A 128,501-nucleotide genomic window follows, 5' to 3' on the forward strand; every position below is an offset into this window, starting at 1 on the left:
TGGAGGCTCTTTGGGCTCTTTTTTTCTGGGTAAAACTGGTGCCTCCAGCCACAAAGAACGTCCCGTTTTCCTCTCTCCGGTTCAGTGCTGAGTATCGTGAGCATGACGCAGATATCACCTTATCTCTGGGCACTGTTGATGGCATTGGAGACTTTTCTTTGAAGAATTAAAGCTCAGTTTCACTGCCCGAAAATCCTGTCTGTGGTATCTGGAGCCGCTGGCAGAGGGACCACAGTCCGCTCGCTCACGGCGCGGCGATTTCTTGCTAAAAAGACAAGCCAGAAACATTTCCTTGGCAAAAGGACGGTGTTTTCAGGGCTCTCCGAGGTGGGAAACGTCTCACAAACCACGTTCCCCCGCCACACCTTCAGCTTGAGCAAACACTCTTCAGTTAATCCATTTATTTTATGCGGCAGCGGGTCCCCTGAGCCGAGCGAGGGATCGCAAAGCTCTGCGCACATCTGCTGCTTGGAGAAGAGCTTCAGGTGGAGCTGGTCTTGAAAGCCAAGAGTCCTGGAGCTGGAGGGTTTAGAAGATGCAGCGGTAGGCGGGTTTGGTGGGGTGAACGCAGCTGAACAAGGGGTGCGCCCTGTCGTGCTGCTTTTCGGGGAAGTAAAGGCAGAGCTTGTCCAGGAGGTGACCCGGCCAGAAGTTATTGTCGCTTGACTTCTGTTTCTTATTCCTCCGAAGAGACCTGTGGGGAAAAAAAAAGGGGGGGAATGAAACAAAGAAGAAAAAATACGTAAGAGAGAAAAGCATGCTTTACAGAAATAAAATTCACTGCTGCTTTGAGTAAGGGCAAAAGTGAGTGTGACAACAACCAGCTCTCTGGGCTTCGCAGCGCTGCAAAGTTCTGCCCGAGCCGTGGAGGCCGTGTTGGTCCTTATGAGACAGGACTGAGGCTGGAAATGCCAGCTTGTGAAGCTTTCTTGAGAGCTGGTACATTGCCGTATCTAAACACTTTGACTGAGATAAACACACAAGATCGTGCTCTGCTTTGCAGCGTTTTTTTCCTCTCCAAAAGCTTCTCCAGCCAACCAGCCGCACCTCGAATCCTGGGGTTGGTTTTGGGCCCCTCACACCGAGAAAGCCCTTGAGGTGCTGGAGCGAGGTCAGAGAAGGGAACGGAGCTGGGGAACGAGGTTTAGATTGGAAATTTGGGAGAATTTCTTCCCCAAAGGGCTGTGGGGCGTTGGAACAGGCTGCCCAGGGCAGTGCTGGAGTCACCATCCCTGGAGGGTTGAACAGACGGAAATGAGGTTCTCAGGGACGTTTAGTACCAGGGCTGGGTTATGGGTGGACTCCATGATCTTGTGGGGCTTTTCCAACCAAAATGCTTCGATGATTCTACGACTGATCTTAAGCCCTCTTTGAACGAACCTCTTTTTCACGTTCTTGGCCTGGCTGCCGGGTTCCTGTCCCGCTCCGGAGCTGCTCCCAGCTGCGGAACCATCCGCACCCCCCATGCTGTAGTACCCCCCGGGCTGCCTGATCCTCCCGATGCCTTCTCCGTCCCTGATGATCTTGTCTCCCGGATGCAGCAATCCTGTTGGCAGAGCACAGAGGGGACAGTCGCACCTCGCCCTGCCGTCAGGAGCCCGTTCCAGCTCAGCCGCTGTAGGCGCGGCTCAGCCGCAGCCACGTCTGTTCCTGGACCTGCTGATCCCGACCTTGCACCTGCCCCATCACCACCAACTCGCCTCGCGAGCTGCAATCTTGGTTTAACCAAGCGGAACCCTTTGGTATGTCAGCCCGGCCCATGATCTTGCTGCTCGTAACCAGCCGCAGCCCCCCGAGAGCCGCAAACATGCTCCATCGGCAGCAGCCCCACCATTAGTCCTGCGCCCGGGCTTGGGACGAGCCACCAACTCGCCAGATTTAGCGCCTTCACGTCAGGGCTTGGCTTTACCTCTCTGCAGCGTTGGCTCGGTGATGCGAATGCCACGCTCCCTGCACCGCGTGGAGCTGCCCAGGTAGCTCACAAGAGCTTTCCTGCGATACCGGTCCACCAGCTCGCCCAGGTCGGTCCCCACGGTAGACAGCAGGCAGTGCTCGGCGACGGGGTCATCCCCTGATCTCGTCACGCGGCTCTTTTCTTTGCGTTCTGTGGGGCTGTCTGTGTCCTGCAAGGGAAGGGCAGGTCCTGGTGAGGATTTGGGGGGCCCCGGAGTTGCTGTGTTCCCTGCAGAGGAGCTGCAGGGAGAGATTCATCTCCGGAGTGTGTGCAAACAGTTGGTGCCCTGCAGCGGGACCTCTGGGAGCTCAGTTCCCATCCAGAGCTGGGTCTGGGGGCTCTGGATTCTGCCTGAGTTCAGCCAGCCCAAGATGCTCCAACAAAACCATCTGGGAGTACGTGAATGAGCGAGTCATCGTTATATTCCCATGCGATTGTCTTGTGCTAAGCCTCACAGCTGGACACCTTAAGGGACTAATCACCGTCCAGTGAGCAGGTCGGCTGGACGATCAGAAGACGACTCAGTCGCCAGACACAGAAACTGCTTTTTCTCCTCCTTCTCGCCAGTTACCCAGAAAATGCATTTATGTCACCCGAGTGTTCAGAAGCAAAATAAACTGTTTGAAGTTCAAGGCTCAGTGTGGCCAAGGGACAAGGAGCAGCTCATACAATAACCCCTCGCCCTTCCCTTCCCTTCCCTTCCCTTCCCTTCCCTTCCCTTCCCTTCTTTCCTTCCCCACCGTCCCCCAAACCGCCCCACATTCACCAAGGTGCAGGCACTTGTACCTTCTGCGTCCGCCTCTTCTCTCGGGAGAGTTTTCCAATCTCTTCCATTTCCTCGCAGCTCACCCGTCGCCGCTCCGGCTCAGCGATGATCGGTGGAAGGTCCAGGGATATTAACGTTCTTTTGGGCTTGGTAGGAGCATGAGGCTTCTTGCCCTTGGCTGTGGTGTCAGGAGGTGGACAGGTGGAGGTTTTGTGGGTGGTGTTCTGGAACCGAGCTTCTACACCGAGGATAGATTAAAAAACAAACAAAAAGCCCCGAGAAGCCGCCTTAGATGTTTAAGACAAAGAGGTTTGGCGTGTTGGGCTGATTTGAACTCCCAGTGGAGCTCACTGACAAATAGGCTCTTCTGAATTGGTGTTTTTCAGGTCTGCTTTGGCCGAGCTGGATGATGAATGCGAACGAACAAAACCCGGTGCAGGAGGTTAAACCGCAGGGTTCAGGCTTTGATCCCAAGCGGAACAACTGGATAACCCGTGTCCTGCAGCTGGGCTGCCCACGGTATTGCACGTTGCCCGGATCCTTCAGCTTTTCCCAGGCTTCTGGCCACTCCGCTCTAGGACAATGGGCTCAAGAAGCCACATTCTGGGCCCGCTTTGTCACTTTCTCTCTGTACAGAGATGCTTTCTCAACCCCGTGCTCTCCCCTCACCTCTTTTGGTCTCTCGGGCTTGTTCTTTCCTCATTTCCAGCCACTGCTTTTGACAGTCAATCAGATCTTCAAGCCTTATGAAGTTCCCCGGTTGTGAGGAGGTCAAGGAGATGGCGACGTCCTCCAGATCCTCGTCGCTGATGGGAACTTCGGTCTGGCAACCAAAACAGAAAATGCCAGTGGGATCAGCCAAAGCTCAAGGCTTTCCCGGAGCGGGAAGGGCGAGCTTTGCTGTTCCAGATGCTTTTGCAGAGATGCACGGCACAAAGGCCAAAGTTTCTTTGGGTTTACCAAGTGTTCGCAACTCAACCAGCCTTCTGCAACGTCCTGCAGAGCTCTCAGCTTTTATTGTGCCAAACTGCCTGGGTTTCAGGAAGATATTTTGGCTTGGACTAGAATATCAGTGAACACCTGAACTGCTAAACTCTGATAAACCTGAACGTGCTTTCCACAGCGTTGCTGAGTGGTGACTCTGCCAAGTCTGTGAGGCAATCAGAGAAGCATTTTGCTTGGAAAAGAGCTTTAAAATCATTGAGTCCAACCATAACCTAAATCTAACACTAGCCCATGTCCCTGAGAACCTCATCCATGTGTATTTTAAACCCCTCCAGGGATGGCGACTCCAGCACTGCCCTGGGCAGCCTGTTCCAATGCCCCACAGCCCTTTGGGGAAGAAATTCTCCCCAGTTTCCAAGCTCAGCCTCCCCTGGTGCTTCTGTCCCTTCCCTCCGCCCTTCAGCTCGCCCCAGGTTGTGGGAGCGACTCTCTGAGTGGAAATTGCCCCTCGCTGCAGCTGCTCCACGTGCTCTGGGTTGGCGTGAAGGAAAACAGGGCAGAGTGGCAGCAGTTCGTTATTCCTCCATCCCCCAGAAATGACTCTGATGAAATCTGCCCTCTCGATCTTCCTCCCGTCCCTACCAGCCTTCAGGAACACATCCACCATCCTCAGCTGCTGCTTCTCCAGGAGGTTTTGCAGCGTGACAAGAGCCTGGGGGTACAGTGCACAAACAAGGGGAATATTCAACTTAAAATATATCGACCCTCCCACCGGGCCAGCTGCTCTTTGGTGGTGAGCACTGAAAAGGGTTAGAAAACACCCTGCGATCACTGTTATCTGTTAATGTGCCGCCAGCTGCGGTAAAGCAGCGTCAGACGCAGTTTCCCAGGCAATTCCGTACTTACGTCCGGGCTGTCGGTCGCGGCCGCCTCGAGAGCAGCCCTCCTGTTTGCCTTTATTCTTCGCAAGTATCTTATTTCTTGAGCGCTGAGGGAGGGTTTATTGCTCAGCCATTTTTTAACGTCCCCTAAGCTTTCCAGCTCGGCTCGAAACTTCCTCCTCGCCTCAATCCAAGCCATCTGTAGATGTTCTCCTTCACCAGAGCTGGGCTCATCTTCTTCCTCCTGGGGCAGCTGCAAGACACAGGACAGAAATCTGCGGCCCGGGCTGGTTTCTAAAAGGGAGAAGCTGCTCTTGCCACAGGTGGAGCAAAAATAATGTGACGTCAGGATTTGGATGGCTGGATTGAAGTTGAAAGGCCAAGAAGGCATCGAATTATTCTGGTAGGAAAAGAGCTGTAAGATCATGGAGTCCAGCTATAACCTAAATCTAGCACTAAACAGCTGTTTGTTTTGCCTCTCTCGGCTGTTGCTCCCTCGCCCCAATTCCTCCCCGCCCTGCAATTGGGGGGAGCGATGGCGCTGGGACTCGGGGACCTTCCCAACTCGGTGCCACCCCCTCCCAGAAAACAGCGTCTCTGTTCATCCTCCCGTACCTGGGGCCCCCGCGTCTCGCCGCCGTCTCTCCCCGCTCGCAGCTGAGGCGACGTGACTGTTCCTGCCCTTCTGTTCTCTTCTTTCTCCTTCCATCTGGCTGTGGATGCCTCCAGTTTTCTTCTGCTGTTCAGCCCAAATACAGATTGTCTTTTCTACAGGAACCCAGAAATGCAATAGCAGCGGTTACTCTCATCTGTCTTTTTTTTTTTTTTAAATAACGCTCTTCTTTCTCTCATCTTCCCTTTTTTCCAGTTCCCGTTAACAGACAGTTCTCACAGATGCAACCAGAAAGCTCTTCAATGAACTAAGCCATCAAAGAGCTACCTTTTGAAAAGGGCGACGGTTCCTTTTCTGAGATGAGCAATACCCAAAACAGGTAATTGAGTGGGAAAATGAGCCATCTCTCTGGCAAAAGATCTACTCAGAATCAGCATCTGTGTATTTATTTATAGACCTCTTTCTCCTAAGACATCCCCAGCTCAGTATCTACAACTCAGTGGTACAGTTGTCCCAAGCCACCCATCGTACCTGTCCTCTCTGCCCGTGTTCGGGAGCAGGCCACGGAAACTCGGGGCTCCCAGAAGGAGATTCTCTGTGCCGCCCGCCGTCCCTGCTTGCGCGGAGTCGCAACGGCCTGAAAACACACACGGGGTGAGTCACGCTGGGCGCAGGAACAGCTTTTTCCATCAGGAAGGCTCCGGGATGCTCAGCCTGGTCGCAGAATCGTAGAGTCATTGAATCGTTTGGGTTGGAAAAGGGCTTTAAAATCATGGAGTCCAAGCGTTAACCCACCACATGTCCCTGAGAACCTTATCTCTGTGTATTTTCAACCCCTCCAGGGATGGTGACTCCAGCACTGCCCTGGGCAGCCTGTTCCAACGCCCCACAGTCCCTAGGGGAAGAAATTCTCCCAAATTTCCAACCTCAACCTCCCCTGGCGCAACTTGTGGCCATTTCCCCAGGTCCCTCAGCCGCTCTGTTTGGAGTCTCACCTGCCCGAAGACCCTTTTCTCTCCATTTCCTCCTCGGTTTCTTCCTCCGCCTCCGCTCTGGCCGGGCGGTCTGGAGAACGGCCCTTTCTCAGGAGCTGTAACACGCGATGAACGGCCACTGCGGGCGTCAAAGGAGAAAACCTCTTAGGACGGGCAGGAGGAGACGGAGATTCTGCTCTGCAATGTTAGAGCCTGTTTCAGGCTTTCAGGGGAACAATTTCTCGGCGTTGCTTACGTGTTTGGTGCACAAAAATTTGCTGTCATGGTGCATTCAACTCAAATACATTATAGTTCTGGTGTTCCCATAGAATTACAGAATCATTTGGGTTGGAAAAGAGCTTTAAGATCATGGAGTCCGAGTGTTAACCCACGCCATGTCCCTGAGAACCTCATCTCTGTGTATTTTCAACCCCTCCAGGGATGGTGACTCCAGCACTGCCCTGGGCAGCCTGTTCCAACAGCCCTTTTGGGGAAGAAATTACCCCAAATTTCCAAGGCATCTATTGTAGCGGGGCCCTAAACACCCACCAGCCATGGAGACAGGCCAATGCACGGACCTGTGCCCGGAATCGGGCGCTACCGTTACCTCCTAGTCCCATGCTGCTCAAAAGACTCTCGAATACTCTGAATTCGTCAGTGTGAGCAGCTCCTCGAGGCACTGCCCGGATCTCGAACCTGGAAATAGGAAGAAGGCACCGTTTTGAGAAAAGGGCTTTTTTTGCCAGATGAACGATGAGGTATCTACAGAGTCAACGTCGTGTCCTAGGCCGTGACAGAACAGCCATCTCGACCCAAGAAAGCATTTTGGAGATACTTTGATTCACGTGAGATTCACAAAAGGCCCAGAAACGCCACAGAATCAGGCGTCTGGTCTTCGATCTACCCTCTAAGAGCAGCTTGCCGTGTTATATTCAAAACAACGGAATCATTAGGATCTTATTCTGTGGAATGTTTGGAAAGGGAAGGAGCAGACGGAGCGTTAGGAGGGTTGTCTAAACTCCTCTGCCCAGCAGACCAGGTCCCTGCGATGAGGCAAGCTGTAAAATACAAACCACAAGCAGTAATGGAGGATGCATAACTACAGACTAAGCAAAAACAAGGATGAAATTAACTGCAAACCGGTAATTTGACCGGGCGCTACCAAACATACTCACTGTGGAAACTGGTGGACGCGGCCAAAGCGGCTCGGGGAGAAGGCGACTTCTTTGTCCGACGTGACCCATTTCTGCTGCGAGAGGGACAGGAACACCCGACGTGACCCCAGCGAAACGAGCTCAACGCTCACAACGGCCTTTCCGTAGCTCCCAGGAATTAGTGGCCTCTTGGCAAGATTCTCGCCAGGCGCCTCAGCCCCTTGCTAAAATAAAACGAGCCGCGCAGCAAATCGTCTGCCAGGGCGAGGGATGTCACTAGACGTTTTGCAAGGACAAGAGTTGGCAGCGTGAGGCAGGAGACACCTTGTTTACCAGGGAAGAAGGCAATGGAAGCCAACACGAGTCTGGGTTGCTGGCTGCTGGTTGTGGTGAGCTGGTTTGCTTTAGAATCATCGAATCACTGAATCGTTTTGGTTGGAAAAGAGCTTGAAAATCACTGAGTCCAACCATTAACCCAACCCTGGCCCTGAGAACCTCATCTCTGGGTATTTTCAACCCCTCCAGGGATGGCGACTCCAGCACTGCCCTGGGCAGCCTGTTCCAACACCCCACAGCCCTTTGGGGAAGAAATTCTCACAAATTTCCTGACCCAGCAGGTTACAGGCCAGCAGGACTCAGCTCCCCTTGCTGGGGCGTCAAACCCACTCGAAGCAGCGCTGGAAAAAAAACTTACAGTGAGCAGCTTCTCTACCACGTGTGTAGACTTGTTGAGGGTGAGTAAAAAGTCTTCGGAAAACGCCATCATCGCCGCTGTGCCCCGGATAGCGAGAGTGCCGAGGTCCTTTAGAGTGAAGTCCGCGTCTTCTCTGTTGGTGAGGATGAAGTAGAAAAAGTCGAGGGTCTCCTGCATGCAGTTCTGCACGACCGCCTCGGGATAGGGGACGTCCGAGCGGATCTTCTTGTGGCTCACGGACACTGTCTTCATCTCATCTGGGATAAAGGAGGAAGATTGTAACTCAGCAGTTAAGCAAAGTGCCACCAGCTCCCTGGTTTAATTACCTGGTACAGCTCCTTCAAGGAGCAATGGCAGAAATGATCAGAAATCATAGAATCACTGAATCGGTTTGGTTGGAAAAGAGATTTAAGATCGAGTCCAAGCGTTCCCCCAGCCCTGGCGCTACCCCCTGTCCCTGAGAACCTCATCTCTGTGTATTTAAACCCCTCCAGGGATGGCGACTCCAGCACTGCCCTGGGCAGCCTGTTCCAACACCCCACAGCCCTTTGGGGAAAAAATTACCCCAGATTTCCAACCTCAACCTCCTTCTCCAGGCCCTTCCCCAGCTCCGTTCCCTTCTCTCAACTCGCTCCAGCTCCTCAAGCTCTTTCTTTTCTTGAGAGGCCCAAAACTGACTATAATTTTCTATAATTTCCATCTCTCATTCCAGGCTTTCTACACCCGATTTTCACCCACTTTCCCACATAAAAGCAGCTCTAAGGGCTTGTGGGCATTTGCCTCCACAAGGTCCGGTGCGCTGCAAGAACAGAGCATCAGCATCATCTCAACAGCTTTATGGCTCTAATAAGCCACCATCCTACGAATCAAACAACGTGCTGGCACGACACCGGTTGCTAAAGCAGACCGTGGAGAAACGGTCTAACTAGTCCAAAATAAACGGCCCCTTTCAAGGCGTTGTTATTTGATGGCTGCGTCATCCCGCGGAGGTTCTCAGGGCACTTCTGGTGCGTCACCAAATCCCTGGACACAGGGGAACACAAATAATTTGATTTTTCTTACCAGGAACAGGAATGGAAGCGTGTTGCAGCTCACGGATCTGCGCGACGGCCTTGGCCAGCGCGAACACGGGTCTGTGGAACGTCAGCACCTCGCCGTTCTCAAACGAGAGCCATTTCTTAACGTGGAACGTCCCCAGTCCCGTCACACTGACCGCTCGGGGCTGCGGAGAGAAGAGAAGCGGCGAGAATCCGTGGGGTGAAAAAGCTGAGGGCTCGCGAGAGCTTTGTGCCCTGCTGCAGAGCGCTTTTGCGCACCCCAACCGGGCTTTTATTTCTGTATTTTTATATAAAAATACGTATTTTATGTTGCTATTTTTTAAAAAATAAATATTTTACGTCTCTCGATTTAGGGAGAAGCTGGCCTTTGGCACATTCATGGCAGATTCGGGGGGTAGGATCCCACCTTTTTCTGCATGAGCTGCTGCCGGACGTGCTCGGACACGCTGCTCCAAATAGCAACGACATCTGGAAAGCAAGAAAAAGACACCTCAAGCTGGAAGCCGGGCAGCTCGCACCCCGTCAGCGCATCTGCAGACAGGATTGTCTGGGATTATTTGGGATTCTGCTTCTTGCAGAACTTGGCTGGAAACTCATATAGAATTCACTTTGCATAGGTTTGCTCAGCGTAACTTCTGCGAGCTGTGAACTTCTAAACTTTCTGCGCTGTTAAGTAAAAAAGGCCACGGAGTCTTTGAGCTGGAGGATAAAGGAGCCGCGTCCTTGGAGATAAGGAAAGGAACAAACTGCGTCCAACGGGAGGATGTTTTGGTTACCAAGGGCTTATTTTCTCCAGCAGCGGGTGCAAAATAGCAACTCAAGGTCAGAACTTTAATCTCTGAAAATGAAAAGGTCAAATCAAGAACGGGGAGACCCCAGACTCTACTTTTGCAATTGGCCCAGAGGGACGTGTGGGGTAGAAATGTCCCAGTTTGTTTCTGCTGAGGGTCCCTGTTCAGGAGGCACCAGCTCTACGCTGCACCCGGCAAATAAATCATTTATTTTAGAAGAATCTCTGGAATCCGTGTGTCAGTCTCTGCTACGGGAAGCCCAAGGAAAAGGAGCTTCTCTAACAAGAGCAGGGGACCCGCTGCTGAGGGAAACGTGTCCATTGAGTCCAGGGGAGGCTGCGCGTCCCACGGGGACCAAACCCACGCCCCACAGCGATTTGTGCCGTTCGCTTTGTCCGCAGTGATGCCGGTCAGAGAGCTCGCAGAACCCCAGAACGTCAGGGGTCGGAAGGGACCTCGGAAGCTCATCCAGTGCAACCCCCCCGCCGGAGCAGGAGCACCCAGCTGAGGTTACACAGGAAGGTGTCCAGGCGGGTTGGAATGTCTGCAGAGAAGGAGACTCCACAACCTCCCTGGGCAGCCTGGGCCAGGCTCTGGCACCCTCACCGCGAACAAGTTTCTTCTCCTATTCAAGCGGAACCTCCTGTGTTCCAGTTTGCACCCATTGCCCCTTGTCCTGTCACTGGCTGTCACCCAGAAGAGCCTGGCTCCATCCTCCTGACACTCCCCCTTTCCATATTGATCCCCATGAATGAGCTCAGCCCTCAGTCTCCTCTTCTCCAGCTCCAGAGCCCCAGCTCCTCAGCCTTTCCTCGGCAGGGAGATGCTCCACTCCCTGCAGCATCTTGGTGGCTGCGCTGGACTCTCTCCAGCAGTTCCCTGTCCTGCTGGAACCAAGGGGCCCAGAACTGGACACAAGATTCCTCACCCGTGACCGAAAGCTCCTTGAGGGTGGGGAAGGTGACGGTGCTGCGGCCGCCGGCCTGGCTGCTGAGCTCGATGTTGGTGACCAGCGCTCCCAGGTCCGTCATGTTGTCACTTCGGCTCAGCGCCCGCGCCCGCCGGGGGAAGGATTTTGATGTTTCCGACTGGGAAGTGAAGTCTGGGGAGCGACACCGTGATGAGGAGGGGTCTCTGTGACACGGGCTGCGGTCACCGAGGGACGCGCCAGCGTCACCCCGACCCGGCCGGGTTTGGTCCTGAGGCCAGAACGGGGAGAAAAAACGGCCGCAAGTTGCGCCAGGGGAGGCTGAGGTTGGAAATTTGGGGTAATTTCTTCCTCAAAGGGCTGTGGGGCGTTGGAACAGGCTGCCCAGGTGGAGTCGCCATCCCTGGAGGGGTTGAAAATACACAGAGATGAGGTTCTCAGGGACATGTGTAGTGCTGGGGGGGGAACACTTGGACTCCATGAGCCTGAGGGGCTTTTCCAACCAAATTTATTCTACGATTCCACGATTCTGTGACCATCCCGCCGCTGCCAGCCGTTTGTGAAGTCACCGCCCTCAGTGGTTGCACCTTGAGGCAAGTTTTGGTGATACTGACACGGAAATTTAACCTTTCACCAACGGGACAAGGGGTGACGGTTTTGAATTAAAAGATTCAGGCTGGATATAAGGAAATTGTTGGCCCTGAGGGTGGTGAGAGCCTGGCCCAGGTTCCCGGGGAGGTGGTGGATGAACCATCCCTGGAGACATCCCAGGCCAGGCCGGACGGGGCTCTGAGCAACCTGAGCGGGTGCAGATGTCCCTGCCCATGGCAGGGGGGGCACTGGGGGAACTTTAAACGTCCCTTCAGCCCAAACTCTCCTATAATTCCATGAAATGCAGCCACCGTCACCAGCACTTGGAGTTGCCCTCACGCCCAAACAGCGCAAGCGCTTGCATCAAAACAGTGAGGCAAAACAACTTCAGAAGGTCTTCACGTGCGGTCGAGGCGCTCACTAAAACTTTTTATTTACATTTATTTACATAAGACCCACAGGGTGGCTTAAATACGCTTCAGAATGATAGAATCATTTTGGTTGGAAAAGACCCTTAGCGAACAACCGCGAATAACTTTCGCCTTTAGCCGGACTAAAGAGCCGAGAGCCTGGCAACGCGCTGCTTTAACCCCCCCGAGCAGGCTGAACTTAAACCCGGCGGCGCCGCTCAACCCGCCGCCATTTTGCGGAGTGAGGGGGAAAAGGCGCGTCCCGCCCGGCGCTGCGCACGGCCCGCGGCGCGGCCTGCCGGGCGGCTAAGCCACGCCCCCCGCTTTGCACACGGCCCCTCGCCCTATAAAAGCCGAGGGGGGGGCGAGCGGCGCCTGTCAGTGAGGCGGCGCCTGTCAGTGAGGCGGGTCGGGCGCTCGGGGTTTTTAGGCAGGGCCGTGAGCCTTGCGCGCGTTTCTTCCACATCCTGTGGGGTTTTACCCTCTGTTCTTGTGTTGTGGCTCAGTTTGTAGGTGCCCTTTGTACACTGAGGAGGCAGGTTGTGCCTTCTAGGGGTGACAGTGCTGGGAAGGGGCTCCCCCAGTTGTGCGTTTCAGCCACAGAGCGAGGTCAGGCGGGTTGGTGAGGGCTCAGTTCCTGCTCAGACCCGCTTAATAAAGGCGTTTTGCGCGTTTTGGGGCATGGAAACACTTCATTTTTATAAGGCTTGTGGTGCTGAGGGTTAAAGACTGGATCAAAACATGGCTCAACAAGAAGAGCAGCTGGAGAGGGGTCTCAGTCCCCAATAATTATTACATTTACCATTTGCACATAATATTACATACTAGTAATTATTACAGGGGAAAACAGCCTCAGCCTGGAGGTGTTTTCCGAAGGCTTTGGCTGGAGGTGACTTCAATGTGGGGACCCTCTGCTTAGATTATTCTGATAATCTGTTAGACTGGGTTATCACTTCAGGGCGTTGCTTTTAAAGGCTCGTATTTCATATAAATAGACACACAATATTCTAATTATCGCATGCTGCAACCGTACTGAGGGCTGTGCTGGTGTTAGAATCAATAATGCTGGGGGTTATTAGATGAACCACCCCTGCTCTGCTTCCTTAAAATGACAAGATTTATTTGGTAGGGATTGATTGCGCGGGAGGCGTTTGTAGGTTCAGGTGCGGTCTCGTTAATGCCGACGTTTTATTAACAGGAGAATATCTGCGAAATGGCAACGGCTCAGAAGCAGAGGAATTGTGCGGTATGATTTCCTTGGGTGTTTTATCACAGCGTGTTCTTTGAATTGGAAAAATCGGTGAATTTTAGCTGAAATAGCACACCCAGCTGCTTTGTACTTATTCACTTGGAAACTACAGGCTAATTCATGGTCATAACTATGGATGAAGATGCTTAATAGAAAATACTTTGAGCTTTGTGGTCATGCACGCGTGTCCTAAAAACACAATAACACCAAGCGTTAGGAACACGTTTATAAATGACAAACCCAAAACTTTTGAATTAAATCAAAATTAAGCGGGCGTTGGGCCGGGTTGTAGACCGTGCGGGTTCGTTGCCGTGTGCAGAGATCGATCTTTTTTAATTTTTTTAAATGGAATTTGCAGAGCGCGGTTGTGTTTCCCAGCAAGATCTCCACGGAGCAGCAGTCGCTGATGCTGGTGAAGCGGCTCTTGGCTGTGGCCGTGTCCTGCATCACCTACCTCCGAGGGATCTTCCCCGAAAGCGCCTACGGAACCAGATACATGGACGGTAACGCGCTGTTTTCTTTGCAAACCCCATCCTTGCAGGGTTGTTAACGAGCGTTTTGTAAAGCTGCTTATTCTTCTAAACACATGGCCAAAGCCATTTTTAATGACTAATCGAAGCTGCGCTAACGCATTCATCATTTAATTTCGTTAGATCGTCGTGGTGCTAACTCAGCAATTAAAACTACGCTTACACCTGTCAATAATGTGAATTTTAGCCTGCTTTTGCTATAAACCTTTAGGGAATGAGCTGTGCTTTCCTAGCAATGTAGTTGCATTTTGTCCTCAGTAAATACGCACGTGTTTTTTTTCTTATTTTTTGAGATGTTTGCGTCAAAATTCTGAGGGAAGACAAGAATTGTCCTGGCTCCACTCAGCTGGTGAAATGGTACGTTAATTAATTACCGCGCATACGTATAACACTTCCGGAGCATGGGAATTCTGAAAGATGAGATACTGGCGTTTAGCTGAAGTATTTATTTATAACCTGATTACCGGATACATGTGTTAGGTGCTTAAAATGGTAGGTGTACAATTGCATTATGTTCTTACTGAAAAAGTATTTTCTTACGGATTATATTACATGCTGCAAAAAGCTCAGGATGATTTGGTGTTACAAAGTCATTGCTTGTATCATAACTAATACGATAGAATAACGGAATAAATGTTATTTTTTTGTTCTAATATATTAAGGCTAAGTACAATAATTTCATTTTTGGGGCTAATTCGTTGAGTCGGAAGCAAAGCAAATGGAAATTAGCAGTAGATGGATAATATTATTTGATTTTTTCAGGATGTTAGGGTGCTATGACGCCTTGCAGAAGAAATATGTAAGTCTTCCAGTATCATTGAGCTATTTTAAATGCATCAAAACATTGATTTAAGTCCATAGCTCTGCTTTAGTATGTTAAAGCAGTTGGCTACGGTGTGGGATGCACAGGCATTTCCAGATAACGTTCTTGGTAAAACACTTCGAGTCAGGGCTATGTCGGGTTTTCCTTCTGTTACTAAGTCCTTTATTAAACAGAAAAGGAGCCAAACACGAAGAGGTTTCTCTTCAAGCAGGCCCCGATTGTCTGGTTTGGTTCCCAGAGCTAGAGAAAGAAAGCAGCTTGGTGAGCAGAGATGAGCTACAAATACATTTAATGTTCTTTTTCTCTCTCTAATTACGCTTCCGACAGCTGAGGATGATTGTCCTGGCAGTGAGTATCTTGGAAATGGAAGAGACGTGGGTTTTTAGGGAGATGCTTACAGAAATGTACAGTTCTCACTCTGCTTTTTCTCTTTATTTTAAAAATACAGGTCTACACTCATCCAGAAGATCCTCAGGTAAATCTGCTGGAATATTTTACCATCTGAACAAAGACAGCAGGGACATAGTGAAGTGTGAACACAGGCAATAGCACTCAAAATTCACATTAATGCACATTGAAGAAATACATCTTAAAATGCCAAGTGTAAGAATTGCCGAGTAGCGAATTGCCTTTGGATTTGTAGCGTCAGGTTGTTCTCAGGCCAGTGTCGGCGCAGAGTTAAGTCCCGTCGAGATGCATCGGCCGAACTCTGCGTAATGAATTGATGGAACTTTTAATTAAGTTTTAACGAACTGCTGGGGGTCACCGCGTCTGTTCCATGTGCGAAATGTTTTCATAGGGATTAAAACGCCAACGAATACTCTTAAAAACTTCCGCTGATGTTTCGAAATATTCGATCGTGGTGATTCCTGGAAAATTAACGTAGATTAATTTAATGCCAATTCTGTCCATTAATCCTGTTAATTGTTCCCGCGTTAGGAAGCTGTGTTCAGTGCGTGTGAGTGGCTCGGGCAGGAGCTGGGCTGTCGTTATTTTATTTAATTACTAGACAGAATCAGCAGTAGTTTAACGATGACGGGATTTCCTTGCAGACAATTACAGAGTGTTACCACTTCAAGTTCAAGTACACCCACAACGGGCCCCTCCTGGATTTCAGCAGGTGAATTTATTCCGCTCGGTGGTTTTACGCTCCGTTTGCATGCAGCAAAAACTCAGCATTTTGTCCTTTTGCCGTTGCCTTTTTTAATTCTGGGTCTCCAGAGTCATTTTATCAACATGTATTTTTTTCAACATATATCTTTAGCTTAGTGAACCATTTTGACAGATTGCGCTTGTGTTTTTAAATATCTGCTCAAAAGATGATTGTTGGTGTTAAACGGTCACGTATCTTAGTGCCAGAAGCCGTTCACTCCGTGTAAAATAAAATAATGTAAGTATTTGTCGGTTTTTAGTAAGGATAAAAGGAACGATGGCACGATCACGTGCGCGGACACCAAGAAAGCGAGTATCCTGCTCATCCGCAAGATCTACGTGCTGATGCAAAGTCTGAGCCCGCTGCCCAACGACGTGTGCCTGACCATGAAGCTGTTTTATTACGATGAAGGTAGAGTTCCTGTAAAACCTGGATCGATTGAGCCAGACGTTGGAAAACAACACAAAGAAACACTTTAGCGTATCACCTTTATGGTTGCTGGGCCTTGTTGAATTGTTGGTTTGCGTGGGTCTGTTGCTCGTGACAAGTCGTAAAATCCAACGGATTTGGTTTTGCTGTGGAAACACAATCTTGTTCCCGGCTTCGTTGGTGCATTTAAAAAAATAAATGGAGTTTTCCTGAGTATACGAGGATGTATTAATAGCATGTTTGCCAGACTAGTTCTAGTTGGGACGACTATTTAAACATCCAGCCTTGCTTTCAAAGTGGTTTATTGCTTTGTGATAAAAATAATCTGAACTTCTAGCACATTTCTTTGCATGTACAGGCTCTTTCAAATAGTTTTAATTGAGTTTTGCCTCTTGCGTAAGGGAAAACTTCATTTAGTGCAAGTTGAATGTTGATTATTCTCCTCCCCACGCACTTTTTTTTGTTTGTTTGAGGGGGAAAAGAGTCTTTAAAAATGAAATATGACAAGATTTAAAGGTAATTTAGAAGAAGGTGTTTTATTCCACCGCAGTGACTGGGTTTTTCTGGCAGTGACGCCGTCCGATTACCAACCGCCCGGATTCAAGGAGGGCGAGTGCGAGGGGATGGCGTTTGAGGGGGAGCCCCTGCACCTGAACGTGGGCGAGGTGCCCACCGCCTTCCACATGCTCAAGGTCAAAGTCACGACCGAAAAACAGCGCATGGAAAGCGTGGACAAAAGCATCTTAAAGCAGGGGGACAACAATGTCCCTCTGCAGCCGCTCGGGGCGGACGGGGACGAGCCAGAACGCGAGAACCGGGACATGAATGTAAGAGCGCAAATATTTTGTTAGTGTTTTTTTACTCTTTTTTTTTTTTTTTGATAGTTTAATTAACCGTGTGCTTTCATTAATAACGCTGAGCTGGTCGGTACGTTCCATGTCCAATTCAATTATTCTTCAGTTTGTTCCACTGAGAATCCACCTCATAAGTTCAGGCCCCAAGAATCTGAGCACAAACCCTCTCGGTTGTCTGCAGGAAGTGATAAATCTGTTTCTTAATCTAGGAGGATCCCGTCTTGGATAACAAAGTGGAAGAAAGGAATAATATAAATATTTCAGAAACTCAAGGTAACATTTATGGAGATTTTTTCAAGTCTCTTGGGTTTGTGCCTCTTTTTTCCTAATGTTACTAAAAGGAAACCCCAGTTTTCTGACGCAGACCGCTATATTCAAATTTACACCCTATTTTCTGCACGTACGTCGCTATGTCTTTATTTCCTATTGTGGCTTTGTTCTGCGAAGCACTTTGTTAGCAAATGCATGGTTTGTGCTAAAATTCTCATCTTCCGTTTCATTTCCATCAGATATGCTGAATTTAATGGGTTTTATATTTAGAAGCAAACGTTGCCTCTTGCGTCCCGTGTTGTTGAGGCTGGGAAGAGGTTGCGAGCGTGGTGTCAAAAATGTGTTGTATTATTTTTAACGACTTGTACAGAACCAAATTTAACTTGTGAAGAGGACAAAGTGACGAGGGCTGGAGGGAGCCAGAATCTGGGCGTTTCCAATCCTCAGGTATGAGAACCGCGCTCTGTCGTCTTAACCTTTTACTTGAGCTTTTGTGGAGCTTCTTGCCTACTTGGAGTAGGTAATTTGCTAGAGGTTTATTAGCAGCATTTTCAGCAGTAAAATGCCTTCACACTTTTATTTTCCAGTGTTTTTCTAAAGAGATAGCAAAAGGCTGTTCCTCTGTGGTAGAGTTTTCACACCAAGCAGATGGTCTGACTGTTATTAAGAGAAACGTAACGTAATTAAGAGAAATGGGAACATGATTTCCATGTTTATAAACCGCCGTAGCTACACATTCTGCCTAATAGAAGTTTCCCTGCTAATCCTGACAGACCCAAACTGGTTTCAAGGTTGATTAAGACTATTTTCTAATTTTTAGGTCGATCATTTGGCGAGGAAGACGTCTGAACTTCGTATGTCAGAGAGCAGGACAAGAAGCGGAAAGATATTTCAAACCAGCACTGTTAGTGCCGCTTTTTTCTCTAGTTCTTTCTATTTCTGTTCTTCTTTAAGTCTTTTTCTGTTCCAAACAGTAAGTAAAACTCTAAGCTTTAATACATTTCACATTGACAGAATGAAATTCTCACAGTTTTTAAAAATTCCCATTAAACTCAACACATTTGGATTCTTAGTGTCAGGAAAAAGAAAAAGAGTTAAAAGCTGAGTGTTGATGTAATGAACACAAATCCCGGATTGCACACGTTCTGTCCCCACTCAGGAAAGTATTTATTTTTCCCTTGGCAGGTTCATCATTTTGAACTCTCCTTGAGTCAGGATGTGCTGCCGAAAAGGAGGAAGATCAGCGAACCAAAGGAGCAGTTTTAGATCGCTCACACCGTTTGTCTCTACACAATGTCGTTCAATGTCAGTGTTCGTATTTAAATATCTTTTTAGGCATCTTTTCTGTTCTATTTGTAGTCAAAATGGAGAGAATTTTAAGGCAAGAAAAATCTGTCAAGAAAGCCCAGCTGAAGAAATGAGAATTTTCTGGTTTTAGAGGCGGTCGTACCCCATCGGGAAGGACAGAAGGGACCTGACTACGGACGGGACGGAGAAAATTTCTGTCACAAAGGTGATTTGGGGGGATTTGATTCCCTGCTTACAACTCATTTAAATCCTGATGGCGCTCATGTAACCTTCAGTACCCAAACCACGACATTTTACTGGTAATTTTGGGCTGTATTTCAAAGCTGAGGGGGCCACAAAACCCCTCAAGTCTTGGGTTAAGTTCCGGTGCTTTATGCTCGGTTCAGGAGGGCTGTGTTAGTTACCACAATATTACTTTTTTTGGTTTTACTGCTGAAACAGTTTAGGGTGGTTTGATTCTTTGCAGTTCGTCCAGACTCAAGTGAAAAACAAGAATTCTTCATACCTTTAATTACATGTTTCATGCCAAAACACAGGAATTTCTGTACAGCTGTGGTGAGACGTATGGATTTAATTACAAACGAAGCCACGTTAGGGATCTATTATAACGGTGTGAGATTATTTGAAGAAACCTTTATGTACTTAAAATGATTGCAGAGGTTGGATGCCACAGTTGCGCTTTTTTGTGTTAATTTTTCCTGTCCAACAAATGAACCGAAGCTGCTAGAGCTGCCGCTGTCTTTAGGTGGGGATGGCTGAGCATTTCTTGACATTTTTGACTTCAGAATACCATTTTATCACTCCTCAATTAAAAACGACGTTAATACGTAGTGTCTGTGTATGTGCTCGACGTACGTTTGGCGACTTTAGCAAAAGGTGGGGAAGACTTGGGGGGCTCTGGTGGTCCTGGGGCGCCAAAATCACCTCGGAACACAAAATGGCGGCGCCAGGATCGCCTCAGGGCTCAAAATGGCGGCGCCAGAATCACCTCAGGGCTCGCCATGGCGGCCGGGGGGGTGGCGGGATCACCTCACAGCAAGGGCTTGGGGAGCTGGAGTGAGCTGAGAGAAGGGAACGGAGCTGGGGATGGAGGTTGAGGTTGGAAATTTGGGGTAATTTCTTCCCCAAAGGGCTGCGGGGTGTTGGAACAGGCTGCCCAGGGCAGCGCTGGGGGCGCCGTCCCTGGAGGGCTTGGACAGACACAGAGATGAGGTTCTCGGGGACGTGTTTGCTGCCAGGGTGGGTTGTGGGTGGACTCGAGGGGCTTTTCCAAGGGCTGATCCACGACCTGCGGGCCGTGTGAGGAACGGCTGACAGAGGCGGGGTTGTTCGGGGAGGAGGAGGAAGAGGAGGAGGAGGAGGCGGGGAGGAGGAGGAGGAGGAGGAGGAAGGGCAGGGAGGGAATCCCGCCCACCCCGCGGAAGCTTTTCCTCTCCCGGCCCGAAGTTTGATCGCAGGGAAGGAGCGGGGGCAGATTTTGGGGTAAGATCGGGGAAAACACAAGCCCGGGTTTTATTTCTCAGCCCTGAAACTCCGGGGGAGGGGGGGGCGGCCACGCTTTTTCCTCCCTTTTTGCCGTTTTTGAATAGTTTTGCACAGTTGTGAGGTGGTGGTGGTGTGGGGTGCGGGCGGGTGTCAGGGTTGGCAGCCCAGGGCTGCGAACCGGGCGGCGTGAGTTGCTCGAGGTGAGTAGGGGCTGCAGGGGCTGAGGAAGATGCTCCTTCTTCATCATCGCCCCGGGACGCTGCCCGGCGTCCCCTGCCCTGACCTCGGCTTCTTTGTGGGCTTCCCTGGACGTGCCATCGCCTCCTTTGGCAACCGACTCTTGTACAGGCCGAGCCAAAAACGCCGGGGTGGAAGGAGCGCGCGTGGCCCGTGTCCTGTGTGCCTCCCGGGGCTGGTGTCTCAGCCTCCACGGTGTTCCCAGAGCCGCGATCGTCTTGTCCCTCCCGCCGCAGGAGGACATGACGACGCTGACGCGCCGGGGCCGCCGCGCCGAGGCGGGACGGGGCTCGGACAAGAAGCCGGACGGCGAGGACGAGGCGGCTGCGGACAGGGAGCTGAGCGAGGACGACGCCGACGGCTCCAAAGACATGCGGCTGACGCTGATGGAGGAGGTGCTGCTGCTGGGGCTGAAGGACAAGGAGGTGAGAACGTGGCCCCGGCAGTGCCGCCGCGGGGTCCCCAGCAGGAGAAGGGGTCGTACGAGTTCCTCTGGAGCCTCTTCTGCAAAGCTCAGCGCAAACCGCCTTCATCTGTAGCGTAAGCTGAGCTGTCCAGGCCGCAAACCGTGTCCCGACAGCTCGGCCACGGGGTCGGTCAGAGGCAACGGGTGCCTTATAGAGCCCTAGAATCATTTGGGATGGAAAAGAGCTTTAAAATCATGGAGTCCAAGCGTTAACCCAACCCTGGCCCTGAGAACCTCATCTCTGTGTATTTTCAACCCCTCCAGGGACGGTGACTCCAGCACTGCCCTGGGCAGCCTGTTCCAACGCCCCACAGCCCTTTGGGGAAGAAGTTCTCCCAAATTTCCAACCTCAACCTCCCCTTGAGGCCGTTTCCTCTGGTCCTGGCGCTTGTTCCTGGGGAGCAGAGCCCGACCCCCCTGGCTCCAAGCTCCTTTCAGGCAGTTCAGAGAGCACAAGTTCTCCCCTCAGCTCCTGTTCTTCACTTTGCTAAACACGGATGTGAAAAGCGGCCGGGGCGCTTCTAGGGATGACAGTGGCACAGGAGAACCTTAAACCCGGGGTTTTTAGCTCTGTTTTTTTAGCATTCTTCCCGGCCACCTGCAGAAAAGAGGCGCTGGGGGCGTCAAAGCCGCGGTCGATGGGCCACCTTCTCCTCATCTGCTTCTCTGGGCTGAAATTGAGCCCCTGGGAGGTACCTGAACTTTTTTATTTCATTTTTTTTTCTCCGTAGGGCCCCGTTTCTGCTCGGCTCACGCGCAGCCCTGGCTGTGCGAGCGCCAGAGCTCGTACCTGCCCCGTTAACAAACCCGGGGCAGGCCTGGGCTGCGCCGAGCCAGGCAGCGAACAGCAGGAGATGTTCTCTTTGCAGAACGTCACGCAAATCTTTCGGAGCAAATATTTGAGAGCGGGCGGCGCGGTCCGCTTCCCTCCTGCGCTGGGTTTAGTGTCCTCGCTGTGGGTAACGTATTCCTGGGAACGGCCCTGCGGCCTCCGGGAATCCGGGAGAGCACAATAGAGGGAAAATAAAACACTTTTCACACTTTATTTATTTTTTTTTCCGCCCTGCTCTGCCGCATTCCTCCATCCCACAAGGCAGGACAAAGGCAGCGCTCCCAGCCCTTGCGTTTCTCCATCGCTCGTGCTTTGATGATTGGAAGAAACCGCAACAATTTTCGCCAAATCCGACGAGCTCGCAGCATAATTTCATTATTTTAACTTCCAATCTAGCAGGACGTGGCTGCGCGCCCTCCTGGCGTTTCAAACCGGCCTGATTCCAGAAGTTAAAATTAACCCGGGAGCTTTTGATTTGTTTGATTTCAGACCCTTTATCATTTTCTAGGGGTAAGTTCCAGCCCAATGAATGGAAACGCACGGTCGCCTCCACACCCTTTTCTGGACAACTTGTTCCTAAAGGGTTTGTGCAAAACAAAACCAGCGTGGAAATCGGCAGGGCAGGGGTGAAAGGTTCCTTTGTCTTTCTTCACAAGGAAACGAAGAAAGCAAATAAAGATTTAAATTTCATTTATGGTTCTCTGCGCTACGCAAGCTGAGGAACCCGGTGTCCGTATGCGCTGAATAAACACGCGCTGGGGAGAAGATTTTACCTATAGGGACTGTAAAACCTTCCGTGTGGGAGGGCCGTGTGTTCTCAGCCGCTTTTTTCCCTTCGGAAGAGGTTTAAGTTGTTTCGTTGGTGGCTTTTAAACCTTCAGTTTCTGTCCTCTTGGCCGCTGACCCCTCTCATCCTCTTCTTCCTCCATCTTCACTTCCCCGGACTGAAAAACCAAGGGACAAGTGATAGGACCAGAGGAAACGGCCTCAAGTTGCGCCAGGGGAGGCTGAGGTTGGAAATTTGGGAGAATTTCTTCCCCAGAGGGCTGTGGGGCGTTGGAACAGGCTGCCCAGGGCAGTGCTGGAGTCACCATCCCTGGAGGGGTTGAAAATACCCAGAGATGAGGTTCTCAGGGACATGGGGGGGTTAACGCTTGGACTTGATGATTTTCAAGCCCTTTTCAAACCCAGACGATCCTGAGAGTCCCTGGTTGCAGCCCCCCCGCAGCAGCGATGTCCTCCTGGTGTCCCCCCGTGGCCAGGACCTCGCCCAGGGAAAGGAGTCATTTTTTTCTCATTCTTGCTCTGATTTTTTACGGCCCGGGGTTGGGCGGCTGCGGGTGCAGCAGGACGGGCACGGCCCCTGTTGCGCAATGTTTGCAGGGAGGGGTTGGTCGGAGCTGCCGGATGCTTCTCACCTGGCCAGGAAAATATTTTTTCTCCTATTTGAGAGCCCAGCGCAGGGACGCGAAGATGCTGAGGGGTCTGGAAAGGCTGAGAGAGCTGGGGCTGTTCAGCGGGAGAGGAGGAGCTGAGAGGGGCCTGGTTGATGGGACCAATATCTCAGGGTGGGTGGCAGAGGGTGGACCAGACTCTGCTCAGTGCTGCCCAGCGACAGGCCGAGGGGCGACGGGCACAGACTGAAACACGGGAATTTCCACCCGAACGTGAGGAGAAACTTCGGTGCTTTGAGGTGCCGGAGCCTGGACCAGGCTGCCCAGAGCGGCTTGGAGTCTCCTCTGGGGACATTCGAACCCGCCTGGATGTGACCCTGTGTGATCTGCTCCGGTGACCCTGGACCGGGGGATCTCCAGAGGTCCCTCCAACCCCAGCCAGGCCGGGGTCCTGTCACCGGGGTTTGGGGGCTCAGCAGAGCTCCTTCTTCATCTTTCTTCACCACTTTCTGCCCGTCCTCTCCCCACCCAGGGCTACACGTCCTTCTGGAACGACTGCATCTCCTCGGGCCTGCGCGGGGGGATCCTCATCGAGCTGGCCCTGCGCGGCCGCATCTGCCTGGAGCCGCTGTCCCTGAGGAAGAAGAGGCTGCTGGAGAGGAAGGTGACGCTGACAGAGGAGCTGGTGGCTCCCAGAGCCTCCGGGGCTCCGGCCGCTGCCGTCCCCTCGGTCCCGCTTGACGCCGCGTTTGCCGCTTTTGTCCCTTCCAGGTGCTCTTGAAGTCGGACGCGCCGACCGGCGACGTCTTGCTGGACGAGACCCTGCGGCACATCAAGGCCACGGAGCCGGCGGAGACGGTGCAGACCTGGATCGAGCTGCTGACGGGTATGGGCCGGGCGGAGACGCCATCTTGGGGCTCCGTCCCTGCAGCCTGTCTCCTCGGCCACAAAGTCACAGAAAACAGATGGTTTGGGTTGGAGGGCCCTTCCCAGCCCCCCCAGTGCCCCCCTGCCATGAGCAGGGACATCTGCACCCGCTCAGGTTGCTCAGAGCCCCGTCCAGCCTGGCCTGGGATGTCTCCAGGGATGGTTCAGCCACCACCTCTCTGGGAACCTGGGCCAGGCTCTCACCACCCTCAGGGCCAACAATTTCCTTATATCCAGCCTGAATCTTTTAATTTAAAACCATCACCCCTTGTCCTATCACCTGCTAAGTCTGTCCCCATCTTTTAAGTCCTCCATCCCTCTCCCTCTCTTCGCTGGCGATGGGCAGAACACCGACAGCAGGAGATGGCTCGATGTGGGGACAGGGGACAGCTTTCTGGTTTTTTTTTCCTATTGGAAGCTCAGGGGAAGACTCAGACCTTGCTCCCCGTTGCCTCTTCTATTTCATGACGCATCTTCACCAAGTCTGGGGTCCAAAGTCCTGGGTGGAAGGAGGTTCCCAAAGGGACGTGCCCTGGGCTGCTGTGCCCAGCGGCCACTGGCAGCTTTGCGGGTCAGAGTCCGGCCAAGGGGCCAGAAATGGCTCCTGCAGCGGGGACAAGCGCTGGCGCTGCGCTGGGAGCAGCGGGGGCGCTGGGCTGGGCTGGCAGAGCCCCGGTGGAGCGGAGTTAAACGGGGTCTGGTGTTGGTGACAGCGGCTGAACGTGAGCCGAGGTGGCCACCAGCACCCTGGTTGTACCAGCACCGGTGTGGCCAGCGGGACCGGGGCAGCGACCGGCCCTGCCTGGGAATGGGGAGGAAAACCGTGAATCCTGGGGGCGGGTTTGGGCCATCACCTCAGGGTCAAAATGGCAGCCAGCGGGGTGGCGGGATCACCTCATGACAAGAAAGAGCTTGAGGAGCTGGAGTGAGCTGAGAGAAGGGAACGGAGCTGGGGAAGGGGCTGGAGAAGGAGGTTGAGGTTGGAAATTTGGGAGAATTTCTTCCCCAAAGGGCTGTGGGGCGTTGGAACAGGCTGCCCAGGGCAGCGCTGGAGTCGCCATCCCTGGAGGGGTTGAAAATACCCAGAGATGAGGTTCTCAGGGCCAGGACTGGGTTAATGGTTGGACTCCACGATCTCGAGGGGCTTTTCCAACCAAGACGACCCGATAATTCGCCGATTCTCCCCACAGGAGAGACCTGGAACCCCTTCAAGCTGCAGTACCAGCTGCGCAACGTCCGCGAGCGCATCGCCAAGGCGCTGGTGGAGAAAGGCATCCTGACCACCGAGAAGCAGAACTTCTTGCTCTTCGACATGACCACCCACCCCGTCAGCAACGCCACCGAGAAGCAGCGCCTGGTCAGGAGGCTCCAGGAGAGCGTCCTGGAGCGCTGGGTGAACGACCCGCGCCGCATGGACCGCCGGACGCTGGCGCTGCTGGTGCTGGCCCACTCCTCCGACGTCCTGGAGAACATTTTCGCCACCTTGGCCGACGATAAGTACGACGTGGCCATGAACAGGACCAAGGACCTGCTGGACGCCGACCCCGAGGTGGAAGCCGCCAAAGCCGGCGGCGCGGAGATGATCTGGGCTGTCCTGGCGGCTTTTAATAAGTCCTAAACAAGCCGCCGAGCCCCCGAAACACAGAATTTTGGGGATGTTTGGGGATGGACTTCCCACTGCTCAGCTCGGGGGGGCCCAGCGCTGGCTGGTGGGGCAGGAACGGAGCGGCAGAAATGGGCCAAATCAGGGCAGAAACGGGGCTGTGGAGCCACCCGGTTGTCCCCGTGGGTCCCGCTCGCGGGTCTCGGCTTTGAGCCGCTCGGGTGGCGCAGGTGACGTGTCCTGGGACAGGGGGCGGGTTTGGGGGTGTCCAGTGCGCTGGGTGGCACTGGGTGACACTGGGTGACGTTGGGCTTGTGTCACCTTCGAGGAGCAGCTCTGCAAAGCCCATGGAGCCCTGTGTCCCCTCCCCGGGCACTGTCTCCCCTGCCTGTGTCCCCCAGGGCGCTGTCACCCCCCGGCTGCGTCCCCTGGTCTCTGTCCCCCCCCGGGCTGTGCCCTGTCACACACTCTCTAGCAAGAGAAAAAGTTTAACTGTGATTTTATATATATTTTTTTTTAAATTATTCCCCCACCACTTAAATCATTTCGCTGTATTTTTCTGTATTTTAACGTATGTCTCGGTATTTAAACCTATTTCTCTATATTTAAACCTATTTCTCTGGGTGTCTAAATCCGCCGCCTAAATCCAGCCGCCCCATCTAATGACGGGCTTTGCATTTGGGGCGGGGGGGTGTCCCCTGTGTCCCCAGAGGTGCTGGTGGCACCTGTGTCCCCACACTCGCTGCGGGTGACACCTGTGTCGTCAACCTGGGGGTGGCCCCGGCTGCTGCCCCCGCCTCCCCTGCACCCAGTGGCGTGCCCAGGGCTGTCACCGCCTGTCCCCTCCCTGCGTGGCCCGGGACTGGGGGACACTTGCGGCGGCACCAGCGGGGTGTCCCCGCGGTGTCCGGGGGTGTCCGCTCCCGCTCCCGCACCGGGCGGGGTCAGGGGCGCCGCAGCCCCGCCCTTCGCCCCGCCCACATTGCGCTGCCTCACTTCCCATTGGCGGGTCCAACTCCTCCCACGCCTCGGCGGGCGCTGATTGGTCAGGTGTGATGTCACCGCGGCCGCCTCCCTGTGCCTATTGGGCAGTGCGCCTGTCCGTCAGGCGGCTGAGGCGTTAGGGGGCGGCGGTGGCCATTTTGGAGCGGAGAGTGGGGCCGGGCGGAGCGGAGGGAGCGCGGAGGCTCCCCCCAACCCCCGCCATGGCGGCCCCTCTCGGTACCGGCGCCCGCGCTGAGGAGACAGGGCAGGAGAAACAGGTGAGGAACCCGGGGTCGGGCCCGGGCCGCTCCCATTGGTTGGGTTACACGTCGCTCTTCACAGCCCCGTGCGCTGATTGGTTGCGCCTGTTGTCCTTCTGATGAGCGCTGGTCTCTCATTGGCTGTGGGGCTGGTGGGGGTTGGATTTCCGGGAGGGCTGGTGGGATAGCTGCGTCTCCATGGCGGCGTGGGGGGGTGTGTGGGGGCTTGGGGGGCACTGGGACGGGGAGTTACTGGGACGGGGTTACTGGGGGGGAGCGTTACTGGGGGGGAGCTGGGGGGTCCTAGGGAGCGCTGGGTTGAGGGGGGCGCAGGTCCAGGCACCGTTTCCCCAGATATTTGGGTTAAAAATCTGGGGGTTTTGGGGCGGGCAGGTGTTTCTAATAATAATTAATTTTGATAACGATTTCCAGGACACGCCGGAGAAGGAGCCCGTCCCCCCCGAGCGGGCGGAGGAGGCGAAGCTCAAAGCCAAATACCCCAACCTGGGCCAGAAACCCGGCGGCTCCGATTTCCTCATGAAAAGGCTGCAGAAAGGGGTAAATTAGCGATTAATTTTTTCAGCTGCGGCTCGTCCGCGTCCTCCCTCATCAGCGGGGGCATCACCCCCAAATCCTCCAGCCCCAAAATGTCTCACGAACCCCCAGGCTGGGCTCTTTTTGGGCCAAAAAACCCCCCAAACCTGTGGGGTTTAGGGTGGTTTTTACTCTGTGGATCCCGCCCTGAAATTTGGGGTTCAGAGGTGACACGAGGGGGTAAATCCCCCGGGGTTTGTCAGGACGTCGAGATTGTAAAGTCTTCAAATTGTAGAATAGTTTGGGTTGGAAAAGAGTTTTTAGATCATGGAGTCCAACTATTGACCCACCCCTGGCACTAACCCTGGGAACCTCATCTCCATGTTCAACCCCACATCAAAATAACCCCTAATTTCTCTTTTTTTTTTCCAGCAAAAATACTTCGATTCCGGTGACTACAACATGGCCAAGGCCAAGATGAAGAACAAGCAGCTCCCGAGCGTGACGGGCGACCACATCCCCACCCCGCAGGACCTGCCGCAGCGAAAATCCTCCCTCGTCACCAGTAAACTGGCTGGGTAGCCCACGCCGCGGTACTTTTTTCCTATTTTATTTTATTTTTTGGCTAAACGGATTGAACTTCACTGTACCATGGGGATGGGAGCACCAGAATCCACGTAATTATTTGAGTTTTTACAGCAAACGAGCGAGGGGCGGATTTGGTCGGGATGTTCCTCCGAGCGCGTCCGTTCGCCGATTAATTATTGGAACCTCGTTAGCGGAGCGGCGGGGGCGGGGGGACAGCGCAGGGGACACCGGGACGAGTTTTCGGTTGGTGAAAAGGTGCGACTGGGAGTTTAGCGATGACAAAACAGACGCAGGGGCGCGACATGCGGCTCTGGGGACAGTTTTGTGTCCCCTCAGTGGTGACAAAACCTTTGTGACAGCATCAGGCGCCCCGACCTTGGACTCATTTATTATTATTTTTTGCCTCCTTTTTTCTTTCTTGTTGCATTTTCTTCACTCCAGGCCCGAAAATAATTTAAAAAAACCCCCTAAATTTGAGCACGGCCTTGCTAAACCTGCCCAGTTTTTAAGGCAAAAATAAGTCGCGTGGCTGAGTGGATGTTTTGGGTTTTTTTTTTTCCTTTTTCCCCCCCCTCCTTGGGATCTGCATCGGGGAAACTGAGGCAGGTTGTGGGTGTCATCGTCCCCACGAGTGTCCCCTCCAGCCCCCCCCGGGCGTTCTGCCGTCTGTAAATAGCTGCGGATCAGATATATAAAAATATAGATATAATTTTTTTACATGTTCATCTCTCTTCTCAAACACTGTTTGCCTTTTTTATTTATTGTTTTTGAGGAAACGGTGACGAACACAAAAGGGCGTTGCTGGGTGGGGTGGGAACGGCTTTTAAACCACGTTTTCCCCCCACCCCGTTTTTCCGGAAATACCAAAGACGTGTTTGCGGTGGGGGGGGGGGTGGAAACGACGGTGACAATTCCGGTGACAATTCCGCGGTGCTGCATTATTTCCCTTGGCAGGGGGGTGACGCTTTTAAATAAAACCAGGACGGTGGGGCTGCCCCCAAAATGTGGGGCTGAGGGGGGTACCTGGGGCTCTGCGGTGTTTTTTGGGGGGGTGAGGGATGTTTTCAGGGGTGTGTAGGGTATTTTGGGGGGCTGTAGGGTGTTTCGGGGGAGTTGGGGTCTTTCTTTGCGGGTGGTTTGGGGTGTTTTGGGGGGAGTGAGAGGTGTTTTGGGAGTTTGATTTTTGGGGGGATTCGGGGTGTTTGGGGGGTGTGGGGTGTTTTTTGGGGGGTGTGGGGTGTTTTTTGGGGGGGTCTGGGGTATTTTTGGAAGGCGCGGGGGTGTCTGGGGACCATCCCCCAGGCCACGTGTGGATTTTTGGGGGGGGGAAACGTGGGGTTTTTACCCTTTTGCCCTCAAAACAACCCCCTCTGTCCCCATCCCGATGGCTTTTCATCCCCGTGACGTCACCCTTGTCTCACTGATGATGTCACCAGGACGGGCCGTTGTGCAAATGAACCCCCTGACCCCCCCGAAGCTGCTTTTTCCGGGGGGGACACGTGTGTTTGCACAGGGACGCGCTGTCCCAGCGCCGCGCCAAGAATGCGCCGTGTTTGTTTGTGCCGGAGCAAACCCAGCCCAGGAATGTGCTGTCCTGGGGGCACACAAAGGGGTTTTCTTTTTTGCGGGGGGAGTTTCTGTTTCTTGCAAAATTTGAGGCCGTGCCCAGTGCTCAGTGCAGCTTCCTGCTCGGCGGGGACACCGGGGGTTTGCTGTGGTTTCTGTCCCCAAAACGCTGAAGTTGGCGGTGGCAGCTGCTCGTGTCCTCGCTGCGCCCTGGAGGGAATCACAGAATCATGGGGGTTGGAAAAGAGCTTTAAAACTGAGTCCAGCTGGTAATACCGGCACTAAACGTGGCCCTGAGAACCTAATTTCACCCCCTCCAGGGATGGCGACTCCAGCACTGCCCTGGGCAGCCTGTTCCAGCGCCCCACAGCCCTTTGGGGAAGAAATTGTTCCGAATTTCCAATATTTTCCCCCAGCTCGGGTTGCTCGTCCAGCCTGGCCTGGGGTGTCTCCAGGGATGGGGAACCTGGGCCAGCGTTTTACCCTCATTATAAACCATTTCTTCCTCATGCCCAGCCTCAATTTCCCCTCTTTTAATTTGAAACCATCACCCCTTGTCCTATCACCTGCTAAGTCTGTCTCCGTCTTTTAAGTCCAGAAAGACCGCACTAAGGTCTCCCCAGCGCTTCTCTTCTCCAGCTGAACACCCTGTCCCCCGGTCATTTCTGCCCCGTCCCACGGTCATTTCTGTGGCTCCTCTGCCCCCCGGAGCTGGACACGGTCCCCCGGGGCCGCACCCGCAGCGGGGCCGGGGGAGGGGGCGGGTGTCGGTGCCGTGAGGCCCACACGAGGCCCGGCGGGGGGACACGACGCCTTTTTCTCCCCTTTTTCACCCCAAAACGCCGCGGAAGTGAAGGCGGGGCCCTCCCCCCCCCGCGCTGCTCCCTGGCCAGGGCGGGGCCGGAAGCGAAGCCGGAAGCGGGTGGGGCGGAAGCGGAACCGGCGCAACCTCCCCCGCCCCGCCTCTGCGTCAGCGCCATATAAGCGGCCGCGCCGCTCCCCGCCCGGGCTCGTCAGCACCGATGCGAGCTGAGGCGCTATGTCCGCCTTGAAGCGGAACGCGGTTATCGGCATCAACCTGTGCTGCGGGAGCGGCGGCGGCCCGGCCATGGCTCCCGCCTCGCCGGGGGGCAACGCGGCCCCGCCGCCCCCCGCCACGGCGCCCGCCGCTGAGCTACCGCGGGCCCTGAATGGCTCCCCGAGGGTCTGGACCGCCGCCGCTCGCCCTGAGGTACCCCGCTCGTTGATTGGCTGCAGCGCAGCCCCCCGCTCCTTCATTGGCTGCGGCGCGGCCCCCCGCTCGCTGATTGGCTGCGGCGCGGCGCGATGGAGCCCCGAAGAGGAGCTGGACGGTTACGAGCCCGATCCCGAACGCGGCCCCGCGGGGGACTCGCTGCCCGGGACCCCGCCGGGGCCGCCGGAGCCGCCCGATGGGCTGCGGCAGGACTCGCTGGAGCTCATCAGCCGCTACTTGCGGGAGGCAGCGGGGGAGGCCGAGCCCGGGGTCAAGAAGAAGCTTTTCCCGGGGCTGCTGGGCGGGCCCGGGCGGCCCGGCGGCTCGGGCGATGCGGCGATGGAGAAAGCGCTGGAAACGCTGAGGAGAGTCGGCGACGGCGTCCTGCAGAAACACGAGCTCGCCTTCCAGGGTGGGTTGGCGGCCGGCGCCTCCCCGGCGGGGCGGGTGGAGGCCCGGGGAGGGAGGGGCGGGCCCGGGACCCCCTTCCCCTCCTTGCGGGGCAGGTCCAGGCCCTGGTTCCGTCCCTTCTCGGTGTGGGAGTGAGTTCTGGTCCCTGGTCTTGTTCCTTCCCCTGGTTTGGAGGCGAATTATAGAGCCTGGGCCCCTCCCTTCCCAATGCGGGGTCAAGTTATAAACCCTGGTCCTGTCTCTTCCCGTTGTGGGATCGAATTATAGACCTTGGTCCTGTCCCTTCTCAATGTGGGGCCAAATTATAGACTCTGGTCCTGCCCCTTCCCCTTGTGGAGTCGAATTATAGACCCTGGTCCTGCCCCTTCCCCTTGTGGGGTCGAATTATAGACCCTGGTCCTGCCCCTTCCCCTTGTGGGGTCGAATTATAGACCCATGTCCTCTCCGTTCCCAGTGTGGGGTTGAATTACAGGTCCTGGTCCTCTCCCTTCCCCTCCTTTGGGGGCCAGTTCTGGGGGCTGGGGGGACCTGGAGCAAAGACTCTGCACCCCCCCAGCAAACTGGGGAGTGGGAGGGACCCCCGAGGCCTCGGCCGGGATGTGGCCCCCGTTTTTGAGGGACTCGACCCCCCCAGCTGAGAGAAGTGATTCAAAACGAAACTGAACTTTGCTCGGTGGGGAGGAGGTGGAAAAAAACCCGCTGGCAACGTGTGCGCGGGGGAGATAATCGGGTTACAGATTAAACCCGGTTCCTCCCCACAGCCCCAAGATTAATTAGCTCAGGAATTTAAACTCCTCACACCCCTGGCTTGGGCGGAACAGAGTTTCTGGGGGAGGAATTTTCCAAGCAGGCTCGAGTTGCAGCTGTTTTCATGTATTTCGCCCACTTTTGACGAGTCCTGGAGTAGCCGTAAAACTTGAAGCTTTGGGCTTGTGTGAGTGGGTGTCCTGGGGATGGATTTGAAGTGAGAACTGAGCGTTTTTTTTCAGTTTTTGACGCTGAGGGAGGTAAAATCCCAGCCCAGGCTGGCCAGGCCAAGGTCCTGCTCTGGGTGAACATGTCCCTGCCCACGGGATGGGCTTTAAATGGCCCTATAACCCAAACTCTTCTCCGATTCGATAATTTTTGACCTGGTTTCCTGTCACTCTGAGCTGCTTTGCAGCCCATTGGGGTGGCGCCCTGTGGCGAAACCCCTTCCCGCTCACAGGAGGATGGTCCTTTTTATAAATTTAATTTTATTTCTTTGAGGCAAAGGGCTTGAGTTTCCTCCTCGTCCTCTTCACTGACACCAAAGGCTGCGGGTTCGGTCACCGAACTCACAGCCGCGCTCGTCGTGCTGAAGAGGAACCGGCTCTGCGAAGGTTTCCTGTTAATTCGAACCAAAAAAACCCCCCAAGCAACGCCTTTCGCTTTCGGAAAAGTCTTATTTGCTTATTCACGAGGGGGCACCGCAGGGGAATTCTGTCACGGAATTAATAAAACGACGAGGTACCTGCCTGGATTTGGGGTTGAGGGGCAGGGATGGGTCGTTTGAGCCTGGCCCAGCTGAGCGGGAGCAGCAGATCCCACCCCGAAAGGTCCTCGCGCGTCACCATCGCTCGGTTGTGAATTCGCCGCTTTCGGGCTTTAAATCGCGTGGGCATTTTGGGTGGCTCCGTGTCCCTAACGCGGTGGGTTTGCAGGGATGCTGCGGAAGCTGCAGATCCAGCGTGAGGAGGATCTGCAGGCGGTTTGTGAAGTGGCCGCGCACATGTTCAGCGACGGGGTGACCAACTGGGGCCGCGTCGTCACCCTCATCTCCTTCGGCGCCTTTGTGGCCAGGCACCTCAAGAGCATCGGGCAGGAGCGGAGCATCGGCGCGCTGGCCGCCATCCTCACCGACGCGCTCGTCTCGTCCAAACGAGAGTGGCTAACGAGCCAGGGCGGCTGGGTGAGTCCGCGCGGTGCCTTGCGCAACAACCCGCTCGTGTTTTGTGTTTTTTTGGCCTTAATTTCCGTGACGACCACGTGTGCGGGTGAAGCAGAAATGAGTCACCGCTTAAAACCGCGGCCGAAACGTCCAGCTGGAGCTTCGCTGTTCCCGGAGCTCCTCGCAACGAGCGGCCTGAAGCGGTTTTAATAAAAAAAAAAAAAAGCAGTTTAGTCCCCAAATTGGGTTAAGCCTGAGTTTTCTCAGCACTGCTTCAGCACTGTCGCCTCCGCTGTGGAAACACAACAAGCGGCCTGAAGCGGTTTTAACCAAAAAAAAAAAGTGTTTTAGTCCCCAAATTGAGTTAATCCTGAGTTTTCTCAATGCTGCTTCAGCACTGTTGCCTCCGCCACGGAAAAAACCTTCGTGGCGAGGAAATAATTCCCACTTTTTTCCCCCCTAGGAGGGGTTTGTGGACTTTTTCCGCGTGGAGGACCTGGAGGGCAGCGTGCGGAATGTGCTGATGGCGTTTGCCGGCGTGGCCGGCCTGGGCGCCAGCCTGGCCTACATGATCCGCTGAGCGTGGCCCCGCTCCGGCCTAACAGAGCCGGGCTCAAGAGAGACCCCCGGCGCCCCCCCGCCGGCGCCGTCCGCCTTGGACCCATGAGGATTTATCGTTTCGGGGGGCAAAAGCGGAAAAAAATTAGATATTCCGCTCCTGTGGAGAGGCTGAGGACTGAAAACTCGCACGGAGCGTTTGGGTTGGAGCGTGGGTGGAACCACCCGGCGCCGGAACCTCCGGGAGTTTTGCGTTGCTGGAAATGGCATTTTCTGCCGAAATTCATGGCTTTCGTCAGAGCAGAACGCGAGAGAACCTGTAAATACGGATAAATCTGTAAAATACGGATGTTTTTACAGAGCGAACGACACAAAAAAGGAGGAGTTCTGAATGTGGAAGCGCTTTGGGCGGCGAAGCCTCGTGTGACATGTGGGTGTCACCTCATCCCCACCGCTTGCTGCCAGCAGTCGCTATTTCTCTTGATTTTCATTATTTTTGGATATTTTAGCCCTTTGGCGGGCAGGAAGTCGCCGCCGCTTCCTCCCCTTCCCGGTGTTTTGACCCCAGGAAGCAGAGATTTGAATGTAAAACGTTCCAGAGCTGAAATTTTTCTAATTCTGGAGCAAAATAAAAAGGCGTTGGCGGCAGCGGGATCTCGGGCCGGTGTCCCTGTCCCGGCGCCGCCACCGCAGCTGCTCGTTGGCCCAACGGGCACGGGCTTTGGTCAATAAATCTCGTCTTGTTCTCAATCCGCTTGGATCAAAATTTTGGGTGGTGGTGGTTGTTGGGGGAGGTTGAGTTTGGGGGTTTTTTGTGGGGTTTTTGGTTGGTTTGGGGGGTTTTTGTGTGTGTGTGGTTTGGGTTTTTGTGAGGTGTTTGTTTAATATATATTATATATATTTTTTTTTTTTTAATGCTGCATCTTTGGGCCATTTTGCACCACGCAGAAATTAATATTGCAAAACTTTTTTTTGGTGCAAGGTGGAATTTTTTCGGTTGCGTTTTATTTTTGTTGTTGCTGTGTTTGTGTCTTTTTTAAAAAAAATTTAAAATTTTTATTTTTTTAACGCTGCGTTTTCACGGGCTACTTTTGCCCACGCAGATATTAATTTTCCAAACCTTTTTTTTTTTTTTGGTATAGGGCGGTGGGGGTTGGTTGTGGTTTTTTAATTATAATTTTTTTATTCTTAATTTTTTAAAAAATATATTTTTTTCCTGCTGCGTCTCTTTTGAGCCTCATGCAAAACCTTGGCCGTGCAAATATGCAAAAATTCGGGGGGGGGTCGGGGCTGCTGGTGCTTCCTGGAACCCGCGGCCCCCCCGTGTCCCCCCCGCGGCCCCAAACCCGCCTGGCGGGGCCGATAACCCGGCGCTTCCTCTTCCTCCTGTTCGCAGAATTTCCACTTCCCCGAATTCTTTTTTGCGTAAATAAAAACGGGGTGTGTGTGTGGGGGGGGAAGAAATTAAAATTGAACTGCTTTACGGGGGGGGAACGACAGGTTGGGGGGGCGGGTTTGGGGTCTGAGCCCCGTGGGAAAGGGGGTGGGGGGGGTTTTTTGGGTGCTGCCCCCCCCCCCCCCCCTTCTGCCCGTGGGATGTGGGGGTGAAAGCTGCGGGGAGGCACATGCAAATGTGGAAAATCCCCTGCGTGGGGGGGGGGAACCCAAATAAACCCCTTAAAAAACCCGAGAGGCTTCAGGCCCCCCCAGGTGTGGGGGGGTTACCCGGGGTGTCCCGTCCCGTCCCCCCCCAACTCTGCCCAGCAACAGGCGCCGTGAATAGCACATGGGGAAGTCACGTGAGCCCTTTCCAGGAACCCAGGCGTCCGGGGCGGCCCAGCCCCCCTCCCGCCTTGGGGTTCGGGCGTGTTTTGGGGGGGGCGGGGGGGCGGCACAGGGGAGTTTAGGGGGACAGGGGGGTCCCCCCTGGAGGACTGTGGGATACCGAGACGCGAAGCAGAGGGCAGAGCGCCTCCCGGGGTCGCAGAGCTGCCAGCCGCCGCTCTGGTTCCACTGCCCGCCCCAACTTGTGTGCTCCGGACCGTGGAGCTGCCGGAGGACTCGGTGCCAGAGCGGCCGCTTCCTGCCGGGAGGGGCCGCCCCGACACTCTGGTACCCGTTGCGCCCCTCTACTCCTGCGCTCCCCACACTTTTCGGTGCAAACTGGATTTTTTTTTCCCACATTTTTCCCTCTGCGGAGCGGCCGCCGCCTCATCCCGCGGCCGCCCCGCCTTCCCACAACGCCCCGCGTGTCCCCCCGCCCGGCGGCCATTTTGTCCCAGCGACGGGTTCCCCGAGTCACATCCGGGGCTTCGGGGCCCTTTATTGTGGGCGGGGCTGGGGGGCGTGGTTCGGAGACAAGGGGCGGGGTCAGGAGACGGGGCGTGGTTTAAAGGCAGGGGTGGGGCTTAGAAGATGGGGCGGGGACAAGGGGCGGGGTTATTAGGCAGGAGGTGGGGAAAGGGGCGGGGTTTAAAGGCAAGGGCGGGGTTTAGAGCCAGGGGGGCGGGGTCTAGAACGGGGTTTAAAGGCAGGGGCGGGGGTTTAGAGCCAGGGGGCGGGGTTTAGAGCCAGGGGGGCGGGGTTTAGAACGGGGTTTAAAGGCAGGGGCGGGGTTTCGAGCCGGGGGGGCGTGGCCTATCGCTCCCAGTTCCGCCCCTGCTCCGCCCCGCCCTCCAGGAGGCGCTGCAGGAGGGCGGAGACTCTGAGGAGGCCCCGCCCCACGGCGCGTGCCGTGGCCGCCAGCAGCCGCAGCGCCTCCCTGCGGGGGGGGGGACACACACAAAAAGGGGCCTCAGAGCCACCCAGGGGGTCCCCAAACCCTCCCCCACCCGGGGCTGGAGGTGACACGTCCTCCTGCCCCCTGGGGGGGCGACGGGGCCACCCCCCCTCCCCCAGGACCCCCCCAAATACCTGAGCAGGCGCTCGGGCCCGGCCGCCCCCAGGTCGCAGCGCAGCCCCCGGATCGCCGCCGTCACCCGCAGCCGCCCCAGCAGGTCCCGCGGCCCCGCCCGGGTCAAGGCCACGGTCACCCGGGCCAGCTCGGCCCCGGGGGGGGCCCCGTGTTCCCGGGGGGGCTCCGGCTGCCAGCACCCCCAGAACGGCTCGGCCTGGGGGCGAAACGGGTCTCTCTAGGGGGGTTTTGGGGGGGGGCAGTTATTGGGGGGGGTCCCTGTGGTTCTTTAGGGAACGTTGCGGGGTTATTGTGGGGCAATATTGGGGGGTCTGGGGGGGTCCTGTGGTTCTTCAGGGACCTTTGGGGTGATGTTGGGAGATTCTGGGGGTTATTGTGGGGCAATCTGGGGGGGTCTTGGGGTGTCCTGTGATTCTCCAGGGTCCTTTGGGGAGATTTGGGGGGGTCTGGGGGTTTCCTGTCGTTCTTGAAGGACCTTTGGGGAGATTTGGGGGGTTATTTTGGGGCAATATTGGGGGGTCTTGGGGTGTCCTGTGAGTCTTTAAGGTCCTTTGGGGAGATTTTGGGGGATTTGGGGACAATTGGGGGGTCTCTGAGAAAGAGCAGAGGAGATTTTGGGGCATCCTGTGGTTCTTTAGGGACCTTTGGGGAGATTTGGGGCGTCCGGGGGGTTATTGTGGGGCAGTATTGGGGGGTCTTGGGGTGTCCTGTGATTCTGTAAGGTCCTGTGGGGAGATCTTGGGCGGTTCAGGGGCAACTGGGGGGACCCTGCGAAGGAGCAGAGGAGATTTGGGGGGGTCTGGGGGTGTCCCGTGATTCTTTAAGGTCATCTGGGGAGATTTGGGGGGTCCTGGGGGGTTATTATGAGGCAATATTGGGGGGGTCCTGTGGTTCTTTAGGATCTTTTGGGGAGATCTTGGGGGGGGTCCTGGGGCAACTGGGGGACCCTCCGAAGACACAGATTTTTGGGGGGATCTGGGGGGCGGTATTCAAGGGTTTTAGGTGAATTATAGATGTGGGGGGACACAGGGAGGATACTGGGGGGTCTCTGACCTTGCGGGGGTCCCAGCGCTGCCCCGGTGCCAGGGCCACCAGGGGGGTGTGCGGGGGGAGCGCCCCGAAAAACCCCTCGGTGTCCACGGCCGTCCCGTCCTGGGCCAGCGCCAGCGTCACCCGCGGGCCCAGCGCCAGCGCCGCCCCCGCCTCGGCAATCACAGTAATTACGGTAATGGGGGGGCGGGGGTGGAATAGGGGGGACCCGGGGGGGGCTGGGGGACTCAGGGAGGGGTAATTAGAACAATTAAAGGGGTCTGGGGGTGGAATAACTGAGACATGGGAAGGGGGTAATTAGGGCAATTAAGGGGTCTGGGGGGTCTTGGGGGCCTGGGGGGGCAATTAGGGCAATTAAAGGGGTCTTGGGGTGGAACATTGGGGACCTGGGGGGCAATTAAAGGGGACCCGGGGGTAATTAGAGGCTGTTGGGGTGACTGGGATAATTGGGGGGGGGGGGGACACAGGAGCAGTTAAGGGGATTCCAAGGGGTAATTAGGGGGGATTTGGGGGTAATTAGAGGTTCTGGGGAGCACAGGGGGGGTAGGAGAAGCCTTGAGGAAATATTGGGGGTAATTAGGGGTTACAAGGGGGGGGTCTAAGGGGCAATTAAGAGTCTGCGAGGGGGGTTCTGTGGGCAATCGGTGTCCCGGGGGGGGTCCCAGGGACAATTACGGGTCCCGGGGGGGGGTCTAAGGGGCAATTAAGGGTCCCAGGGGTAATTAGGGTCCCCGAGGGGGGTCCCAGGGGTAATTAGGGGTCCCGGGTGGGGGGTCTCAGGGGTAATTAAGGGACTTGTGGGGGGTCCCAAGGACAATTTGGGTCCTGGGGTGGGGTCCTAGGGGCAATTAAGGGTCCCTGGGGGGGTCCCAGGAGCAATTAAGGGTCCCGAGTGGGGGTTCCATGGACAATTAGGGTCCGAGAGGTAATTAAGGGACTTGGGGTGTCCCAGGGCCAACTGGGGTCCCGGGGGTCCCGCTCACCTGCTCCCGCAGCTCCCCCAGACTCGCCGCCACCAGCCCCCGGGGCCGCCCCCCCCGCGGGTCACACACCCAGAACGGCCGCGGGGGCGGCGGCGGGGGGGGGGGCCAGGCCCGTCGGGCCACAGCCCTGGGGACAGCGGGGCCGTCACGGGGGTGGCCCCGGCGGGACCCCCAGCCGGTCACCCCACAACCCCCCGCAGCCAGCATGGCGGCCCCCGCAGCCAGCATGGCGGCCCCCGCGCCGCCTCCAATCCAACATGGCGGCCCCCGCGCCGCCTCCAATCCAACATGGCGGCCCCCGCGGCCCCCCATTATCCCACACGATGACCCCCCAGAGCTCCCCCCCCGCAACATCATGAGCCCCCGCCCCCCCAGCACAACCCGGCGGCCCCCCTGGGGTCCCCACTCCAACGCGGCGGCCCCCCCGGCCCCCCACCCCCAGCCGCTCACCTCAGCACGTCCATCCCGGCACGGGGACCCGGGCGGCCGCGGGCAAAGTCCAGAGCTCACGGGGCGGGGCCGCTGCCGGGAGGACCCCGGCGGCCGGGGACCGACAGGAGCCGCTAAAACACTTCGAGACTGGGGGCCCGGGCGCCGGGGCCTCCCCCCAGGACGCCTGGGGCCTTCCCGGACGCCTGGGTCCCCTCCTTCCCCCCAACTACATTTCTCAGCGCGGCCCCGCCCCCTCCCCACAGCTCCTCCCTCGGCCCCGCCCCTCCCGCCGCCCCGCCCCTTCCCGTGGCGCCCCGCGCGGCCCCGCCCCTTCCCGTGGTGCTCAGCGCCGCCATGTTCCTGCAGTGCTACACGGATGGGCGCGGGGAGCGCGTCTACACCCTCAAGGTACCGGGGGAAGCGGGCGGGGGGGGCTCGGGAGGGCTCCGGGGGTCCCGGCGCGGCCTCACCAGTCCCTTCGCTCCCCGCAGAAGGTGTCCCCGGCGGGGCAGCCCACCCGCTCGGCGCACCCGGCCCGCTTCTCCCCCGACGACAAGTACTCCCGGCACCGCCTGGCCCTGAAGCGGCGGTTCGGCGTCCTGCCCACCCAGCAGCCGCGGCCGCTGCTCTGAGGGACGAGCCCCGTCGTGGCCCCCGCCCCCGGCGGAACCGATCGTGGAATAAAAACCGATTGAAACGCAAACGGCTCCGCGTGGTCTGTGAGCGGCCGCCTTGGCCACGCCCCTCCCCAAGCCACGCCCCTCCGCAAGCCACGCCCCCCCGCCTCCTAGCCACGCCCCCCGCCTCCTAGCCACGCCCCTCTCCCGCCGCCGCGATGGGGACGGGCGCGGCCACGCCCACATCGCGAAGCCCCGCCCACCCCGGGCTTAGCCACGCCCCGCAGGAGGAGCTTTATTTTTTAAAATTTTTTTTAATTAACCTTTGGGCGCTAATTGAGTTGTGGGTGGGACACATTAACAGGTATCAATGTGTGTTCACAGCCATTAATGTGTCCATTAGTCTCTATTAGTGGTTCTTTATGTGTATTAATATGGATTAATGTTTATTAATCCGGATTAATGTTTATTAATCTGGATTAATGTGCATCAATACATAGGATGTGTATTAGTACCGAGATATATTGTGTTTAAATATGCATTATTGCACGGCAGTGTGTATTTCTATTAGTATCTGTTATTGTGTATTAATGTGTTCTAGCGTCTATTAATGTGTATTAGTATTGACATGAATTAATATGTATTGATATGTTTTATAAGTATCAATATATATTAATGTTTATTAGTATTAATATGTATTAAAGTGTCTGTATTCATGTGCATTAATAAGTATTAGTGTATATTAGTATGTATTAATATGTATTAGTATGTATTAATGTGTATTAATGTATATGAGTACGTAGTAATGTGGTTTAGTATGTGTTAATGTGTATTAATATTTATTACCTTATTAAATTATAATTTATATAATTATATTAATAGCATATTATAACATATTATAATACTAAAATTATGGTATTGTAGTATAAATATATTATGTTAATTATATTATAGTAATTATATTATATTGTATTTATTATATTATATTATATTAATATTATATTATAGTAATATTATATTAATATTATATTATAGTAATATTATATTATATTAATATTATATTATATCAATATTATATTGTCCTGTTATGTTATGTTATATTAATTTATATTAATTTTTACATTGTACCTGTTATGTTTCCACGGTTATATTTCTGGTTGTTAGTGTAAAGCAGGGCACTCGTGGCCCTGAGCCGCAGGCCGGGTCCAGTGTTCCAGCTGCCCTCGTGCTTCGCCGCCTCCTCCCGCCTTCATTTCCACAAGCCCAGCCCGTAAATAATTATTAATTACAGCCCAACATGTAAATAACGATTATCGGCGCGCTCAGCTGTAATTAACTCGTTAACTCGCCCGCCCGGGTTATCGCAGGAAGACAAACAGCGGCAGACGTTTGACGATGTTTTTCTCCGCGCGACTATTTTATTTCACTTTATTTTATTCTTTTTTTTCTCCAGGAAGCAGCAAAAGCTCCTTGAGTTTCCAACGCGGGCGACGCTTCGATGATGGAAAAATACAGAAACGCAGCACGAGCCGCCGCAGCGGCAGCGCGGCCGCGCTCCGTCCCGCTCCGTCCCGCTCCGTCCCGCGCCTCCGGCTCCGGAACGCAGTGACGCGACCTCGGGGACGCTCGCTAATTCCTTAACGAGCCGGAGGGGCCGCCTGGCCCGCGGCAGCGACCGCGCTCCTGCGGGTTTCTCTGGTGCTGGGGGTTCCTGTCGCTGCGGCCTAAACCCCCCGGAGCCGTGAAACCTGCGGCCCGGGCGGCCCGGCGCGCCCGGTGCTCCCGGTACGGCCCAGTACGGCCCAGTGCTCCCAGTACAGCCCCAGTGCTCCCAGTACGGCCCAGTGCTCCCGGTACGGCCCCAGTACAGGCCCAGCGCACCCGGTGCTCCCAGTACAGCCCAGTTCTCCCAGTGCTCCCAGTACAGCCCCAGTGCTCCCAGTACGGCCCAGTGCTCCCAGTACAGCCCCAGTGCTCCCAGTACGGCCCCAGTGCTCCCGGTACGGCCCAGTACGGCCCAGTGCTCCCAGTGCTCCCAGTACAGGCCCGGCGCGCCCAGTACGGCCCAGTGCTCCCAGTACGGCCCCAGTGCTCCCAGTACAGCCCCAGTGCTCCCAGTACGGCCCCAGTGCTCCCAGTACAGGCCCAGCGCACCCAGTGCGGCCCAGTGCTCCCAGTATGGGCCCAGTGCTCCCAGTACAGGCCCAGTGCTCCCAGTATGGCCCAGTTCTCCCAGTGCTCCCAGTACAGCCCCAGTGCTCCCAGTACAGGCCCAGTGCTCCCAGTATGGCCCCAGTGCTCCCAGTACGGCCCAGCGCACCCAGTGCGGCCCAGTGCTCCCAGTATGGGCCCAGTGCTCCCAGTACAGGCCCAGTGCTCCCAGTACGGGCCCAGTGCTCCCAGTACAGCCCCAGCACTCCCATTATGGCCCCAGTGCTCCCAGTACAGCCCAGTGCTCCCAGTACAGCCCCAGTGCTCCCAGTACGGCTCCAGTGCTCCCAGTACAGCCCCAGTGCTCCCAGTACGGCCCAGTGCTCCCAGTACAGTCCAGTGCTCCCAGTACGGCCCCAGTGCTCCCAGTATGGCCCCAGTGCTCCCAGTACAGCCCCAGTGCTCCCAGTACAGCCCCAGCACTCCCATTATGGCCCCAGTGCTCCCAGTACAGCCCAGTGCTCCCAGTACGGCCCCAGTGCTCCCATTATGGCCCCAGTGCTCCCAGTATGGCCCCAGTGCTCCCAGTACAGCCCAGTGTTCCCAGTATGGCCCAGTGCTCCCAGTATGGCCCAGTGCTCCCAGTACGGCCCAGTGCTCCCAGTACAGCCCCAGTGCTCCCAGCACAGGCCCGGCACGCCCGGTACGGCCCAGTGCTCCCAGTACAGCCCCAGTACGGCCCCAGTACAGGCCCCTTGCTCCCAGTACGGCCCCAGTACAGGCCCAGCGCGCCCGGTGCTCCCAGTACGGCCCAGTTCTCCCAGTGCTCCCAGTACAGCCCCAGTGCTCCCGGTACGGCCCCAGGGCTCCCAGTACGTCCCAGTGCTCCCAGTACGGCCCCAGTGTGCCCAGTACAGGCCCAGGGCTCCCAGTATGGCCCAGTTCTCCCAGTGCTCCCAGTACAGCCCCAGTGCTCCCAGTACGGCCCCAGTGCTCCCAGTACAGCCCCAGGGCTCCCAGTACAGGCCCAGTGCTCCCAGTACAGCCCCAGTGCTCCCAGTATGGCCCAGTTCTCCCAGTGCTCCCAGTACAGCCCCAGTGCTCCCAGTACAGGTCAAGTGCTCCCAGTACAGCCCCAGTGCTCCCAGTACGGCCCCAGTGCTCCCAGTACAGCCCCAGTGCTCCCAGTACAGGCCCAGTGCTCCCAGTACGGCCCCAGTGCTCCCAGTACGGCCCAGTGCTCCCAGTACGGCCCAGTGCTCCCAGTACAGGTCTCGTGCTCCCATTATGGCCCCAGTGCTCCCATTATGGCCCCAGTGCTCCCAGTATGGCCCCAGTGCTCCCAGTACAGCCCAGTGCTCCCAGTACGGCCCAGTGCTCCCAGTACAGCCCAGTGCTCCCAGTTTACTCCGGGTGCTCCCAGTTCACCCCACCCATAAACAGTTTCTGTTCCAGCCCGTCCCGGCGCCTCCTTGGGCCGAGTCCCAAACCCCCCGAATTCACCCCAAAACGCCGCCACCCGCCCTACGGTGCCTTTATGGCGGGGGGGGTGTCGTGGGGGCCATGGGGACACCCCGGGGGGGACACGGACAATGTGGGGGATGTGGGGACACAGGGACCCCCCGGGATGGTGGCGACACGGGTGACACGGGTGACAGTGACATTGTGGGGACATGGGGGGGGCACAGGGACACCCCGGGGGTGACGTGTGGCCACGTGCCCCCCCCACCCCGCCCGGACGCCTGGGTCCCTCGGGCGCACCCGCTGTCCAAACAGGGCGCGTCACCCGGTCACACCCGGCGCCACAAACACCGACACACCCGGGGGGCCCCGGGGGGGACCCCGCGCTCTGCAGGACACACGGACACCATGGGGACACACGGACACCATGGGGACACACGGACACCATGGGGACACTGAGACTTGGGGGACCCCCACACAGTGGGGAAACTGAGGCACGGGAGGCCCGCCCTCCCCGCTACGGGGACATGGAGGGGACCCACGGACACCATGGGGACACACGGACACTATGGGGACCCCCCCACAATGGGGAAACTGAGGCACAGCCCCCCCCCCACACACACACTCTGGGGACACCGAGGCACTCGGGGGTGACACCAAAGCACCTTTATTGTCCCCCTGTCCCCGGGGGGGCTCAGAGGTCGTATCCGGGGGGCGGGGGGGGCACGGCCGCCCCCAGCGTCACCTGCGCCAGGTAGGACGAGTCGAAGCAGCGTCGGCGCGCGGGGCCCCCCCGGGAGCAGCAGCCGCGGGGGTCGCGCCAGGGGGTGGCGCAGAGGGCGGCGATGGCCTGGGACAGCTGGGGACAGCGGCACGGGGGTCAGGGGGCTCGGGGGGGGGTGGGTCCCCAAAGCCCCTGGACCCCCCACCCCGATGTCACTCACCTGGTCCTGGGCGCAGGCGCTTTGCTGCGGCGGGGGGACAGGGCAGCACGCGGTTGTCACGGCCCCCAGGAGCTCCGGGACCGGGCGCCTGTGGGGACACGGGGGGGTCACCGGGGACACGGGGGGGTCACCTGCCTGGGGGGGACAGGCGGGACACGGGGGGGACACAGGGACGCGGGGGGTCACCTCCCTATGGGGGACACCAGGGACATGGGGGGGGTGTCACCTCCCTATGGGGGACACCAGGGACATGGCGGGGACACCAGGGACATGGGGGGGGGCCACCTCTTGGGCAGTGGGGGTCTCCCGGACACCTGGGTCCCTGAGACGGGGGTTCCTGGGGGATGGGGGAGTCCCGGACACCTGGGTCCCTTTTTGAGATGCGGGGGCCATGGGGGATGGAGGGTCCCCCCCTTGCTCAGGGTTTGGGGGTGGGGGGTCACCCCTCCCGCACTCCTGGGTCCCTCCTCCCCTGTAGTGCCCCTCCCCCAGCCGCTGGGGGGCGCCCTCGCCTGCCCGGACGCCTGGGTCCCTCAAGGGGGGTGTTTTTTGGGGTTTTTTTGGTTGGGGGGGGCACCCACTTCTTGGTGACGAGGCGGGTGGGGGCGCAGAGCGAGCGCAGCAGCGCGGGGCCGGGCCGGGCCAGGCTCACGTTGTACAGCTCCCGGTCGTAGTTGGGGTGGGGGGCGGCGGCGGCGAAGCAGCGGCCGCGGGAGCCCGCCCCGCGCTGGCAGCACCGGTGCTGCCCCGTCTTCACCGCCGCCTCCTCCTGGCAGAACCGCTCCAGCCCCGTCTGCCACTGCGGGGGGGAAACAGGGTCAGCCCGGACGCCTGGGTTCCCCCCTGGGGTCATTCTCAGAACACCTGGGTCCCTCCTCGGATGCCTGGGTCCCTCCCCAGCCCCCGGACGCCTGGGTCCCTCCCCAGATGCCTGAGTCCTTCCTAAAGGCAATGGTCCCCTCCCCGGACGCCTGGGTCCCTTCCTGGGCATCTGGGTCATTCCCAGGACACCTGGGTCCCACCCTGGACGCCTGGGTCCCTTCCCGGATGCCTGGGTCCCTCTTTGTCACCTGGGGTCATTCCCAGAACATGTGGGTCCCCTCCCCGGATGCCTGGGTCCCTCCTTGTCACCTGGGTCCCCTCCCCGGATGCCTGGGTCCCTCCTTGTCACCTGGGTCCCCTCCCCGGATGCCTGGGTCCCTCCTCGTCACCTGGGTCCACTCCCCGGATGCCTGGGTCCCTCCCAAACACTTGTGTCCCTCTCTGGACTCCTGGGGCCCTCCCGGACGCCTGGGTCCCTCCCAAACCCACGGGTCCCAAGCCAAAAAACGCAGGTTTCTCCCCGGACGCCTGGGTCCCTCCCTGCCCGCCGTGTCCCCCCGTGTCACTCACGGCGCGGCGTGCGCAGTCCAGGCTGTGGTTGCGGCAGCAGCGGCCGAACTCGCGCTCCAGGCGCAGGCTCATGCGCCCGCGGGGGCTCGAGGGGCCGGGGAGGCTGCGCCGCAGCCCCGAAAACCCGCAGATGTTCCCCAGGTTGGCGGCCGTGGGCTCCCCGGGGGGGAAGGGCGGCGCGGGGACGTCCCAGTCGGTGACGATGGCGGTGGGGGGGTTGTCGGCGGCCGCGGCCGCGACGGCGTCGGGGCCCCGCGCGAAGCAGCGGCGCCGGGCGGCCCCTTCCTGCCGGCAGCAGTGGAATTGCCGCGTTTTCACCCCGAACTCGTCGGTGCAGAAATCGTCCAGCACGTCCGTCCACTGCGGGATGGGGGGGCAGAACTGTCACCAATGCCGCGTGTCACCGACCCCCCGGCAGTGCCTGGGTCCCCTCCCCAAATACTTGGGTCCCAGCCTGGACACCAGGGCCACCTTCCCAAACTCCTGGCTCCCTCCTAGTCACCTAGGTCCCCTCCTCAGACATGTGGGTCCCTCTGTGTCACCTGGGTCTCTCCTGTCCCCCCCCGTGTCCCCTGGGCCACCTTCCCAAAAGGCTGGATCCCTCCCGGACGCCTGGGTCCCTCCTTGTCCCGAATCCCTCCCCAGTGCCCGGACGCCTGGGTCCCTCCTGGCCCCGGGTCCCTCCCCAGCGCCCGGACGCCTGGGTCCCTCCTGGCCCCGAATCCCTCCCCAGTGCCCGGACGCCTGGGTCCCTCCTTGTCCCGAATCCCTCCCCAGTGCCCGGACGCCTGGGTCCCTCCTGGCCCCGGGTCCCTCCCCAGTGCCCGGACGCCTGGGTCCCTCCTGGCCCCAAATCCCTCCTCAGTGCCCGGACGCCTGGGTCCCTCCTTGTCCCGAATCCCTCCCCAGTGCCCGGACGCCTGGGTCCCTCCCGGACGCCTGGGTCCCTCCTGGTCCCGAATCCCTCCCCAGTGCCCGGACGCCTGGGTCCCTCCTTGTCCCGAATCCCTCCCCAGTGCCCGGACGCCTGGGTCCCTCCTGGCCCCGAATCCCTCCCCAGTGCCCGGACGCCTGGGTCCCTCCTTGTCCCGAATCACTCCCCAGTGCCCGGACGCCTGGGTCCCTCCTGGCCCCGGGTCCCTCCCCAGTGCCCGGACGCCTGGGTCCCTCCTTGTCCCGAATCCCTCCCCAGTGCCCGGACGCCTGGGTCCCTCCTGGCCCCGAATCCCTCCCCAGTGCCCGGACGCCTGGGTCCCTCCCGGACGCCTGGGTCCCTCCTGGCCCCGGGTCCCTCCCGTGCCACTCACCGCGCGCCGCGCGCAGGGCAGCGGGTGCCGCAGGAGGCAGCAGGCGCTGAGCCGCGGGTGCAGCGCGGCCAGAGCCGCCGCCTGGCGCCGCAGGTGGGCGAAGGCGCTGGGGGGCAGCGGGGGCGCCGGGGCGGCGGCGGGCGGCTGCTGGCAGTGCCGGGTGACCGCGGTGGCCTCGGGCCAGGCCGGGGGGAACCCGTCCAGGGCGCTGCCCCAGAACGGGGGGCCCAGCGGGGGGCGGGTGACACCGGCGGCCGCCAGGACGTCGGGGGGCAGCGGCGGGTCCTGCTCCTGCTGCAGCACTGGGGGGGCGGGGTGTCCCCACGTGTCACTATGTGGACGCCCCGGCCCCGTTTGTCCCCCCGCCCCGTGTCGCGGTGGCCCCCGTCCCCAACCCCCGCTGTCCCCACCCCGTGTCCCCCCCTCCATTCATGTCCCCCCACCCGCGTCCCCCCATCCATGTCCCCTGTCCCCATGTCACCCCCCACCCCCCTTGTCCCCCCCATCCACGTCCCCATTCCAAGACGTCCCCCCCGTCCCCAACCTCGGTGTCCCCACATCCATCCCCAACCCTCCCATCCCCACGTCCCCTCCCATGTCCCCACGTCCCCCCGTGTCCCCCCGCGGGCCCCCGTCCTCACGCTGCTCCACGTGCGGCTGCCCCAGCTCCAGCTCCAGCGCCTCCTGTGCCACCTGCTGGGGACTCTCCGGGGCCACCACTGTCACCGGGGGGGACACAGACACAGGGGCTCAGCGGGGACACCCCCAGTCCCACGGGAGCCCCATGCTGGGGAGGGGACCCAGGCGTCCGGGGAGGGGACCCAAAAGTGTCACCAGAGATCCAGGTGGCTGGGGAGGGGACATGGAGAGGAACCCAGGCGTTCGGGAAGGGGACACAGGTGACACAGGAGGGGACCCAATGCGTGGGCAGGGACCCAGGCATTCGGGTGTGGACCCAGGTGTCCGGGGAGGTGGCCTGAAAGTGTCACCAGGGACCCAGGCATCCGGGGAAGGGGACCTGGACAGGGACCCAGGCGTTCGGGAAGGAGACACAGGTGTCCCCAGAGGGGACCCAGGCGTCCGGGGAGGGGGACCTGGACAGGGACCCAGGTGTCCGGAGAGGGGACCCAGGTGTTTGGGGAGAGACAGAGGTGTCCTGGGGAGGGGACCCAGGCGTCCGGGCGGGGGACCCAGGCGTTCGGGGAAGGACCCAGGCGCCCGGGGGACTCACCGGCGGCGCCGAGGATGAGGAGGAGGAGGCCGCGGGAGGCCATGGCGTCGGGCGCTGTGGGGCTGCGCCGGCTCCGCCGCCTTTTGAAGGGCCGGGCGGGGGCTGAGTCACCTCTGACGTCGCGGGGGGGGGACACGGGGGTGTCACGGGGCGGGATGGGGGGGACACGGGGGCCCCGTCCTGTGTCCCCAAACGGGGTCACGGGCACGACCCCAAGGGCCCCGGCCAGGCCGGGGGGGTCGGGGCACCGGGGGGGGTCAGGACAGGAGCCTGTGTGTCCCCCCCAGTGTCCCCCCCCGGGGACCCCGCGTCACGGCCAGGGAGAGCGGCCGGATTTCTGCGGTTTTTGTCCCGTTTTGGGGCTGCCCCACCCGCTGAGTCAGCGCCGGGGGGGCACCCAGCGAGGGGTCCCGGGGCGGGGGGCTCAGCCCCTGTGCCCCCCATGGGGACCCCCGCTGTCACCGCCTTGGTCACCTCCTGTCACCGGGGGCCACCGGGCTGCGCCCAGGTGAGGGGGGGACACAGCCCTGTCCCCCCCGTGTCCCCCCCCCGGTTGCCCAACAGCGACGTGACCGAGGTTTGCGCAACCCCCGCCCCCCCGCCGCGGACCCAGGCGTCCGGCGGGGAAATCCCGGGACCCAGGCGTCCGGGGGCGGGGGGGCAGGACATGACACACATGGGGACCCAGGTGTCCGAGTCGGGGGGGGGACACCCCAAATGTCTGAGGGGGGGTATCCGGGGCGGGGGCGGCACTCAGGTGTCTGGGGAGGGACCCAGGCGTCCGGGTGTGGAAGGGAAAAGGAACCCAGGCGTCCGGGGTGCGGGAGCACCCCAAATTTTGGGGGGGGGGAATGCCCCAAATTTCTGGGGGGGAGACACCAAACATCTGGGGGGGGACCCCAGGTGTCTGGGGAGGGACCCAGGCGTCCGGGTGCAGGGAGGGAAAAGGAACCCAGGCGTCCGGGGTGGGGGTGGCCCCCCCCAAATTTCTGGAGGGGGACACCCCAAGTGTCTGGGGGGGGACATCGAGTATCTGGGGCGGGGGGGGTGACCCCCAGGTGCCTGGGGGGTGTGGGGGAGGGACCCAGGCGTCCGGGTGAAGGGGGAAAAGGGGACCCAGGCGTCCGGGTGGGGGGGTGCACCCCAAATTTTTTGGGGGGTGTAGGGGGCACCCCAAGTGTCTTGGCGACACCCCCCCCACCTCCAAGCGCCCTGTCCCCCCCCCCGGGGAGGGCAACGGGAGCAGCGGGGGGTGGGAGATGCCCCGAGCTGCCCAGCGGCGGGTCCGGGTGTTTGGGGGCGCGGGGGGGGCCGGGGGGGTCAGAAAAGCTCCTCGGCGTTGGGGACGCGCGTGTCCCGCAGCTCCTGCAGCCGCCGCAGCGCCGGGCGCAGCTCCCGCTCCCCGCGGTGCCGGTTGTCGCGGGTGCGGACGCTGACGGTGCCGCGGGAGCGTTCGCGGGGACCCACCACTGTGGGGACGCGGAGCCACCGTCACCCCCGGGGGGCAAGGGGGGGGCAGGGGGGGTCCCAGGGGGTGTCCCGGGGGGTCACAAGATTGGGGAGGGGTCCCAAGAGGGTCTCGGGGAGGGTCCCAAGAGGGAGAGGGGCCAAGGGGGGAGGTCCCAAGATGGGGGGGTCCCAAGGGGGTGTCAGGGGGTCCCAGGGGGGTCCCAAGGCGGGGTCCAAGGGTGGAGGGAACAATGCAGGGGGTCCCAAGATGGGGAGGGGGCTCCCAAGGGAGTGTCATGGGGGTCTCAGGGAGGGTCCCAAGGGGGAGAGGGGCCAAGGGGGGAGGTCCCAAGATGGGGGGGGTCCGGGAGGCGCCCCAGGCGGGGTCCCAACACAAGGGGGGGCCCAAGAGGGTCGGGGGGGGCGGGCAGCCAGGAGGTCCCAGGGGAGCACAGGGGATCCTGGGGGGGTCCCAGGGGGTCTGGGGGTCCTGGGGGGTCCCAGGGGGTCTGTGGGGGTCCCAGGGGGTCTGTGGGGGTCCTAGGGGTGTCTGTGGGTCCCAGGATGGGTCTGTGGGGGTCCCGGGGGGTCTGTGGGTCCCAGGATGGGTCTGTGGGGGTCCCGGGGGGTCTGTGGGTCCCAGGATGGGTCTGTGGGGGTCCCGGGGGGTCTGTGCTCCCGAGGGTCCGTGCTCCCGGGGCCCCTCACCCATCTGGAAGTTGTACTGCGCCAGCTGCGCCCGCCGGATCTTCCTGCCCAGGGTGGCCCCCGCGTCCCCGTCCAGGTCGGCCTGGAGACCCCCCCCCCGCAGCACCGCCTGCACCTGCGGGACCGGGGGGACACGAAGATGCGAGGGGACGTGGGGGGACATGGGGATGGGGGGACATGGGGGGATGTGGGGGGACATGGGGGGACATGGGGAGATATGGGGGGACATGGGGGGCACATGGGGAGGATGTGGGGACACGGGGCTGTGGGGGACATGGGGACACAGGAGGACGCAGGGGACTCAGGGATGGGGGACACAGGAACGGGGGGACAAGGAGGGACATGGGGGGACAGGGGGGGAAAGGGGGGGTGACACTGACACTCACCTCCCGGGCATAGGGCTCCACCTCGGGGGACTGCGGGATGACCATGACCTGGAGTGGGGACAGCCAGAGCGGCCTGGGGACACCAGAGAGGGACATGGGGGGACAGCCAGAGCAGCCTGGGGACACCAGAGAGGGACATGGGGGGACAGCCAGAGCAGCCTGGGGACACCAGAGGGACATGGGACATGGGGGGACATGGGGGGACATGGGGGGACATTGGGCGGGGGACATTGGGCGGGGGACATTGGCGGGGGTGACAAAGAGGGTGACATCAGGGGGGACATTGTGGGGGGAAACTGTGGGGGTGACCCAGGGCTTGGGGGTTCCCCATAGTGAAGGTGCCCAAGAACGGGGGTGTCCCCAGGATGGGGTGTCTGGGGGGGGTTCCCCTTCCCAGCCCCACTGATATTTTTGGGGGGGTCCCAGGGCTGTGGGGTGTCTGGGGGTGTCTGCATTCGGGGTGCATTCGGGGTGCATTCGGGGTGCGTTGGGGTCCCTCACCAGCGCCCCCCGCAGCTCTCGGCCAGCACCGCCAGCAGCCGCTCCAGCGAGCCCAGCACGGCGCGGTGGATCAGCACGGGGCGCTGCGGCCCCCCCAGAGCGCTGCCGCGGGTCACGCGGCCCCTCAGCCCACACGAACCGCCATCCGAACCCCCAAACCCCCACCCGAACCCCCATCTGAACCCCCAAACCCCGACCCGAACCCCCAAACCCCCACCCGAACCCCCATCTGAACCCCCAAACCCCCACCCGAACCCCCAAACCCCCATCCGAACCCCCATCTGAACCCCCAAACCCCCACCCGAACCCCCAAACCCCCATCCGAACCCCCATCCGAACCCCCAAACCCCCACCCGAACCCCCAAACCCCCATCTGAACCCCCAAACCCCCAACCGAACCCCCATCCGAACCCCCAAACCCCCACCCAAACCCCCATCTGAACCCCCAAACCCCCACCCGCACCCCCAAACCCCCACCCGAACCCCCATCTGAACCCCCAAACCCCCACCCGAACCCCCAAACCCCCATCCGAACCCCCATCCGAACCCCCAAACCCCCACTCGAACCCCCAAACCCCCACCCGAACCCCCACTGCCCCCTGAACCCCCACCCGAACCCCCAAACCCCCATCCGAACCCCCAAAGCACTGGGGACAGGGGGGTCACACAGCCCCCCCGAACCCCCTCAGCCCAAACTCCCCCCCCAGTGCTGCCCCCCCAGCCCCTTTTCCACCCCCTTTACCCCCAAATCTACCCCATTCACCCCCAAATCCTTCCCCCCCAGCCCCTAATCTGCCCCATTTCAGCCCCAAATCCTGCCCCCACCCAGTCCCAAATCTACCCCATTTACCCCCAAATCCTGCCCCCCCAGCCCCATTTCCACCCCATTTACTCCCACATTCTTCCCCCCAGCCCCATTTCCACCCCCTTTAACCCCAAAATCTACCCCCCAGCCCCATTTCCACCCCATTTACCCCCAAATCCTGCCCCCCAGCCCCTAATCTGCCCCATTTACCCCCAAATCCTTCCCCCCAATCCCATTTCTGTCCCATTTACCCCCAATTCTTGCCCCCCCAGCCCCATTTCCACCCCCTTTACCCCCAATCCTGCCCCGTTTAGCCCCAAATCTTACCCCTCCAGCCCCATTTCCACCCCATTTCCCCCCAATTCTTGCCCATTGACCCCCAAATCCTGCCCCCCAGCCCCATTTCCACCCCTTTTCCCCCCCATTTCCCCCCAAATCTCGGCCCCCCAGCCCCAAATCTCGCCCCCCCCATTACCTCATGTACTCCAACCCGAATCTCTCCGGCATCTGGAAATCCAGCTGGATGGTCCCGCACTGATGCTGCCGCCCCAGCGCGTCCCGGATGCGAATATCGATCTAAAACCCACCGTTTTTAGACAATTTTAAGGGGCGGGGGGGTCCCCGAAGGTCCCGTTTTGCCTTTGGCAAAACGGGACCTTCGGGGACCCCCCCGCCCCCCCGAAATTCTCACCTTAGGGCCGTAAAAGGCGCCGTCCCCAGGGCTGAGGTCCCAGGGTTGCCCGAAATTTCGGAGGCTGCGCTCAAGTTGCTGGGGACGCAAAAATTTGGGGGGGGGACACGGAGGGGACAATGCGGGGGACAGTGAGGGGGGGGCGTTGGGATTGCGGGGGTGTGGGGAGGTGGGACGTGGGGACAAAGGTGGGACATGGGGCATGAGGACAAAGGTGGGAGATGGGGACAAAGGTGGGAGATGGGGACAAAGGTGGGAGATGGGGACAAAGCTGGGATGGGGGGACATGAGAACAAAGGTGGGACATGGGGACAAAGCTGGGACGCGGGACATGGGGACAAAGCTGGGACACAGGGACAAAGTTGGGACACGGGGACAAAGTTGGGACACGGGGACAAATGTGGGACATGTGGACAAAGGTGGGACATGCGACATGAGGACAAAGGTGGGACAAGGGGACAAAGGTGGGACACCATGTGTGGGCCATGGGAACAAAGCCGGGACAGGGGACACGCTGGAGGTGACACGCGGGGGACACGGGTGACAGGCGACACTGGGGACAGCACCCACCGCAGCTGTCCCTGTCCCTGTCTCTGTCCTCGTCCCTGTCCCCATCCCCACCCCGTCCCAGGTTTTGGGGTCCCCGTCTCAGGTTTTGGGTCCCCGTGTCACCTGCTCGGCGCGGTCCCAGGTCTCCGTGTCCCCGAGGAAGCCGGGGGGCCGCGTGGCCAGCGCCAGCCGGTACGAAAACCCCAAAACGCCATAAACCGTCCCCACAAAGTCCAGGCAGGCGGCCACCTCCTCCTCCAGCTGGGGACAGCGGCTCAGCGGGGGCCGGGACACCGGGGGGGTCAGGGACACCGGGGGGGCCGGGGACACCAGGGGGTGTTGGGGACACCGGGGAGTGTCGGGGAGATCAGGGGGCCAGGGACACTGTGGGGGTGTCAGGGACACCAGGGGAGCGGGGACAGCAGGGGAGCGGGGACACCGGGGGGATGTTGGGGACACCGGGGGGATGTTGGGGACACTGGGGGGTCAGGGGCACTGGGGGCATGGGGACAGCAGGGGCTTGGGGACACCGGGGGAATGTTGGGGACACTGGGGGCATGGGGACAGCAGGAGCTTGGGGACACCGGGGGGATGTTGGGGACACCGGGGGGTGGGGGACACTGGGGGCGTGGGGACAGCAGGGGGTTGGGGACACCGGGGGATGTTGGGGACACCGGGGGATGTCAGGGAGGGCACAGACCTGCTCGGGGGTGCAGAAGATGTGCCCGTCGTCCTGCGTGAAGCGGCGCAGGCGCGTGAGCCCGGCCAGGCTGCCGGGGGGCTCGTTGCGGTGCAGCACCCCGAAATCCGCCAGCCGCAGCGGCAGCTCCCGCCAGGAGCGCGGCCGGTGCGCGAACATCAGGCTGGGGGACGGGACGGGACGGGGTCACCCCCCGCCACGTCACCCCCCGCCGCCACGTCACCCACCCCCCGGGGACGGGGCAGGATCGGGCCCGGAGGGGTAGAAGTGGGGCCAGAGGGGGGAATTTGGGAACTGGGGGGGGACAGGTCATGGGTTTGAGCGACAGGGACTTGGGGACCCCCCTCCCAGTGCCCCCCCTGTCTATCCAACTTCTCCCCAGTCCATCCCAGTGCTCCCCGTTCCCTCCCAGTTTGTCCCAGTGTCCTCCGCAACCCTCCCAGTGCCCCCCCAGTCCACCCCGATGTCTCCCCAGTCTATCCCAGTTCTCCCTGGTCCATCCCAGTGCCCCCCAGTGCTCACCAGTGCGCGGGGCAGTTCATGGGTTTCAGGGACAGCTGCTCGTCGTCCCCCTCGGGGACAGTGACGGGGAAGATGTTGGGGCCGTAGTGCTGCCAGTGACCCGAGCGCTGCCACAGCGCGCGGCGGAACAGCGTGGGGGACACAACCTCCCGGAACCCCCGGGAATGACACTCGGACTGTGGGGACAATGGGGACAATGGGGACAGTGACATCAGCGTGGGGGACACAACCTCCCGGAACCCCCGGGAATGACACTCGGACTGTGGGGACAATGGGGACAATGGGGACAGTGACATCAGCTTGGGGGACATGACCTCCCGGAACCCTCGGGAACAACACTCGGACTGTGGGGACAGTGACAGTGACAATGGGGACAGGGACAGTGACATCAGCGTGGGGGACACGACCTCCTGGAACTCCCAGGACCGATACTCGGACTGTGGGGACACGGGGACAGGGACACCAGCACAGCCCCGTGCACAGGGACGGCGGGGACAATGGGGACACCAGCATGGCCCTGTGCATGGGGACAGCGACAATGGGGACAGGGACATCACGCCAGCCCCACACCGTTGGGGTGTGGGTGCTTGCCCTGCAGGGAGGGAACGGGGACAAGGACAGGGAGGGATGTGGAGGGACATGGGGACACAGGACAACACGGGAGGACACGGAGGGATGGGGGGACACAGGGGGACAAGGAGGGATGTGGGGGGACACAGGGGGAGACACAGGGGACATGGGGACACAGGAGGATGGGGGAACATGGGGCACAAGAATGCGGGGACAAGGAGGGACGTGGGAGGCCAAGGAGTGACATCAGAGATGACAGTGCCATCCTGAGGTGACAGTGCCATCCTCGAGGTGACAGTGCCAACCCCCAAGTGACAGCGCTGTCCCCGAGGTGCCCGTGCCACCTGAGGTAACAGTCCCAGCCCCGATGTGACAGTGCTGTCCCCAAAGTGACAGCATGAACCCTGAGGTGTTGGTGCTGTCCCTGAGGTGCCAGTGCCACCCCAAGGTGCTCCCACTGTCCCCAAAGTGCCCGTGCCACCCTGAGGTGACAGTGCTGTCCCCAAGGTGTCCCCGCCGTCCCCAGCCGTACCCGGATGAAATCCAGCAGCGCGTTGTAGACGTGGGCGCCGCGGGGCAGGAAGAAGCAGCTGCCGGGGCTCAGGGGGTGGAAGAAGAACAACTCCTGCTCCTGGGGGGGACGGGGGCGCATTGGTGACCCCCCCAGCGCCCCCCGCCCCCGTTTGGGGCCCGTTTGGGTGGGCCTGGGTCGCCGTTCACCTTGCCGATGCGGCGATGGTCGCGCGCGGCCGCCTCGTCCTGCGCCTGCTTCCACCGCGCCACGTCCTCGGAGCGCGGGAAGGCGACGGCGGTGACGCGCTGGAGGTGGCAGCGGGTGACACCCCCGCGCCACAGCGACGCCGAGCTCTGGGGGGGCGCGGGGGGCTCAGCGGGGGGGCCTGGCACCGGCACCGCCCCCCAAAAAAGTGTCACCCACCGTGAGAACGCGGAGCGCGCGGATCAGCCCCGTGTGACGCAGGAGGGGACCGGGACACAGGTGGAGGACGGGACCGCACCTGCGGGGACACGGGGACAACGTGGGGACACCGCAGGGCCCCCCTGCGGCCCCCCAGCGTGGGGTCCCCTCACCCACCTGTACACGGTGGCCGTTGGGGACGTCACCTCGTCCTCAAGCTGCTGCAGCTGGAAGTTGTTGTGCTGGGGGGAGACACAAGGTGACAGTGGCGCAGGGGACAGTGAGGGGGGTGACGCTGCACTGGGGGGGCCAGGGGACACTGAAGGGTGTGACAGTGGCTTGGGTGACACTGAGAGCGGGGTGACACTGTCCTGGGAGCACCAAGGTGGGTGACAATGACACGGGTGACACCGAGGGGGGGTGACACTGTGCTGGGGGGACCAACGACAGTGGCATGGGGGGTGACACTGAGTGGGGGTGACACCAAGGGGGTGACACCGTGCTGGGGGGACTGAGGTGGGTGACAACAACACAGGTGCCACCGAGGGGGGGGTGACACCGGTCCCTGTTCTCCCCCTGCCCCACAACCCCACCCAGGAGCGTCCCCAGGTCCCCAAATGGGGCTGGGACAAGGAGGGGACAGAGGGGACACACCTGGAACAGCTGTGCCAGCTGCGGGCGCGTGGCCTCCAGCCGCTCGAACCGGTGGCCCCCGCGGGCGAACGCGGCGCACGCCTCCTCCAGCGCCGGCAGGTCCCCCCCCTGCACCGTCCTGCGCGAGGGGACACGCTGGGGACACCGCGCCCACCGGGGACACCCCGCATCCCGTCCCCCCGTACCTGTCCCCCATGTCCATGTCGCAGAAGAAGCCGTCCTCGGTGGCCCGCGCGCCGCAGAACGTGGCCCCGAAGAGCTGCTGGGCCGCCGCGCCCAGGACGCAGGCGCCCGAGAGCCAGAACGCCTGCGGAGGGGACGGAGGGGACGTTGGGGACACAGAGGGGACGTTGGGGACGCGCAGGGGACACCCCGGCTGCTGTGTCACCCCCCTGCGCTCACCGTGCGGCCCTCGGGGGAGGAGAAGTCGAGCAGCTCCAGGTCGGTGTCACCTTCCAGGGGACGGTCCAGGTCCTGCAGGGTCCCGTTCACCCGGGCCACCAGCACCACCTCGGCCAGGCCACCCCTGCGGGGACATGGGGACAGCGGGGGGGACCCTGGGGACATGTGGGGATGTTTGGGGGGACCGTGGGGTGACTCTGGGGACACCGTGAGGAATCCTTGGGACACCAGGGAGACTGTGGGGACACCGTGGGGACATTGTAGGGACCCTGGGGACCTCATGTGGACCCTGTGAAGTCACAGCGGGGACATCGTGGGGACCCTGGGGACACTGTGGGGACATCGGGGGGACCCTGGGGACCTCGTGCAGACCCCGTGGGGACGGTGTGGGGACATGGGGGGGATCCTGGGGACACTGTGGGGACACCACGGGGACCTCATGGAAAAAGTGGGGACCCCGTGGGGATGCTGGGGACACGACGGGGACCTTGTGCGGACCCTATGAGGTGACAGTGGGGACATCGTGGGGACACTGGGGACCACGTGGGGATCATAGGGACAGTGTGGGGACCCCGTGGGGATGCTGGGGAAGCCATGGGGACCCTGGGGACTTTGCGGGGACCCCGTGGGGTCACTGCAGGGACCCCGGCCCGCACGTACCCCAGCTCGGTGGCCACCTGGAAGGGCGTGGTGTGGCGGGCCCGGCCGGGCAGGCGGGTCCCCCCGGGCAGGGCGATGCGGATGGGGGCGCCCGGGGGGGGCCGGTCCCGCTGCCCATCCCGGTCCCGGTCCCTCCGCTCCTGCGCCGCCCGCAGCTGCTGGAACAGCCGGAAGCGATCGGGCTCCGGCGCCGTTACCTGGCAACGGGGGCCGGGGTCAGCGCGGGGGCAGCGCGGGGTCAGGACGCGCCCGCCCCTCCCGTGGTGTCACCGTGAGGGCACGACGGCGGGGACCCCGCGGGGTGAGGGGCAGCGCGGGGGACGGGACTCCCGGGGGGACTCGGGGGGCCCGGCGGGGGGCCCGAGCGCACCCGGTGTCGGCGCGAAGCTCCCGCGACGAGCAGCCGCCCCCCGGCGCGGGCGGACGGCATGGCGGGGCGCCCCGCCCCTTCCGGCGCCGGCCGGAAGCCGGGCTGCCCTGAGGGGGCGTGACCAAACCGCGAAAGCCCCGCCCAGAGGCGGGGCAAAGGCCCGTTGGTCCCGCCCGGGAGGGCGGGGCTAATCTGGATTCCCCGCCCAGGAGGGCGGGGCTAAGATCGCGGGGCCCACCCCCTGCCCGGTGTGGCGGGAACGGCGCGTTGCCTCAAGTTCCGCCCCCCCCGCCGAGGCCGCGTTGGACTCGCCCGGCCGTGGCGAAACCCCGCGGGCGGGACGGAACCATCGACCAAATAGGGGGGAGCGCGTCCCCCTCCCAGCGCTCCTACAGCCCCCGGGCCGGTGGCCGGAGAGTACCGGGGGTTTAACCCCCGCCGACCCCCCGGTTCGGAAGGAAACCCCCCCCGGTGCGGGGACACAGCGGGGGGAATCCCCCCAGGGCCGAGCTAACCGACCCCCCCCCGGACGCACAAAGAAAAGCTCCGTCACCTCCTCGGTTTTTGTAATCTTTATGTAGATATTTAACCCTACACCTTTATCAAACATATATGATGGATTCTAGCAACTAAAAAAAAAAAAAAAAAAAAAACCAAAAAACCAAAAACCAACCAAAAAATAAAATAAATCAAGTAAAATTCCAACTTCATATAAAAGGCGCCGTGGGGCGGCCCTGGGGCGGGGGCAGCGGCCCGGGCCCCCCCGCGCCTCCGGGAGCCAGAGATGGAATTAAAAAGTGATTATTATATATACACACACGTACAAAGTCAACAGTGTTCCCAGGGGAGAGGAAAACCAAAGTGGAACGGAGAGAGAGCAAGAGGCGGGGGCTCGCCGAGCCGGGGCCGGGACCCCGCCGCCCTGGGCAGCGCGCCCACGCTCATTTGCCCTTTTTTACCTTTTTTTCGGTGTTCTGTTTTGCCAGGGGAAGGGGGGGTCCCCTCGGCTCCTCCCGCGGCAGCGATTTGGGGGAGAATCCGCTAAAAAAGCGACAGCCCAACAGCGCGTTGCAACTTCCGCCAGTTTCCAGGGGAGGTTTTTTTGTTGGTTTTTTAATACTTTTTTTTCCTTAAACTTTTTAAACTACTACTGGAAGTTTTTATTTCGACAGCAATGCCTCTTTTATTTTTTTCCATTAAAACTTTTTTTTTTCCTTCTTTTTTTTTTGCTAGTGTTGCACCAAAGTGGGTGCGCTGGGGAAATACAGAACAAAAAAAAGAAAAAAAAAAGAAATGAACAAAAACCAAACCAAAACACAAACAAAAAATCCCAAATAACAAAATAAAAGGAAAAAGGAAAGCGGGGAGGAAAGGAAGGGGGAAGAAAGGAAGGAACCAAGAATAAAAACAAAAGGGATAAAGAAAAAAAAGAAAAAAAGCGAAAAAAGAAAAAATTGAAGGAAAAAAAGGAAAAAAGGAAAAAAGGAAAAAAGGAAAAAAGGAAAAAAGGAAAAAAGGAAAAAAGGAAAAAAGGAAAAAAGGAAAAAAGGAAAAAAGGAAAAAAATAAGAAAAAAAAGAAAGAAAAAAGGACAAAAAAAAGAAAAAAAAAGAAAGAAAAAAGGAAAAAAAAAAAGAAAGAAAAAAAGACTGAAATAAAACTAAAAAAAACCACCAACAACAAAAACCTGACTGAATATTTAATTTAGGAGAAGGGTCGCGGGGGCTCTGGAGGGACAAACCCAGAAAAAAGCCTCCGGGCCAGCCCCCCGAGCGCCGGGGCCGCCTCAGTACCTCGGGGGGAAAAAGGGGCGTTTAGGGGCGAAAAAGGGGGCTCCGCGGGCGAAGGGCGGCCGGGGCCGCTTGAGCCCCGCGAAGGGCTCCCTGCCGCCGAAGGGCTCGCAGGGCCGGAACTCGGCGCGGGGCGCTCGGCCCAGGCCCCCGCGGGCGCCCCCGTCCCTGTGGGCGGTCGGGGGGGGCCCCAGGGCCCGCGGGGGGGTCCCGAGCGGCGGTGCCAGCCCCACGGCTGGGGGGTGGTCCCGCGGGGGGGCCGCGTCGCGGGGGTGTCCGGGGAAATGCTCCTTCAGCGTCCCTTGGTGGATGGCGGCCGGGTCCATGGCGGGGGGCGCGGGGAAGGGGACGGCCGAGTGGTCCCCGGCCGGGGGGGGCTGCGTGGGGAAGGGGACGCCCGAGTGGTCCCCGGGGATGGGGGGCGGCGGGGGGGCGGGGAAGGGGACCCCGGGGTGCTCCACGGCGGGAGGGGGGGGCACGGCGTGGGGCAGGGGGGCGTCCTTGGAGAAGGGGTTGGCGTGCTCCATGCGGGGAGGGGGCACCGGATGCTCCCGGGGGAACAGGCTGCCGTGGTCCTTGGGGGGGGCGGCCGACGGCGGCGGGGGGGGCACGGGGGCGGCGGGGACGCCCGCGTCGCGCGGGAAGGGCGCCCCGTGCTCCAGGGGGGGCGGTGGGATGCGGTGCTCGAACGCCGGCGTGAAGTTCTTGCCGCGGAAGCTGTTGACGCTCTCCTGGAAGGCGGGCGGGGGGGGCAGGCGCGGGGGGAACCCCCCCATGCCGGGCAGCTCCGCGCCGCCCGAGGGGCCGTTATCGAACGCGCCGCCCCCGCCGGCGCCCACCTCGAACCAGCCGGCGGAGCGCGCAGCCTCGCGCCCGTGCCCGCGGTTGTTTTTCCCCAAAACGCGGATGGACTCCACGGTCTGGATGGGCTCCCCCGACATGCCCCCCCGGCTCGGGGCGGCGTTGTGGTACCCCAGGGTCTCGATGGGGGCCCCTTTCTCCTCAGCGCTGTCGGGCAGGTCCAGGCAGGAGGAGGAGACGCGCGTCTCGATGCGGTAACGCTCCTCCTGCGGCTGCGCGTCCCCCCCCTTGGCCAAACTCACCCCCTCGGCGGAGCCGCTTTTGGGGATTTGCCCGAAATGCTTCTCATCGGAGGGTTTGCGGGAGGCGTTTTTGAGCATGTTCTTGAATTCCATGGTGGAGGTGGCGGAAATGGAGGAAGCCAAAGGTTTGGGGGCGTCCGGAGCTCTCCCCGCTGGGCTGGAAAGGGTGTTTTGCGACGAAAAAAGCGAGCGGTGCGGGAGGGAGTGCGGCGAGTCCGGGTATTGCTTCTGCGCCAGGCCCGAGTGCACCCCAGGTTTGGGTAAATTGGTGTGATTCGAGTTGGCGGCGAAAAACACCTCGTTCTTGCCGGGGGAGGGGGAACCGTCCGAGGCGGAGTCGCTCGCCCGGAGGCCGTAACCCCCGTAGATCCCCGGGGACGAGGCCAGCGGGTCGCAGCTCTCGCTCTGCTCCAGAATGGACCTCATGGCCGGCGGGAAGGACGATTTCACAGCGAATTCCTGCGACCTCTGCCCGTAGCTGGGCAGCACCGGCTGGTACTCAGCCGCTTCCGAGAGCTTGCTGGATTTCAAGATGGATTTGGCGGGTTTTTTCTCCAGGTTCAGCATGGCCGACGGCGGCGGCCCCGAGTAATCGAAATCGCGGTAATCTTCGTCTTCTTGAAAAGACGTGTCCGGGTAGAATTTCTCCTGGGAGGAGTCCATCAGGGAGTTCATCTCCACGCTGTCCGCGGGCGGCTTGTACAGCGCAGCCGGCGACTCCCTGCCCAGCGCGAAGGGCCGGTACGCGTGCACCGAGTTGGGGATGTCCTGGGAGTAGCCATCGTCGCGGCTCTGGAGCGGCGAGCGGGTGCTGCTGGGCGTGGAGGAGCCGGGGCTCATGATTTTGGAGAGCAGGGAGATGGTGTCGACGCTGCCCGAGGCGGGTTTGTCCATCATCTCGTCCTGCGTGGGCGTCCCGCTGCGCTCGTCCCGCACCGGCGTCCCGTCCACGTTGTCCATGGCGGCGGGAGCGCGCTGGAAATCCGAGGGGTGACTTTCGGCGGCGACGCTGGAGCCCAAGCTGCTGAGGATGGGGATGTTTAAGTTCAGGCCGCTAAAACCGGGATTTCCCTTCAGGAAGTTGTGGATCTTCATCTCCAGGCTTGGGGACGGGGGTTCGGACTCCAGCTTGGGCTTGGGGAGCTCCGAGGGCTGAGCCAGAGAGGTTTCCGTCGGCAAGAGGGACGAGGAGCTGGGTGGGTGGGAAGCGGGAAAGCCCAGGGAATTAGTTGGCGGCTTAAAACCGGAGCCCGAGAGCCCCGGGGGGGGTCCGACTGGGGCTTTGTTCACCGTGGAGGGAACCTCGGCGGCTGAGGAGTTGGGGGAATAACCAAAGGTTTTGGGTGCGAAGGGCTGAGTGTTGGCGGGGACGCTCCTGCCCTTGGCGCTGGCCGGCGACGCCGTGGTGCTTTGCGAGGCCGTGTCGCCGGCCTGGACGGTGTTTCCAGCCACACTCTGAAGTAACGATGACAAACCTGGGGGAAAAAATAAAAGGAAACAAAAAGAAAAACCCAAACACTGCGGTCAGATATTCAGGGAAGAGACAAGTCAACCCTGAGTCACGGTTTCTCGGACTGCAGATGTCATTAATTAAAAGAATTTCACGTTTTAGCCAGGAAAATGACTGGGTTTTGCCGCGTTAATATCGACATCAGCACCCACCGAGGAGCCAACGTTTGCCGGATGCTCAGAGTGATCTGGAAATACACGAATTACAACATATATCACAAGAGATTTGGCATCCAGGTGTGAAAACCCCGCGCTGCTGGCGGGGTTACATGCACGAGGTGTGGAGGGAGGAGAAGCCCCTCTGGGAAGTTTTCTGCCCTAAAAAAAAGCAATTTTGGATGCACGAGGAAAGCACAAAAACACGTGTCTCCAGTCCCGCTCAGCACCCTTCCCTGAAGCATTCTGGATAAACGTGCTTCGGTCAGGGAAAAAACATGAAGACATACAGAAAAGGAATAACACTCACTAGGAAAAAAGTCATCTGCCTTTGCCCAAGACATAAAATGTTCCAAATAAGTGATTTTTCCCCTTAATTTTTGCTTCAGGATAGGCACAGTGGCGCATTTTGGCACGTTTGGAACGTCCCCGGGCGGTACCTTGCAACGCCGGCGCCGTCTGAGTCTGCGTTTTGGAGAGCGCGGACAAGATACTTTCCGGAGTTATTTCCACTTTGGAGAGAATATTCGCTAATGGGTTGGAGGGAGCAGCCGGAGTCCCCAGCACGGGGGGCTTCAGGCCGCCGGCCAGAGCCGTGGGGCTGCTGGGGGTTCCGGGAGAAGGTCTTGAGGCGGGACTGACACCTGGAAGGACACACAGACACGCCAGTTTGGGGACGGAAGGGGTTTTTTTTTTTTAGCTTGTTCCAAATTTCCAACCTCAACCTCCCCTGGTGCAACTTTGCCCAGGTCCCTCAGCCACTCCCATCACACTTGTGCTCCAGCCCCTTCCCCAGCTCCGTTCCCTTCTCTCAACTCGCTCCAGCACCTCAAGGCCTTTTTTGGCGTGAGGTGATCCTGCCACCCCTCTGCCTGCCATTTTGAGCCCTGCGGTGATTCTGGCACCATTTTGAGCCCTGAGGTGACGGCCCCAAACCCGCCCGCAGGACTCACGGGGTTTGCCCTCACGCTCGGGGCTCGTTCAGCTGCCGAACCCACCTGTGTTTTTCATGACGGACGTCAAGCTGCTAAGGATGGAGCTGATCTTCGCCAGGTCCACGTTGGCCAGGTTGGGCAAGGCGAGCGCTGGGGATGGAGCGCCAGGCGCCACGCTCACCGCCTTGGGAGCCGCGGGAGTCACCGTCACCGGCGGCGTCACCGGCGCCGCAGCCGTGCCCGCCGCCATGGTAGACGGCGCCGTTTTAGGGACGCTTTCGGCCTTCGCGGGCGCCGGAGCCGCCTGCTTCTCCTTCCGCTCTTCCACTGCATTGACAACAAGAGCAGAATTGTCATTCTGTGCACAGAGTTATTCAGGGGACAGGATTTTCAAAGGGATCCTCACAGAATTGTTTTAGTTGGAAAAGGATCGTGGAGTCCAAGCATTAACCCACCCATGTCCTGAGAACCTCATCTCTGTGTATTTAAACCCCTCCAGGGATGGTGACTCCAGCACTGCCCTGGGCAGCCTGTTCCAACGCCCCACAGCCCTTTGGGGAAGAAATTACCCCAAATTTCCAACCTCAACCTCCCCTGGCGCAACTTGCGGCCGTTTCCTCCTGTCCCAAAACACCGGCTCTGACTCCCGCACGTACAAACACGCTTGGCGGGTGGTTTGGGTGGCGAGAACGCACCGATAATTTTCGCCGTGTCGTCCTCCACGTCCGAGAGCTCCATGTCCTCCACGTCGCGGTTGTCGGTCACGGGCTCCGGCGCCTTGCGGCTGGCAGGTGAGCGGGACCCGTCCTCGTCCCCCATGCCCTGGAACGGGGACTCAGAGCCGGTGGGGGACGGGGCGTCCATGCTGGGGGATGGCACCGGAGACTCCTCGGGGTCGGGCAGCGTCGCCTTCAGCTGGTCCAGCTTCTTCTTCAGGTTGCTCACTCGATTAGCGAACGTTTTATAAGCCTGCGAAAGAAACGGCATCAATCTGAGCGTCTTCAATTAGGCACGGCTTAATTGCTTCCCTAACGAAGAAGCGCGCGGCCGTAGAAAACCCATTTCCCATCAGCCGCACCCTGCGGTGAGAACTCGGCTTTTTGGTGCGGCTTGCGGAGCGACAACCACAAAAAAAGGGGGAGGCAAAATGTTTATCCGGTGACTTCAAACAACTTTCACTGGAAAAAAAAAATTCTAACAAATATGCTGGTTGCTTTGGGGTTTTTGTTTTGTTTTGTTTTTGTAGGATTGGTTGTTTTTACAATGCTCTACTGATTTTTTTCTTTGTTTCTTTTCATCTAGTTCACGTATCGATCACAACTCATGCAACTTCCAGAATTTAGGATTTGTTTGATTAACAGTAATTTTGCCCCCGTTGAGAAATGGAGAGGTTTTTATAAAAACATAGATTAAAAATTCCTATAAAATTCCAGCAACATCCAAGAATCCAGTTTCTGACCCGTGGATTTTTGTAGCGTCTCCTCCTCTCACTGGCCCCCCAAACCCCGCCATCTTTTGAAACCCTTTGTCCGATCATCGCGCTAAACTCCTTCATTTCTTCACAGAAAGACGACGCGTTTTTGGGCAGAAACGGAAGGAAACGGGACTCACGTTTGCGACCACCTTGACCTCCTTGTACTGCGCCTCATAGAAGATGCCGGCGTTCTCCAGCGCCTCGGTGAGCGAGGGGCCGTTCTTCACCTGCTTGTCCAGCCCGTTCACAAACTCCTCCAGCTTCGAACTCGCCTCTTCAAACTCCTTGGAGAATTTCTTGCCCCCCGTTTTGTCTGCAAGGGGATCGAGCGCCGCGCAAATCAACTCGGGACGTGGAAATGTAGAATTTTACTCTTTTTAACCACACAGAGACTGGATTCTCATTTTGGAAGAGGCAAAAATCTTGAGTTTATTTTTCCTTCGTTACCGCGCTCATCTACGAGTCACCACAACTGTAAATGAACATTTTCAAGTATTTCCAAGCTCTCTGCGGTTTTACAATTAAATTTCCAATTAAAGGACTGAAAATACCGTGGTTCCTACGTGCTGCTCACTGTCGGACTCACAGTTGGCACCTCAAGCTGTAGCTGTTGATAGATGCCTTAAACATTTTAAACTATCAAATCTGAAATGATTTAAGGGGCTCTGCACGTTTTAAGGACACGTTTGAACAGCCCAAAATCCACTTTTCTGCTTTCTTTGGGCTCCATGTCTGCGGGTTTGCACAACCAGCTTCGAATTCGTGAATGTTTTTGGCTCCCGCTTGGTGAAATTTCAGGAGTTTGATTTCTGGTCTAAGGCTCGACAGCGCCGAGCGGCCCTGACGGTTCCACGCGCGTTTCCCCAGATCCCGTCGGGTCTTTACCTTTGAGACACTTGAGCGTCTCGGTGCTGCACACGTCCACCCTCATGGTCGAGAGCTGCTTCTCCTTCAGCTCGATCTGATCCTCCGAGCGCTTGTACAGCAGCAGCTCGTCGATCAGCGACTGGGGCTGCGGCAAAAACAGCATCGATCGCACGGGAACGCGTCCTCAGCGCGTTCTGCGGGACAGCGAGTGCCCCGTTCCCAACCGCAACTCTGAACCAAACCGTGGAATTTTTAACCTCCAGCCGCACAGATCGGCCTGTAACACCACAAATCTCCTCCTCTGATGGTTAAAAAAAAGGTCTGTCCCTACTTTTATTTTTTTTAATCTACTACACCCCGCACTCCCTCAGGGGATCTAATTTAGGGAGATTTCTTGTCACCAACCCCTCGGCCGCCCGAAATTCCTCATCCCCGAGGACCCGACCATTCGCTCCAAACATCAACTCGCAGACTTACTCTGAATTCGGCCACAATCTTGGATTTCAAAGCGGCTTTCGGGTTCGTCGATGCTGCCGGAAGAAAGAAAAAGTGTCAAGAAACCAAGGAGCGACACCTCGACTGAAAATAAGTCACAAAAAGCAGTTTTAATTTAAATATTTTAAGATAATTTATCAAAAGGCTTCCCCCGTGAGCTCCAGGGGACAGTCCCGTGTCACTGGTTGTGATGGAGGTCGACAAATTACACTATCGCTTTTTTTTTTAAAAAAAATTGTATTGCTTTAATGTGCTATAAAAATTTACGGCGCCTCCCTAAAAATGTATTGCGCCTCCCTACAAATTCCTGGCTCGTGTTTAGGTCCAGGTGCTCTGCTCGGTTCTGGGCTAAATGTTATTTTCTGCCCCAGACAGGGCATTTGACACGAATTCAGAGCTCCCGCTGTTTCCTTACTTTGCGATTTCTTCCACGGTTTATTCGGTTGTTTGTTCAGAGTTTCTTTCAGCTGCTTCTGAGTTTTGAAAGTGGTACCTGGAAAACATTTCATGGGTTTTCTCCTTTTTTTTGCAGCCTGGCATTACAGGATTCCTCAAGAATCTGGGTTTTGGTGCCCGGTAAAACAAGTGAACAGAAATTTGGTTTAAAACACCTCAACCAAGTTCTGTCACTTCACCCTCTTTTTACACCATTTTCTTTAACGTCAGGCGGCAGTTTTAAGGTAAAAAATGCAAAAAGTCCCTTACTCAGAGCTTCTTTCAGCGCCAAAATGGTTTCCTCGGGGTACACGTTCCTGTCCTCCCAGATTTTGAAGATTCTTTCGATAGATTTGGACACAGAGGGATCCCTGAAAGAGAAGAGTGGGTTTTCTTTAACACCATTGTTAGTCTAGAATGGAGAATAATAGAAATAATTCTGCGTTTAAAGCAAAACTTTCAAAGGCCCTTCAGAGTGGGAAGGTTTTCCGGGTAAAAGGAGCGGATTTGCGAGCGGTGGGAACAGCGATGGGGTTTCTCTGACACCTTTATTCATGGGGAGAAATAATAACATCAATTGTTACTCTGCCCAAGCAGTTTTTGATAGGGATGCTCTGGGGAAAATAAAGTGATTTTTCCATGTGGGGAAAAAAAGAAACCATCATTCTCTCCACAGAGCAGAGTTACAGAGTCCAGCAGGGGGGAATTTGGTCAAGAAAACGTGTTTTTGCCCTGATTTCTGCCCACGCAGCATCGGCCTCAGGCGTTGAGCAACGGCGCCCGTAAGAATTTCAAACAAAAAGAAAGGAAACGGTGTCAAATAGCGGACCTGACGCTGGTGCTTCTGCTCCGAAAGGCCCTTTTTGGGGAGAAATTCATTTTTTGGGGTGAATCCGCTTACTTGACGAGGGAGGCGGCCTCGGGCAGCACCTCGGCGAAGGTGTCGCGGAACACGATGGCGTTCTTGCGCTTGCAGTTCTGGATCACATCGTTGGCCAGGTAGAAGAGGTTCAGCCGGTGGGGAAAAGCCGCTGAAAGGCAAAGAGAAAATTCGGATTCGGCGTCGCGGCCGAGCCACGTCGGCTGCATCGCGATACCGACGCTCCGGCGCCTGCTTTGGGGTTTGATCGGGGTTCCCGTCAACGGCGCGTCCCGGAACGGGCAAACCTGGGGACCGGAGACAAGATCCGCAGTTTACAAATCATTTTCAGATCCTCCCCGAACCTCCCGTCCCGCTTGAGCTTAAAAAGGGCACAAAAAGTCATTAACCCAGCACTAATTGGACGATCATGGCGCTGCGAGAGGAACCGAACGGCCAGAAATGTCAGCGGGAAAGAGGCCGAAACACAGAAATCACCCCGTTTGGCTCCCGACTCCGCTCTAATCACTTAGAGGCCACTTATTTGTGTTTTCCAGGAGTCATTGTGTCGAAATCTCCTTTTTTTTTTAAGCTGTAATGGCTTTAAATGGTTTTGTTTCATGTGCCCGTGAGCTCTATTGGGTTCCCACCTTCCCCGCATTAATAATGTGAATTTTTTAACCTACAAATCCATAAATTCTCCATTTCCCTCCGTTTTCCCGGGTCACTTTGTTACTGACGCTGCTCCCGCAAGCAGAAAAAGCAGAACAACCCCAAACTCCCATCCCCTCCCGCTCAAAACCAGAAATCAAAGGCAGGATTTGCACCAAAACTCGTTTGCGCCTCAGGAAAAGCGGCTCCGTGAATATTTCGCAGCCAACGAGAAGCTCTGCGAGCTTTTATTAGAAGATAATTGTGAAATTAGAAAGCAATTGTTAAATAAACCGTCACCCAAAAGGTTTGTTTGAGGAACGTTCTGCTCTGCCCCGGGGGCTGGAAATCCTGAAACGACTCAAAACCAGCGCGGCCCCAAAATCCATCGTCGGCCCATCCATCGGGTTGAGTTTTTGTGGGATTTAATTACAACCCAACACTCGGTCCCGCACCCAAGTTCAAGGCAAACGCCGCCGCCCTTTCCGCGAGGCTGAGTCCATTTAGCGCCTCGATTTAGGGCTAATATTGATAGAAACGAGATTCTTAGTTGCTCTGCGGCTTAAACCGCAGAGGAAATAAGGCCAAGAAATGGGAAATTCTACACTGGAGCCCATGGCGGTGTTTTGCTCAGCTCTGAACGGCCGCTCGCTCCGCTGGCCGACGTCTCCACATTAATTCCCAACAAGACGCGATATTTAACAACTAAATTCCTGCAAGAAACCTCTCGATTCCCAACAGAAACCTCCCGGAGGTGAAGTTTTTGCAGAATTATCTTCTAGGAACACTTGTGGTGTTAAACTCTCAGCCAACGGGACAGGAGCCGCTCGTGCCAACAGCAACATCTCTAAATACCAACAGCAACATCTCTAAATACCAACATGCTTTTTTTTTCTTCCTTCTAAAACAACCAAATTCTTTATCCAAATATTTAAAAGTTGAGGAAAGAACCCCAAAGCAAGCGGCGCTCTCCGGTATTGTCACCGAACCTGCACTTGTTGCTGTGTGAAACCGCAGGGGCAGAAAATTCAGTGCAATGTGAAGGGAAAAGAAGGGAAAAAAATAAAATACGTAAGCGGAAAGTAACCAAATAACGAGGGATCGGGGCACTATGGTCAAGGGTTGTCTTAGGTGGTAACAGATAAAGTGATTAAGGAGGAACTTGGCCAAACGCGAGGGGTGTTGAGGGGAGACCCTAACGCAAAGAAAATCCAGCTCCACACCAGTACGGACCAGCAAACAGCCCTCAGGACCAGCTCCTCACCAGTACGGACCAGCAAACAGCCCTCAGGACCAGCTCCTCACCAGTACGGACCAGCAAACAGCCCTCAGGACCAGCTCCTCACCAGTACGGACCAGCAAACAGCCCTCAGGACCAGCTCCTCACCAGTACGGACCAGCAAACAGCCCTCAGGACCAGCTCCACACCAGTACGGACCAGCAAACAGCCCTCAGGACCAGCTCCTCACCAGTACGGACCAGCAAACAGCCCTCAGGACCAGCTCCTCACCAGTACGGACCAGCAAACAGCCCTCAGGACCGGCTCCTCACCAGTACGGACCAGCAAACAGCCCTCAGGACCGGCTCCTCACCAGTACGGACCAGCAAACAGCCCTCAGGACCGGCTCCTCACCAGTACGGACCAGCAAACAGCCCTCAGGACCAGCTCCTCACCAGTACGGACCAGCAAACAGCCCTCAGGACCAGCTCCTCACCAGTACGGACCAGCAAACAGCCCTCAGGACCAGCTCCACACCAGTACGGACCAGCAAACAGCCCTCAGGACCAGCTCCACACCAGTACGGACCAGCAAACAGCCCTCAGGACCAGCTCCTCACCAGTACGGACCAGCAAACAGCCCGCGGGCTCTCACCTTCCTCCCTTTAATCACACGGTTATGCCGCAGGCAACAAAAAGCCTCCATCAAAACGTGGAGGAGAAGAGTCCTCTGTGCGTGCACCGAGAAAACAAACCTTCCCAAACCCTACAAGAGGTTTAGTACAAACCCGGAGCGGCGTTTCGGGAGCGGAACGTCCCTGCAAAGCTCATTTTAAGTCCTGCGACGGAGGTGACGGGACTCACGGAAACACCGACTTGCGCCAAACGCCAGCGCTGGCACCCAGGACCCGGCGCTGGCACCCAAGGGACAGCGCTGAAGGTGCGTTTCCCCCTCAGCCCTGGAAACGCTGTTTGAGGAGACTCCCCAGGAGCGCACGCAGAACCGAAGCAGCTGGCGGTGCCGCCGCTCGGGCGCGGACACGCGAGTTGTGTTTTTCCTGAGCTGACGTCGAGCAGAAACCTTGCCCGGCGGCAACACGGCACCGAGCGATCGCCGAACCGCAGGTTCCAACTTTTTGCTCGATGTCGCGTCCAAAATAACTGGGGATGGACGCGGAAAGCGCACCCAAACCCCCGAGCCCCCGCAGGGTCCTGGCCCCGAGCGGCAGCGGGTGAAGGGGCCGAGGCCCCGGGAGCGGCGCCGGCCGAGGCCCGGAGCGCTCCCCCGCCCCACCGCCAGCCCCACTCACAGCGGCGCAGCCACTTCATCCAGTGGTAGACGATGGTGCTGTGGTGCCGCTTGTTCTCCAGGCACCACGAGGACAGGCCCTGGATGGACTCCATGGTGTTGGTCACCGCCTGCAGTTTCCTGTCGAGCGAGGCCTCCAGCGCGCCGGCCGACGAGGAGGCGGCGGCCGAGGAGGAGGAGGAGGAGGCCCGGCCGCCGCCTCCGCCGCCCGCCGCCATCTTCCCGCCCTGCTCGCCCACCCGAGCCGCTCACACGGCGGCGGCGGCGGCGCGGGGGCTCCCGCTCCCCTCACGGCCCCGGCGGGGCCTGCGCGGCGGCGGCGCCTCGGCGGGGCCTGCGCGGCGGGGCCCGGCGCCCCTGCGCTGAGGTGAAGCGGCGGGCGCGGCGCCGCCCCGAGCCCGCTCGTTCAGCCGCGGCGCCGCTCGCGGCCCGAGCGCCGTTAATCGCGGAGCGGCGGCGGCGGCGGCGCGGTCACTGCCCGGCCCCCCCCGAGCGCAGCGCCCGCCCCCCCGCCGCCATTTTGTGCCGGGCTCCCTCACACGGGCCGCGGCGCCGCCCCGCGCGCATGCGCCGCCCCGCCCCTCGCCCCGCCCCTCTGCGCGCGGCCCGCGCCTGCGCCCTGCGCGTCCCGCCAAGATGGCGGCCGGGGGGGTGGGGGGGGCGCCAATAGAATTAGTAATAAGAAACGGCCTCGGGTTTAAATAAAAAACAGTTTATTGTGTAAATAAACGAAGGGCAGGTGGCCCCTGCCACCGCCAGCCCCCCAAGTGCAGCCTGTGCCCGCTCGCTTCCCTCACAAACACTTCCCTCCCATTATTTCTACAGACACCGTCGTTGCCACAAACGCTCCACCGTCACCCGTCCCGAAAATAAGCTTTCACGGCGATTTGTTTTAAAAAATATGTCTTTAATGGCTGCGCCGAGGAGAGCGCGGGGAGCAGGGTGCGGGGGGGCGGCGCGCTCAGTCCGTGGACTCCAGCACCGACTCGCTGAGCGCCAGGTCCCAGTAGTGCTCGGCGCCGTGCTTCTTGAAGTGCTCCCGCGCCATGTTCTCCGTGGGGCACTGCTTGAACTTCATCTCGCCGAAGCTGCGCTCCTTGGCCGTGCCCTGGGGGGGGGCAGAAAAATCACCTTTCCCGACCCGTTTCTGAGGCGAAAGTCACAGAAAACACAGCTTGGCTGAACGCTAAATAAACGGTTTTCCGCGCCGTTGCTCCTACAGCTCAATAAATACCACGGGAAGAGTCCGATCAGCAGGTTTACATCTGATCTGAAGCCTTAAAACAGCATTTTTACCTCAGAGCTGCTAAAACTCGATCCCTCCCACCTAAATAGTTTCCCATGCTGACGCTCCCACACCTCAACTAATGCCAAGGAAAGAGTCTGATCAGCAGATTTGTGTCTGATCTGAAGCTTTAAAAGATCATTTTTATCTCAGCTGCTACGACCCAATTCCCTTCCGCCTAAACAAACGCTTTTGCGCGCTGACACTCCTATCCCTCACTAAATACCACAGAAAGAGTCCCATGAGTGGATCTGTACCCAATCTGAAGCCTCAAAATGTAATTTTTACCTCAGCTGCTGCCTAAGGCTCCATTCCCTCCAGCCCACGTTGAACTAAACCCACAACTCACCTCCCAAACCAGAGAGCACTTGTTTGTTTTCTTAACGGACTCCTCGTCGGACTCATCGTCGTCTGAAAAACAAAAATAAACCACCCATAAAACCCAATTGTAGTCCCAAAAGCGGAGGAAACGCTCTCCGTCCCCGCGCGGTTTCCGCTCACCCTCTCCCTTCGTGTTCGATGTCTGCTCGTCCCATTTTATTCGGTGAAGCATAAGACGTTTGAATTTCTTCTGTGCTTTCGGGCCTGAGGAAGAACCAAGAATCGATTTGCACAAAAAAGAGTCCTTTAACTTTCGGTTTTTAGGAGGTTCTAAAAAGCGGCAGAAGCCAAACGATGCCCACAAACGTTTAATTACTTCAAACTGCACGTACGGCCAGAGCCAGAGCTGAGGTTTTCCTCGCTCTGAGCATCAAGAATTCAAGAGTTTTTTCCCTTTGGCATCAAATGCGCTGGGCTCTGCAGTCAGCGCGAACCCCGTCAGAGCCCTAATTAAGGAGTTTCAAACGGCTTCCTTAGTTTTCTGTCCTTCCATAACCCTCTATCAACAGTTCTCAGGGTGATTTTGGGGTTTTGACCAAAAAACCCGCCCTGGGTGTCCTCACCTCCTTCTACCACCACCACGTTGACGTCTTTGTGTAAAACCACCACGCCTGTTAAATACAGCTGGCCGGCATTCGCCTCGATTTTGAATTTTTTGGCTGGATTGCTCAAGTTTCTGACCCTAAAAAGAAAACCACAAAGGTTTGTGGAAAAATAGAATTATTATCAGCCATAAGAGCTCCCTATTGTGACTCGATCGGGTCCAGAATTTCCCTTTCCAGCTCCTCAGGGGCTTTACTCGCCCCTCGGAACCGCTTTGTCCATCCCTTCCCATCCTCGTTTCATTGAAATTTGAAATTAAAATTTGAAAAATTCCTGATTTCTGGATATCAATGAAATCCGACAGCTGGGAAACAGCTCTTTCCTCATCAAAAACTTCAAATCCCAGCCGAAATACTCCAAACCCGACACGGATTTTTAGCGCTCGGTTGTAAGAGGATGGGTTACGGACAGAGTTAACGGACACGTTTTTGTGACAGCGTTAATTGCGACAGGCTAGGATTCCTTAACGATGATGGAAACTCGGTAAGTGGGTTTCTACAGGTCATTTTTCAGGTTTATTTAGAAAGAAACCATCTGGTGAAGCCCGGGCAAGAGCTCACCTGTACACGGCGATGTGCACCCCCTGCGAAACGTCTTCTTTCAGTTTTTTAATCTTTTTGGCTTTCCGCTGCTCCGCCGTCAGCTTCCTCGCGGCGTTCGCTTCTTCGTGAGCTCTGGGCGCAAAGAGAGAGGCGGCGATGAGCCCGATGCGGCCGTTCCGGCCCCAAAACGCATCCTTCTCCTAAAAACGGGGCCCCCAGACCCCTAAGCGGCTGCGACTGCAGATTTCTGCCTCAAAAGCATCTGGGTTTTATTTTTTTTTTTAATCCAGTCACCGCTCCAATTCATCCCCTGAAAATACTTGTTAGTAACAACCGCCACAGCCGTGAGCATTGTGGACAAAAATTAATTTAGCATCGGGCACGAGGCCGCTTTGCTGATCACCAAGAGCCAGGACGCAGAGTCCCGCTGCTTCTGCTTCGCTGCCAGGATTTTACTCCCTACAAACGCACTTTAAAATGATGAAAAAAACAAAAAAAATAAAGGCACGAGGCACCACCTACTTCTGTCTCTTGGCCATCTGCGCTCGGACGTGAGCTTCGACCTTCGTGGGGTCCTGAACGGCCTCCGTGCCCAGAACCCGCATCAAATTTGAAATTCTTACTGCAGAGGAAAGGGGAGAGGAGCCGTGAGAGGCGCCGGTAACGGGAAAAACCCACAAAAAACGGGTTTATAACCTGGGGCTCGCAGCCGTCACTGTTATACTGACCTTTGGGCTCTGGCGGCGGCATCAGGCCCAGCCGGACTTTCTCCTGCAGCTCCTTTTGGGCTTCTCTCCGAGTTTGTCGCCGTAATTTTTTCTGCTCTTTTTTAGTTAGATAAACGCCCAGGGTCACCGGCGTGTCGCTGTCCACTGGGGAGAGACACGGGATCAAACATCAACCATCAATGTGCTCTGGAAGAAGCAAGAGAAAATCTCCGCCACGCGCCGTTACGTCCCGAATTTATCACCAAACCCACCTCCGCGGGTTGTTTTGACCGAATGCAAAACCACAAAACCAGGGTTGTTTTTTTTTTTAAATAAAACGCTCTGTGGTCGTTTTGCGTCTTTTTACTGAGGTAGGAAGGTCAAAACCAACCTGGCCGAGTTTGTCATCGACAGGTAAGAACCTACTGGGAACCGCACCTGGTTTTATATTAAATTTCCCAGACGAGGGCAGAGTCTCTATATTCCCAATTTCACGCCTATTTCCAGAGCTTTCCAACTGGTCTTTGCACGATTTCTTCTCCTCGCGGGGACGAGCGACCCCAGGCTGCTTCACCCACCAAGCGCCAGCCGCTCGGAACAATTTGCATTTAATTTAAGGACAAAACCGGAGCAAAACGGGGCCGTACCTGGTGGGTTGAGCTGCGCCGGGTGCTCCACAAGGTTTGTGATCCCGAAATACTCGTCTTTCTTGGAAGACGTTCCACCTTTTCTAAAAAATAAAAAGAGAGTTTGGGTCATTACAAAGCTCCTTTCTGCCCTCCCTTCAGCAAAAACGCGAAAAACCAAAACAAACCCCCGAGAAACTCCCCAAATTTGCTCCGATCGAAAGGCGGCGATAAAAGTGCTTACAAGTCGAGGCCGTTGGGGATGATGTAGGAGTCCCACCACTCGATCTCCGGGATCTCGCCCTCTTTCAGCTCCTTTTTGGGAGTGATCAGAGCCAGTTTGGTCGAGGTGTGGATCCCCGTCTTCCTGGCGGCCTGAGAAATCTCCGCCTGCAGCTTCTCCAGTTGTGCCTGAGGAAAACAGGAGGAAAACAGCGCAAAAAAGGTCATTCCAAAAAAGCCAAACCTTTGGGGAAAGCACAACACATACGCACCTCATTTATTGAAGTTTTAAACAGTCTGAAGCAAACCTGCAGACTTTTTTTAAATTTTCTTTTTAAAGAAACCACACAGCACACGATGGTGGAGTGTTTGTGCAGAAAATCTGCTAAAAATCCGGTCTTATTACTGAGCTTTCCATTGGAAAGGAAGGAAAATCTCCCTACAGGAATCACATCCCCAGAATTTTCTGCTTAACGAAGCTCTTTTCTCCCCAAAAACGTGGGTATTTTACCCAAATTCCTTTAAATCTCCTCCTCTCAGGCGATCGCTTCCGTGGAAAAAACACCTGGCCAGAAAAATTATCTGTCGTCTTTGGAAACTTTCAATCTTTTGTCAAAAAACATAAAAGCCAGCTGTAAGAAATGCTTTCCACGCATCCGTTCCTAATTTGGCCGCATGTTTTTTTTAAAAAAAATTATGTTGACAGCAAAGTTTTGGGCGACTTTACTGAAAAAACTTCTCAGTGGAAGCCGCCACAGCTCCTTTCGCATCCCGGAGAGGAGAATCGAGCCCCATCCTGAACTGAACCCTTGTTTCCGTGGCAATTTTTGTGGCAAGCCCCTCCGAAATACCTTCGTTCGCAACCTCTGGGCGATTTTCTCAAATTTGCCTTTTTCATGGAATTTGAAGGTGCGTTTCTGCCGCTGGGCCGGGGTGATGGAGACCCGGGGGTCAAAGTAAGTGTTGGATTCCATGTCTTCAGAGGGTTTTTCTTTGAGCTGCTGTTTGAACTGCTCCCTCTTCACCGCACGGATGTTGGCTTTGAGGGTGGGCATGCGGTGGGTCAGCTCGATCTCTTTACCGCTGGCGTCCACGGTTCGTCCTTGTTCGTCCAGGATCAGTGGCGTGGGCTTGGTCTGGTCCTTCAGCTCCACTTTCCTGCGGGCGAGACAAAGATACGTGGAATTAAAACGTGGATACGGCGTTAATTCAAAGGAAATGCGAGTCTTATTTCCGCGGGAAGCACCAAATCACGGAGTCCAAGCGTTACCCCAACGCTGGCACTGCCCCACGTCCCCGAGAACCTCATCTCTGTCTGTTCAACCCTCCAGGGATGGTGACTCCAGCACTGCCCTGGGCAGCCTGTTCCAACGCCCCACAGCCCTTTGGGGAAGAAATTCTCCCCAAATTTCCAATCTCAACTTCCATTTATCATGAGAACATCCAAGGATGTGGCTCTGAGCAACCTGGTCTGGTTGGAGATGTCCCTGATCCATCGAACATGTCCCTGATCCATTGGGGATGTCCCTGGTCTGGCTGGATGTCCCTGATCCATTGAACATGTCCCTGATCCATTGGGGATGTCCCTGCCCATGACCAGATGCTGTTTGAAGGTCCCTCCCAACCCAAACCCTTCCATGATCACAGAATCACCATTTTGGTTGGAAAAGCCCCTCAAGATCATCAGTTCCAACCATAACCCACCTCTGTCACCACCCCCTGTCCCTGAGAACCTCATCTCCCGTCTGTTCAACCCTCCAGGGATGGTGACTCCACCACTTCAGCCTCTTCCAACACCCAACAACCCTTTTGTGATGAAATTACCCCGGATTTCCCAGCCCGGCCTCCCCGACGCAGCTACTCACGGCGGCGCGATGCCCATGGCGTGCAGGTTGGCCAGCCCCACCATGTTGGCGTTGCCAATGAGCCCCGGTTTGAGTGCCAGCTGCGCCTGGATGCGCGCCTGCAGCTCGGCCGCCTTCCGCGCCTTCTCGATGGCGTCGTTCATGAACGTGGCCGCCTGCGAGGGCTGGATCGTGTTGCCGATGGGGAGACGTTCCGATTGGGACGAAGAAGAGATTTTGGGCTGTTCGGTAGAGAAGGAAGAATTTTTGTCGCGTGCCTGCTCCGGCGTGTTTAGATTGATGTGTCACAGCTGGGATTTTGTTGGGGGGATTTGCCTGTTGGTTGCGGTACCTGTGGTGTGGGGGGACTGATGAAACTCAGCTGCTTTTTCCTCTCCTCGATCTGCCGGGTGGCCGCCTCCATCATCTGCTTGATCTGTGGACAGAGAATCGGACAGTGAGTTTTAATTCCTTTTATCAGGAGAAAAGGAGCCCCTGGCGTCCTTTTACAGCTGAAAATGAAGGCGAGAAGCTCAGCAAGACCAAAATTCTATCCAAACTTCTCTAATCAACATCCTCCAGCTGCAGAGAAGGCATCTAACACTCTCCCACCAGCACCACTTACCCCAGATTAAGCAAAGAAAACACCCAAATTCGATGTTTCCACACTCTCGTTCGCCTAACGCACACGCAGCAGCGAGCCTTGCGAAGGGAACGTCGGCGACGATCGCGGCAAACAAAAACCAGGCAAAACCAACGTGCCTTTTGCTTGCACAGCTTGTTATACAAATTAAGATAAAGACTAAACCACGCTGGGGTTTGAGATCTCGGCCGGGGCGGCTCCGTTTTGGGGCAGAACTCCCGGGACGGCCCAGTTTACCCACCTGCAGCTTGGTGAGCATCCCGGGGCTCTCGGACGGGGGGCCGGGAATGACCTCGGGCTCGTCCTCCACCTCCTCGAAGCGCGGGATGCGCCGCTTCTTGACGCCCGAAGATTCCTTGGACACCTCCGAGTCATCGCCAAACACATCCTGAGGAAAAGAGGAGGAGAAAACTGGTTAAAAACCAAAGAACTCTCCTCAAGGTCACGGTTTTAAGAGGAGGAATCGGCAGGTGGGTGAGATCCGGCACCGTAGGGTCAGCACCGCGGTTTAGAATTGAATTAGGGTTAAAATGGAATTAGAATCCACTGGTACGTCTCGCGCGGAGCCTCCACCCTGGTCCCCCACCAGAGAAGCACCAAAGATGATCCGTTCAGGAGCTGGAAGGACGGGAGACATCACAGGAGTGCCAGAGCCACCATCGGTCTCGTAGGTGGCCAAAGGTTTCTCAGCACTGAGGAGATTTAAGGTCCCGCTCAGCGACTTGGAGAGACAGAAAGAGCCTGAACATGAGCTGGCCTGACTGGGCTAAAATGGTTCCACAGCTTCAGAGAATTGTTTTGGTTGGAAAAGACATTTAAGATCAGAGTCCAAGCATTATCCCAGCCCTGGCACTAAACATGTCCCTGAGAACCTCATCTCTGGGTATTTTCAACCCCTCCAGGGATGGCGACTCCAGCACTGCCCTGGGCAGCCTGTTCCAACGCCCCACAGCCCTTTGGGGAAGAAATTCTCCCAAATTTCCAACCTCAACCTCCTTCTCCAGCCCCTTCCCCAGCTCCGTTCCCTTCTCTCAACTCACTCCAGCTCCTCAAGCTCTTTCTTGTCATGAGGTGATCCCGCCACCCCTCTGCCCGCCGTGTCGAGCCCTGAGGGGATTCTGGTGCCGCCATTTTGACCCTGAGGTGATTCTGGCGCCGCCATTTTGAGCCCTGAGGTGATTCTGGCGGCGCCATTTTGAGCCCTGAGGTGATTCTGGCGCCGCCATTTTGAGCCCTGAGGTGATTCTGGCGCCATTTTGAGCCCTGAGGTGATTCTGGCGGCGCCATTTTGAGCCCTGAGGTGATTCTGGTGCCGCCATTTTGACCCTGAGGTGATGGCCCAAACCCGCCCCCAGGATTCGCGGTTTTCCTCCCCATTCCCAGGCAGGGCCGGTCGCTGCCCCGGTCCCGCTGGCCACACCGGTGCTGGTACAACCAGGGTGCTGGTGGCCACCTCGGCTCACGTTCAGCCGCTGTCACCCAACACCCCCAGGTCCTTTTCCAGCCGCTCTTCCCCTGTAGCGTTCACGGGGCTGTTGTGACCCAAGCGCAGGGCTCAGCCTCGTTAAACCTCAGACACTCGGCCCCTGTCGAGTCCCGCGGGTTCGGTGCCACCGCGCTGTCCCCCCGCGTCCTCCCCGAAATGCGGACGGAGCCAAAGACGCCGCAGCTGGCGACGCCGCGGGTTTCACCTCCTCGGCGCCTGGTTTGTGTCAGTAAATGGCGTTTGTCCGTGCGGCCGCGTGGCCGCGGCGTGTGCGCGTGTCAAGGTGTTATTTGAAAAGAAAATATACACACCGGTTTAAGCGTTAGCCGCAATCCCTTCTTCACTACAACGGTTCGTATCCTACAAGGACACTTCCTCAGCCAGACACAGGCACTTCCCGGAAAACCTACAAGTTCAAGAGAAAGGACTTGCCCATAGTATAAAGTGTGGAAACCGTTTGTTTTAGTTCCTGACGCTTCCCAAGCAACGACCTCACCCCGAGGAGCGAACCGAGCAGAGAGAGGGGAGGCCGGGCAGAGCCCCGAGGAGCCTTCGGGATCAATCCGCTGCGGGATCTCAGCGTCAAAGCACAAATTAACCTCTAAAAACCAGCGCCGGGGCGGCGGGGACGCGGGTCTGCGCGATGCGATGGCCGGTGGGGTCGGGTCGGAGCGAGGCCGCGACGGACCAGCTCCGAGAAAGGTGAACTACGGAGAGACGTGATGGGGGTTTGGCAGGCGGGACGTCGCGGGAACGTCAGAACCACCGGCGGTTTTGGAGGCGGCCAAAGGTTTTTTGGCACTGAGGAGGTTTAAGGCCCCGCTCAGTGACCCAGAGAGACGGAAAGAGCCTGAAGAGGAGCTGGCCTGACGTGGTTTTCATGTCGTTTTGGTTGGAAAAGCCCCTCAAAATCATGGAGTCCAACATAATCCAGCCCACGTCCCTGAGAACCTCATCTCTGGGTATTTAAACCCCTCCAGGGACGGTGACTCCAGCGCTGCCCTGGGCAGCCTGTTCCAACGCCCCACAGCCTTTTGGGGAAGAAATTGCCCCAAATTTCCAACCTCAACCAAAAAAAGCCGTGGAAGATTGAAATCCTTTCGAGCTACTGGGGCTGCACCTGCTCTGCGGGACGGAAATTCCTACAACGCACCGCTTGTGATTGTCCCCAGACCTTCACTGGCACCGGTTAAAGCCACAGCCGGACAGCGGGAGAGGAAAAAAAGCAAGTTTTTAACAGAAAATATTACGAGGAGGTGGAGGGAGCAGCTTCCCAACGCACCCCGAGAGACCAAACCCCAAGAGGATGATTCCCGCTCGGAGGTTAAACCCGGTCCCAGAGCGCCAAGTAAAATCAGAACCTCAAGAAAAGCGCAAAGGAACCGACTCGGGCAGCGGGGAGGAGGATTCTGAAACTCGAGTGACCAAAAAAGAGCAATTCCAGAAGGTGAGAGCGGAGTCGTCAAGAGGAGGAGATGGAAACAGGTTGGGACGCACGTGGCTTCCACCGCAAAACGAGCGTTTAGTGGGTGAAACACTAGAGCACTACTAAATCCCCACGGTAATTAACCTCCGGCTACAACGAGGGGTGTTAAAAATCACCATTTGTTGATTCCGTGTGGAAAAAAGAGAATTAAAAGCCCGCGGATCACGCAGCACGGAGCCCAATGTGCTCGCTGAGCGAGGAAAAGCAACGGGAAGCGTCGTAAAACCAGAACGATGGCGAAGAGAATGGAAGGCAACGGACAGACAGAGCCCTGAGGAGCGATTCCGCTGCAGAAACCTCGCGGAGATCGGGAAAGAAACCAAAAAACACCAAAAAGAGAAAAGGAAAAAGGTCAAGAGAACCGAAAGGTAAAGGTTCGCACACTTTGTCGTGGAAAAAAAAGGGTCTTTTCTCTTGAACTTTTAAGAGCTGTACCTCTCTGGAAGAGGAAAGTGTGGTAGAATATCTCCATGGCCACCGAAAAACAGGAGAAAACGACAAAAAAACAATTGCTAATCGATAATCACCTTGAGCTCTCGCTTGCGGTTGCGGTCGCTGTTGGATTTGGAGTGTCGGGAGCTGCGTCCTTCCTCCACCGCCTCGAAGAGCTTGTCCACGAACCGCAGCGTGGAGGTGTCCAGGAACGGCTTCAGGTGGTCTGCGAAACACAGAAACGGGCTGGAAACGGGAAACTCGCTGCCCGGGGCGAGCAGGAGACGGCAGAACCCGCGGGGCTGGAAACGCCTCGTTTCGAGGTCGTTCCAGCCCCACTGGGGCCTCCGGGACCTGCGGATCCTGTTGGCAGGAGATTGAAACTCTGAAAGATTAAAGGAGTCCGGGATTTGACTAGAAAAAAGTAATAATTAGGGCTCTAACAGTCAAAAAATAATTAAAAAAACCCAGTTAAATTATCATTTTCAATTCCTCTACAAAAACAGGCCTTAAATCCATTTTTTCTTCCAAGGTTTTTGTACCACGTTCTGATGATTTTGTACCAGATTTGGAGGTTTTTGTACCAGATTCGGAAGCTTTTATACCATAATCTGAAGATTTGTACCATATCTCAAGGTTTTTCCCACTTATTCCGAGGTTTTTGGAACTTATTCTGAACTTTCCTACCACATTCCAAGGTTTTTATACCATACTCGGAAGTTTTGTAAGTTATTCTGATGTTTTTGTACCATATTCTGACATTTTTGTAGCACATTCTGAGGCTTTTGCACCATATTCTGAGGCTTTTGCACCATATTCTGAGGTTTTGCACCATATTCTGAGGTTTTTCTACCACATCCTGAGGTTTTTGTAACTTATTCCAAGGTTTTGTACCATATTCCAGGGTTTTTGTAACTTATTCTGAGGTTTTGTACCATATTCTGGGGTTTTTGCACCTCATTCCAAGGTTTTTACCCATATCCCACCTGTAAATTTGCACAAACTCGCCTGAGCCAAAGTCACTCCCACGTCTCCATGAAAGCTTCAAATTTCGGGGGGGGATTTTATCGCTTTTATCAAATTAACCCAACACAAACCAACCCCCCGCAACAAACCCACAACCTGCCACGCGCGAAATAACCGTTTCAACGCGATTTCGGGGCCGTTTCCGAGCTCTCACCGGCCGCTTTCTTCTTGTCCATGCCCTTCCCCACGCAGTTGAGCGCGGCCGTCACCACCGTGGGCTCCGAGAAGCCCAGGACGCGCTTCACCGTCTTCTCGATCCACGGCTTGAGCTCATCCAGTTCCCTTTTGGAGAGCGACATCTCGCCCGGGAGCCGATTCCAACCGCTGCTCTTGCACCTGGTGAAAAAACCATGAGAAAAAACACAGATTCATTAAATAAAATACCAGGTGATTCTGCAGGGAAAAGCCTGAACCTCCAGCGGCCCAGGCTCAGCTTTGACTCGCAGCGAACGAGACAAAAACATTAATTTTTGTTCCCTTCACGCCTCAGCCTCTTTTTGAACGTATTTCTGTTCTTTTTGGGGCTGTTAATCCAGTTATTAACACGCCTCGAGACGCCAAAGTCCACAATTGATCATTTCGGAAGAAAAACAAGGCAAAAAACCTTTAAACCAAATCCAGAACCGCCCTCCACACTCGCCCTTAATTAATCTAATTTCTCTCAGGTTCACAAATCACTTGGAACTTCGCTGATATTAAAAAGTCCTGCACGCGCCCGCCTGCTCCGTGTTTGCTGCTTAAATTGTTGGAAAATCCACATTTCTGGTGTTTTCAAGGCAAAAACTTCTCCGTGCTCATCGTCAGCGCTTCTGCGATAACGATTTAATTACCCGCCCGGGCTCTTAATCGGCTTAAGAAACCAAGTCGCCTCTATCTGGAAAGAGGATGAAAATCTTCTTAAGGAAACGCGCTCCACATCGACATTTTCTTCCCCCCGCGGAGCCTCGATGGGTTTAATTAAACAGAAAACTGATTAAATAATGATTATTGGCCCTGAAATTGGAAAGAGCATTGAACCCGTCACCGACGTCTTGCGGCTGCGGGTGACAAACCCGAAACGACGACAGTGGGGAAATCAAACCTGTGTAAGGGTTTAAATGCACATTCAGGCACTAAAATACAGATAGAGACGCTAAAATAGGTACAGAGGCACTAACCGGTCACCACGGGACTTCCCGGTGGCCAAACCGCTTCCTTCAGGGATTACAGAATTAATAAAAAACGAGTTTTCAGCTTTGCTGCTTAAAATAAAATAAAAGGAGCTGTCAGCCTCACTGCCTAAAATGTTTTTTAAAATCCAGTTTTTCCGCTTTGCTGCCTAAAATTTTCTTCAAAAAATAAGTTTCCACCTTCACCATTTTTTTAAATTGAGATTGCCAGTTTTGCTACCCAAATTATTTTTTTAAAAAAGCAGTTTTCAGCTTCACTGTGCGCTTTTTTAATTAAGACTTTTCAGCTTTGCTGCCTAGCGTTGGTTTTTTTTTTTTAACGGGAGTTTTCAGCTCCACTGACTACAATTTTTCTTAAAAAAAATCAAAGAGTTTTCCGCTTCGCTAAATTATTTTTTTTTGCGGGGAGTTTTCAACCTGACGGCGCAAAGCCGCCGGTTGGCGGCGGGAACCCCCCGGCCCCCGCCCTGGGCCCGCTCAGCCCCCCGGGCCCGCTCAGCCCCCGCCGGCCCGTTGCTCCCTCAGCCCGCGGAGCGACGAGCGAGGCCGCGGCGCCGGCCCCCTCAGCGCGGGCTCGGGCCGCCTCAGCCGCGGTGCCGCCCGCTGTCCCGTCCCGTCCCGTCCCGTCCCCCCCACTGTCCCCGCTGTCCCCTCACCGGGGCGGCCGCGGCCCCACAGGCCCCGCTCAGCGGCGGCCGCGACGGTGACGGCGCGTCTGGGCGGAAGCGGAAACGCCGGCGCGGGGGATGCCGGGGAAGGTGGGCGGGGCCTGTCAGTAAACACGGGCGCGGCGCGCGCCGCCGGCACCGCCCACATCACGTGACTGCCGCCCCAATCCCTTTTTCCCGCGCGCGGGAAACGCGCTGGACCCGGCGCCTCGTCGACCGCAATTAACTCGAGTTAAATTAAATCAGCGGTTAACAGGAGGGGCTTTTATTGCGTTGGGGAGGGGTGCGGGCCCCCCCTAGCAGCCCAGCCAGGGGTCCTGCCGGATGCCCCGCGCCAGGAAGCTGATCTTGCGGCTCATCTCGGCGCTGTAGACGCGCCGGCACGCCTCGTACGCCTCGCGCTGCCGCCGCCGACACGGCTTCTCGTAGAACCGGCGCCGCCGAACCGCGTCCACCAAACCGTCCTGCGTCAGGATCCTGCGGGGCGAGAAACGGGCTGAGACACGCGCTGAGACGCCGCGCCCCCCGGCCCCGCTTCCTGCGTGTGACCCCGCGGCGGTCTGAAAAACGAGGGGGTCGGTTAAAATCGCGCCTCGCTTCTGTGTTTTGAACATTTGGAGTGTTTCCAATGACTCTTTGCGTCCCAGAAACGGCTCCGGGGGGCGTGAGGAGGGAAGAGCTGCCCTCCCCCCCCCCCGCAAAGCTCAGACGCGGCTCTGGGAGCAGCGGTGACAGGTGACGCCCGGAGGTCACCGCACCTGAGGGTAACGAGCGCCCTCGGAGCTTCGTTAAGCTCCATTAACTGAGGGTGGGTGCAGGGTGACGGGATCTCCTCCTCCTCACCTTCCTCCTCCATCACGGGCCACCGACCCCCAGTGAAGCCGCTGCCACATCCCTGCTGCGCTCCTGCCTCCTTTTATACTGCTTTAGTTTTTTTAATTGACTTTAATTTAATTAAATCCACATCCGAGGAGGCGTCTGAACCGAGAGGTGGCAGCGAGAGCCCCGTGTGACCCTCTGGGCTTCAGAGCCCTCAAGCACAGCAAAAAGCACCAAAACCGTCCATTCTGACCCCAATTCCCAAGGTCACACAGGAGGAGAAGCCCCCGCGGCCGCACAGCCAGGGGGTTTCCAGAGGCGGACCCGCACCAATACCTAATTACACCTGGTTTAATGAGCTCAGTGGTTCATTTTCTCAAGAGCTGAAGCTTAACGGGACCCTCCTGAGACTCGGAGCAGTTGGGTCCTCGTGCGGCCAGCGGGTCTGGGCCGAGCTCCGGAGCTGCGGGGCGGCCCCTGGACCCCAGATCCCCCCCGGCCCCCCAGGCTGAGCCCCCCGGCCCCTCACCGGTTCAGGACGCTGTAAGCCGCCTCCACGTCGCCGTTCTGCACCATGACGGTGCGGCCCACGAAGCGCAGGTGGTTCGCCATGGGTCGCTGCGGGACGGGGGCGGCTGGGACCGGACAGCGGGGGGGGCGCGGGGCCCGATCCCCCACGGGCCTCCCCCGAACCCCCCGGGGCCCGACCCGCCCGGGCCGCCCCCTCCCCCCACGGAAGGCCCCGCCCAACCCGCCCGCTGTCGCACACGTCACGCACGTGTCACGTCACGCACGTCGCGGTCCCGCCGGGAACCCCCGGAGCAGACGCGGCCGCTCCGCTCACCGCCCGGAACCGGAAGTGGCTCCCGGCACCGCGGGGGGCGTGGCGGGGGGGCGTGGCTTGGGGGCGTGGCTGGGACGCGGGACTCGGCGTAGGGGCGGGGTTTAGGGCTCGGGGCGGGGCTTAGGACGCGTGGGCGGGGCTCGGGCCTCGGGGGCGGGGCCGGGGTGGTGTTGGGGGCGGCTCCGGTCCCCCCCCAGGTGACAAACGACACCGGCACGGGCGGCCCCGGCCGCTCCCGCGGCGTTTATTGCTCCAGCAGGGCCGAGCCGTGGGGCGGCCCCACGGCGGGGCCGGGGGCTCATCCCCCCCGCCCCAAACGCCACGTGGGGGGAAGGCACATGGGGGTGGGAACCAGCCCCCCCTCCCCGACCCCGACCCCCCAGCAAAGGCACGTGTCCCCCCCGGGCTTTGGGGCTCCCTCGGGGGGGGTCTCTGCCCCCCCCACCCGCCTGCAGGTTTCACTGTCCACAATTAAAAAATAAAACATCCGAAAAAAGGCAAAACTGAAGAAAACCAGGAGAGGCCCCCCCCTGGCCCGGGGGGGGTCAGGCATCCGGCGCCGGGGGGGCCGCGGGGGTCCCGGGTCGGTGGCAGCCGGGGCGTCCCCCCGCCGGCGCCGCCGTGTCCCCGGGGGGGTGTCGGCAGCGCGGAGCCCCGGGGGGGCCGGCGGGGGGGCGGCGGCGCGCGGGGAGCGGGGGGGCGGCGGGGGGGGGCGGCGGCTCCTGGGGGGCTTTGCGGGGGGTGACGTGGGGGAACCAGCCGCGCAGCATCGGCTCCACCTGCAGCAGCGTCCCCAGGTACCGGGCACTGCGGGGGGAGAAAACACCCGTCACCCCCCGTCAGCCCCATGCTGGGGACACGGGGGCGCCCCACGGCGGGGGGTTTTGGGGGACACTCACCCCATCCCGGGGTTCTGCAGGACGCCGATGATGCGCTGCAGCCGGTCCATGGCCACGCTCTGCTGGAAGCTGCTGAGCCCTGCGGGACCCCGGAGCTTGTGAAGCCTCTTTGGGGCGCGGGGGGGGGAGGAAAGGGGGGGCCTGGGGGGGTCGCACCCACCTCTGTCGTATCGCCCCCGTTTCAGCCCCTCCAGCAGCCCCGCCAGGGGGCGGATGAACCCGCGGAGCTCCCGGCACTGGGGGGAGGAGGAAGGTTTGGGGGGGTCGTGTGTCCCCCACTGCTCCAGGTGGGGAACTGAGGTGCATTTTTAGGGGATTAAATGCTGTCCCGCCCCCACTCCCTCCCGGGTTGGGGTGATTTTCCATTTTGCTGCCAAAAACTCACTTTTTGGGCAAACAGGCGATCGGCGTCGCTGGGGGGGGCGTCTCGTCCGTCCCCCTTCCGGGGCCGCTTCCCCGCCCGGGGCGATGGGGGTGAACCGGGGGGCGCTCGGTCCGGCCCCCCCGGCCGCTTGCGGGTCCGCGGGGCTCTGGGGGGGCTGCGGGAGGGACCCCCCGGCCTGGGGGGGCTGGGGGGGCTGGGGGAGCCGCAGGAGCAGGCGCGGGGGGGGGACTCCATGGCGGGTTCAGCTCCTGCGGTGCCACCCGGCCTGGGGGGGAAGGAAAGGAGGGAAAACGTGGGGAAATTGGGGAAAAACTGTGACGCTCGCCCCTCCGCCCCCTTCGGCACCGGGACCCCCACCCGGCCCCGCCCCCCCCGTCCCACCTGCTCCCGGCGGCGGCGCTGCCGGCGTCCCCGTCCCAGTGTCCCGGTGCCGGTATCTCTGCGCGGCTGTCCCGGTGCGGCTGTCCCGGTGCCGCTGTCCCCGTTCCCGTTCCCGCCCCGCTCTCCGGTCCCGGTTCCGCCCCGGCTGCCGCTGCCCCACGCGGACACGTGTGCGGCCGCACGTGCCTCCCGCCGGGCCCCGCCCCGCCGCCCCCCATTGGCCGCCGCGCCCCCGGCAGTGGGCGGAGCCTCCGGGCCGCGCCCCGCCCCCCGGGCTCCCGTTGGCTCCCGCGGGGCCGGCGCTGCCCAATGCGGTTCTCGCCCCGCGCTGATTGGCCTGGAGGGGCGGGGCCGCGGCCACGCCCCCCCATGCGGCCACACGAGGCGGCGCGGCGCGGGACAGCGCCCCCTGGCGGGCGGGGGGAGCGCGGCGGGTCACGGGGCTCCGCGCCGGGGGGGGGGGGATGTGGCCACGCCCCCGCTGCGCGACCGGGCCACGCGGAGCCCCGCCCCGCCGCGAACCGCCCAATCAGCAGCGGCGCCGGCCGCGCGTCACGGCCAATGAGGAGGAGCGACCTCGCGGGGGCGCCGTTACATAACCCGAGCGCGTGGGGCCCCACGTGGGGGGCGGGGCGCGCGGCCGGGTGACGTCAGCGGGCACGCTCGCGGGGCGGGGCGTGCTGGGCGCGCGGCGCCGCGGCTCCGCCCCCGCGTGGGCGGGGCCTGGGGCAAATGGGGCGGGGCTGGAAAGGGGGCGGGGCTGGGGAAAGGGATCCGCCCCCCAGGACCCCCCAAGCCTGCAGCCCCCCCCCCACACCCTCCCCTCAGCCCCCAAAGCCCCCAGCCCCTCCCAGCGCCCCCAGCGCCCCCCAGGACCCCCAATCCCCCCAATGCCCCCCCGGCCCCCAACCCCCTGAGCCGCCCCTCCCCCATGGCCCCCCCGCCCCCCCCGCCCCCCGGGGGGTATTTAAGGGCGGGTTCCCAGGGGCCCCCCCCGCCATGCTGCGCACCCTCCTGCTGCTGGGGGGCCTGGTCCCCGCCCTGCCCGCCGGTGAGTGACCCCGGGGACGGGGCTGGGGGCACCCGCACCCCAGGACCCCCCCAAACCTCCGCTCCCCCCTTGCAGGTCCCCACTGGGAGTACGAGGGTGAGTGAGGACCCCCCACCCAGGGACGCCCCACACACACCGAACCCGCCATCCCGCTCCCGGACACCTGGGTCCCCCCAAATGGGAGGGGGTGGGATGGGTGACCCCCCCCACACCCCCCACCCACTGACACCTGGGTCCCCCCAAATGGGATGGATGCCCACCCCCAGCTCCCGGACGCCTGGGTCCCCCAAATAGGAAGGAGATGGATGCGTGACAACCCCCCCATGACGCCCACCCCACTCCTGGACGCCTGGGTCACCCCAAAATAGAATGGAGATGGATGGGTGCAGCCCCCCATCCCCGGACGCCTGGGTCCCCAAGATGGGGGGGTTGGGTGGGTGACACCCCCATTCCCCCTGTCCCCGGACGCCTGGGTCCCCAAAACGGGAGGTTGGGTGGGTGACACCCCCATTCCCCCCACCCCCGGACGCCTGGGTCCCCCTTGCTCCAATGGGCCCATTGTCCTGCTTTATATAAAAGTCTCGCTCTGGTTGCCAAATCCAATTAAAATCCGGCCAAATCCCAGTTAAGCCCCATCCCGGGGACCCCACGGGCCCCCCCCACGGGATCAGCTTTGTCCCCGCTCCCCCAGCCGGAATAAATGTCCCCAGCGCAGCGGGAACGTCACCCGTGTCCTCGTTTTGGGGGAAACGGGGGCAGTTTGGGTCACAGGTAAAGCAAAGCGGCACCCATCGTGGTGGGGGGGGGCCCACCCAGACGCCTGGGTCCCCCCCGGACGCCTGGGTCCCTCCAGGTCCCCATGGGCAGCACCACTGGGCCGCCCAGGGCCACCCGGTGTGTGGGGGACAATCCCAGTCGCCCATCGATATCCGGACGGGGGGGGCCCGACCAGACCCCTCGCTGCCCCCGATCCGCACCGTGGGGCAGCCCGAGACCCCCACCCTGACCCTCCGCAACAATGGGCACACCGGTGAGCGGGGGGGGACACGGGGGGGGACACGGGGGGGGACGCAAGGGGGTCCCAAGGGCTCAGTGTCCCCCCCCCCGCAGCCGTGCTGGCGCTGCCCCCCTCCCTGCGCATCCAGGGGCTGCCCCACAGCTTCGCAGCCGCCCAGCTCCACTTCCACTGGGGGGACACTGGGAGCACTGGGGGGGCCGAGCACCTGCTGGACGGGCACCGAGCCCCCGCCGAGGTACGGGGGGGTCCCCAAAATGGGGGGGAGGGGGGAAACTGGGGGGAAGCGGGTAGGAAACGGGGCTGGGGGGGCAGATGGGGGGGGCAAATGAGGTGGGAAATGGGACTGGGGGGAGGAATTGGGGGGAAATGGGGCTGGGGGGGCAATGGGTGTTGGAAAAGGGGAACAGGGTGCGGGAAACGGCACGGGAAGGGGTGCGGGAAATGGGTCTGGGTGCCGGAATTGGGTGCAGGGAACTGGAAAAGGGGTTTGGGTGCAGGAAACAGGCAGGGAAATGGGGCTGGGGGTGGGAAACAGGCAGGAAGGGGAAATAGAGGCGGGAAACGGGCACAGAAAGGGAAAACGGGTGGGAAACGAGCGCGGGAAGAGCTGGGGATGGGAAGCGGCGCGGGAAACGAGGGACAGGACCTGGAAACGGGGACAGAAACGGGTCCAGACGCCGCGGAAGGTGCCGGGATGGTGGGGATGGGGGTCTGGGTGGGACAGGGGACGAGCAGGGGTGTCACCGCGGGGCGGGGGGTCACCGTGGGTTGGGGTGTCACCGCGGGGCGGGGGTCCCCCCGCGGGGTCCCCGCAGATGCACGTGGTTCACTACGACGCCGATCTCTACGCCGACGCCGGGGAGGCGCAGCACCACGCCGGGGGCCTGGCCGTGCTCGGCGTCCTCCTGGAGGTACGTGCACCCCAAAATCAACCCCCCCCGGGTGCGTCCCCCCCACGCTGACACCTTTCCCCCCGCTAGGTGGGTGCTGACCCCCACCCCACCTACGACAACATCCTGAGGCACCTCGGGAGCATCCGCTACGCGGGTGAGCAACGGGGGCGTGAGCGGGAGACTGGGGGAGACGCCCCAAATTCCAACCCCACGCCCCACAAACGTCACCCCCCAGGGCAGACCACGGCCATCCCCTCCTTCAGCATCGGGGCGCTGCTGCCCCCCCGCCTGGACCTGTTTTACCGCTACAACGGGTCCCTCACCACCCCGCCTTGCTACCAGAGCGTCCTCTGGACGCTGTTCCAGCAGCCCGTCCGCATCAGCCGGGCCCAGGTGGGACTTTTGGGGGTCAAACCCCCCCGTTTTGGGGTCACAGCCCATTTTTTGGGGGGTGAGGATGAGGACGGGCACCCTCAGCCTGTTCCCCCCCGATTTCAGCTGGAGCAGCTCCAGGGAGCCCTTTACGCCACGACGGCGGCCGAGCCCCAACCCCGGCGCTTGGTGGATAATTTTCGGGCCCCCCAGGAGCTCAACCAGCGCCTGGTGCTGTCATCCCTCCCCAGGGGTGAGAATTGGCTTGGGAGTGGTAGAAAGGGCTCCCCCACACCCCCCTGCACCCCTAAAACAGCTCCTGGAATCCTGGTTGCATATTGAGCCCTCACTTTTCTCTTGCAGGACCCCAAGGGTATTCGACAGGTACAGCCCTGGGGGGGAGGGATGGGACTGGGGGGCCCTGAGGGGGCTTGGGGGGGTCAGGGGATTTGCCCCCTCTCCCTGTCCCCCGCACCGAGTCCTTCCGCAGGTGAAATCGTCACCATTGTCTTGGGCGCCGTTGCCGGCTGCCTTGGCCTCCTCCTCGCCGGCCACTTCGCGGCCAAGAGGATGCGGTGAGAGACCCCCCCCCCACCCCAAAATCTGCATCGGACCCCCCAAGGGACTGTCCCCACCCAGGGGACTGTGCCCCACCAGGGGACTGTGTCCCCCAGCTCAGCCCTTTCCCCCCACAGAGCCAGGAGGGCGCAGGACCACGATGTCGTCTTCAAAGCCTCTTCCCGCCGCACCCCCCCGGACGACACCCCCCGCCCTTGAACTTGACCCCCCCACCCCAGCTGGGCTGTGAGGGACCCTCTGCTGCCCCCCTCATGGTGCCGGCGGCTCCTGCCCCCACCCCACTGCAAATAAAGCCCCTTCCTCACCCCACGGTGCAGGGGGCTCATTGCTGAGGGGAAAATGGGGACCCCCCCGAAGCTTGAGAGGGGCTGGGGGGGTGCAGAGCAAGATGGGGGGCAGAGCAAAATGGGGAGGACCAACCCCCCTCCCCCTGTCCCAGAAATGGCCTCAGTGCTGTGGTTCCCATCACTCTATTAAAAGGGGTTTTACTCAATCAAAAAAATAATAATTTACACACAAGTGCCCCCAGACACCAGCCAGGACCAGAAAGGGGGGGCGCAGGGCTGAGCCCCCCAGATCCCTGCGCCCCGAGAGCATCACCCTGAGCAGAGCGGGGCCGTGACGGGGGGGACGCGAGGGGAGGGGGGTCCTGCCCCACACCCCCCGGGGGGACAACTCCAACAGAAGCTGCTAACGAGGAACCCGCGGGGCCAGACCCCCAAAACATGGGACGGGGACACGGGAGCAAAACGTCCCCTGGGTTCTCGCGTGTCCCCCGGGTCACGGGGGGGCAGCGGTGTCACCCGGGTCACCGGTGTCACCGGGGTCACCTTGGCACTTGGGTGCGGCGGCCGCTCAGTCCTCGCAGGGCACCCGCAGCGCCGAGTACGTCATCACTCTGCTGTTGTCCTCCTGCTTGCCTGGGTGGGGGGGACAAAGAAAGGGGGGGTCAGCGGGGTTGGTTTGGGGCTGGGGGTGTGTTTGGGGGTGCGCAGGAGCCTCCCCCGTTCAACAAAAAGGGAGACGGTTACACAAGACCCGTCCTGCCCCATCTGAACGGCTTTGGGTCCCCCCGCACCCATATCCAACCCCCTGACACCTAAAAGGGGACACAGCCCCCGCCGTGTCCCAGCGGTGACCCCCCCTTACAGGAGAGGCACTTGAGGAGGCTGCGGAAGGACCCCCCTGCGGTGACGAAGGCCCAGAGGCCGGTGCAGAGGGTGATGATGAAGATGGGGCCCAGGCTGGCCTCGTAGCGGGGGTTCAGGAACGTCTGGGGGGGAAAAGCCACGTTAGCAACATCACGTGCCCCCCCAAACCACTGCGAGGGGAAGCGTTTAAGCCTGGCTTAAACTCCTGCTTAGTGTCAGGAGGTGCCTGAGAGGGATGTGACTCGCCCCACAGCTCCCAGGCCGGGATTTGGGGGGTCCCCACGATCCGCAGCCCCCAGGCCCGGTGACAGGAACGGCCGCTGTGACGCTGGGGACAGTTTCTGGTGCCAGTTTGGGTCCGACTCACCAGCCCCGAGGTGAGGAGGTGACTGGCGACCACCAGCCCCAGGCAGCCGTAGCGACGTTTCTCGCAGGCGTCGAAGAAAATCACCCCCCAGAAGGTGTGGAGCAGGACCAGGGCCATGGTGAGGAACGCTGCGGAGAAACGGGGCGTCTGGGTGAAAAAACAGCTTTTAGATCATTGAGTCCAAGCGTTACCCACCACTGACACCAACCCTGGCCCTGAGAACCTTGTCTGTTCAACCCTCCAGGGATGGCAACTCCACCACCGCCCTGGGCAGCCTGTTCCAACGCCCCAGAACCATTTTAAGAATAAATTACCCCAAATTTCCAACCTCAACCTCCCCTGGGGCAACCTGAGGCTGTTTCCTTTGCCCTGTCGCTTGGGAGGAGGCACAAACCCCCGTCCCGCGGCCTCACCCGACGTGATGAAATAATACGGGGAGTCTCCGTGGATCCCGACGGTGCCCGGCCCAATGGAGTCGGCCAGGATGTTGATGACTGAAAAGATGCCGCTGATGATGCCGAAGGACAAACCCGAGACTGCGGGGGGAGACGGGTGTTACCGGGAGGCACCGCGGCCATGCCGCCCCCACCGCCAGCCCCACGTCCCATTGTTTTAGTTGGAAAAGAGCTTTAAAATTGAGCCCAACTGTTAATACCGGCACTAAACATGTCCCTGAGAACCTCATCTCTGTGTATTTTCAACCCCTCCAGGGATGGTGACTCCACCACTGCCCTGGGCAGCCTGTTCCAGCGCCCCACAGCCCTTTGGGGAAGGAATCATCCCAAATTTCTAATCTCGAGCTCACCGTACGCCATCTGCCTGAGGGAGATGGGGGACCGCCCGTCCTCGCTGATGGTCGCCAGCCCTTCGTCCGCTTTCCTGCTCGGGCAGGACAGAAAACACGAGCGGCTCGTTCAGAACAGGCGGGGATAACTATAAACAAGCGCGGGGCGAGGAGGAACAACTCCTGCGCCAACGAGGAAAGGCGCTTTGGAAAAGCGGAGGTTTGCGCACCGGAATCCATCAGGATTCGTTATAAACCGCCCTTACTTGAGCAGCTTGAAGTAGGCGAAGCGGAAGAGCTCCTGCAGCAGGACGGAGACGGCGGCGCCGAAGACGAGCAGCCCGTGCTGCAGGCGGGCATCCCCGCGGTCGCTGAGCCGCACGGACACGAACCACACCAGCGACGCCAGCAGCAGCGACACCAGCCAGAAAAACGCCCTGCGGGGGGGAAAACACCCAGATCAGGGGAGGGGGCGGGAATCGGGCAAAGGCTCTGACCCCCCAGCTGCCCCCTCTGGGCCCCTCAGTGTCCCCCAGGGTTTTCTGATCCCACAACTGCCCCTAAAAGCCCCCCAAGAGGCTCCAAGGGGCCCTCAGACCCCCCAAAGGGCACTCAGGACCCCTCAAAGGGCCCCCAGGACCCCCAAAGGCCCCTCAGACCCCTTCAAATTCCCCTCAGCTCCCCCCAAAAGGCTCCTCTGGGCCCCAAATTCCCCTCAAGATCCCCAAAGCCCTTCAGACCCCAAAGAGGCCCCTCAGACACCCCCAAACTCCCCTCAGACCCCCCCAAATTCCCCTCAGAACCCCCCAGAGGCCCCTCAGGCTTCTCCAGACTCCCCTCAGAGGCCCCTCAGACCCCCCCGAACTCCCCTCAGACCCCCAAATTCCCCTCAGACCCCCCCAAACTCCCCTCAGACCCCCAAGTTCCCCTCAGAACCCCCCAGACTCTCCTCAGGCTCCTCCAAACTCCCCTCAGACCCCCCAGAGGCCTCCCAGACCCCCCAAATTCCCCCCAGGCCCCCCCAAACTCCCCTCAGACCCCCTAGAGGCCCCTCAGACCCCCCCAAACTCCCCTCAGACCCCCAAATTCCCCTCAGAACCCCCCAGACTCTCCTCAGGCTCCTCCAAACTCCCCTCAGACTCCCCAAGCTCCCCTCAGACCCCCAAATTCCCCCCAGACCCCCCCAAACTCCCCTCAGACCCCCAAGTTCCCCTCAGAACCCCCCAGACTCTCCTCAGGCTCCTCCAAACTCCCCTCAGACCCCCCAGAGGCCTCCCAGACCCCCCAAATTCCCCCCAGGCCCCCCCAAACTCCCCTCAGACCCCCAAGTTCCCCTCAGAACCCCCCAGACTCTCCTCAGGCTCCTCCAAACTCCCCTCAGACCCCCCAGAGGCCTCCCAGACCCCCCAAATTCCCCCCAGATCCCCCCGAACTCCCCTCAGACCCCCCAGAAGCCCCTCAGACCCCCCAAATTCCCCTCAGAACCCCCCAGAGTCCCCTCAGGCTCCTCCAAACTCCCCTCAGACCCCCAAGTTCCCCTCAGAACCCCCCAGACTCTCCTCAGGCTCCTCCAAACTCTCCTCAGGCTCCTCCAAACTCCCCTCAGACCCCCCCAAATTCCCCTCAGAACCCCCCAGACTCTCCTCAGGCTCCTCCAAACTCCCCTCAGACCCCCCAGAGGCCTCCCAGACCCCCCAAATTCCCCCCAGGCCCCCCCAAACTCCCCTCAGACCCCCAAGTTCCCCTCAGAACCCCCCAGACTCTCCTCAGGCTCCTCCAAACTCCCCTCAGACCCCCCAGAGGCCTCCCAGACCCCCCAAATTCCCCCCAGATCCCCCCGAACTCCCCTCAGACCCCCCAGAAGCCCCTCAGACCCCCCAAATTCCCCTCAGAACCCCCCAGAGTCCCCTCAGGCTCCTCCAAACTCCCCTCAGACCCCCAAGTTCCCCTCAGAACCCCCCAGACTCTCCTCAGGCTCCTCCAAACTCTCCTCAGGCTCCTCCAAACTCCCCTCAGACCCCCCCAAATTCCCCTCAGAACCCCCCAGACTCTCCTCAGGCTCCTCCAAACTCCCCTCAGACCCCCCAGAGGCCCCTCAGACCCCCCAAATTCCCCTCAGACCCCCCCGAACTCCCCTCAGACCCCCAAACTCCCCTCAGACCCCCCCAAACTCCCCTCAGACCCCCAAGTTCCCCTCAGAACCCCTCAGACTCTCCTCAGGCTCCTCCAAACTCTCCTCAGGCTCCTCCAAACTCCCCTCAGACACCCCCCAGAGGCCTCCCAGACCCCCCAAATTCCCCTCAGAACCCCCCAGACTCTCCTCAGGCTCCTCCAAACTCCCCTCAGACCCCCCAGAGGCCTCCCAGACCCCCCAAATTCCCTCCCAGACCCCCCCCCAAACTCCCCGCCGGGCCCGGGCCGGCCCCCCGCGCTCACCCCGCCACCAGCACGATGACCCGCAGCGGCTCCTTCGCCACCGTGAGCAGCACCAGCGCGATGGCGGGCCCGAAGGCGATGCCGGCGCAGCCGAAGAACACGGCGGCCGCCATGGCGGCGGGGCGGGGCCAGCAGGGGGCGCGGCGGGGGCTGCGGGGCGGGGCCCCGGGACAGCGCCCCCTGGCGGCGGGGAGGCCGCGCTGGGCGCGGGGGGCGCTCCGCGTTTTCACCTGCGCTGGGTTTTGGTTCGTTTCACGGCAATTTTTATCTTCGTTCCTTTGCTTCGTTTCGATTTTCAGTTTAGTTCATTTCGTTTCAGTGTTTAGTTTATTTCAGGTTTTGCTTCTTCGTTTCGTTTTTTATTTTGTTTCGTTTTTTATTTTGTTTCATTTTTTATTTTTCATTTTATTTTAGTTTATTTCATTCCATCTTTATTTATTTCATTTATAGTTTATTCCATTTCATTTATAGTTTATTTCATTTCATTTTTACTTTAGCGTCTCATTACATTTCAACTTCAATTTATTTCATTTTTAGTTTAGTTTATTTCCATTTTTGTATCTTCGTTTCATTTTTTATTTCATTTTATTTTATTTCATTTCATCGTTAGTTTATTTCATTTCATCTTTAGTTTATTTCATTTCATCTTTAGTTTACTTCATTTCATGTATAGTTCACTTCATTTCATTTTTACTTTAGCTTCTTCATTACGTTTCAACTTCAGTTTATTTTAGTTTAGTCTATTTCAAATTTTATTCATTTCATTTTAGTTTATTTCATCTTAATTTTTATTTCATTTCTTTATTTTATTTTTAAGAGTTGCTGCTTAGCCCCACCTTTTTCTCTTTATTTCCCACGATCTCAGTCTGTAATTCCGGCAGCAGCCGCTGTTTCCAAAAGAGCAGAAAACTCGATTTAGAGCAGAAAACCCCATCGCTCAACCCCCCCGAATTCCTCAGAGGACCCTCCCGGGAGGGGAAAAATCAAATTTTCAGGGTTTTCCTTCGTCCACCTCGCTGTCCGGGGCAGCGAAGCCCAGAGGACAATGTCCCTTCCGCAGGATCCCAACGTCACCTGCGGACAGGCCATTGTCTGCAGAAAAAAACAATAAATCCCATTTACCGGCTGCCGCTTTGATTCGGGTTTTAATTTCCCCTCGAGTTTCGCTTCCGCCGCTGAAAGCCGGGAAATGAGCTCACCCGCGGCCCCTAAACTTGAATATAAGGCATAAAAGGACATAAACTTGAATAACTTTTTTTAAAGGCATAGAAGAGCGTAAACTTGAAGAATAATTTTTTTAGAAGTGCGTAAAAGTCCAGAGATTGTGCAAAATTGGAAAGAGGTTTTGGGAAAGGAACGTGCGGCTGGAGACGGAAGAGCCAAACTGGGAAACCCCTTGGAATCCAGACGCCAGGAGGTTTGTGTGTCCTAAGAGGTTTGGCTTAAAATCCATAGGAATCCTTGGCTCGAAATCAACAGCAAAGCTTGGCTTAAAATCAATAGCAAAGCTTGGCTTAAAATCAATAGGAATCCTTGCCTTAAAATCCATTGGGATCCTTGGTTTAAAACTGACAGCAAAGCTTGGCTTAAAACCCACGGCACAAGGCTGGAGAAGCCCGTGCTTTATTCCCCCCTGTGGTTTATCCTCCCCGCCGTGGTTTATCCCCCCCGTGGTTTATCCCCCCTCCCCGTGTTTATCCCGCCCCCGCCCGCAGCCCGTGCCCCCCCTTAGTCCAGGCTTAGCGCAGCTGTTTGTCATTAAACTCTCGCTTCCGTTTCCCAGCGGCTGGAGGGAACTTCGCAGCCCCCGTCCCGCGGGGCCGGTACCCCCGGGGGGCACACGCAGCCCCTGCTGCCTCCGGGCGTTTTGCTGGAAAAAACCCAGAAATTTAGGGCTTGGAACTGGTTTTTAAGATGGGGAGAAGGTGCCTGGAGGGACGGATGGTGGAGAACCACTGGGGCTGCACTTGGGAAAGTCAATCTCTTGCCGGGTAAATCTTCCTAATTATGACTTTTTTCTCATTCTATCTCAAAATGAAGCTCCTCTCTTTAAGCTGGGTCTTGCTTAGGCTCGGTTTGCCCAGATCCGTCCTCCAGCCCCCAAATCCCAGTGTCGCCCGTCGCACTCAACACACCACTTGGGAGAACAAACCGTCTTGGGTGAAACGTCTGGTTTTTTGCCCCAAAAAATGATTTATATCGCTGTGTGAGCTGCTCTGGAACCGGTTTTACGCCAGTTTAGTCCCGCCTAATTTACCTCCTGCTCCTTCCATTCCCCAGTTCACACCAGTTTCCACCAGCATCACGTCATCTTTCCTGGTATCAGCTTTTCCTCGCAAAGCAGAACTGTTGGATTTTCTTCTTCTACCTGTTTCTCTTCCAAGAAACATCTTCCTGGGGTTTATTTTGAGAGAAAAGAGGAAAATCGGCAGGTGAAATTGTGACGTACCTGAGGCAGCGACCGCGGCTCCTAAACCAGCCCAGCCTGCAGGGTTTCTATCCACTAAAAAGTAATAAAAAATAGTAAATAAATAGAAAATAATCAATAATCCGCCCACCAGGAGGATCTGCTCTTAATAACTCCCGTTTTACTCCCTTATAATCAAAACCATTCTTGAGATTGAACCCTCCCCGGGGAGTAAACTTCCCAAGAATTGCAACAAAACCATCGGAAAATAAATCTTTGCAGAGCGAGAAATCCCCCCGGTGTCACAGACGCCGCCGTGTCCGTCGGTCCGTCCGCAACGACCCCCAGCCCGGCGAATCACGGTGAAAACTCAAAGTTTGCGTCCAGCCCTCAAACAGTCATTTCCTGCCCCAAGACGTTCCCGACGCGGCGCCGAGCGGCACCGGCCGCACCATGACGAGCTTTTTAATCGCGGTTCTCTTGCTTCTGCAGGTTTTACCAGGTAAATATGTTCCTCCGATTTTTTTTCTTTCGTTTTTTCCAGCTCGTAGTTTCTTTTAATTGCGCCGTTAAGGGTTATTTCTGCTGCGATGCTGCTCAGGGTGGGGTCCGGAGCCTGAAAATCTTGGGGTGTTCGCTGGGAGACTGGGGGAGAAAAAGGAAAACGTGATGCAATTAGTAAAAGTTACGGGAAAGTGTGTTTTGGGAGAATATACCGAGAATATACATTGTGTTTGGAGAATATAGGCTGTGGAATAAAGCGTGGGTTTGGAGAATAAAGTGTGGGTTTGGAGAATATAGTCAAGAATAGAGAGTGTGTTTGAAGACTAAAGTGCGTTTTTGGAGAATAAAGAATAAAGGGTGCGCTTAGACAATGAAGTCTGATAATTAACGTTTCCCATCTTGCACGCAAAATAATTTGCGATATACAGCTGGGAGGGATTAAGGGAGACCCAGGCAAGGGATAAATAAAATAGACTAAAATAAACAGGATTTCCTGAAGTACGAGGTGGGCGCTTGGGGTAACTCCGGGAGGAAAACCCCGGGAGCTGCTTAATTACCCTGCAGTTAATTAGGGCCGAGCACACCCGCGATGGGGGTTCGGAGGGGTCGGAATTTCCAGCTGCTTCCCCACAGTATTTTTCTTAGCGCGGCTCCAGCGAAAATAAATCGGGAGGAACTTTCCCAGCGAAGCTCCGAAGGAGGAGCCGGGTGGGAGGACGGAGCGTGGGAAGGTCCGTGCGACTCCCGGTTTGGGGCCGAATTGCCCCAAAAGCTCGGGGCGGGGGGCAGAGCGGATCCCACGCTCCCGCCCCCGGGTTTGGTGCTCGCGCTGAAACTTCGAGGCTGCGGCGCCGGTTTGGGATCGTTTCCTAATGCCGAGAGGTTCGGGACGCTGAGAAACTCGGGGCGCCGGCGAGAAACGGTGACAAGTTTGAGACACGGTACCTGGATCTATCGCTGGCCCTGAGCACAATTAACAGCATCGTTAGTGTTATTAGGAGTAGAACTTAGTATTCTAAGACTATAATTAATATTCTATTTATATAGGAGCACATAAGAACACATATAAGCATTCAAATATATCTTCAATTATTGTATCTTGTTACTACGAGTATCTTATTACTACAAGTATCTTATTATTACAAGTATCTCATTATTACGAGCATCTCATTATTATGAGCATCTCATTATTACGAGCATCTCATTATTACGAGCGTCTTATTGTATAACCACAGGAGTATGCGATTATCGTAACAGTAATATCCCCAATTATTAATCTGCTTTATAAGGGCCTGAAAGGAAGAAAACCCGTTCGCAGTTGGAAAAGGGAAGCGAGTGACTTGACATGACTTATAAATTCACCAATCTATTTATAGCGACCCCAGGGAACCAAATTCTCCTTTCGGAGCCTCGGGCGGTTCTGCAGCAAAAGGCACGTGGGGAATCGAGTGGCTGAAAGCAGAGTTTTGAGACCCCCCAAAATACCTGTGGGTGCAGGAACGGGAGCTGGGGCCGCATCTCCCTGTCCGGGGGCATCTGTGCCAAAAATAAAGGGGAAAACAGCCCAGCCGGGACAACTCTGCTCGGCAGCGCGATGGGGTTTGTTGGGAAGTCTGGGATTCGACCACGGAGCCGTCGCTCCCTCCAGGGACCGGGTTCGGCTCAAAGCGCCAATAAATCGGGGAAATTATTCACGTGTCTGGAGACACGAGTCCCCGCGCGCGGTGCCGGGCGAACCGTTTATTCCGTTTGTTTTTTAGGGGATGCTGAAATAGGAGAAGACGAGGAGATCACAGAGTTTTTATACGACTACGCGTCACGTTTCAGTGAGAAATTTTGCCTTTTTTCCACCGTTTTATGCAAGTTCCGTGAGTACAATGGAATAAGTGGGGTCGGAAACGATGCTTTGCCCATCACGAGCGAGGCGGAGGCACCGAAGAGCCGCTGAAGTTCAGCTCAGGGGAAAAAGGAGGAAATGAAGGGGCTGCCCAGGTCCTCCCGGCATCGGAGTTTTGCAGAAATATCTGCACAAATAAATGAAGATAAATGACGAGGGTTTGACGAATCCGCTCCGTGGGGCTGGTTCCAGGGTGCCCAGGCCAAGCAGCAGTTAATTAACCGAGTTATTGGGATTAATTTTAATTGCGTTGGCTATTCGGAGGGGAAACGCTGCACAATAATAATGTCACAATCTAAGGGAATATATCCCCTAATACAGAATAGGTCCGGTCACTATAAATTAAGCAATGCTTGAAGCAGGGCAGTGTAAAACACAAACCGAGGTTAAAAGCAGCATTAAAAGATGGTTTTATGCCGCCAGGGGTTCTTGTTATTGTCTGAAATCACCCCTTGTTGAAATAAAAATAACTATTGAGATGGGCTAAGGGCAGAAATAGCCCTGGGAGATGTTCCTGGGCAGAAATTCGCTTTGGTTTCCGCCAAAGCAAACCCCTCCCGCACCCGCGCAGCCCCCACCTCTAAAATTCAGTTTTCAACCTCTAGAATCGATGCTTGGTCTTATTTGACACGAATATAATAGCTTGAGTGGGTCCGATGCCTCGTTATACTCAATATTCATACAGACTCATCAGGACAATGCTTTAATTGCAGGTGATTACTTGTACGCAACAGTAGAATATTACTCGGAGAACACCACGTTAATACCCACCATGTATTCCTACGAGGTGAGTTGGACTTTTTCTTCCCATTTCCGAACAAATGGGGCCTGTCGCAAAAATAGATAAATGGATTCAAAATGCCGATCTTTGAACCACCGAGCTCGGCGGGGGCTCCGGAACCGGCTTTGAGGGCGTTAAACGCGGGTGATTTTCGCCGGTTTGTTTGCAGGAGTTCCAGGAGTCGGTGGGGTCGTCCCTGCGCTGTCACCTCCCGCTCGTCGTCCTGCTCGGCCTCCTGCGTTTGCTGCTCTGACCCCCTGCAAAGGTACTAAAGCCCCCGAGGGTTTAAACATTCACCGCAAGCGCGTTTTAAAGCGGGGAAATCCAATTCTTGCTACGCAAGCGGCGCCTCGCAGCTTTGCAAAATCATTGAAATATCATTGGACCTCGCGGGCGTCCCGCCAGGGACAACCAGAGCGGCTTTGCATTGCTACTAGTGACCTGAAAAAGACGTTTTTGGGTATTTCGCCAAAGCACCCAACGGTGTGAAGACCCTTTTAGCTCAGCCCCAGGCGCCTTCACTGCTCAAACCCCCAAATGCCCTTTTTTCCCAGCTCTCTGGTCTCCCAGGTGCACCCAAATCCCCCAAATGCAGATGGAAACACAATAGGAGGACGTGGCAGCCGCTTCCTCACCTTTTCCCCTCGTTACGGAGGCAACAGCTTCGACCAAGAACAGAAAATCGTCACCGCGGTGGCAGCGACGCCCTCGGAACGAGCGGCCGCCTCCGTTTTTAGCGCCGTCGTGACTTTACGTCCCGAGTTTCCAGCCGACAGACGACACCAGAAACGTTGAGCGAGCGCCGAAGAGCTTTGTAACGACGCGGTCCTTTCCTATTTCCTACGATTCTGTTGTAAATATGAACTCCTGCCAATAAAATACATAAATCACTAACCATGGGTGTTTGGTCTCTGGCGTGAAGCCGCAGCCCCGGCCGCCCCCAAGCTCCGATTTTCCCCCCGTTTCCCCAGGAAAATCCTGGCGCTTTGGGGACCAGACGCGGGTTTTTGCCACGTCCCGTCTTCTCTACATTAAATGCCCCGTTTTGGGGACAAACCGTCCGTGCCCTGAGGTTTGCGGCGGTTTCATTCGCAGCCGCTTGGCAAATAATCAGAAAACACCAGTAAACGAGGAATAATAAATGTAAGAATATATGTATTATATATATAGCACTTGTCCCATATATAGTGCTTGTCCCGTCAAAAGGATCTTTCCAAGCATCTCAACCCAGAACGTATAAATAAGCTAACAGCTAGAAAAAGCAGGCAGAAGGTTTAAAATTAGGTTTTCTTCCAGAATTACTCTTAATACTGATTATTTCCTAGAAGCAGCAGCGTTATCTGCAGCGCACGGAGAAGCTGGACCAAAAAAAATCCCTCTGACCAACGCAGCTCCCCATGGAGAATAAACCGTGCCAGAAATGGGTTATTTTGGTGCAGAAATGTGAGAGACAAACCCGACTATGCGGCCAAGTTAAATACGTGGAGACACAGAGCCTAAGCCCAGCTTATTGCAAAAGCCCAGCTGAAGTCTTACGGCTCGCTTCAAGCCCAGAAGGGCCAAAAACGATATTCGGGTTATAGCAGCGTTAGGATATTTCCTGACCTAATTACGACTAACGATGTATAGCTGGAAACGACCTCAGTGCTGATTTGATTCACCAAAATCTCTTTAATTTAGAAATACTCTGATTTGTTGCGACACTAAATGCACCTTCCAGCAGCACCGCGTTCTGCTCCAGCCCATCCCCAGGGTCCAACCTGGGGCAAAATCCCAGTTTTCCCGTTACGGGCCTTGCACGTGACGCTAAGAGTGAGCAAACACATTTGTAGCAGTGAAAATAGTGAGTTCAAGTCATTATTGAGATTATTTTTCTTTGCAAAGGCACACGCGTGTTTCTAAAAACCAAGATCTCCCCTGGGATTCCTCTCGGACGGTGAAGCCGGGAGCGACTCCATCCCCCGATGCTTCCAGCGAGTCGTTTTCCCCCATTTCCCCCATTTCTCTGCTTGGCTCTCAAACCTCCCCGGGATAAGCTGCTTTAGCACAAAGAGGATTTCCCTCTGGTTTTGAAAACCTTCCCCACTGATCGCCAGCCAAGAAGGTCCCTCAAGGTCCCTGGTGTTTTCTTATCAAACTCTTTGGAGAAATAAACGGTGCTGCTCACGCTCTCGGGGTTCGCAACCCTCTTTTTTAAGGTGAGGATGGTGTTTTGGGGAAGGACACTTGACTTTGGGCAGATTTAACCCATTCCTGATGAAGGTTGGGACCCGTCTGCCTTTATTATTTATAATTATTGTCCTCAAGTGTCCTGGTACATCCACCAACACCAACCTCACGTCAGATCTTAAAGCCCCGACAAGGGAACATGAACCGTTTCTATCAGCATCACACGGAGCAACTGGATCCAAACCAAACCAAAGGGCAGAATTCTCCTTTTATTCTTCAAGTTTCCCATTTTCCTCCCGTTTTCTATGTGGCCTCTCAGACCAGCAAAGGGACTCGCTTGGGGTGAGATCCTCCCTCAGCTTCAAGGAACTTTGATTCCTCAATGCCTGTTTTTGAGCATTTCCAGATGAGCTACCACAGATAAATCCAGATTTTGGACAAAGCCCTTCAAACCACGAGCAGCATCGCAACAGATCCTCCCCTTCGGCAAAACCTCCCCTTATTTTTCCTCCATCCGTGGGTAACCTCGCATTCGAGACCCCCTAAAATAAAACAAACCACCTTCCAGACCAAATATGGCCTGGATTGGGTCTTTTTGAGCCCATTTTTAACCCCTTCTCAAATAAGCAGAGCACCGGCTGAACTCTCACCACTCGCTCCTGAAACAGGAAATATTTTCTCTGCTCGGTTTACACAAAGTCGAACACAGCAGCAGAGATTCACGTTGCTTTTTTTTTTTCTTTTTTTTGTTCTGCCACCAAGTTGCCAAAATGTCTCCGGCTGTTTATGTCTCCCAGTTAAAAGAATTAACGTATAAATATTTAGATTTGCTTGTCTAGGAGGGACCAACACTGTGCTCAGCATTGGGGGTGTGAGTGATTCAGCGGCTGATGAGCACCATCTTCCAGGAGCAAAGCTTTAAATAAATAAGCAAATAGTATTTAATTTTAAACAGCAGAAGTTTTCCGTGTTTCCAGATGTATACAAACCACACACAGCTCAAAATTAAAGAACTACGCAGTTGCATGGCTGTTTGCTCGTGCATCTACTTTCCCCGATATATTTGCAAAGCTGGTTTTGTGCATATTAACATAAAATAATGCAAACTAACAGCAACGATGGCAGCTTTGTAGAACCCCAGACCGATATTTAGCCAGACCTGGCAGGACCCAGCGGGTTTTGTTTTGGCATCGCATCCCCCCCTGCGCATTTCCACATTGGAGGAGTTTGTGCATCATCCAATTGTGGCTTTTTGGCAATTTTGACCACAGGGCCGGGGAACCATTGGCGAGGAGATGCTACCAGGGCAGCGACAGGACTGGAATCCGAAGCGGAGCGCTGAGCGCAGCGCTGCTGGTTGTGGTGAGCTCTGCTCTGCTGCAGCGGCTGCACATACGGAGGATGCACCAGGGCGGCTCTGCCAGCACAAGCCGAGCTGGGAAGTGCCCGTCTCAGCGTCCCTTTTGCCTGCAGGAGAGGGTGGAACTCCCGGGTGTGCAAAGCGCGGCACAGCTGGGCGTGCAAACCTCCACCTGCAGCCCACGCAGCCAGGCGTGCGAAACCCCGCGTGCAAAAACTTGCCTGCGGTTCCCCGTGCGGGAGAACTCGGTGCAAAGTGCCGCCGTGCAGCTGGGCGCTCAACGCCCGCTGTGCACCTCCGCATGCAGCCCTGCATGCAAAACCCCTCCCGCAAGATCCCCCGTGCAAACCGCTGCCTGGAGCCTCATCCCCGTGCGAACAGCCCCCCCCCCCGCGCCACCGTACACCAGCGGATGCAACATCCCCCCGCGGGAGGGAGCAGGGAGCGCAAACCTCGCGAGCAGTTCACACCGCGGAACGGGACACGCCAAGCCCCGCACGACAGGGGACACGCCAGCCCCCTCCCTGCCGTGGAACCCGCCCCCGGTGCGACCGGCCCCGCCGCCCCCGCCCCACGCACGCGTGCAAAGCGCCACGCGCAAAATGCCGCTCGCGGCTTCCGGCCGCGCCGCGCGCAGCCCCACGCGTGGCCGCCCCGCCACCACGTGCTCCGGCGCGCCGCTCCCGCCAGCCCCCGCGCGCGCGAAAAGGCAAACCCCGCCCTCTCCGCGCTTTTTTTCCCCCGCCTTTAAGCGGCCGCGCCGCCGGACGGGCAGCGCGGTCAGCCAATGGCGCGGCGCCCCCCGCGGCGCGGCGGGCCCAATGAGAAGGGCGGCGGCGCGGAGGAAGCCCCGCCCCGGGGCGGGGCCGTGGCGTTGGGAGGGGGCGCCATGCGCCATGTCATGGAGGCTCAGTGTGCGAGCGGCCATTGACGGGGCCGGAGCTGCGTGCGGAGCGGGGCGGCGGCGGCTGCCCGCGGCGTTCCCCTCCCCACTCCCGGCTCTGCCTCCCGGCGGCGGCCGCCCCCGCGCCTCCGCGGCCGGTCACCCGCTCGCCCTCCCTCGCTAGTGCGGAGCCGCGGGAGGAGGGGGGGGAGCGATGGAGATGAAGAAGCGCATCATCCTGGAGTTGCGGAACCGGGCCCCCGAGAAGGTGAGGGGCGGCGGGGCGGCGGGCCGCGCTCCCGCCCCCGCACGGCCGGGGCTCCGCCGCCTCAGGCCAGGCGGGCCCGGCGGCGCCGCCGAATCTGGGTCAAGCGTGGCGCAGGAGCCCCGCGGGGCGCGGGCGGAAGCGGCGGCCCCGGAGCGGCGGGACCCGCGTTCCCCGCCCCGCTTCCCGCCAACTTCCCGCCGCGGGGTCGCCCCTCGGTCCCCCTGAAGTTGGGCCGAGGGCCGCGGGCGGGTCCCCGGCCCGCACCCGCCGGTAATCCCCGCGCCGCCAACTTGCGAGTAAACAGGTCACGGGCGCGCCCTCCGCCCTGCCCTCATCTCTTTTTTTTTTTGTAAATTATTTTTTTAATGTAATTATTTTTCTTCTGCTCCTTCCCGCCGGGTGCGCGATGGGGAGACCCCCACCCCCAACCCCACCCCCAGATTAACCCGTGTCCCTCCGCCACCAACTTCCCGTTTCTTTGAAAAAATACAAAAAAAAAAAGGAAAAAAAAGCTGGAAATTTGGGAGCTCACGTGCGCTGCTCCTCCCCCCGTCACCCCACGGAGCCGCTGCCCCACTCGTGTTTCTGGGTTTGTATTGAGGTCGGTAAGAAAAAAAAAAAAGGAAAAAAGAACAAACCAGCACCTGGGAGTGAAGTCCAGGTACGTCGCTATCACTGCGAGGGTGACCCGTCTGATGGGGGATTTTTGGGGGGAAAAAAGTGCCTAAAATAGTGAATTTCCCCAAAGGGCGCGTGTTTCGCTGGTACCTGCAGCGGCCTCTGGGCGAAGCTCTGAACACCTGGAAACTTGGTGCTTGTTCGGAGTCACGTTTTCTGCTAGAAAAACATAACAAACAACAGCGATATTTGACTCAGGGCTGGGAAATTGGGCCCCTTGGAGGCTTCTTAAAATGTTATTATTTAAAAGTGTCCAGTCGCTTCGTTAGCGGCCTTGCTAATGAGTGGTATGTTCCACTGGAGATAAAATAATTCAGATTAATCTGGTGCTCCTTGTTACCGCTTGTCAAAGTACACGACCTGGATCGATTATCTCGTCGTTTTTGTGGCTTTGGCATGAGGGAGTTATTTAATTTGGCTTTAATTAACCTGCGCAACTCGCTCCTGGAGCCAGAAGGTTTAGGGTTCGGAAAGGAACGGGACGGTTTGGAGATGCGCGATTAAGTTATTAGATTTTTTGTTAGAAACACATTAATGGTTTGCTTGTGTATAAGGGCCAAAAGTGTCCGTGAACAGAATTTGGGCTGAGCTGCAAGTTTTTGCAGGATGCTCAGAGGACCGAGAAGCCGTTGCATTTTGTTTATTTCGATAGGCGGGTGTCAGTGATTTTGGACCACAAGTCTGGTCTAAATTTAAACCCAAGCAGCTCTTTGCCAGTCCCCGAGTTGCGGTTCAGCCGAGCCGTGGGGGGTTTTGGGGCTCGTTGGACTGACGGGCGGTTTGTGTCCCGTTGGAAGGTGACGGAGTTGGTGCTGGACAACTGCCGCTCCAGCAACGGCGAGATCGAGGGGCTGAGCGACTCCTTCAAAGAGCTGGAGTTCCTCAGCATGGCCAACGTGGAGCTCACGTCGCTGGCCAAGCTCCCCACCCTGAGCAAGCTCCGAAAGGTACGTCCCATGCATTGCTTTTGCTTTTTTAATTTAAGATCTCAAATTGCCTTGGGTATCTCCAATGAATTACAGCCAAGTGGGGCTTGGTCAACAACTCCTGGGACAATAAACGCTAATCCTAACTTGAAGTAGCCAAACCCACGAGGTTTTAAAGAGTACTTTATAATTCTCAAAGTAAAAGTAACTTTTTGACAAGCGAAGCCTCAACGCAATGAGCGCTCGTTAACTTGTGGGACTCTTCAGCTGTTTGGATTTGCGATGAAACTCTTTGTGATTAAACTCTTGGGTTAAAGAGCGAGCGGTTCAAAACGATGCGGTTTGATTGTAATGGTAAAAAGCCAAGCATTTAATGGTTTAATTTATTAAATTTTTTGTGTATAATAGTTGGAGTTGAGCGACAACGTCATTTCAGGAGGGCTGGAGGTCCTGGCAGAACGGTGTCCAAATCTCACCTATCTCAATCTAAGTGGCAACAAAATCAAAGATCTCGGCACTGTGGAAGCTCTCGTGAGTACGAATTGAAAATTTCAGTCGATTAGATACTATATTTTCAATCAAGAATAAACGAATTTAATGTTTTCTGCAATGGCATGGTGCGAAGAGCTGGAAGGGCTGGGCGCAAGTGGGTTTTTCAAGCAGAGAAATGGCAAAAAGGGGTGAAACGGATAGTGCAGCCTTTTGGGTTTGCCACTGTTGCGGCTGGTCCTGACTGGATTAATTAATGTCGCGGCGATTAGTGACAGTCCCTGCGGACGTGCCGCTGTCCAGCGCCCTCTGTTCGGGACAGGATGGACTGAGGAGGTTCTGGAGTTTCTGCTTTGTCTTGGAAATAAAAGCCAAGTTATTTCACTCCCATTTTTCTAGCTAATCAGGGGGGTTTTAGGACTTAGATACAGGCTGCAGATTTTTAAAAGTGCTCGTAAAGATTCTTCATCTACTTTAACGGTGTTTGAACCCAAAACTAAAGCAGTGACGGTGCTTTAGAGAAGAATGATTTTGATCCTGCCAAGCCAGGCAGACGGCTCGTTCTGGATGTGGGTAAAGTCCGAAAGGTGAGAAAAAAAACTAGTGCGTATTGTTCAGAAATGGTGGTTGGAAATCTGCCCAGCGCCTCCTGCTCCTCGCAAGGTGCCATAATGAAATGAGTCAAACTGTTGAGCGAGCGGCTGCTGGAGTTGGGAAGTTTGTGGCCGCGATTGCTCAAACAAACAGCAAACGACCCCAAAAACGTGGGTCTGGAGCGTCGAGGGTGTGTTGGGTGCGAGCGGTGCCGCAAAAGCACCGCCAGTCGTTGTTCCGACTGCTGCAAACAGCTTCTAGAGCCGCAGGTTGGATTTCTGGGGAGCAAACTGCCGAAGAGAAAAGAAAGGATGGGGAGAAACTCCGTTCCGTAGCCGGCTGTGTGGTTAATAACGGTACTGGGGCTGTGACCGTGCTGGAACCTCAAGTGCCGCATCAAGAAATAGGGGGAAAAAAACCTCTTTTTGGTTTATTTTCAGCAAAATCTCAAGAACTTGAAGAGCCTTGACCTGTTCAACTGTGAGATCACGAACCTGGAGGATTACAGGGACAGCATCTTCGAGCTGCTGCAGCAGATCACCTACCTGGACGGCTTCGATCAGGAGGACAACGAGGCGCCCGACTCGGAAGATGATGACGATGAGGGTAAAAAAAACTGGCTACAACTTCTAGAACTACTGAGTGATACAAAGCGAGGGGCCAAACACATGATTTGGGATGAAAAACTGTCATTTGACTGGTTTTTGTAAGGGCTTAACTGCTGCCGGCTACTCAGACACATCCTGTTTTGAAGCCTGTGTTTGAAAGAACTCGGTGAAAGCCAAAGTCTATACTTGGAATGTGAAAATAAACCCGGTATTTGAAAGTAGATTAATAGGTTATTAACTTGAAAACGAATTTAAGTGCTGAATCACCTTGTCATTTCTTGTAGTTCGCTTAACTGAAAGTGATGAGATGCTCCAGACACTGACATGAAATGAGAGAGAATCTCTTTGGAACTGTAGGTGTTTCATAGTGACTAGAGAGTGATTAAATAACAGGAAAACGTGATATGTTAAGTTAGTTTTAAATATTTTAGGGTTTGATTCTATAGAAAAGCTTCTCTTTCCCTTCCACTAGACACATTTTCAGCTCCCTCGCAGGCGTTTGCATACAGAGCTGCTGCAGGCGGGGAGAGCGTTGCCTGAAGCGAGTGATGTGCAAACATCGGGAGCCTTTCTTCAGGGAAATTTTTAAAAAAAGGAAGATTTAGCTTGATTAAAATCATACTTGTTACCCACATGTTGCTTGCGTTAAAAAAAAAAATTTAAAAGCCCTTCTGGAGAAAAGCATTCCAGCTAGAGTGACCTGGGGTGTACCAACTTGCGTAAAGGGGAATTAATCAAACTTAACTTTTTAGCATCTAAGTGTGTCCGTCGTTCCAGAAGGAGATGAAGACGACGATGATGAGGATGAGGATGAAGCTGGGCCTCCCGGAGAATACGAAGAGGAAGATGATGAAGATGACGGCGGCTCCGATTTGGGGGAGGGAGAAGAGGAGGAGGAAGTTGGTCTTTCCTACCTGATGAAAGAGGAGATCCAGGTAAAGTTTGTCAAATAGAGCAAATCCAAGAAATGAAGAAAAACCACCTGCAGATTTGGTGTTATTTTCCAAGTTCCCTTTAATCCCAGCCCTTCCCGGGGCAGAACGGGGAAGCCTCTTTATTCTCTGAGCGAACGAAGCCGTTCTCCCCCACACTGCGAAACTCCGCACTGCTACCAATTAAATTGTCAGATCAGAAATACATACTAAGGAGAATACATTAATTTTGTTTGGGAGAACAGAGGAAATACCTTGGTCTTGCGAAAGAAGTAGCAACGAGTTACCAGTACTTCAAGTGCAATGAGACAAAGGCCAAGTCTGGTTTTGCTGTAATAAATGCTATTTTTTTTACCGTGTCTGGCACGGATTTTGTGAGTCTGTACAAGACTCGGGCGTTTCAGATCAGAACTCCCATGGCCATCGCTGCCGTGACTGTTCCTTTGCTAAGAGTTCTCTTCCCATTTCCTGCAGAAAATCCTCAGCTCACCTCTTTGGAGTTCTTCATTTTGTTCTCCTAACTCGTGCTCGCGTGGTTTGCTCACAAATGTAACTTTGCAATATGTAAAGTTTAGAAAGAGATCTTGTCTGGCTTTACTCTGGATTTTCAAAACGAAAATCACGTACCGTTCTAATCGCAATGAAGGAATCCAGCGTGGATTTTAATTCCCGTGTTCGAAAGGCGAATGCCAGATGGGCGCTCTGATACTTTCACATTTTGACTTGTTCCGTTACCCCGTGTATAAAATGTGATACAGCAGATGGATAGAGCAGTAAGACCCGACTTTGCCCTCACGGCCTGACGTGGTGCCCATAGGGCAGAGATCCTGCACCACTGTTGAATTTTCCGGGGCTGCGCATTGTTATTTGGTTTACATTTTTCAACTGTCAGCTTTAAAAGAGGAAAAACCCCAACAACTCCATTCCTTTGACATAGAAACAATTATTTTGTGAAAATATTTTGTCATCTCTATTTGCTGTCATGACCTCTTCAGTTCATTTTGCAATTAAAAAAGAAATTAAAATACCGGGCCAGTTAATAACCGGGCTGGGGTGGCGAAATGTGGGGCTGCCCGTCCTTGTACCAATGTCCAGTAGCAAACAGTAAATGTGGAATGTGACCTCTGACCAGAGTTAGTGGCGTTTTCGGAATTTCTGCTCAGAATCAGCTTGTCAGCAACACTTTGATAAACGGCAATTGTAACAACATCTCCCGGTTTTTGTCAAGGATGAAGATGATGACGATGACTATGTTGAAGAAGGAGGCGATGAGGAGGAAGAAGGTAAGTTCTCGAAGTTATTGAAGTTGTGGCTGAAATTGATTCTTTGCAAGTTTGGGCTGTGCGGTTTAACAGCGTCAGTCAGGGTTTGGACCGTTTCTGAAGGTGTGTGAAGTATTTTAGGCTCGGTTTAAGCGAGAGCTCGAACAGGTCATAAAATAGCTGTGCAGTGCTTGATATTTTTTGTCTCCTCACTTGTCAAATAAAACCAAGGAAGAAATGACAGTTTTCAAAGTCTCCCATTGAAGCAGTTTTCTAAAATGAGAGACAGTCCACCTCCTCCACAGTTAGTTTTAATTTCCCAACCTGGAGAGGGACTCTTGTGTAGATTTTTGGAAATGTTATTTGTTTTTTCGGCTTGAGAAGGAGCTCTGAGGAGCCAAACTCCTGTCCCATGGCTCAGCTCGGGACTCTGATCATGTTTTTTTTCTATCTGGTCTTTTTTTCAAGGGTTGTAACTCACTCATTTCATAAATTGCTGCTCCGAAGTCAGACACATAAAAGCTTACCCCAAAAGAAGCCAGTGTGTGGTTCCTCCTGCTCTAAGGCACTGTGCAGTGAGTGTGTGTAACTGATGGATCTTGCGGAACATGAAGTTCTGTTGTTAACCCTCCTTTAAACTCCGCTGAGCAGCAAAGTGCTGTGTGAATCCTGGGGCTCAGTTCTGTGTCTCTGTAAACTGCAGATAAACCCTAGAATTTCTCCCCAGACTGGGCCCCATCTCACCTGTGCCCTTGGCCTAACGGAGCAGGTTTTGGAGATGGATCTTGCACTTGGAAAAACTGAAATTCTGATGTAGCGCTGCTAATTGTTCACTTTTTGCAAACATGGCCTTCGAATCTGTTCAGACAACAAAGCGGGGGGCAGGATGGCTAATGGGGCAGGAAATGACTGCTGGAAAATCAGTGTATTAGATTGGACCAAATTGCATTTCGTGATTTCACCACAAGAGCGCACAGTCGGCTGGCTGAATTCAGAGCGTTGCTGAGAATAAGCTCCAAGGTGTTTATGCGAGATGCTCATATTGGTTATTGGTGAGAGAACAGAACCCATCTCACTGGGTATCTGCAGAAACCACGGGGTTTTTGGCAGCGTATTTGCAACTCCTGAAAAGTGAGGGAGAGATGAAAATGGAATCTCAAATACATGTTAACAGAAACACTTTTTAATCAATCTACTTCATCTTGATCATTCCTGTATGGAACATCCCGTGCTTAGCTTGAACTTGGTTCAATATGGCCCGCGTGAATTATTTAGTCCTGTAAAAACATCTTTTTTGAGAGCCGTAAGCAACACAGAGATGTTACAGCACTGAACACACCAACTGCAAACAAACAGCTGTTTCAGTGACATTTTCTAAAGTATAAAACAATGGTTTCCAATGTCTGAGCAGAACATAATGAGATGTCTGGTCCCTCTTTTCCTTAGCAGAGGGCGTGCGAGGGGAGAAGAGGAAACGAGAGCCTGAAGACGAAGGCGAGGAAGAGGAGGATTAATTTGTTAGAGACACCAGTAGGACCAGACTCTTCAGTTCAGAATACGCAATAGTGATTATGCAGATCTGTATGTCTCCATGTACCATAGATGTCCCTACAGAAGAGAATATGTTAACTTTTTATAGAAGAAGTGTGGTTTTACTATTCTTGCCCTTTTTATCATTCCAAATAAGATATAATAGCCCGGTAGTGAACCTGTATGTAGAAAACAATTTTCAGCCCTATAATCACTGAAGCCATTGTCAAGTTTTTCCCCCTAGACTTGGACTGGGAGGTGTTTAATTTTATACACGCTTGCTGTGTTGGTCATCGTTAGCCCAGAGTTCAAACACCCATTTCACCTGGGTTTAATATTGGGAATTTCCTTCAAGGTTTAAAGATTTTTATACTTAGAAAACTGAGCTCAAAAATGCTATATGGCAAATTCAGTCTCTTTGAAATGAGACTCTAGTCTGAGTTTACCAGGGATTCTATTTTAACTCACCAACTAGATGACGCCTTTATTTCAGCTTTTGAAAACGTGACTCCTGTCATATCCTTCAAGTCTTCTGTCCCGTTTTGCGTGTTACGTTGTAAAGTCTACCTGGGTTTCCCTGCTTGTTCAGGTGTTCAGTGTTTGCTGGAGTATTCACTAGATACCTTCAAGAAAGCATCTTGGCAAACTGAAAGGGTTGTAATCCTTCCATTTTCTCCAAAATAGTCATTGCAGGTATGAACAAAAGCAAATAATGTGTAGTTTTCAACCGTTTCCCTAGAAGTCTTGGTTAAACTTCCACTCCCTTTGCTCTCGCATTGTCATTTTGGGAATTCTGCAGCAATCATGGCGTTTGGCTGGAAGATCTCTGCGTTTCCAATGCAGAAGTTAACGGGTAACTCCTTCAAGCACATTTTTTTCCAAACCACCCCCACACACGCTTTTATAGAATCATTGAAGGGGGAAAGATGAACAGAAGTTACTCTTTCTTCGCAGGTCACCTTGTAAACTTTTTAAATCTGGTTGCAGGCAAAACATTTGAGTTCATGTATAATACTAGGTCATAGTTTAGGGTTTTTTTATATGGAATGGCTGTGGAAACTTGTTCCATCGCAAGTACAGGAGATCTGCAGACGAGCTTTGTTTCTAGCAGCCGGATCGTGACCAATGCATCTCAATAATTGCACCCCAATGGATTCGTGTTTTCTGTTTGAGCCACTGCGAAACAAGTTCCACCATCCAGCGTTCCTCTTGCGGTCCTGACCGGGATTTAAACCAGTTGTCTGGGTATAAAACTAATTGACATTGTTTCACGGTAGGTACTGAACCAAATATCACACACAGCTTTATTGGAGAGACTTATTTTTATATCTCTTGGCTGACAATAGCTGCCATTAAACTGGGGAGACACCGAGGGGGGGAAGAGGGAGGTTTCCTGGCGCTAAGGAAGAGCCGGTCACCTCTGGATGGGTTACCTGTGAATATTGAATAGGGATTTCACACACTAGCAGATTTAAATGTGACTTCCAACGCTAAATCAAGGGTAGATACTGCAGGGTTGAAGTTCTGCAAAGCCCAACTCCTTGTGTGTGTGTTTTTTGGGTTTTTTTTCCCCAACTAGAGCCTTAACGGATAGTTCCTCATGTAGCTGTAAAGCATCGCCAGCCATTCGCGGCGCCCGAAGGAAGCGAGTCAGGCAATCCTCGGAAATGAACTGGCTCCATGGGCTTGCATTTGGTTTTTTAATATCTGTAAAGACACTAGAGGTAAAACTACATTTGCAGCCACAATCTGAGTTCCTGTGTTTGTGTGTGAATACGGAATGAATAGAAACCGTAGGTAAGTGCGCATCCCATCCTGTCATGGGGGCTCTGTGTTCGAGGCGCTTGCTTTGTGCTCAGCTTTGAGCCAGAAATGTGTGTTTTCCCATCTTTTTGCTGGTTTTTTTTAGTCTCAGCGAGTGATTGAAACCTATTATTTATAAGTGTACTTTAAAGTACCTCGTCGTCAGGGTTGTCCTTAACGCTCTTTTACTGATGCATACAAAATTAGTTTTAAATAGCAAAAAATTCTATTTTGCTGGATTAAGATGATCTGAGTGCTGGTCTTGTTCGAGCGAGTCCAGTTGTGACATTGGATGAGCGGATTGGACAGACCAGACTAAACTGGGCAGGGTGGGCAGAGCTTCCCTGAGACCGGCAGACTTACTGCTTCCTAAAACCGACTTCGCAGCCCCAGCTGCTCCGGCTCCAAATCTGGGCCTCGCACAGAACTTCACTTCCTGCGGAACTTTGTCTTTTCCTCAGCGTTACCATCTAAGTAGAGTTTCACATTTGTCGGCTTGGCATGCGATTAAACGGTGGTTTGTTTTTGTTTTTTTTTTTTTTTAAACAAATGAGTAACGCAGAGCCTCCAGATAACTTTTGAAACTTTTCTGCTTGGTGGGTGGTCTTTTCATGCAAATATGTAAGGGTGGGTTTTATATTTTGTAGAGGTTTTGTCCTATTTTAATGCTCTTTGTATGGCAGTATGTATATAGTGTGTTTCGGTTCCTTATCAAACTCTTTCCTTAAACTTTGGAGTAACTGATTTTGTGCAACCGTGTTTTGAATAAAGCCATGACAGTGTTAAGTTAAAGAAAACAACCCTGCAGCACTCTTCTGAGAATTTTTAGTTGTAACAAAACATGTTTCCTCCCCACGTGTGCTGTAAATTTTAAATTAAAAAAGTTTTCAGACCGAATTATTTCAAATAAATTGAGACTATTGTATTGGATTACTTCTTTTAGTATGTGCAGCCGTGGAGATTGTGATATTTCTTACAGAACTGAGTAAGAGGTGGTTGTTCTTTATCTGTTGTGGGGGAAACGTGCAGAATTGTGGAGCTTTCTGGGGCCTGAACTTGGACTTTGTGGTACTTTAGGTCTTGGAATGTTGAGGAAAGTTGCTGTGGAGAAGCCAAAGTGATGTCGCGATAGTTCCCTTAGAGCATTTGCCGATGAGTTTAACATAGTGTTGGAGCTGACAGGGCTTTTATGTACCATAGAAATCAATACCATTGAGTCAAAAATGAAACTTGAGAGCCTGTTTGCATTTTGCTTTTCACAAACCCTGCCTTGGTGTCCCCAGCAGCCCTTTGAAAGCAGCTTCTCCTCATTCAGGAACAAGGTTTTTTTTTAAAAAAAAGCAGCTTCTCCCCTGGAGCTCACGCAGCATTGTTTGCAGTTTGGGCTCAGTCCAGCGCACTTGGCGAAAATCCCCTGGATGCACTTGAGAAAGCCAGTAACTAAACAGGCTTTTCTTCTGCTAAACGAGTGATTACCCAAGAAATGGGGCTGGTTTTCTGGGGTATTTTTAAGAATTGCCTCTCCGTTAAAGCCCCATCTTGCCTCTTGCTCCCTCTGCACCAACTGGGGAACCTGAGCTTTAGGATTGTGGTTTTTTTTTTTTTTAACCGAAGTTTAGTCTTCCTTTGGGGGATACTTCTGGTTTTACATTAACTAAACCCAAGCCATTCCATCCTGGTCCACGCACGGCAAAGGAGACGAGGAAAATTCAAGTGCTGTGCAGGCATGTCTTCAGAATCAGGAAGAACTTGGTGTGTGGGCTGTGTTGGCGGGGAGCAGCTTGTCGTGACCTGCCACAAAGCCGTTCTCTCCCTGCCACGGCGTCTCTCTGCTCTAAAACACCTTTTTTGCTGCAGAAGGCACCTGTCCGGCTCCCCGCGCGGGGACGGAGGGAACCCCGCTGCTCTCCAGTGCCTCAGCCCGCCGCCTCCAGCGCGTCCCAGGGGCTCCGCTGTCCTCCATTTTGTGGCAGCGAGGGGAGGCCCGCGGCCGTGCGTCGCCCTCCTGCTCGGCTTTTGTCGCCCTTCACCTTCGCATTCCCGCCCCTCTCGGCCCTTATCTTCCCCCTTCCAGCCGCGCTGCTTCCCCTCCTCTTCCTCCCTCAGGGGCAGGGGCGCCCCATGAGGTGAGCGAGCGCCGAGTAGGGGGCGCCCCCGCCGCCCCGCCCCGAGAGCGGGAAACCGTCACCCACGGGGTCCCCCGGCCCCGGGCGACAGGGGCCGAGCCGCCAACCCCGCCCGCTGATTGGCTGAGATTTGCCGCAGTTCCGCCCCTTCGCCGGGGCCCGCCCAGCCGCGCGCGCCGCCTCAGCGGCCGCTTCCTCACAATGGCCGTTGCGTTTCCTCACGGTGCTTGTTCCCCTCATGGCCGCTTCCTCACAATGGCCGTTGCGTTTCCTCACAGTGCCCGTTCCCCTCAGCCGCCGGGTCCCCCAGAACGGCCGCTGCCTCCCAACGGTGTGTCCCCAGCCCTCCGAGGCGGGCAGGCCGCTGAGTGCAGGCGGGAGGAGCTCGTGGAGAGCTGAGGGGAGGAGAGCTCCCGCTAAACGCCTCATTCCCAGTGCGAAATGATACCGCAAAATCGGCAGGTTAACCTCTTAAAACCATGGGTTTGGGTTTTTAAAGGAGCATTTCTTTCAAGTTGCTTTCAGGCAGTTCGTGCTGCAACGTGCAGTTTGTCTGTTCGGCTCGGACACTGTTTTCCCCTTTTCTCACCCTCCCGGCTGTAGCTATCGCCTAATTTTAGTGAAATCTGCTACAGTCGCAGTCCCCAAAAGGGTTTGCGGTACCTTTATGTGAAAGCGGGTGCTTGTGTCAAAGGGCAGCGATGCGTTGGGTGCTCCGGCCAAGGGAAGGGCTCGGAAACTTGCTCCTTGTTAAACAGCGAGGTGTGAATTTGGAGCTGGGATTGTGGAAATGCGGCTGAGCGGGTTCTGCTCCTCGGGACCCTCCGGCGCCGCTGCCTCCGCAGGTCCCGCCAGGTGCTGGTGAAGATGTTGTTCCTGCGTCACACGAGTCGAGGAGCCCATGGCACAACCGTCCCGGTCACGTTTGCGCCCAGATTTAGACCTGCCAAGGACAGGCGGCCTTTTAGACACTATTTTACCCCTTGTGCAGGTGAGTCTTTACATAAAAAGGGGTTTCTTTGATCTGTAATGCAAGCAAGAACTAATAAAACTACCCCTTGCCGTTCCCGCACGTTCCAAGATGACGAGTTAGCCTTTTCCCCCTCCCTTTGCTCCCCCGGCTCCCCAGATAAAATTAGTTTTAAAAAATCATACTGCTGAGGATCTAAAACACAAGGGGCTCTTGGTGTCTGTTCTTCAGGGAGCGTGATTTCAGGTTTCTTCATCTGTATTTTTCTGTGATAAAGGGGAAGCTGGCATTCTCATGTAATCACATCAATTCAGGCTTGGAGAAAAGTGTAAAATACCAAGAGCTGTATGATGAAGTAATGAGAATTATCAACTTGAAAACTGCCACATTCAGCAGTAAACAGAGCACTGTCTGTTGATTTTGGCAGCAAGAGTTGTTTCTGTATACTGAAAAAAATACCCGTTTCACTGATCATAAACGTGACAAACGTCTGAACGAGAGAATGAGATCGATTTAGAAGTTATGAGATAAAAATAATTCTTCTGTTGTTTTTACTTCTGATTCCCGAGTCTCGTAGCTGTGCAACCCGAGTAAGATTATACCGTGTTTGAAGTGCACGCTCTTCAGGTGTCGACCATTGATGGGCAGGACTGGCACAAACGCAGAGGGACGAGCAGCTGCTCCGGGGCCGCGAAACGTGCCGGGTGGGAACAGAAAAGTCTGTGACAGCAGCTGCTGCCAGAGCAGGGTGGCAGAAAATGTGTTTTCTGCAGAGCACAGCCTGGGGCACTGGAATTGCTGGGGCTGCTCCTCTTGGGAGATTTTTCATTGAGTTCGAGCTTTATCTCCTGGGGAATGCTCCTCTGGTTTTGAAACTGTAACGTTATCGTTCAGTTTTTGCTTTGAGTGTGTCTCATTCAAAACGAAGCTAAAAAAACCCCCAGCCCCCAAAATAATTGAAGAAACCCTTTCCTCGTGCTTCTAACTGGACTGCCAAAAATGAGGGAGAATCCAAAAATAAATGTATGGCTACAACAAGGCAAAGGAAAACCACAATACGCAGAAAAGCTGGGAACTGTTGGCGCTGAGGAAAAGGGTTCTGTTCTAGGAAAAGAATGACCACAGACTTCATCTTTGGGTTTGTGTTGGGAAAAAAGAGCTATTTTCCCTAGAGTAATATAGTATGTTAAAATGTGATGTTTGATGTGCATTTCCTTCTACAGTAAAGTTAATTCCAATCAAATAATCATGTGAGGAGTAGCAAATGAGAGTTCTCAGCTCTGCCTGGGTGAAGCGTTGTTGAGTTTCCCCATAAGAGTAAAATTATGTTGTGCTGCTCTTTCTGCATTTGCTCGATGTGATGGTTTTTCTTAGTTAAAGCATAAGGAACACAGACTACAGGACAACATAAAATACTTGTATGCTTTTTACGCAAATGGTGTTCTCAAATAGTTGCTGGAAGAAGAATTTCAAAGAATTTATTTCAAAATACAGGGTTTAGGGTTTATTATTATTTGGTTGGTTGGTTTTTTGTGTGGTTTTTATTCCTCTTTTTTGTGCTTTTGGTGTTAAATGCGTGTGTTTGGGGCTTGCTTTCTTTTTACTTGTTTTCTGCAGCCATCTCGAGTTCCTCATGAACAGACTAGTTGTACCTCGGTAAGAATGAGGAGGGGCAGAAGGAGGAAGAATATTAATGGATCTCTGCTCTGAATTTCTGAATAGCTGTAGGCTTAAATTGCTGCATAATTTCTACATTACGGTTAAGCATTTTCACTACAAAGAAGATTCCAGGAACATCATACTACTGAAAAGCAAAAATATTTCCTAGAACAAAGTGAGGAATCATGAAGAAGATGGTAATACGAAACGCCCACTGAGACAACCCATTAAATTTGGAAATTTTCGCTGTGTATTTTACTGCAAGTCTTTTGAAGTGCTTTAACTTTTGCAAATTCCCCAAATAGGTCTCTTTTTAGTTTCTCTAGTACACCTGCATTTCTAATAGAATAGAAAATGCACTTTCACTGGGAACTTCAGTTCAATACGCAAGGTTAGTGCAAATATTGCCCACTGTGTAGAAAGGAAAGATGTATTTTAGAAAGAGGGAACAGTAGGTGAGGGAGAGCTGGAGAATGAGACAGGTTCTTTAATCTGTTTGAGTGTCGGCCACACACTTAAAGTTGAGGCAGTGGAATTACTCATGGATATTCTGAATTAATCATGGAAATGAAAAGCTTGCTTGGATGTGCAAAGACCAAGACCAGGGCCAGTTGTCTTGTGTGGTTCCAGTGACAGAAACCAGCAATAAACCTGACAAAACCACTAAAACCAGCACTAAGATCTGTACAATTCGCCGCAGTTGGAGCCGGTACCGCTGGCTCCGGCAGCCCGTGTCGCTCCTGAACACACAGCATCGCGCTGGGGGAAATCGCGGCTCTCAAAAATCCACAGCGGTGCTGTGCTCGGCGGGAGCAGAACCAGAACGGCACTTGTGTCCAGAGACATGGGAAACTCTTCAGGGAAATGTCTGGTTTATGCTGTGAACATTCATCTCCTGTCTGTTGTTGTGGAGTGACCTCCTCTGGCAGGTGCCTGGAACGGCCCTGGGACCCTCCTGCCGGCTGCTGCTTTTCCTGCTCTTATCTGTGCATCTTTTTCTATTAATTTATGCATACCCAGGGAAACGAATCTCTCGGGCCTCTCATAGAACCACCTACACACTATTGCGATACCTGCATTATTTTCTCATTCGCCACTCAGTGAATAGGGAGGGAGACGGGAGAAATTGCTCAAACCAAAATTGCAGGTCGGTGCAAATGGCCTGATGGTTATTTCACCACGTCTTTACAGGTTCTGCTTGGAAACTGGAGGCAGCGCAGAGGGACCCGGGCCCCGGTTCAGGAAGAACGAGCACTAGAGGGCATCAAACACACGACAGTGCGACCAGGAACCAGCCTTGTCTTGGCAGGGGAGGGAATTGCAGGTAAATTATCTTTGAATTGGCTTCTAACTGTAAAGGAGTCAAAAAACTCTTAAGAATGGCATATTTTGGAAGGCTCTGGGTTCATTAGTTGCGTTCATTTCATTAAACGTGGTATTGTAAGGATGAAAATGCAGCAAAATAAGTAGCGTGTGCTTCTGTCTGTAATGATGCTTGAAGAACTCAAGGTGATCTAAAGAATTCTTTGGTTCCACATTGTAAAATAGACATAGTTTCCACACTGCTTCATCTGTAGCCCCTGTCTTTACAACATTCAGGAGTTACAAATAACAGGTCATTGTTTTCCCCTTCATTAGGGAACTATGACAGAGGCTGCATTCTAAAAATATTGATTGCTTCCCGATTCATGTGGGGAGTGTTTGTTGGGAATGAGAAGTTACAGCCCGACTCCTGAGCGTGTTGTGATTTTCCGAGCGCGCGACAGGTTCTGCAAACTCCGAGCTGCTGTTCAGCAGGATCCTGCCCGCTGAGCCCATCACACGCGGGGAAGTTTTAGTTTTAAACAACGTCACGTGTCTTCTCTAGATGATGCAATGAAAGTGTGTGGTGGGAACAGCTGTACGGGGCTCGGCGTTTTGGAGCTGGCGGACAGAGGAGCGCACTCTGCTCCTGCTCTGCTCCTGCTCTGCTCCCACTATGCTCCCGCTCTGCTCCTGCTCTGCTCCTGCCCTCTGCGAGGTTCCCACCAGCCAGCGCTCCTCTTGGGAACAATCAGCGCAGTGTGCGGCGCCTGAAAGGCTGCATTCATCTCACAGCCTGGAGGAGCTTGTTCTGCATTGTCTGATATGCGTCAGCCTGGGGAAATCAGTACAACACATTTCTTACCAAAAAAACCCCACCCCACGTTTGTCTTCTCTTCTACCTTCAGTCTTCTAAATGAACTGTCCAAAGGATGTAGTTTCTGGTTTGTGGTGTTGAGGACCGGCACACTGCTGGGGCCACCGGCATGAGATTTTGGGGAGTGTATTCTTGATAGTCTAGGAAAAAGATCAGAATTTGCCCTTAGGTAATGAAAATTCAGCATACCTGAAAGGGAGAGGGAAGAATCTTCTGTAAATAGTATTGCTCTTCCTGTTCTCTCATAAAACATTTAAGGTGACCATATTATATATCATTTAACCTCTGGGCTTCATAGCCTAAGAAGAAAAAAAAATAAGAACAGCTGCAAAACATTGTAATTGTGGCACTGGTTTTTAGTTTAACTTGATAAAAGTCCCCTCTTGGTGCGGTGCAGGGCTGAGCTGCGGGGTGGAACCTGCCTGCTGAGCACACCCTCTGCTCCCCAAAGGGCCAACACTCTTCTTATCCTATTACATTTACTAAATATAGAGGATGATTTCCTAAATACACGAGTAATAATAGCAATTAATTACATCCTTTGGGCCAGAGTAACCTCTGGAGGTCGCAGAGGAGGATCTGGCCCTATAGTTTGCTGCTTTATGTTTCTCTAATTACACAAAGCAGCTGTAATCTCAACAAATTCAGTCACTGGTGTGTTTTTTCCTGCCCTGGGCTCTCCCCAGATGATGTGGAGCCACCTTCCTCTCATTTGTTTTTAAGCTTTCTGGCGCAGGGGCTAATTATTGGGCAAACTGTAGCTGGAGTAACGTTGTACCGTGGTCATTGCACTGATTCCTAATCTGCCCTTGCTCTAAATGAGGAGCCCGTCCCTGCGGCACAACACAGCTGCAGCTGGAAATCCGCGCCGGAATGCGCATGCGAAAGTCAGATCATCAAATCTCGCGCTTAGGGAGCGCTGGTTTCTGCGAGGTGTTTCTCCTCTCCCGTGTCTGGGAACAGCGTTACAAAAAATAACGTATCTAGTGAGGAAAAACTGGTTCTGGAAGCAGGATGCTGAACGATAACTGAACACAATGATGAGAATTTTTATCGGAAGGGATCTGTAACAGAACTAAAGCGATAAATCTCATTATCGGCTTCAGCTGAGACGTGCCACCTGCGGAGTTGTCGGTCTGTCTTTCTGGGTAGCCAGGGGGTTGAGATCACCACGATTTCCTCTCAAACCTGGGAGTTCCCTGGCAGCTTCTTCCTCTCATCCCAGTCAGGATTTACGATGCTTGTTTCATAAACTCTAACAAAGTCCCCATTTTTGGTCGTATGGCTGCAGCCTGTGGCTGGTTCATTCTCTTTTCTCCCGCGCTGTGGTTGGATTTTCTTGCTTTCTCAGGCCGTGCTTCCCCCAGCACAGTGGCATTTGTGCCCGTGTCCCTTGGCGTGGCCCGTGCGGCCCCAGCCCTGCGGCCCTTGTCAGCATGAAGGAACATTTTCCAGGAGGTGTCCTTGGATCTGGCCCTTCCTTTCTCCTTTGCCCACTAGTGTCCAGATTTAATTAATTTTCCGGGCATGTCCATCTGTTTTCTGTGGGCTTTTGGGAAAGTGGCAGATCAAAAATGAGCATTGCCAGTTTTCGCAGTTGCATTACGAATATTGTACTAAATGTCACCTTAAAATCGCAGCACCTGGACTCACGTTATTTTGGGAATAACAGATAAATAATATTTTTAACCTCCTTTTCTTCTCTAGAGGCAGTGAAAGAAAACAGAACAAAGCCAAATAATCTAAACACAACTGTAATGTTTGTGAATCCAGACATTAAAAATCATAAATAAGGCAAATAGAAGCACAATGCTGGTGCCTAAAACCATAAACTTTTGACTTTCCATCTTTCTGAGTAAGCACCATGACCTTGTTTTAAAATGTTCGCTCTGTAGTTCTAGAACTGGGATTCTTTTCTGAAAAAATGTGTTGCAGATTCCCCACTAGAACCTGCAAGGCTTCAGATAATACAAACAGATGAGAAGGAATCCAGCATTCCTGATGCTGCCTCCCGAGAAACTGGATCTTTTCTTGATTTTTGGGAAACCTGGAAGGAGAACTCCAGAAGGAGTTCCATTGCCTTCTGGTACCACTTGCCTACATCTCCAGTAATATAAATAATCTTGTAAGTGATATCAAACATTTCCAAAAAACATACGTTGAAAGCATGAAGTACTCGAGATCCTCTGCCCAAACAAACTCCTTCCTTCCCTCGCTCTCCACATTTTGGTGAGCGCTCAGGCAGCCTCAGCGTTTGGCTAATGAGCGGGTGCCAGATGGCTGTAAATATGTTCAAAATCCTCCTTACCCGCTTCCCTTCTCCCTGGCACCCTCAGCGCTCTACCCTCTCGCACACACCTGGTCTGTTCCCATTTCCAGAGTCTCCCTTCTACCCTTTTGATCAAAATTGGCACCTGTAGTTTTTATTTTCCCTTTAAACGAAACCAGAAGTTCGTTGGGACTGTTTGGTGGCAGGTAACACTTACTCACAATCGCTTTCACCATTGCTTAATGACTAATGTGCCCCTTCCTGTCCTGTGGCTGTTCCTGTGTCTAAACCTCACTTCATTTCTGCAGGAATTACTGTCCTGGAGCATCTTGAAGGCCCAGATCACCTGCAGGGAACCACAAGGGCGTAGCAGCTTCTTCCTGTTCTGACACCAGAGATTTCACGCTTGCCCTTTGCATAGAGGTAAATGGCAAAGGGAACAAGGTGATTCATCCCAAATCACGCAGCGAGGAACTGGCAGAGTCAATTCTGCCTTAAACGGGCCCTTTTTTCCTGCCTTTGCTCCTCGTGGTCACTGAATTTATTAAGGTCCAGCTGAAATGACAAGAATTGCTGTATGATGAGAGTTTCATGTGACCATGTATCTTCTTTTTTTTCCTCTGAATTCATGAATATTGTTCTTACAAGCATGTTGTCACTGAAGGTAGGTACTTTTTCTTTGTAATGGAAAGATTTCTAAACTGCTAAGCAGCAAGAAAAGGATGCAAAGCTGTATAGAAGGCACTGTGAAAGGGGAAGTTGTTTTTGAGGCGTCTTAAAATACAGACGGTGATGTTTCGAAAACTGAAAACTAAACAAGGTCACAGGCTGTCTGAGAGCCTGAGGAAAGCTGCAACAGCACAAATTCTGGGCCACGAGCAGGGTGACTGCACTGTCAGAGAGATGAGACATCCATGGTTTAGCTTTTTCAGTGCTTGCACTTGCGCTATCCCCCACGTTTTGTGTAATGTGGTTACCAGCTCTGTTCTGTGCAGCAGATGCTCTGGTTTGCTGCAGTGTGGGAGACTCTGGCCCTTGCTCTCCAGTCTGGTTCCATCTCTGGTGTATTTTAGAGAGTTCGATCCTTTCGGTAGGAACTTGTGACCACAGGTGTGAACAGGCGCCCTAGAAGGAGTTATGGGAGTCATCGAATCATTGAATTGTTTTGGTCGGAAAAGACTTTCAGGATCATCGAGTCCAAGCGTTATTGAAAAGCCGCCTGTTTCATGCAGTCCCTGCAGTGATCAATACGCAGAGTTGGTGCCTGATGACAGATCTCTGCTCAAAACTCCATTTCTAGACTATTACATAAGAGACGAGGAGGCTGCTGCTCCAAACCTTTCTTTTCCTGCCAGCACACGGTCCGATTTCTCAGTGACTTTGCCTCATGCTGACTCTCTGTTGAGTTAACTCTTCACTGAAAGGAGGAAGCAGATGGCCAGAGGCCAATTTGCTTAGATGACTTGACTGAGGAGACAGATAAACTGATTTTCTAAGTGATATATTTGACGTAGAGGCCAAATGTTATTTTTATGAGTCTTGTTGCTAGAGCTTTATCATTTTGCTTTCCTACCAATAGACATAAACCTTGAAAAAGTGACCTAGAAATGCTCAGAAGGCAGCAGACACAAGTAGCCGCTCCGGCCGTGCTTCCCCGAGCACCTGCGTGATTTCCAGTGCCATCTCATGATTCTGGGCAGCACGACTCCCAGATCGGACCGCAAAGAAAAACAAGGTAGAGAGCGCTGAGATTAAATATAGCAGCGAGTGGGCTGGCAGGAGGAACACTCGGCTCCCGGGAAGTGGGAGGCTGTGCTGAAGAAATCAAGTGACTTGCTTATGTTGCAGCATAAACAGGAACAAAACCCGGCTTGCCTGGTGCTGGTTCTAACCTTTAGGCAACGCTGCTTCTCCAGCGCGAGGGGAGCAGGTTTTTGAAGAAAAATGGTGAGGGTACGACTCTTGAGGCTCTGCATGGATGGCAAGAGTCATTCTGCCACCTAATAGCCACAGGCAATCCTTCAAAACAGGAGAATGTGAATTTTTCCTCTTTTGACAGCTCCGCGATGCGTTTGCCATGACTAAGTCCATCTGTTGGGAGTTACTCCTTTCAATAATGATGTCCCCATCTCTGCTGGACCGTTCCAATCAATGCCGGGCCTTTGCCTACTGTTCAGTGTCAGACTGGAAGCCACTAATTCTTAGGGCTCTGAATACCCCCCTCTGTGTGCTGCCATGCATGTATGAACTCTTTATTCTCCCCGCAGCGCTGTGAAACGTCTCCTTTCTGTCAGGGCTCTGGAAGAATCAATCAGCGTTTAGACGCGTAACCGCCGAGCCACTCGTGTCGTGAGGGGCTGATCTCAGCGCTTCGAACTCTGGCTTGTCCGACCTCTCCCAAACATTCAGACAAGTTATAAAGATTTTTTGTTCTTTTAATTGTCTTCCCTCTGAGTGGGGAAGAGTTGTTTTAAAAAAGAGTGAAAGAGTTATTTAAAAAATTAAAAATTAATGCAGTGGAAGACTCATGATAGTTTTCAGTCCCTTGGGGACATTTTATAAAGTCAAACCAAATAGATGTGTCTGAAAATACAGCAGATGATTTGCCATTCTTGTCTATTTCCAAAAAGTGTAACTCGCAGCTCCACTTTTCAACCTTTTTCTATGGCGGTCTTGTTAAAGAGTGAAATTGTCCAAACGCCACCTCTGACCTGCCCCGAAGGGAAGGAATCCTGGTGTGGAGCGATGTAACTCCCACCATCAGCTCTCCTCATTAACCAACGTATATACATATATGTATATGTATTTGCTTTTTCATCAGTTCGCTTTCCTTAATATCACTTTTTATCCCAGCCGTGATTTCCTGGCAGTCAGAGAACCACTTTGGCTTCTGCTCCAAACCAAAGTTGGAAAGGAGGTGCAGAAACCCCAGGAGAAGGAAAGAAGGAAGAAAAGAAAAGCAAGAGAAGGAAACTGAGGAAGGGAAGAGTGAGAAAACAGGGGCGTCTGTCTGTGCAACCTGGATCTCAACCATCCACAAGTCAAAACCGGGCGATTGTGACGCGCTGACATTCCGTGCACACAACCAGAGGCCGGTCCCGTCGGTGACACAGCACAGGGTGACGCCCAAAAAAGAGGGAAACTGTGAGTCAAAACCCACAGCGAAAGATTTCACGTGGAAAGACACAAATTCACGTGGATGAGTCTGTAAAAAGACTGCGTCAAGTTGCCAAAGAGCCATAATTCTTCCTTCGAGAGAGTCCATCTGGCACAGACTCTTTGCAAAGGCAGCAATTAGGGCAAAAAAGCAGGAGGTAACGAAGAGAAATGAGGAGAGGGAGGGATTGAGAGCAATTAGTATGAATTAGTTTTGTGAAGTACAAGAAACACGAAACAAAAAAAGGCAACTTGAGACAGAAATTCCTGTCTGTCAGTTTGAAGGACAAAATAACTGTATTTAGGGAGAAGGAATCCTAGTGATAGTCCTGGACTTTTAATAGATGGAGAGACTATCGGTGTTCAGAATTATGCAGAAAAAGCCAGGAATTGTTAATAAATATTTCTCCCTGAGGTCTGGATGATGGGACAGAATCACACGTGCATATTCCAGGGGTACATTTCCATACGATTGCTGCACACATGTAATAAGGCTGAGTTATTTCCTTTTTTCATTTTTTTTTTTTAGTGAAGTGGGTCTGTTCATGCTGAGTTTTAATTTGAAAAACTGGTTGGAACCTGTTAAGTCCATAATTATTCTTGCGAATGTAGGTCAAACTATTTTCTATTTTTTCCCCTCTCTCTCCTGGGGCTCAGAAGAGGTTTCAACACTCAGGTACTCAAGGATCGAAGCACTGGGCTTTCCGTGAGTAAGATACAACCATCCCTAACAAAGCAGAAATACTTGAGAGCTCCCAGTTAAATATACTATATGCTGAAGTACCTCCTGCCTAAAGATTCATCTGCAGCTGCTGGTACAAGTGGCCAGAAAATAATTCCCCAGCTCCGAGAACACAACAGAACGCGTTCAAACCCCGCTGGTTTGATTCGAAGTGGATACTGAGTGTATTAATGGACTGTATTTCAGTTGGGATATCAGAGGGCCTGTAGCTTTCCACCTCCTGCAGTCCTCCAGAAATAGATCTCGCCTCAGCATTTTAAGGCATTTGCCTTATTAGAGAAAAAAACCCCAACAACTTCTATCATCAGTAACTCCAAGAACTATTTCTGCGCAGGAGGAGCCATGGGCTGGAGCAGAAAACTGTTATTTATCCACCCACCTCCCGAGCACCCGCTGCCATTAGTCACCATTGATTCTGCTCCGTTCTGGGCTTTGGGGGCTTCGCTTGCTTTTCTTCTTTTCCCTTTAATGCAGTGAAAGGCTCCAAGACTCAAAACTGCTGGAGAAATATGATTTTAGCCCCCATTTTATCCACCCAAATTCTATTAGTGTGAACTGGTTTTGTAAGATATAATTTCAGGACGTGGAGCACTGGTGTTTGAACACCACAGGCCTGTTGCTTCTTTATCCCAAAGTCCTTCACCTCATTCCAAGTGGGTGTAAATTCTATTGATAGCCACCA

General features: G+C 56.0%; 16 protein-coding genes across 33 annotated transcripts; 7 read left to right on the top strand and 9 right to left on the bottom strand.

The window, feature by feature from the left end:
- Positions 1-528: 528 nt before the first annotated feature.
- Positions 529-11,992, bottom strand: EFCAB12 (EF-hand calcium binding domain 12). Its single transcript, XM_065653515.1, has 17 exons — positions 11,983-11,992; positions 10,759-10,932; positions 9,446-9,507; positions 9,044-9,203; positions 7,982-8,238; positions 7,309-7,511; positions 6,741-6,829; positions 6,155-6,272; positions 5,691-5,796; positions 5,162-5,314; positions 4,572-4,799; positions 4,259-4,413; positions 3,390-3,547; positions 2,741-2,958; positions 1,910-2,123; positions 1,381-1,546; positions 529-694 (listed from the first exon to the last, which is right to left on the bottom strand). Exons 1-17 carry the CDS (start codon positions 11,990-11,992, stop codon positions 529-531), a joined length of 2,637 nt encoding a protein of 878 aa, XP_065509587.1.
- Positions 11,993-12,972: 980 nt separating this feature from the next.
- HORMAD1 (HORMA domain containing 1) lies at positions 12,973-18,333 on the top strand. Its single transcript, XM_065653767.1, has 13 exons — positions 12,973-13,005; positions 13,367-13,511; positions 13,832-13,895; positions 14,301-14,337; positions 14,689-14,709; positions 14,810-14,836; positions 15,414-15,481; positions 15,774-15,925; positions 16,514-16,770; positions 17,007-17,070; positions 17,438-17,514; positions 17,888-17,971; positions 18,253-18,333. The coding sequence occupies exons 1-13, from the start codon at positions 12,973-12,975 to the stop codon at positions 18,331-18,333; spliced, it is 1,110 nt and encodes a 369-aa protein (XP_065509839.1).
- Positions 18,334-19,785: 1,452 nt separating this feature from the next.
- GOLPH3L (golgi phosphoprotein 3 like) lies at positions 19,786-25,865 on the top strand. The gene is made up of 5 exons (XM_065653680.1): positions 19,786-19,857; positions 20,334-20,522; positions 23,322-23,453; positions 23,561-23,675; positions 24,907-25,865. Exons 2-5 carry the CDS (start codon positions 20,340-20,342, stop codon positions 25,332-25,334), a joined length of 858 nt encoding a protein of 285 aa, XP_065509752.1. The 5' UTR covers positions 19,786-19,857; positions 20,334-20,339; the 3' UTR covers positions 25,335-25,865.
- Positions 25,866-26,418: 553 nt separating this feature from the next.
- On the top strand, positions 26,419-28,404 carry ENSA (endosulfine alpha). The gene is made up of 3 exons (XM_065653835.1): positions 26,419-26,581; positions 26,996-27,121; positions 27,530-28,404. Exons 1-3 carry the CDS (start codon positions 26,525-26,527, stop codon positions 27,677-27,679), a joined length of 333 nt encoding a protein of 110 aa, XP_065509907.1. The 5' UTR covers positions 26,419-26,524; the 3' UTR covers positions 27,680-28,404.
- A 1,841-nt stretch (positions 28,405-30,245) lies between these two features.
- Positions 30,246-34,129, top strand: MCL1 (MCL1 apoptosis regulator, BCL2 family member). Its single transcript, XM_065653825.1, has 3 exons — positions 30,246-30,897; positions 32,579-32,826; positions 33,269-34,129. The coding sequence occupies exons 1-3, from the start codon at positions 30,291-30,293 to the stop codon at positions 33,383-33,385; spliced, it is 972 nt and encodes a 323-aa protein (XP_065509897.1). The 5' UTR covers positions 30,246-30,290; the 3' UTR covers positions 33,386-34,129.
- Positions 32,115-39,019, bottom strand: LOC136000126 (lipid transferase CIDEB-like). Of its 9 annotated transcripts, none has more exons than XR_010607717.1 (5): positions 38,311-38,535; positions 37,331-37,480; positions 36,277-36,473; positions 32,393-33,000; positions 32,115-32,262 (listed from the first exon to the last, which is right to left on the bottom strand). XR_010607717.1 is itself a non-coding variant. In XM_065653827.1 (5 exons), exons 1-5 carry the CDS (start codon positions 38,515-38,517, stop codon positions 34,560-34,562), a joined length of 912 nt encoding a protein of 303 aa, XP_065509899.1. In that variant the 5' UTR covers positions 38,518-38,535; the 3' UTR covers positions 34,510-34,559. The 9 variants fall into 9 exon arrangements, 8 of the variants coding, with proteins under 8 accessions (XP_065509905.1, XP_065509899.1, XP_065509901.1 ...); XM_065653827.1 differs by lacking the exons at positions 32,115-32,262; positions 32,393-33,000 and adding exons at positions 34,510-34,779; positions 35,309-35,446; XM_065653829.1 differs by lacking the exons at positions 32,115-32,262; positions 32,393-33,000 and adding exons at positions 34,948-35,446; positions 38,761-39,019 and having other exon boundaries at positions 38,311-38,437.
- NOP10 (NOP10 ribonucleoprotein) lies at positions 37,412-39,445 on the top strand. Its single transcript, XM_065653836.1, has 3 exons — positions 37,412-37,502; positions 39,006-39,150; positions 39,234-39,445. Exons 2-3 carry the CDS (start codon positions 39,097-39,099, stop codon positions 39,372-39,374), a joined length of 195 nt encoding a protein of 64 aa, XP_065509908.1. The 5' UTR covers positions 37,412-37,502; positions 39,006-39,096; the 3' UTR covers positions 39,375-39,445.
- Positions 39,446-43,622: 4,177 nt separating this feature from the next.
- On the bottom strand, positions 43,623-47,929 carry ECM1 (extracellular matrix protein 1). The gene is made up of 7 exons (XM_065653583.1): positions 47,846-47,929; positions 47,256-47,333; positions 46,615-46,916; positions 45,308-45,667; positions 44,497-44,714; positions 43,916-44,003; positions 43,623-43,830 (listed from the first exon to the last, which is right to left on the bottom strand). Exons 1-7 carry the CDS (start codon positions 47,886-47,888, stop codon positions 43,666-43,668), a joined length of 1,254 nt encoding a protein of 417 aa, XP_065509655.1. The 5' UTR covers positions 47,889-47,929; the 3' UTR covers positions 43,623-43,665.
- A 1,225-nt stretch (positions 47,930-49,154) lies between these two features.
- TARS2 (threonyl-tRNA synthetase 2, mitochondrial) lies at positions 49,155-57,808 on the bottom strand. Of its 4 annotated transcripts, none has more exons than XM_065653580.1 (18): positions 57,729-57,808; positions 57,359-57,555; positions 56,699-56,822; positions 56,482-56,603; positions 56,297-56,414; positions 55,820-55,884; positions 55,664-55,742; positions 55,447-55,593; positions 55,259-55,357; positions 54,157-54,332; positions 53,635-53,797; positions 53,058-53,195; positions 52,386-52,463; positions 52,170-52,234; positions 50,890-50,991; positions 50,389-50,461; positions 50,003-50,117; positions 49,155-49,314 (listed from the first exon to the last, which is right to left on the bottom strand). In XM_065653580.1, the coding sequence occupies exons 1-18, from the start codon at positions 57,786-57,788 to the stop codon at positions 49,166-49,168; spliced, it is 2,070 nt and encodes a 689-aa protein (XP_065509652.1). In that variant the 5' UTR covers positions 57,789-57,808; the 3' UTR covers positions 49,155-49,165. The 4 variants fall into 4 exon arrangements, with proteins under 4 accessions (XP_065509652.1, XP_065509651.1, XP_065509653.1 ...); XM_065653579.1 differs by having other exon boundaries at positions 52,170-52,270; XM_065653581.1 differs by having other exon boundaries at positions 52,170-52,270; positions 57,359-57,513; positions 57,729-57,788.
- Positions 57,809-59,381: 1,573 nt separating this feature from the next.
- On the bottom strand, positions 59,382-70,781 carry RPRD2 (regulation of nuclear pre-mRNA domain containing 2). Its single transcript, XM_065653799.1, has 11 exons — positions 70,530-70,781; positions 67,393-67,522; positions 66,762-66,862; positions 66,472-66,549; positions 66,039-66,091; positions 65,580-65,706; positions 64,832-65,007; positions 63,916-64,189; positions 63,284-63,547; positions 62,726-62,929; positions 59,382-62,095 (listed from the first exon to the last, which is right to left on the bottom strand). Exons 1-11 carry the CDS (start codon positions 70,744-70,746, stop codon positions 59,514-59,516), a joined length of 4,206 nt encoding a protein of 1,401 aa, XP_065509871.1. The 5' UTR covers positions 70,747-70,781; the 3' UTR covers positions 59,382-59,513.
- A 443-nt stretch (positions 70,782-71,224) lies between these two features.
- PRPF3 (pre-mRNA processing factor 3) lies at positions 71,225-83,722 on the bottom strand. Of its 2 annotated transcripts, none has more exons than XM_065653598.1 (16): positions 83,637-83,722; positions 81,966-82,147; positions 80,881-81,011; positions 77,623-77,769; positions 77,091-77,174; positions 76,760-76,980; positions 75,746-76,052; positions 74,917-75,083; positions 74,694-74,776; positions 74,068-74,211; positions 73,862-73,961; positions 73,358-73,471; positions 72,758-72,876; positions 72,315-72,398; positions 72,163-72,224; positions 71,225-71,636 (listed from the first exon to the last, which is right to left on the bottom strand). In XM_065653598.1, exons 2-16 carry the CDS (start codon positions 82,108-82,110, stop codon positions 71,490-71,492), a joined length of 2,055 nt encoding a protein of 684 aa, XP_065509670.1. In that variant the 5' UTR covers positions 82,111-82,147; positions 83,637-83,722; the 3' UTR covers positions 71,225-71,489. The 2 variants fall into 2 exon arrangements, with proteins under 2 accessions (XP_065509670.1, XP_065509669.1); XM_065653597.1 differs by having other exon boundaries at positions 71,225-71,675.
- A 171-nt stretch (positions 83,723-83,893) lies between these two features.
- Positions 83,894-85,347, bottom strand: MRPS21 (mitochondrial ribosomal protein S21). Of its 4 annotated transcripts, none has more exons than XM_065653728.1 (3): positions 85,262-85,347; positions 84,997-85,085; positions 83,894-84,125 (listed from the first exon to the last, which is right to left on the bottom strand). In XM_065653728.1, exons 2-3 carry the CDS (start codon positions 85,077-85,079, stop codon positions 83,945-83,947), a joined length of 264 nt encoding a protein of 87 aa, XP_065509800.1. In that variant the 5' UTR covers positions 85,080-85,085; positions 85,262-85,347; the 3' UTR covers positions 83,894-83,944. The 4 variants fall into 4 exon arrangements, with proteins under 4 accessions (XP_065509800.1, XP_065509801.1, XP_065509799.1 ...); XM_065653729.1 differs by having other exon boundaries at positions 85,251-85,335; XM_065653727.1 differs by having other exon boundaries at positions 85,246-85,333.
- Positions 85,348-85,742: 395 nt separating this feature from the next.
- On the bottom strand, positions 85,743-87,194 carry CIART (circadian associated repressor of transcription). Its single transcript, XM_065653726.1, has 5 exons — positions 86,977-87,194; positions 86,596-86,860; positions 86,371-86,446; positions 86,211-86,289; positions 85,743-86,118 (listed from the first exon to the last, which is right to left on the bottom strand). Exons 1-5 carry the CDS (start codon positions 87,192-87,194, stop codon positions 85,857-85,859), a joined length of 900 nt encoding a protein of 299 aa, XP_065509798.1. The 3' UTR covers positions 85,743-85,856.
- A 781-nt stretch (positions 87,195-87,975) lies between these two features.
- On the top strand, positions 87,976-91,087 carry CA14 (carbonic anhydrase 14). The gene is made up of 11 exons (XM_065653706.1): positions 87,976-88,027; positions 88,103-88,123; positions 88,881-89,057; positions 89,138-89,280; positions 89,861-89,956; positions 90,026-90,092; positions 90,174-90,331; positions 90,437-90,563; positions 90,674-90,694; positions 90,801-90,885; positions 91,006-91,087. The coding sequence occupies exons 1-11, from the start codon at positions 87,976-87,978 to the stop codon at positions 91,085-91,087; spliced, it is 1,029 nt and encodes a 342-aa protein (XP_065509778.1).
- A 268-nt stretch (positions 91,088-91,355) lies between these two features.
- Positions 91,356-95,744, bottom strand: APH1A (aph-1 homolog A, gamma-secretase subunit). Its single transcript, XM_065653735.1, has 7 exons — positions 95,628-95,744; positions 93,458-93,628; positions 93,213-93,286; positions 92,821-92,943; positions 92,408-92,535; positions 92,039-92,162; positions 91,356-91,809 (listed from the first exon to the last, which is right to left on the bottom strand). Exons 1-7 carry the CDS (start codon positions 95,738-95,740, stop codon positions 91,745-91,747), a joined length of 798 nt encoding a protein of 265 aa, XP_065509807.1. The 5' UTR covers positions 95,741-95,744; the 3' UTR covers positions 91,356-91,744.
- Positions 95,745-105,610: 9,866 nt separating this feature from the next.
- Positions 105,611-115,641, top strand: ANP32E (acidic nuclear phosphoprotein 32 family member E). 3 transcript variants are annotated; one of them, XM_065653747.1, is made up of 7 exons: positions 105,611-105,896; positions 107,372-107,521; positions 107,909-108,031; positions 109,024-109,189; positions 109,969-110,126; positions 111,352-111,406; positions 112,832-115,641. In XM_065653747.1, the coding sequence occupies exons 1-7, from the start codon at positions 105,843-105,845 to the stop codon at positions 112,897-112,899; spliced, it is 774 nt and encodes a 257-aa protein (XP_065509819.1). In that variant the 5' UTR covers positions 105,611-105,842; the 3' UTR covers positions 112,900-115,641. The 3 variants fall into 3 exon arrangements, with proteins under 3 accessions (XP_065509819.1, XP_065509820.1, XP_065509821.1); XM_065653748.1 differs by having other exon boundaries at positions 112,835-115,641; XM_065653749.1 differs by having other exon boundaries at positions 109,972-110,126.
- The last annotated feature ends 12,860 nt before the right edge of the window (positions 115,642-128,501 follow it).

Source organism: Caloenas nicobarica, chromosome 31, assembly GCF_036013445.1.
Source record: "Caloenas nicobarica isolate bCalNic1 chromosome 31, bCalNic1.hap1, whole genome shotgun sequence".
NCBI classification, from domain to species: domain Eukaryota; kingdom Metazoa; phylum Chordata; class Aves; order Columbiformes; family Columbidae; genus Caloenas; species Caloenas nicobarica.

Coding starts and splice junctions, on each gene's coding strand:
- TARS2 (XM_065653579.1), bottom strand. CDS start 57,788: ATGCCGTCCGCCCGCGCCGGGGGGCGGCTGCTCGTCGCGGGAGCTTCG. Junction 56,415..56,481: donor GACATGGACATGGGGGACAG/GTACGGGGGGAC, acceptor CCCCTCGCGCAG/GACGGTGCAGGGGGGGGACC. Junction 50,992..52,169: donor TTCGGGTTGGAGTACATGAG/GTAATGGGGGGG, acceptor GACCCGCGGCAG/CGCTCTGGGGGGGCCGCAGC.
- ECM1 (XM_065653583.1), bottom strand. CDS start 47,888: ATGGCCTCCCGCGGCCTCCTCCTCCTCATCCTCGGCGCCGCCG. Junction 44,715..45,307: donor TGGACTGCGCACGCCGCGCC/GTGAGTGACACG, acceptor TCCCCCCCGCAG/TGGCAGACGGGGCTGGAGCG. Junction 43,831..43,915: donor GCGCCTGCGCCCAGGACCAG/GTGAGTGACATC, acceptor CGCTGTCCCCAG/CTGTCCCAGGCCATCGCCGC.
- NOP10 (XM_065653836.1), top strand. CDS start 39,097: ATGTTCCTGCAGTGCTACACGGATGGGCGCGGGGAGCGCGTCTACACC. Junction 39,151..39,233: donor AGCGCGTCTACACCCTCAAG/GTACCGGGGGAA, acceptor CGCTCCCCGCAG/AAGGTGTCCCCGGCGGGGCA.
- EFCAB12 (XM_065653515.1), bottom strand. Junction 5,797..6,154: donor AGAAAAGGGTCTTCGGGCAG/GTGAGACTCCAA, acceptor GTGTGTTTTCAG/GCCGTTGCGACTCCGCGCAA. Junction 4,800..5,161: donor GCGAGACGCGGGGGCCCCAG/GTACGGGAGGAT, acceptor TGTGTCTTGCAG/CTGCCCCAGGAGGAAGAAGA.
- ANP32E (XM_065653747.1), top strand. CDS start 105,843: ATGGAGATGAAGAAGCGCATCATCCTGGAGTTGCGGAACCGGGCCCCC. Junction 105,897..107,371: donor GGAACCGGGCCCCCGAGAAG/GTGAGGGGCGGC, acceptor TCCCGTTGGAAG/GTGACGGAGTTGGTGCTGGA. Junction 111,407..112,831: donor AGGCGATGAGGAGGAAGAAG/GTAAGTTCTCGA, acceptor TCTTTTCCTTAG/CAGAGGGCGTGCGAGGGGAG.
- RPRD2 (XM_065653799.1), bottom strand. CDS start 70,746: ATGGCGGCGGGCGGCGGAGGCGGCGGCCGGGCCTCCTCCTCCTCCTCC. Junction 67,523..70,529: donor GATGAAGTGGCTGCGCCGCT/GTGAGTGGGGCT, acceptor TTTGCCTTTCAG/CGGCTTTTCCCCACCGGCTG. Junction 65,707..66,038: donor AGATTGTGGCCGAATTCAGA/GTAAGTCTGCGA, acceptor TTTTTGCCGCAG/CCCCAGTCGCTGATCGACGA.
- CA14 (XM_065653706.1), top strand. CDS start 87,976: ATGCTGCGCACCCTCCTGCTGCTGGGGGGCCTGGTCCCCGCCCTGCCC. Junction 89,058..89,137: donor CCGCAACAATGGGCACACCG/GTGAGCGGGGGG, acceptor CCCCCCCCGCAG/CCGTGCTGGCGCTGCCCCCC. Junction 90,093..90,173: donor CGGGAGCATCCGCTACGCGG/GTGAGCAACGGG, acceptor GTCACCCCCCAG/GGCAGACCACGGCCATCCCC.
- LOC136000126 (XM_065653826.1), bottom strand. CDS start 38,517: ATGCTGGCTGCGGGGGGTTGTGGGGTGACCGGCTGGGGGTCCCGCCGG. Junction 37,481..38,310: donor TGGGGGAGCTGCGGGAGCAG/GTGAGCGGGACC, acceptor GTGATTGCCGAG/GCGGGGGCGGCGCTGGCGCT. Junction 35,447..36,276: donor GGGCCCGAGCGCCTGCTCAG/GTATTTGGGGGG, acceptor CCCTCCCGGCAG/GAAGCGGCCGCTCTGGCACC.
- APH1A (XM_065653735.1), bottom strand. CDS start 95,740: ATGGCGGCCGCCGTGTTCTTCGGCTGCGCCGGCATCGCCTTCGGGCCC. Junction 93,287..93,457: donor GCCTACTTCAAGCTGCTCAA/GTAAGGGCGGTT, acceptor CTGCCCGAGCAG/GAAAGCGGACGAAGGGCTGG. Junction 92,536..92,820: donor GTATTATTTCATCACGTCGG/GTGAGGCCGCGG, acceptor GTTTCTCCGCAG/CGTTCCTCACCATGGCCCTG.
- CIART (XM_065653726.1), bottom strand. CDS start 87,194: ATGGGGGGCGGCGGGGCGGGGCCCGGCGGGAGGCACGTGCGGCCGCAC. Junction 86,290..86,370: donor ACGGGGGCGATACGACAGAG/GTGGGTGCGACC, acceptor GGGGTCCCGCAG/GGCTCAGCAGCTTCCAGCAG. Junction 86,119..86,210: donor CTGCAGAACCCCGGGATGGG/GTGAGTGTCCCC, acceptor CTCCCCCCGCAG/TGCCCGGTACCTGGGGACGC.
- MRPS21 (XM_065653728.1), bottom strand. CDS start 85,079: ATGGCGAACCACCTGCGCTTCGTGGGCCGCACCGTCATGGTGCAGAAC. Junction 84,126..84,996: donor GCTTACAGCGTCCTGAACCG/GTGAGGGGCCGG, acceptor CTCGCCCCGCAG/GATCCTGACGCAGGACGGTT.
- HORMAD1 (XM_065653767.1), top strand. CDS start 12,973: ATGGCAACGGCTCAGAAGCAGAGGAATTGTGCG. Junction 14,338..14,688: donor ACGCCTTGCAGAAGAAATAT/GTAAGTCTTCCA, acceptor CGCTTCCGACAG/CTGAGGATGATTGTCCTGGC. Junction 17,972..18,252: donor AGATATTTCAAACCAGCACT/GTTAGTGCCGCT, acceptor TTCCCTTGGCAG/GTTCATCATTTTGAACTCTC.
- GOLPH3L (XM_065653680.1), top strand. CDS start 20,340: ATGACGACGCTGACGCGCCGGGGCCGCCGCGCCGAGGCGGGACGGGGC. Junction 20,523..23,321: donor TGGGGCTGAAGGACAAGGAG/GTGAGAACGTGG, acceptor CTCCCCACCCAG/GGCTACACGTCCTTCTGGAA. Junction 23,454..23,560: donor AGAGGCTGCTGGAGAGGAAG/GTGACGCTGACA, acceptor TGTCCCTTCCAG/GTGCTCTTGAAGTCGGACGC.
- MCL1 (XM_065653825.1), top strand. CDS start 30,291: ATGTCCGCCTTGAAGCGGAACGCGGTTATCGGCATCAACCTGTGCTGC. Junction 30,898..32,578: donor ACACGAGCTCGCCTTCCAGG/GTGGGTTGGCGG, acceptor GTGGGTTTGCAG/GGATGCTGCGGAAGCTGCAG. Junction 32,827..33,268: donor TAACGAGCCAGGGCGGCTGG/GTGAGTCCGCGC, acceptor TTTCCCCCCTAG/GAGGGGTTTGTGGACTTTTT.
- PRPF3 (XM_065653597.1), bottom strand. CDS start 82,110: ATGTCGCTCTCCAAAAGGGAACTGGATGAGCTCAAGCCGTGGATCGAG. Junction 77,770..80,880: donor ACCGCAAGCGAGAGCTCAAG/GTGATTATCGAT, acceptor TCTTTTCCTCAG/GATGTGTTTGGCGATGACTC. Junction 72,225..72,314: donor ATCGAACACGAAGGGAGAGG/GTGAGCGGAAAC, acceptor TTTGTTTTTCAG/ACGACGATGAGTCCGACGAG.
- ENSA (XM_065653835.1), top strand. CDS start 26,525: ATGGCGGCCCCTCTCGGTACCGGCGCCCGCGCTGAGGAGACAGGGCAG. Junction 26,582..26,995: donor AGACAGGGCAGGAGAAACAG/GTGAGGAACCCG, acceptor AACGATTTCCAG/GACACGCCGGAGAAGGAGCC. Junction 27,122..27,529: donor TGAAAAGGCTGCAGAAAGGG/GTAAATTAGCGA, acceptor TTTTTTTTCCAG/CAAAAATACTTCGATTCCGG.